The sequence below is a fragment of the Symphalangus syndactylus genome, chromosome 12, assembly GCF_028878055.3.
Source record: "Symphalangus syndactylus isolate Jambi chromosome 12, NHGRI_mSymSyn1-v2.1_pri, whole genome shotgun sequence".
Taxonomy (NCBI): Eukaryota; Metazoa; Chordata; class Mammalia; order Primates; family Hylobatidae; genus Symphalangus; species Symphalangus syndactylus.
This window is the reverse complement of record NC_072441.2, coordinates 106427941-106572119: the sequence shown is the minus strand read 5'-3', so window position 1 is coordinate 106572119 and position 144179 is coordinate 106427941.

The following is a 144179-nucleotide window of genomic DNA, read 5'->3' as shown; positions in this document are numbered from 1 at the left end:
AGAATATGTTCAAATATAAACTACACAGAAGCATTGTATGAAACTTCTTTCTGTTCTGTGCATTCAACTAACAGAGTTGAACCTTACTTTTGATTGAGCCGTTCTGAAACACTCTTTCTGTAGAAACTGCAGTTGGACATTCTGAGCGCTAAGAGGCCTCTATTGGGAAAAATAAAATCTTCAAATAAAAACTACACAGAAGCATTGTGTGAAACTTATTTCTGATATGTTCATTAAGCTAACAGAGTTAAACCATACTTTTGATTGCGCAGTTCTGAACACTCTTTCTGTAGAAAATGCAAGTGGACATTCGGAGCGCTAAGAGGGTAATAGTGGAAAAAGGAATATATTCAAATATAAACTACACAGTAGCATTCTGTGAAAATCCTTTCTGTTCTGTGCACTCAACTAACAGAGTTGAACCTTACTTTTGATTGAGCCGTTCTGAAACACTCTTTCTGTAGAAACTGCAATTGGACATGCTAAGCGCTAAGAGGCCTATATTGGGAAAAAGAATATCTTCAAATAAAAACTACACAGATGCATTCTGTGAAACTTATTTCTGATCTGTAAATTCAGTTAACAGAGATAAAACATATTTTTGATTGAGCAGTTATGAAAAACTCTTTTTGTAGAAAATGCAAGTGGAGATTCGGAGCGCTAAGAGGGTAATAGTGGAAAAAGGAATGTCTTCAAATATAAACTACACAGAATCATTCGGTGAAACTTCTTTCTGATCTGTGCATTCAGCTAACAGAGTTAAACCATACTTCTGATTGAGCAGATCTGAACACTCTTTCTGTAGAAAATGCAACTGGACATTTGGAGCGCTAAGAGCGTAGTAGTGGAAAAAGGAATATATTCAAATATAAACTACACAGAAGCATTCTGTGAAACTTCTTTCTGATCTGAGCATTCAGCTAACAGAGTTAAACCATACTTTTGATTGAGCAGTTTTGAAACACTTTGTCTGTAGAAAATGCAACTGGACATTCGTAGCGCTAAGTGGGTAATAGTGGAAAAAAGAATATGTTCAAATATAAACTACACAGAAGCATTGTATGAAACTTCTTTCTGTTCTGTGCATTCAACTAACAGAGTTGAACCTTACTTTTGATTGAGCCGTTCTGAAACACTCTTTCTGTAGAAACTGCAATTGGACATTCTGAGCGCTAAGAGGCCTATATTGGGAAAAAGAATGTCTACAAATAAAAACTACACAGAAGAATTGTGTGAAAATTCTTTCTGTTCTGTTTGTTCAACTAAAAGAGTTGAACCTTAGATTTGATTGAGCCGTTCTGAAACACTCTTTCTGTAGAAAATGCAAGTGGAGATTCGGAGCGCTAAGAGGCCTATATTGGGAAAAATAATATCTTCAAATAAAAACTACACAGAAGCATTGTGTGAAACATATTTCTGATATGTTCATTAAGCTAACAGAGTTAAACCATACTTTTGATTGCGCAGTTCTGAACACTCTTTCTGTAGAAAATGCAAGTGGACATTCGGAGCGCTAAGAGGGTAATAGTGGAAAAAGGAATATATTCAAACATAAACTACACAGTAGCATTCTGTGAAAATTCTTTCTGTTCTGTGCATTCAACTAACAGAGTTGAACCTTACTTTTGATTGAGCCGTTCTGAAACACTCTTTCTCTAGAAACTGCAATTGGACATGCTAAGCGCTAAGAGGCCTACATTGGGAAAAAGAATATCTTCAAAGAAAAACTACACAGATGCATTCTGTGAAACTTATTTCTGATCTGTAAATTCAGTTAACAGAGATAAAACATATTTTTTATTGAGCAGTTATGAAACACTCTTTTTGTAGAAAATGCAAGTGGAGATTCGGAGCGCTAAGAGGGTAATAGTGGAAAAAGGAATGTCTCCAAATATAAACTACACAGAATCATTCTGTGAAACTTCTTTCTGATCTGTGCATTCAGCTAACAGAATTAAACCATACTTTTGATTGAGCAGATCTGAACACTCTTTCTGTAGAAAATGCAACTGGACATTTGGAGCGCTAAGAGCGTAGTAGTGGAAAAAGGAATATATTCAAATATAAACTACACAGAAGCATTCTGTGAAACTTCTTTCTGATCTGAGCATTCAGCTAACAGAGTTAAACCATACTTTTGATTGAGCAGTTTTGAAACACTCCATCTGTAGAATATGCAACTGGACATTCGTAGCGCTAAGTGGCTAATAGTGGAAAAAAGAATATGTTCAAATATAAACTACACAGAAGCATTGTATGAAACTTCTTTCTGTTCTGTGCATTCAACTAACAGAGTTGAACCTTACTTTTGATTGAGCCGTTCTGAAACACTCTTTCTGTAGAAACTGCCATTGGACATTCTGAGCGCTAAGAGGCCTATATTGGGAAAAAGAATGTCTACAAATAAAAACTACACAGAAGAATTGTGTGAAACTTCTTTCTCTTCTGTTTGTTCAACTAAAAGAGTTGAACCTTAGTTTTGATTGAGCCGTTCTGAAACATTCTTTCTGTAGAAAATGCAAGTGGAGATTCGGAGCGCTAAGAGGGTAATAGTGGAAAAAGGAATGTCTCCAAATATAAACTACACAGAATCATTCTGTGAAACTTCTTTCTGATCTGTGCATTCAGCTAACAGAGTTAAACCATACTTCTGATTGAGCAGATCTGAACACTCTTTCTGTAGAAAATGCAACTGGACATTTGGAGCGCTAAGTGAGTAGTAGTGGAAAAACGAATATATTCAAATATAAACTACACAGAAGCATTCTGTGAAACTTCTTTCTGATCTGAGCATTCAGCTAACAGAGTTAAACCATACTTTTGATTGAGCAGTTTTGAAACACTCTGTCTGTAGAAAATGCAACTGGACATTCGTAGCGCTAAGTGGCTAATAGTGGAAAAAAGAATATGTTCAAATATAAACTACACAGAAGCATTGTATGAAACTTCTTTCTGTTCTGTGCATTCAAATAACAGAGTTGAACCTGACTTTTTATTGAGCCTTTCTGAAACACTCTTTCTGTAGAAACTGCAATTGGACATTCTGAGCACTAAGAGGACTCTATTGGGAAAAATAATATCTTCAAATAAAAACTACACAGAAGCATTGTGTGAAACTTATTTCTGATATGTTCATTAAGCTAACAGAGTTAAACCATACTTTTGATTGCGCAGTTCTGAACACTCTTTCTGTAGAAAATGCAAGTGGACATTCGGAGCGCTAAGAGGGTAATAGTGGAAAAAGGAATATATTCAAATATGAACTACACAGTAGCATTCTGTGAAAATTCTTTCTGTTCTGTGCATTCAACTAACAGAGTTGAACCTTACTTTTGATTGAGCCGTTCTGAAACACTCTTTCTGTAGAAACTGCTATTGGACATGCTAAGCGCTAAGAGGCCTACATTGGGAAAAAGAATATCTTCAAATAAAAACTACACAGATGCATTCTGTGAAACTTATTTCTGATCTGTAAATTCAGTTAACAGAGATAAAACATATTTTTGATTGAGCAGTTATGAAACACTCTTTTTGTAGAAAATGCAAGTGGAGATTCGGAGCGCTAAGAGGGTAATAGTGGAAAAAGAATGTCTTCAAATATAAACTACACAGAATCATTCGGTGAAACTTCTTTCTGATCTGTGCATTCAGCTAACAGAGTTAAACCATACTTTTGATTGAGCAGATCTGAACACTCTTTCTGTAGAAAATGCAACTGGACATTTGGAGCGCTAAGAGCGTAGTAGTGGAAAAAGGAATATATTCAAATATAAACTACACAGAAGCATTCTGTGAAACTTCTTTCTGATCTGAGCATTCAGCTAACAGAGTTAAACCATACTTTTGATTGAGCAGTTTTGAAACACTCTGTCTGTAGAAAATGCAACTGGACATTCGTAGCGCTAAGTGGGTAATAGTGGAAAAAAGAATATGTTCAAATATAAACTACACAGAAGCATTGTATGAAACTTCTTTCTGTTCTGTGCATTCAACTAACAGAGTTGAACCTTACTTTTGATTGAGCCGTTCTGAAACACTCTTTCTCTAGAAACTGCAATTGGACATTCTGAGCGCTAGGAGGCCTATATTGGGAAAAAGAATGTCTACTAATAAAAACTACACAGAAGAATTGTGTGAAACTTCTTTCTGTTCTGTTTGTTCAACTAAAAGAGTTGAACCTTAGTTTTGATTGAGCCGTTCTGAATCACTCTTTCTGTAGAAAATGTAAGTGGAGATTCGGAGCGCTAAGAGGGAAATAGTGGAAAAAGGAATGTCTCCAAATATAAACTACACAGAATCATTCTGTGAAACTTCTTTCTGATCTGTGCATTCAGCTAACAGAGTTAAACCATACTTTTGATTGAGCAGATCTGAACACTCTTTCTGTAGAAAATGCAACTGGACATTTGGAGCGCTAAGAGAGTTGTAGTGGAAAAAGGAATATATTCAAATATAAACTACACAGAAGCATTCTGTGAAACTTCTTTCTGATCTGAGCATTCAGCTAACAGAGTTAAACCATACTTTTGATTGAGCAGTTTTGAAACACTCTGTCTGTAGAAAATGCAACTGGACATTCGTAGCGCTAAGTGGGTAATAGTGGAAAAAAGAATATGTTCAAATATAAACTACACAGAAGCATTGTATGAAACTTCTTTCTGTTCTGTGCATTCAACTAACAGAGTTGAACCTGACTTTTGATTGAGCCTTTCTGAAACACTCTTTCTGTAGAAACTGCAATTGGACATTCTGAGCGCTAAGAGGACTCTATTGGGAAAAATAATATCTTCAAATAAAACTACACAGAAGCATTGTGTGAAACTTATTTCTGATTTGTTCATTAAGCTAACAGAGTTAAACCATACTTTTGATTGCGCAGTTCTGAACACTCTTTCTGTAGAAAATGCAAGTGGACATTCGGAGCGCTAAGAGGGTAATAGTGGAAAAAGGAATATATTCAAATATAAACTACACAGTAGCATTCTGTGAAAATTCTTTCTGTTCTGTGCATTCAACTAACAGAGTTGAACCTTAATTTTGATTGAGCCGTTCTGAAACACTCTTTCTGTAGAAACTGCAATTGGACATGCTAAGCGCTAAGAGGCCTACATTGGGAAAAAGAATATCTTCAAATAAAAACTACACAGATGCATTCTCTGAAACTTATTTCTGATCTGTAAATTCAGTTAACAGAGATAAAACATATTTTTGATTGAGCAGTTATGAAACACTCTTTTTGTAGAAAATGCAAGTGGACATTCGGAGCGCTAAGAGGTTAATAGTGGAAAAAGGAATATATTCAAATATAAACTACACAGTAGCATTGTGTGAAAATTCTTTCTGTTCTGTGCATTCAACTAACAGAGTTGAACCTTACTTTTGATTGAGCCGTTCTGAAACACTCTTTCTGTAGAAACTGCAATTGGACATGCTAAGCGCTAAGAGGCCTACATTGGGAAAAAGAATATCTTCAAATAAAAACTACACAGATGCATTCTGTGAAACTCATTTCTGATCTGTAAATTCAGTTAACAGAGATAAAACATATTTTTGATTGAGCAGTTATGAAACACACTTTTTGTAGAAAATGCAAGTGGAGATTCGGAGCGCTAAGAGGGTAATAGTGGAAAAAGAATGTCTTCAAATATAAACTACACAGAATCATTCGGTGAAACTTCTTTCTGATCTGTGCATTCAGCTAACAGAGTTAAACCATACTTTTGATTGAGCAGATCTGAACACTCTTTCTGTAGAAAATGCAGCTGGACAGTTGGAGCGCTAAGAGCGTAGTAGTGGAAAAAGGAATATATTCAAATATAAACTACACAGAAGCATTCTGTGAAACTTCTTTCTGATCTGAGCATTCAGCTAACAGAGTTAAACCATACTTTTGATTGAGCAGTTTTGAAACACTCTGTCTGTAGAAAATGCAACTGGACATTCGTAGCGCTAAGTGGGTAATGGTGGAAAAAAGAATATGTTCAAATAGAAACTACACAGAAGCATTGTATGAAACTTCTTTCTGTTCTGTGCATTCAACTAACAGAGTTGAACCTTACTTTTGATTGAGCCTTTCTGAAACACTCTTTCTGTAGAAACTGCAATTGGACATTCTGAGCGCTAAGAGGCCTATATTGGGAAAAATAATATCTTCAAATAAAATCTACACAGAAGCATTGTGTGAAACTTATTTCTGATATGTTCATTAAGCTAACAGAGTTAAACCATACTTTTGATTGCGCAGTTCTGAACACTCTTTATGTAGAAAATTCAAGTGGACATTCGGAGCGCTAAGAGGGTAATAGTGGAAAAAGGAATATATTCAAATATAAACTACACAGTAGCATTCTGTGAAAATTCTTTCTGTTCTGTGCATTCAACTAACAGAGTTGAAACTTACTTTTGATTGAGCCGTTCTGAACCTCTCTTTCTGTAGAAACTGCAATTGGACATGCTAAGCACTAAGAAGCCTACATTGGGAAAAAGAATATCTTCAAATAAAAACTACACAGATGCATTCTGTGAAACTTATTTCTGATCTGTAAATTCAGTTAACAGAGATAAAACATATTTTTGATTGAGCAGTTATGAAACACTCTTTTTGTAGAAAATGCAAGTGGAGATTCGGAGCGCTAAGAGGGTAAAAGTGGAAAAAGGAATGTCTTCAAATATAAACTACACAGAATCATTCGGTGAAACTTCTTTCTGATCTGTGCATTCAGCTAACAGAATTAAACCATACTTTTGATTGAGCAGATCTGAACACTCTTTCTGTAGAAAATGCAACTGGACATTTGGAGCGCTAAGAGCGTAGTAGTAAAAAAAGGAATATATTCAAATATAAACTACACAGAATCATTCTGTGAAACTTCTTTCTGATCTGAGCATTCAGCTAACAGAGTTAAACCATACTTTTGATTGAGCTGTTTTGAAACACTCTGTCTGTAGAAAATGCAACTGGACATTCGTAGCGCTAAGTGGGTAATAGTGGAAAAAAGAATATGTTCAAATATAAACTACACAGAAGCATTGTATGAAACTTCTTTCTGTTCTGTGCATTCAACTAACAGAGTTGAACCTTACTTTTGATTGAGCCATTCTGAAACACTCTTTCTCTAGAAACTGCAATTGGACATTCTGAGCGCTAGGAGGCCTATATTGGGAAAAAGAATGTCTACAAATAAAAACTACACAGAAGAATTGTGTGAAACTTCTTTCTGTTCTGTTTCAACTAAAAGAGTTTAACCTTAGTTTTGATTGAGCCGTTCTGAAACACTCTTTCTGTAGAAAATGCAAGTGGAGATTCCGAGCGCTAAGAGGGTAATAGTGGAAAAAGGAATGTCTCCAAATATAAACTACACAGAATCATTCTGTGAAACTTGTTTCTGATCTGTGCATTCAGCTAACAGAGTTAAACCATACTTTTGATTGAGCAGATCTGAACACTCTTTCTGTAGAAAATGCAACTGGACATTTGGAGCGCTAAGAGCGTAGTAGTGGAAAGAGGAATATATTCAAATATAAACTACACAGAAGCATTCTGTGAAACTTCTTTCTGTTCTGAGAATTCAGCTAACAGAGTTAAACCATACTTTTGATTGAGCAGTTTTGAAACACTCTGTCTGTAGAAAATGAAACGGGACATTCATAGCGCTAAGTGGGTAATAGTGGAAAAAAGAATATGTTCAAATATAAACTACACAGAAGCATTGTATGAAACTTCTTTCTGTTCTGTGCATTCAACTAACAGAGTTGAACCTTACTTTTGATTGAGCCGTTGTGAAACACTCTTTCTGTAGAAACTGCAATTGGACATTCTGAGCGCTAGGAAGCCTATATTGGGAAAAAGAATGTCTACAAATAAAAACTACACAGAAGAATTGTGTGAAACTTCTTTCTGTTCTGTTTGTTCAACTAAAAGAGTTGAACCTTAGTTTTGATTGAGCCGTTCTGAAACACTCTTTCTGTAGAAAATGCAAGTGGAGATTCGGAGCGCTAAGAGGGTAATAGTGGAAAAAGGAATGTCTCCAAATATAAACTACACAGAATCATTCTGTGAAACTTCTTTCTGATCTGTGCATTCAGCTAACAGAATTAAACCATACTTTTGATTGAGCAGATCTGAACACTCTTTCTGTAGAAAATGCAACTGGACATTTGGAGCGCTAAGAGAGTAGTAGTGGAAAAAGGAATATATTCAAATATAAACTACACAGAAGCATTCTGTGAAACTTCTTTCTGATCTGAGCATTCAGCTAACAGAGTTAAACCATACTTTTGATTGAGCAGTTTTGAAACACTCTGTCTGTAGAAAATGCAACTGGACATTCGTAGCGCTAAGTGGGTAATAGTGGAAAAAAGAATATGTTCAAATATAAACTACACAGAAGCATTCTATGAAACTTCTTTCTGTTCTGTGCATTCAACTAACAGAGTTGAACCTTACTTTTGATTGAGCCTTTCTGAAACACTGTTTCTGTAGAAACTGCAATTGGACATTCTGAGCGCTAAGAGGCCTATATTGGGAAAAAGAATGTCTACAAATAAAAACTACACAGAAGAATTGTGTGAAACTTCTTTCTGTTCTGTTTGTTCAACTAAAAGAGTTGAACCTTAGTTTTGATTGAGCAGTTCTGAAACACTTTTTCTTTAGAAAATGCAAGTGGAGATTCGGAGCGCTAAGAGGGTAATAGTGGAAAAAGGAATGTCTCCAAATATAAACTACACAGAATCATTCTGTGAAACTTCTTTCTGATCTGTGCATTCAGCTAACAGAGTTAAGACATACTTTGGATTGAGCAGATCTGAACACACTTTCTGTAGAAAATGCAACTGGACATTTGGAGCGCTAAGAGAGTAGTAGTGGAAAAAGGAATATATTCAAATATAAACTACACAGAAGCATTCTGTGAAACTTCTTTCTGATCTGAGCATTCAGCTAACAGAGTTAAACCATACTTTTGATTGAGCAGTTTTGAAACACTCTGTCTGTAGAAAATGAAACTGGACATACGTAGCGCTACGTGGTTAACAGTGGGAAAAAGAATATGTTCAAATATAAACTACACAGAAGCATTGTATGAAATTTCTTTCTGTTCTGTGCATTCAACTAACAGAGTTGAACCTTACTTTTGATTGAGCCGTTCTGAAACACTCTTTCTGTAGAAACTGCAATTGGACATTCTGAGCGATAAGAGGCCTCTATTGGGAAAAAAAATATCTTCAAATAAAAACTACACAGAAGCATTGTGTGAAACTTATTTCTGATATGTTCATTAAGCTAACAGAGTTAAACCATACTTTTGATTGCGCAGTTCTGAACACTCTTTCTGTAGAAAATGCAAGTGCACATTCGGAGCGCTAAGAGGGTAATAGTGGAAAAAGTATTATATTCAAATATAAACTACACAGTAGCATTCTGTGAAAATTCTTTCTCTTCTGTGCATTCAACTAACAGAGTTGAACCTTACTTTTGATTGAGCCGTTCTGAAACACTCTTTCTGTAGAAACTGCAATTGGACATGCTAAGCGCTAAGAGGCCTACATTGGGAAAAATAATATCTTCAAATAAAAACTACACAGATGCATTCTGTGAAACTTATTTCTGATATGTAAATTCAGTTAACAGAGATAAAACATATTTTTGATTGAGCAGTTATGAAACACTCTTTTTGTAGAAAATGCAAGTGGAGATTCGGAGCACTAAGAGGGTGATAGTGGAAAAAGGAATGTCTTCAAATAAACTACACAGAATCATTCGGTGAAACTTCTTTCTGATCTGTGCATTCAGCTAACAGAGTTAAACCATACTTTTGATTGAGCAGATCTGAACACTCTTTCTGTAGAAAATGCAACTGGACATTTGGAGCGCTAAGAGCGTAGTAGTGGAAAAAGGAATATATTCAAATATAAACTACACAGAAGCATTCTGTGAAACTTCTTTCTGATCTGAGCATTCAGCTAACAGAGTTAAACCATGCTTTTGATTGAGCAGTTTTGAAACACTCTGTCTCTAGAAAATGCAACTGGACATTCGTAGCGCTAAGTGGGTAATAGTGGAAAAAAGAATATGTTCAAATATAAACTACACAGAAGCATTGTATGAAACTTCTTTCTGTTCTGTGCATTCAACTAACAGAGTTGAACCTTACTTTTGATTGAGCCTTTCTGAAACACTCTTTCTGTAGAAACTGCAATTGGACATTCTGAGCGCTAAGAGGCCTCTATTGGGAAAAAAAATATCTTCAAATAAAAACTACACAGAAGCATTGTGTGAAACTTCTTTCTGATATGTTCATTAAGCTAACAGAGTTAAACCATACTTTGGATTGCGCAGTTCTGAACACTCTTTCTGTAGAAAATGGAAGTGCACATTCGGAGCGCTAAGAGGGTAATAGTGGAAAAAGGATTATATTCAAATATAAACTACACAGTAGCATTCTGTGAAAATTCTTTCTGTTCTGTACATTCAACTAACAGAGTTGAACCTTACTTTTGATTGAGCCGTTCTGAAACACTCTTTCTGTAGAAACTGCAATTGGACATGCTAAGAGCTAAGAGGCCTACATTGGGAAAAAGAATATCTTCAAATAAAAACTACACAGATGCATTCTTTGAAACTTATTTCTGATCTGTAAATTCAGTTAACAGAGATAAAACATATTTTTGATTGAGCAGTTATGAAACACTCTTTTTGTAGAAAATGCAAGTGGAGATTCGGAGCGCTAAGAGGGTAATAGTGGAAAAAGGAATGTCTTCAAATATAAACTACACAGAATATTCGGTGAAACTTCTTTCTGATCTGTGCATTCAGCTAACAGAGTTAAACCATACTTTTGATTGAGCAGATCTGAACACTCTTTCTGTAGAAAATGCAACTGGACATTTGGAGCGCTAAGAGCGTAGTAGTGGAAAAAGGAATATATTCAAATATAAACTACACAGAACCATTCTGTGAAACTTCTTTCTGATCTGAGCATTCAGCTAACAGAGTTAAACCATGCTTTTGATTGAGCAGTTTTGAAACACTCTGTCTGTAGAAAATGCAACTGGACATTCGTAGCGCTAAGTGGGTAATAGTGGAAAAAAGAATATGTTCAAATATAAACTACACAGAAGCATTGTATGAAACTTCTTTCTCTTCTGTGCATTCAACTAACAGAGTTGAACCTTACTTTTGATTGAGCCGTTCTGAAACACTCTTTCTGTAGAAACTGCAATTGGACATTCTGAGCGCTAGGAAGCCTATATTGGGAAAAAGAATGTCTACAAATAAAAACTACACAGAAGAATTGTGTGAAACTTCTTTCTGTTCTGTTTGTTCAACTAAAATAGTTGAACCTTAGTTTTGATTGAGCCGTTCTGAAACACTCTTTCTGTAGAAAATGCAAGTGGAGATTCGGAGCGCTAAGAGGGTAATAGTGGAAAAAGGAATGTCTCCATATATAAACTACACAGAATCATTCGGTGAAACTTCTTTCTGATCTGTGCATTCAGCTAACAGAGTTAAACCATACTTTTGATTGAGCAGATCTGAACACTCTTTCTGTAGAAAATGCAACTGGACATTTGGAGCGCTAAGAGAGTAGTAGTGGAAAAAGTAATATATTCAAATATAAACTACACAGAAGCATTCTGTGAAACTTCTTTCTGATCTGAGAATTCAGCTAACAGAGTTAAACCATACTTTTGATTGTGCAGTTTTGAAACACTCTGTCTGTAGAAAATGCAACTGGACATTCGTAGCGCTATGTGGGTAATAGTGGAAAAAAGAATATGTTCAAATATAAACTACACAGAAGCATTGTATGAAACTTCTTTCTGTTCTGTGCATTCAACTAACAGAGTTGAACCTTACTTTTGATTGTGCCTTTCTGAAACTCTCTTTCTGTAGAAACTGCAATTGGACATTCTGAGCGCTAAGAGGCCTCTATTGGGAAAAATAAAATCTTCAAATAAAAACTACACAGAAGCATTGTGTGAAACTTATTTCTGATATGTTCATTAAGCTAACAGAGTTAAACCATACTTTTGATTGCGCAGTTCTGAAAACACTTTCTGTAGAAAATGCAAGTGGACATTCGGAGCGCTAAGAGGGTAATAGTGGAAAAAGGAATATATTCAAATATAAACTACACAGTAGCATTCTGTGAAAATTCTTTCTGTTCTGTGCATTCAACTAACAGAGTTGAACCTTACTTTTGATTGAGCCGTTCTGAAACACTCTTTCTTTAGAAACTGCAATTGTACATGCTAAGCGCTAAGAGGCCTACATTGGGAAAAAGAATATCTTCAAATAAAAACTACACAGATGCATTCTGTGAAAATTATTTCTGATCTGAAAATTCAGTTAACAGAGATAAAACATATTTTTGATTGAGCAGTTATGAAACACACTTTTTGTAGAAAATGCAAGTGGAGATTCGGAGCACTAAGTGGGTAATAGTGGAAAAAGGAATGTCTTCAAATATAAACTACACAGAATCATTCGGTGAAACTTCTTTCTGATCTGTGCATTCAGCTAACAGAGTTGAACCTTACTTTTGATTGAGCCGTTCTGAAACACTCTTTCTGTAGAAAATGCAAGTAGAGATTAGGAGCGCTAAGATGGTAATAGTGGAAAAAGGAATGTCTCCAAATATAAACTACACAGAATCATTCTGTGAAATTTCTTTCTGATCTGTGCTTTCAGCTAACAGAGTTAAACCATACTTTTGATTGAGCAGATCTGAACACTCTTTCTGTAGAAAATGCAACTGGACATTTGGAGCGCTAAGAGAGTAGTAGTGGAAAAAGGAATATATTCAAATATAAACTACACCGAAGCATTCTGTGAAACTTCTTTCTGATCTGAGCATTCAGCTAACAGAGTTAAACCATACTTTTGATTGAGCAGTTTTGAAACACTCTGTCTGTAGAAAATGCAACTGGACATTCGTAGCGCTAAGTGGGTAATAGTGGAAAAAAGAATATGTTCAAATATAAACTACACAGAAGCATTGTATGTAACTTCTTTCTGTTCTGTGCATTCAACTAACAGAGTTGAACCTTACATTTGATTGAGCCTTTCTGAAACACTCTTTCTGTAGTAACTGCAATTGGACATTCTGAGCGCTAAGAGGCCTCTATTGGGAAAAATAATATCTTCAAATAAAAACTACACAGAAGCATTGTGTGAAACTTATTTCTGATATGTTCATTAAGCTAACAGAGTTAAACCATACTTTGGATTGCGCAGTTCTGAACACTCTTTCTGTAGAAAATGCAAGTGGACATTCGGAGCGCTAAGAGGGTAATAGTGGAAAAAGGATTATATTCAAATATAAACTACACAGTAGCATTCTGTGAAAATTCTTTCTGTTCTGTGCATTCAACTAACAGAGTTGAACCTTACTTTTGATTGAGCCGTTCTGTAACACTCTTTCTGTAGAAACTGCAATTGGACATGCTAAGCGCTAAGAGGCCTACATTGGGAAAAAGAATATCTTCAAATAAAAACTACACAGATGCATTCTGTGAAACTTATTTCTGATCTGTAAATTCCGTTAGCAGAGATAAAACATATTTTTGATTGAGCAGTTATGAAACACTCTTTTTGTAGAAAATGCAAGTGGAGATTCGGAGCGCTAAGAGGGTAATAGTGGAAAAACTAATGTCTTCAAATATAAACTACACAGAATCATTCGGTGAAACTTCTTTCTGATCTGTGCATTCAGCTAACAGAGTTAAACCATACTTTTGATTGAGCAGATCTGAACACTCTTTCTGTAGAAAATGCAACTGGACATTTGGAGCGCTAAGAGCGTAGTAGTGGAAAAAGGAATATATTCAAATATAAACTACACAGAAGCATTCTGTGAAACTTATTTCTGATCTGAGCATTCAGCTAACAGAGTTAAACCATACTTTTGATTGAGCAGTTTTGAAACACTCTGTCTGTAGATAATGCAACTGGACATTCGTAGCGCTAAGTGGGTAATAGTGGAAAAAAGAATATGTTCAAATATAAACTACACAGAAACATTGTATGAAACTTCTTTCTGTTCTGTGCATTCAACTAACAGAGTTGAACCTTACTTTTGATTGAGCCGTTCTGAAACACTCTTTCTGTAGAAACTGCAATTGGACATTCTGAGCGCTAGGAGGCCTATATTGGGAAAAAGAATTTCTACAAATAAAAACTACACAGAAGAATTGTGTGAAACTCCTTTCTGTTCTGTTTGTTCAACTAAAAGAGTTGAACCTTAGTTTTGATTGAGCCGTTATGAAACACTCTTTCTGTAGAAAATGCAAGTGGAGATTAGGAGCGCTAAGATGGTAATAGTGGAAAAAGGAATGTCTCCAAATATAAACTACACAGAATCATTCTGTGAAACTTCTTTCTGATCTGTGCTTTCAGCTAACAGAGTTAAACCATACTTTTGATTGAGCAGATCTGAACACTCTTTCTGTAGAAAATGCAACTGGACATTTGGAGCGCTAAGAGAGTAGTAGTGGAAAAAGGAATATATTCAAATATAAACTACACCGAAGCATTCTGTGAAACTTCTTTCTGATCTGAGCATTCAGCTAACAGAGTTAAACCATACTTTTGATTGAGCAGTTTTGAAACACTCTGTCTGTAGAAAATGCAACTGGACATTCGTAGCGCTAAGTGGGTAATAGTGGAAAAAAGAATATGTTCAAATATAAACTACACAGAAGCATTGTATGTAACTTCTTTCTGTTCTGTGCATTCAACTAACAGAGTTGAACCTTACTTTTGATTGAGCCTTTCTGAAACACTCTTTCTGTAGAAACTGCAATTGGACATTCTGAGCGCTAAGAGGCCTCTATTGGGAAAAATAATACCTTCAAATAAAAACTACACAGAAGCATTGTGTGAAACTTATTTCTGATATGTTCATTAAGCTAACAGAGTTAAACCATACTTTGGATTGCGCAGTTCTGAACACTCTTTCTGTAGAAAATGCAAGTGGACATTCGGAGCGCTAAGAGGGTAATAGTGGAAAAAGGAATATATTCAAATATAAACTACACAGTAGCATTCTGTGAAAATTCTTTCTGTTCTGTGCATTCAACTAACAGAGTTGAACCTTACTTTTGATTGAGCCGTCCTGAAACACTCTTTCTGTAGAAACTGCAATTGGACATGCTAAGCGCTAACAGGCCTACATTGGGAAAAAGAATATCTTCAAATAAAAACTACACAGATGCATTCTGTGAAACTTATTACTGATCTGTAAATTCAGTTAGCAGAGATAAAACATATTTTTGATTGAGCAGTTATGAAACACTCTTTTTGTAGAAAATGCAAGTGGAGATTCGGAGCGCTAAGAGGGTAATAGTGGAAAAACGAATGTCTTCAAATATAAACTACACAGAATCATTCGGTGAAACTTCTTTCTGATCTGTGCATTCAGCTAACAGAGTTAAACCATACTTTTGATTGAGCAGATCTGAACACTCTTTCTGTAGAAAATGAAACTGGACATTTGGAGCGCTAAGAGAGTAGTAGTGGAAAAAGGAATATATTCAAATATAAACTACACAGAAGCATTCTGTGAAACTTCTTTCTGATCTGAGCATTCAGCTAACAGAGTTAAACCATACTTTTGATTGAGCAGTTTTGAAACACTCTGTCTGTAGAAAATGCAACTGGACATTCGTAGCGCTAAGTGGGTAACAGTGGAAAACAGAATATGTTCAAATATAAACTACACAGAAGCATTGTATGTAACTTCTTTCTGTTCTGTGCATTCAACTAACAGAGTTGAACCTTACTTTTGATTGAGCCTTTCTGAAACACTCTTTCTGTAGAAACTGCAATTGGACATTCTGAGCGCTAAGAGGCCTCTATTGGGAAAAATAATATCTTCAAATAAAAACTACACAGAAGAATTGTGTGAAACTCCTTTCTGTTCTGTTTGTTCAACTAAAAGAGTTGAACCTTAGTTTTGATTGAGCCGTTCTGAAACACTCTTTCTGTAGAAAATGCAAGTGGAGATTAGGAGCGCTAAGATGGTAATAGTGGAAAAAGGAATGTCTCCAAATATAAACTACACAGAATCATTCTGTGAAACTTCTTTCTGATCTGTGCTTTCAGCTAACAGAGTTAAACCATACTTTTGATTGAGCAGATCTGAACACTCTTTCTGTAGAAAATGCAACTGGACATTTGGAGCGCTAAGAGAGTAGTAGTGGAAAAAGGAATATATTCAAATATAAACTACACCGAAGCATTCTGTGAAACTTCTTTCTGATCTGAGCATTCAGCTAACAGAGTTAAACCATACTTTTGATTGAGCAGTTTTGAAACACTCTGTCTGTAGAAAATGCAACTGGACATTCGTAGCGCTAAGTGGGTAATAGTGGAAAAAAGAATATGTTCAAATATAAACTACACAGAAGCATTGTATGTAACTACTTTCTGTTCTGTGCATTCAACTAACAGAGTTGAACCTTACTTTTGATTGAGCCTTTCTGAAACACTCTTTCTGTAGAAACTGCAATTGGACATTCTGAGCGCTAAGAGGCCTCTATTGGGAAAAATAATATCTTCAAATAAAAACTACACAGAAGCATTGTGTGAAACTTATTTCTGATATGTTCATTAAGCTAACAGAGTTAAACCATACTTTGGATTGCGCAGTTCTGAACACTCTTTCTGTAGAAAATGCAAGTGGACATTCGGAGCGCTAAGAGGGTAATAGTGGAAAAAGGAATATATTCAAATATAAACTACACAGTAGCATTCTGTGAAAATTCTTTCTGTTCTGTGCATTCAACTAACAGAGTTGAACCTTACTTTTGATTGAGCCGTTCTGAAACACTCTTTCTGTAGAAACTGCAATTGGACATGCTAAGCGCTAAGAGGCCTACATTGGGAAAAAGAATATCTTCAAATAAAAACTACACAGATGCATTCTGTGAAACTTATTTCTGATCTGTAAATTCAGTTAGCAGAGATAAAACATATTTTTGATTGAGCAGTTATGAAACACTCTTTTTGTAGAAAATGCAAGTGGAGATTCGGAGCGCTAAGAGGGTAATAGTGGAAAAACGAATGTCTTCAAATATAAACTACACAGAATCATTCGGTGAAACTTCTTTCTGATCTGTGCATTCAGCTAACAGAGTTAAACCATACTTTTGATTGAGCAGATCTGAACACTCTTTCTGTAGAAAATGCAACTGGACATTTGGAGCGCTAAGAGAGTAGTAGTGGAAAAAGGAATATATTCAAATATAAACTACACAGAAGCATTCTGTGAAACTTCTTTCTGATCTGAGCATTCAGCTAACAGAGTTAAACCATACTTTTGATTGAGCAGTTTTGAAACACTCTGTCTGTAGAAAATGCAACAGGACATTCGTAGCGCTAAGTGGGTAACAGTGGAAAACAGAATATGTTCAAATAGAAACTACACAGAAGCATTGTATGTAACTTCTTTCTGTTCTGTGCATTCAACTAACAGAGTTGAACCTTACTTTTGATTGAGCCTTTCTGAAACACTCTTTCTGTAGAAACTGCAATTGGACATTCTGAGCGCTAAGAGGCCTCTATTGGGAAAAATAATATCTTCAAATAAAAACTACACAGAAGCATTGTGTGAAACTTATTTCTGATATGTTCATTAAGCTAACAGAGTTAAACCATACTTTTGATTGCGCAGTTCTGAACACTCTTTCTGTAGAAAATGCAAGTGGACATTCGGAGCTCTAAGAGGGTAATAGTGGAAAAAGGAATATATTCAAATATAAACTACACAGTAGCATTCTGTGAAAATTCTTTCTGTTCTGTGCATTCAACTAACAGAGTTGAACCTTACTTTTGATTGAGCCGTTCTGAAACACTCTTTCTGTAGAAACTGCAATTGGACATGCTAAGCGCTAAGAGGCCTACATTGGGAAAAAGAATATCTTCAAATAAAAACTACACAGATGCATTCTGTGAAACTTATTTCTGATCTGTAAATTCAGTTAGCAGAGATAAAACATATTTTTGATTGAGCACTTATGAAACACTCTTTTTGTAGAAAATGCAAGTGGAGATTCGGAGCGCTAAGAGGGTAATAGTGGAAAAGGAATGTCTTCAAATATAAACTACACAGAATCATTCGGTGAAACTTCTTTCTGATCTGTGCATTCAGCTAACAGTGTTAAACCATACTTTTGATTGAGCAGATCTGAACACTCTTTCTGTAGAAAATGCAACTGGACATTTGGAGTGCTAAGAGCGTAGTAGTCGAAAAAGTAATATATTCAAATATAAACTACACAGAAGCATTCTGTGAAACTTCTTTCTGATCTGAGCATTCAGCTAACAGAGTTAAACCATACTTTTGATTGAGCAGTTTTGAAACACTCTGTCTGTAGAAAATGCAACTGGACATTCGTAGCGCTAAGTGGGAAATAGTGGAAAAAAGAATATGTTCAAATATAAACTACACAGAAACATTGTATGAAACTTCTTTCTGTTCTGTGCATTCAACTAACAGAGTTGAACCTTACTTTTGATTGAGCCGTTCTGAAACACTCTTTCTGTAGAAACTGCAATTGGACATTCTGAGGGCAAGGAGGCCTATATTGGGAAAAAGAATTTCTACAAATAAAAACTACACAGAAGAATTGTGTGAAACTTCTTTCTGTTCTGTTTGTTCAACTAAAAGAGTTGAACCTTAGTTTTGATTGAGCCGTTCTGAAACACTCTTTCTGTAGAAAATGCAAGTGGAGATTCGGAGCGCTAAGAGGGTAATAGTGGAAAAAGGAATGTCTCCAAATATAAACTACACAGAATCATTCTGTGAAACTTCTTTCTGATCTGTGCATTCAGTTAACAGAGTTAAACCATACTTTTGATTGAGCAGATCTGAACACTCTTTCTGTAGAAAATGCAACTGGACATTTGGAGCGCTAAGAGAGTAGTAGTGGAAAAAGGAATATATTCAAATATAAACTACACAGAAGCATTCTGTGAAACTTCTTTCTGATCTGAGCATTCAGCTAACAGAGTTAAACCATACTTTTGATTGAGCAGTTTTGAAACACTCTGTCTGTAGAAAATGCAACTGGACATTCGTAGCGCTAAGTGGGTAATAGTGGAAAAAAGAATATGTTCAAATATAAACTACACAGAAGCATTGTATGTAACTTCTTTCTGTTCTGTGCGTTCAACTAACAGAGTTGAACCTTACTTTTGATTGAGCCGTTCTGAAACACTCTTTCTGTAGAAACTGCAATTGGACATGCTAAGCGCTAAGAGGCCTACATTGGGAAAAAGAATATCTTCAAATAAAAACTACACAGATGCATTCTGTGAAACGTATTTCTGATCTGTAAATTCAGTTAGCAGAGATAAAACATATTTTTGATTGAGCAGTTATGAAACACTCTTTTTGTAGAAAATGCAAGTGGAGATTCGGAGCGCTAAGAGGGTAATAGTGGAAAAAGGAATGTCTTCAAATATAAACTACACAGAATCATTCGGTGAAACTTCTTTCTGATCTGTGCATTCAGCTAACAGAGTTAAACCATACTTTTGATTGAGCAGATCTGAACACTCTTTCTGTAGAAAATGCAACTGGACATTTGGAGTGCTAAGAGCGTAGTAGTGGAAAAAGTTATATATTCAAATATAAACTACACAGAAGCATTCTGTGAAACTTCTTTCTGATCTGAGCATTCAGCTAACAGAGTTAAACCATACTTTTGATTGAGCAGTTTTGAAACACTCTGTCTGTAGAAAATGCAACTGGACATTCGTAGCGCTAAGTGGGAAATAGTGGAAAAAAGAATATGTTCAAATATAAACTACACAGAAACATTGTATGAAACTTCTTTCTGTTCTGTGCATTCAACTAACAGAGTTGAACCTTACTTTTGATTGAGCCGTTCTGAAACACTCTTTCTGTAGAAACTGCAATTGGACATTCTGAGGGCAAGGAGGCCTATATTGGGAAAAAGAATTTCTACAAATAAAAACTACACAGAAGAATTGTGTGAAACTTCTTTCTGTTCTGTTTGTTCAACTAAAAGAGTTGAACCTTAGTTTTGATTGAGCCGTTCTGAAACACTCTTTCTGTAGAAAATGCAAGTGGAGATTCGGAGCGCTAAGAGGGTAATAGTGGAAACAGGAATGTCTCCAAATATAAACTACACAGAATCATTCTGTGAAACTTCTTTCTGATCTGTGCATTCAGCTAACAGAGTTAAACCATACTTTTGATTGAGCAGATCTGAACACTCTTTCTGTAGAAAATGCAACTGGACATTTGGAGCGCTAAGAGAGTAGTAGTGGAAAAAGGAATATATTCAAATATAAACTACACAGAAGCATTCTGTGAAACTTCCTTCTGATCTGAGCATTCAGCTAACAGAGTTAAACCATACTTTTGATTGAGCAGTTTTGAAACACTCTGTCTGTAGAAAATGCAACTGGACATTCGTAGCGCTAAGTGGGTAATAGTGGAAAAAAGAATATGTTCAAATATAAACTACACAGAAGCATTGTATGTAACTTCTTTCTGTTCTGTGCATTCAACTAACAGAGTTGAACCTTACTTTTGATTGAGCCTTTCTGAAACACTCTTTCTGTAGAAACTGCAATTGGACATTCTGAGCGCTAAGAGGCCTCTATTGGGAAAAATAATACCTTCAAATAAAAACTACACAGAAGCATTGTGTGAAACTTATTTCTGATATGTTCATTAAGCTAACAGAGTTAAACCATACTTTGGATTGCGCAGTTCTGAACACTCTTTCTGTAGAAAATGCAAGTGGACATTCGGAGCGCTAAGAGGGTAATAGTGGAAAAAGGAATATATTCAAATATAAACTACACAGTAGCATTCTGTGAAAATTCTTTCTGTTCTGTGCATTCAACTAACAGAGTTGAACCTTACTTTTGATTGAGCCGTCCTGAAACACTCTTTCTGTAGAAACTGCAATTGGACATGCTAAGCGCTAACAGGCCTACATTGGGAAAAAGAATATCTTCAAATAAAAACTACACAGATGCATTCTGTGAAACTTATTACTGATCTGTAAATTCAGTTAGCAGAGATAAAACATATTTTTGATTGAGCAGTTATGAAACACTCTTTTTGTAGAAAATGCAAGTGGAGATTCGGAGCGCTAAGAGGGTAATAGTGGAAAAACGAATGTCTTCAAATATAAACTACACAGAATCATTCGGTGAAACTTCTTTCTGATCTGTGCATTCAGCTAACAGAGTTAAACCATACTTTTGATTGAGCAGATCTGAACACTCTTTCTGTAGAAAATGAAACTGGACATTTGGAGCGCTAAGAGAGTAGTAGTGGAAAAAGGAATATATTCAAATATAAACTACACAGAAGCATTCTGTGAAACTTCTTTCTGATCTGAGCATTCAGCTAACAGAGTTAAACCATACTTTTGATTGAGCAGTTTTGAAACACTCTGTCTGTAGAAAATGCAACTGGACATTCGTAGCGCTAAGTGGGTAACAGTGGAAAACAGAATATGTTCAAATATAAACTACACAGAAGCATTGTATGTAACTTCTTTCTGTTCTGTGCATTCAACTAACAGAGTTGAACCTTACTTTTGATTGAGCCTTTCTGAAACACTCTTTCTGTAGAAACTGCAATTGGACATTCTGAGCGCTAAGAGGCCTCTATTGGGAAAAATAATATCTTCAAATAAAAACTACACAGAAGAATTGTGTGAAACTCCTTTCTGTTCTGTTTGTTCAACTAAAAGAGTTGAACCTTAGTTTTGATTGAGCCGTTCTGAAACACTCTTTCTGTAGAAAATGCAAGTGGAGATTAGGAGCGCTAAGATGGTAATAGTGGAAAAAGGAATGTCTCCAAATATAAACTACACAGAATCATTCTGTGAAACTTCTTTCTGATCTGTGCTTTCAGCTAACAGAGTTAAACCATACTTTTGATTGAGCAGATCTGAACACTCTTTCTGTAGAAAATGCAACTGGACATTTGGAGCGCTAAGAGAGTAGTAGTGGAAAAAGGAATATATTCAAATATAAACTACACCGAAGCATTCTGTGAAACTTCTTTCTGATCTGAGCATTCAGCTAACAGAGTTAAACCATACTTTTGATTGAGCAGTTTTGAAACACTCTGTCTGTAGAAAATGCAACTGGACATTCGTAGCGCTAAGTGGGTAATAGTGGAAAAAAGAATATGTTCAAATATAAACTACACAGAAGCATTGTATGTAACTACTTTCTGTTCTGTGCATTCAACTAACAGAGTTGAACCTTACTTTTGATTGAGCCTTTCTGAAACACTCTTTCTGTAGAAACTGCAATTGGACATTCTGAGCGCTAAGAGGCCTCTATTGGGAAAAATAATATCTTCAAATAAAAACTACACAGAAGCATTGTGTGAAACTTATTTCTGATATGTTCATTAAGCTAACAGAGTTAAACCATACTTTGGATTGCGCAGTTCTGAACACTCTTTCTGTAGAAAATGCAAGTGGACATTCGGAGCGCTAAGAGGGTAATAGTGGAAAAAGGAATATATTCAAATATAAACTACACAGTAGCATTCTGTGAAAATTCTTTCTGTTCTGTGCATTCAACTAACAGAGTTGAACCTTACTTTTGATTGAGCCGTTCTGAAACACTCTTTCTGTAGAAACTGCAATTGGACATGCTAAGCGCTAAGAGGCCTACATTGGGAAAAAGAATATCTTCAAATAAAAACTACACAGATGCATTCTGTGAAACTTATTTCTGATCTGTAAATTCAGTTAGCAGAGATAAAACATATTTTTGATTGAGCAGTTATGAAACACTCTTTTTGTAGAAAATGCAAGTGGAGATTCGGAGCGCTAAGAGGGTAATAGTGGAAAAACGAATGTCTTCAAATATAAACTACACAGAATCATTCGGTGAAACTTCTTTCTGATCTGTGCATTCAGCTAACAGAGTTAAACCATACTTTTGATTGAGCAGATCTGAACACTCTTTCTGTAGAAAATGCAACTGGACATTTGGAGCGCTAAGAGAGTAGTAGTGGAAAAAGGAATATATTCAAATATAAACTACACAGAAGCATTCTGTGAAACTTCTTTCTGATCTGAGCATTCAGCTAACAGAGTTAAACCATACTTTTGATTGAGCAGTTTTGAAACACTCTGTCTGTAGAAAATGCAACAGGACATTCGTAGCGCTAAGTGGGTAACAGTGGAAAACAGAATATGTTCAAATAGAAACTACACAGAAGCATTGTATGTAACTTCTTTCTGTTCTGTGCATTCAACTAACAGAGTTGAACCTTACTTTTGATTGAGCCTTTCTGAAACACTCTTTCTGTAGAAACTGCAATTGGACATTCTGAGCGCTAAGAGGCCTCTATTGGGAAAAATAATATCTTCAAATAAAAACTACACAGAAGCATTGTGTGAAACTTATTTCTGATATGTTCATTAAGCTAACAGAGTTAAACCATACTTTTGATTGCGCAGTTCTGAACACTCTTTCTGTAGAAAATGCAAGTGGACATTCGGAGCTCTAAGAGGGTAATAGTGGAAAAAGGAATATATTCAAATATAAACTACACAGTAGCATTCTGTGAAAATTCTTTCTGTTCTGTGCATTCAACTAACAGAGTTGAACCTTACTTTTGATTGAGCCGTTCTGAAACACTCTTTCTGTAGAAACTGCAATTGGACATGCTAAGCGCTAAGAGGCCTACATTGGGAAAAAGAATATCTTCAAATAAAAACTACACAGATGCATTCTGTGAAACTTATTTCTGATCTGTAAATTCAGTTAGCAGAGATAAAACATATTTTTGATTGAGCACTTATGAAACACTCTTTTTGTAGAAAATGCAAGTGGAGATTCGGAGCGCTAAGAGGGTAATAGTGGAAAAGGAATGTCTTCAAATATAAACTACACAGAATCATTCGGTGAAACTTCTTTCTGATCTGTGCATTCAGCTAACAGTGTTAAACCATACTTTTGATTGAGCAGATCTGAACACTCTTTCTGTAGAAAATGCAACTGGACATTTGGAGTGCTAAGAGCGTAGTAGTCGAAAAAGTAATATATTCAAATATAAACTACACAGAAGCATTCTGTGAAACTTCTTTCTGATCTGAGCATTCAGCTAACAGAGTTAAACCATACTTTTGATTGAGCAGTTTTGAAACACTCTGTCTGTAGAAAATGCAACTGGACATTCGTAGCGCTAAGTGGGAAATAGTGGAAAAAAGAATATGTTCAAATATAAACTACACAGAAACATTGTATGAAACTTCTTTCTGTTCTGTGCATTCAACTAACAGAGTTGAACCTTACTTTTGATTGAGCCGTTCTGAAACACTCTTTCTGTAGAAACTGCAATTGGACATTCTGAGGGCAAGGAGGCCTATATTGGGAAAAAGAATTTCTACAAATAAAAACTACACAGAAGAATTGTGTGAAACTTCTTTCTGTTCTGTTTGTTCAACTAAAAGAGTTGAACCTTAGTTTTGATTGAGCCGTTCTGAAACACTCTTTCTGTAGAAAATGCAAGTGGAGATTCGGAGCGCTAAGAGGGTAATAGTGGAAAAAGGAATGTCTCCAAATATAAACTACACAGAATCATTCTGTGAAACTTCTTTCTGATCTGTGCATTCAGTTAACAGAGTTAAACCATACTTTTGATTGAGCAGATCTGAACACTCTTTCTGTAGAAAATGCAACTGGACATTTGGAGCGCTAAGAGAGTAGTAGTGGAAAAAGGAATATATTCAAATATAAACTACACAGAAGCATTCTGTGAAACTTCTTTCTGATCTGAGCATTCAGCTAACAGAGTTAAACCATACTTTTGATTGAGCAGTTTTGAAACACTCTGTCTGTAGAAAATGCAACTGGACATTCGTAGCGCTAAGTGGGTAATAGTGGAAAAAAGAATATGTTCAAATATAAACTACACAGAAGCATTGTATGTAACTTCTTTCTGTTCTGTGCGTTCAACTAACAGAGTTGAACCTTACTTTTGATTGAGCCGTTCTGAAACACTCTTTCTGTAGAAACTGCAATTGGACATGCTAAGCGCTAAGAGGCCTACATTGGGAAAAAGAATATCTTCAAATAAAAACTACACAGATGCATTCTGTGAAACGTATTTCTGATCTGTAAATTCAGTTAGCAGAGATAAAACATATTTTTGATTGAGCAGTTATGAAACACTCTTTTTGTAGAAAATGCAAGTGGAGATTCGGAGCGCTAAGAGGGTAATAGTGGAAAAAGGAATGTCTTCAAATATAAACTACACAGAATCATTCGGTGAAACTTCTTTCTGATCTGTGCATTCAGCTAACAGAGTTAAACCATACTTTTGATTGAGCAGATCTGAACACTCTTTCTGTAGAAAATGCAACTGGACATTTGGAGTGCTAAGAGCGTAGTAGTGGAAAAAGTTATATATTCAAATATAAACTACACAGAAGCATTCTGTGAAACTTCTTTCTGATCTGAGCATTCAGCTAACAGAGTTAAACCATACTTTTGATTGAGCAGTTTTGAAACACTCTGTCTGTAGAAAATGCAACTGGACATTCGTAGCGCTAAGTGGGAAATAGTGGAAAAAAGAATATGTTCAAATATAAACTACACAGAAACATTGTATGAAACTTCTTTCTGTTCTGTGCATTCAACTAACAGAGTTGAACCTTACTTTTGATTGAGCCGTTCTGAAACACTCTTTCTGTAGAAACTGCAATTGGACATTCTGAGGGCAAGGAGGCCTATATTGGGAAAAAGAATTTCTACAAATAAAAACTACACAGAAGAATTGTGTGAAACTTCTTTCTGTTCTGTTTGTTCAACTAAAAGAGTTGAACCTTAGTTTTGATTGAGCCGTTCTGAAACACTCTTTCTGTAGAAAATGCAAGTGGAGATTCGGAGCGCTAAGAGGGTAATAGTGGAAACAGGAATGTCTCCAAATATAAACTACACAGAATCATTCTGTGAAACTTCTTTCTGATCTGTGCATTCAGCTAACAGAGTTAAACCATACTTTTGATTGAGCAGATCTGAACACTCTTTCTGTAGAAAATGCAACTGGACATTTGGAGCGCTAAGAGAGTAGTAGTGGAAAAAGGAATATATTCAAATATAAACTACACAGAAGCATTCTGTGAAACTTCCTTCTGATCTGAGCATTCAGCTAACAGAGTTAAACCATACTTTTGATTGAGCAGTTTTGAAACACTCTGTCTGTAGAAAATGCAACTGGACATTCGTAGCGCTAAGTGGGTAATAGTGGAAAAAAGAATATGTTCAAATATAAACTACACAGAAGCATTGTATGTAACTTCTTTCTGTTCTGTGCATTCAACTAACAGAGTTGAACCTTACTTTTGATTGAGCCTTTCTGAAACACTCTTTCTGTAGAAACTGCAATTGGACATTCTGAGCGCTAAGAGGCCTCTATTGGGAAAAATAATACCTTCAAATAAAAACTACACAGAAGCATTGTGTGAAACTTATTTCTGATATGTTCATTAAGCTAACAGAGTTAAACCATACTTTGGATTGCGCAGTTCTGAACACTCTTTCTGTAGAAAATGCAAGTGGACATTCGGAGCGCTAAGAGGGTAATAGTGGAAAAAGGAATATATTCAAATATAAACTACACAGTAGCATTCTGTGAAAATTCTTTCTGTTCTGTGCATTCAACTAACAGAGTTGAACCTTACTTTTGATTGAGCCGTCCTGAAACACTCTTTCTGTAGAAACTGCAATTGGACATGCTAAGCGCTAACAGGCCTACATTGGGAAAAAGAATATCTTCAAATAAAAACTACACAGATGCATTCTGTGAAACTTATTACTGATCTGTAAATTCAGTTAGCAGAGATAAAACATATTTTTGATTGAGCAGTTATGAAACACTCTTTTTGTAGAAAATGCAAGTGGAGATTCGGAGCGCTAAGAGGGTAATAGTGGAAAAACGAATGTCTTCAAATATAAACTACACAGAATCATTCGGTGAAACTTCTTTCTGATCTGTGCATTCAGCTAACAGAGTTAAACCATACTTTTGATTGAGCAGATCTGAACACTCTTTCTGTAGAAAATGAAACTGGACATTTGGAGCGCTAAGAGAGTAGTAGTGGAAAAAGGAATATATTCAAATATAAACTACACAGAAGCATTCTGTGAAACTTCTTTCTGATCTGAGCATTCAGCTAACAGAGTTAAACCATACTTTTGATTGAGCAGTTTTGAAACACTCTGTCTGTAGAAAATGCAACTGGACATTCGTAGCGCTAAGTGGGTAACAGTGGAAAACAGAATATGTTCAAATATAAACTACACAGAAGCATTGTATGTAACTTCTTTCTGTTCTGTGCATTCAACTAACAGAGTTGAACCTTACTTTTGATTGAGCCTTTCTGAAACACTCTTTCTGTAGAAACTGCAATTGGACATTCTGAGCGCTAAGAGGCCTCTATTGGGAAAAATAATATCTTCAAATAAAAACTACACAGAAGAATTGTGTGAAACTCCTTTCTGTTCTGTTTGTTCAACTAAAAGAGTTGAACCTTAGTTTTGATTGAGCCGTTCTGAAACACTCTTTCTGTAGAAAATGCAAGTGGAGATTAGGAGCGCTAAGATGGTAATAGTGGAAAAAGGAATGTCTCCAAATATAAACTACACAGAATCATTCTGTGAAACTTCTTTCTGATCTGTGCTTTCAGCTAACAGAGTTAAACCATACTTTTGATTGAGCAGATCTGAACACTCTTTCTGTAGAAAATGCAACTGGACATTTGGAGCGCTAAGAGAGTAGTAGTGGAAAAAGGAATATATTCAAATATAAACTACACCGAAGCATTCTGTGAAAATTCTTTCTGATCTGAGCATTCAGCTAACAGAGTTAAACCATACTTTTGATTGAGCAGTTTTGAAACACTCTGTCTGTAGAAAATGCAACTGGACATTCGTAGCGCTAAGTGGGTAATAGTGGAAAAAAGAATATGTTCAAATATAAACTACACAGAAGCATTGTATGTAACTACTTTCTGTTCTGTGCATTCAACTAACAGAGTTGAACCTTACTTTTGATTGAGCCTTTCTGAAACACTCTTTCTGTAGAAACTGCAATTGGACATTCTGAGCGCTAAGAGGCCTCTATTGGGAAAAATAATATCTTCAAATAAAAACTACACAGAAGCATTGTGTGAAACTTATTTCTGATATGTTCATTAAGCTAACAGAGTTAAACCATACTTTGGATTGCGCAGTTCTGAACACTCTTTCTGTAGAAAATGCAAGTGGACATTCGGAGCGCTAAGAGGGTAATAGTGGAAAAAGGAATATATTCAAATATAAACTACACAGTAGCATTCTGTGAAAATTCTTTCTGTTCTGTGCATTCAACTAACAGAGTTGAACCTTACTTTTGATTGAGCCGTTCTGAAACACTCTTTCTGTAGAAACTGCAATTGGACATGCTAAGCGCTAAGAGGCCTACATTGGGAAAAAGAATATCTTCAAATAAAAACTACACAGATGCATTCTGTGAAACTTATTTCTGATCTGTAAATTCAGTTAGCAGAGATAAAACATATTTTTGATTGAGCAGTTATGAAACACTCTTTTTGTAGAAAATGCAAGTGGAGATTCGGAGCGCTAAGAGGGTAATAGTGGAAAAACGAATGTCTTCAAATATAAACTACACAGAATCATTCGGTGAAACTTCTTTCTGATCTGTGCATTCAGCTAACAGAGTTAAACCATACTTTTGATTGAGCAGATCTGAACACTCTTTCTGTAGAAAATGCAACTGGACATTTGGAGCGCTAAGAGAGTAGTAGTGGAAAAAGGAATATATTCAAATATAAACTACACAGAAGCATTCTGTGAAACTTCTTTCTGATCTGAGCATTCAGCTAACAGAGTTAAACCATACTTTTGATTGAGCAGTTTTGAAACACTCTGTCTGTAGAAAATGCAACAGGACATTCGTAGCGCTAAGTGGGTAACAGTGGAAAACAGAATATGTTCAAATAGAAACTACACAGAAGCATTGTATGTAACTTCTTTCTGTTCTGTGCATTCAACTAACAGAGTTGAACCTTACTTTTGATTGAGCCTTTCTGAAACACTCTTTCTGTAGAAACTGCAATTGGACATTCTGAGCGCTAAGAGGCCTCTATTGGGAAAAATAATATCTTCAAATAAAAACTACACAGAAGCATTGTGTGAAACTTATTTCTGATATGTTCATTAAGCTAACAGAGTTAAACCATACTTTTGATTGCGCAGTTCTGAACACTCTTTCTGTAGAAAATGCAAGTGGACATTCGGAGCTCTAAGAGGGTAATAGTGGAAAAAGGAATATATTCAAATATAAACTACACAGTAGCATTCTGTGAAAATTCTTTCTGTTCTGTGCATTCAACTAACAGAGTTGAACCTTACTTTTGATTGAGCCGTTCTGAAACACTCTTTCTGTAGAAACTGCAATTGGACATGCTAAGCGCTAAGAGGCCTACATTGGGAAAAAGAATATCTTCAAATAAAAACTACACAGATGCATTCTGTGAAACTTATTTCTGATCTGTAAATTCAGTTAGCAGAGATAAAACATATTTTTGATTGAGCACTTATGAAACACTCTTTTTGTAGAAAATGCAAGTGGAGATTCGGAGCGCTAAGAGGGTAATAGTGGAAAAGGAATGTCTTCAAATATAAACTACACAGAATCATTCGGTGAAACTTCTTTCTGATCTGTGCATTCAGCTAACAGTGTTAAACCATACTTTTGATTGAGCAGATCTGAACACTCTTTCTGTAGAAAATGCAACTGGACATTTGGAGTGCTAAGAGCGTAGTAGTCGAAAAAGTAATATATTCAAATATAAACTACACAGAAGCATTCTGTGAAACTTCTTTCTGATCTGAGCATTCAGCTAACAGAGTTAAACCATACTTTTGATTGAGCAGTTTTGAAACACTCTGTCTGTAGAAAATGCAACTGGACATTCGTAGCGCTAAGTGGGAAATAGTGGAAAAAAGAATATGTTCAAATATAAACTACACAGAAACATTGTATGAAACTTCTTTCTGTTCTGTGCATTCAACTAACAGAGTTGAACCTTACTTTTGATTGAGCCGTTCTGAAACACTCTTTCTGTAGAAACTGCAATTGGACATTCTGAGGGCAAGGAGGCCTATATTGGGAAAAAGAATTTCTACAAATAAAAACTACACAGAAGAATTGTGTGAAACTTCTTTCTGTTCTGTTTGTTCAACTAAAAGAGTTGAACCTTAGTTTTGATTGAGCCGTTCTGAAACACTCTTTCTGTAGAAAATGCAAGTGGAGATTCGGAGCGCTAAGAGGGTAATAGTGGAAACAGGAATGTCTCCAAATATAAACTACACAGAATCATTCTGTGAAACTTCTTTCTGATCTGTGCATTCAGCTAACAGAGTTAAACCATACTTTTGATTGAGCAGATCTGAACACTCTTTCTGTAGAAAATGCAACTGGACATTTGGAGCGCTAAGAGAGTAGTAGTGGAAAAAGGAATATATTCAAATATAAACTACACAGAAGCATTCTGTGAAACTTCTTTCTGATCTGAGCATTCAGCTAACAGAGTTAAACCATACTTTTGATTGAGCAGTTTTGAAACACTCTGTCTGTAGAAAATGCAACTGGACATTCGTAGCGCTAAGTGGGTAATAGTGGAAAAAAGAATATGTTCAAATATAAACTACACAGAAGCATTGTATGTAACTTCTTTCTGTTCTGTGCATTCAACTAACAGAGTTGAACCTTACTTTTGATTGAGCCTTTCTGAAACACCCTTTCTGTAGAAACTGCAATTGGACATTCTGAGCGCTAAGAGGCCTCTATTGGGAAAAATAATATCTTCAAATAAAAACTACACAGAAGCATTGTGTGAAACTTATTTCTGATATGTTCATTAAGCTAACAGAGTTAAACCATACTTTTGATTGCGCAGTTCTGAACACTCTTTCTGTAGAAAATGCAAGTGGACATTCGGAGCGCTAAGAGGGTAATAGTGGAAAAAGGAATATATTCAAATATAAACTACACAGTAGCATTCTGTGAAAATTCTTTCTGTTCTGTGCATTCAACTAACAGAGTTGAACCTTACTTTTGATTGAGCCGTTCTGAAACACTCTTTCTCTAGAAACTGCAATTGGACATGCTAAGCGCTAAGAGGCCTACATTGGGAAAAAGAATATCTTCAAATAAAAACTACACAGATGCATTCTGTGAAACTTATTTCTGATCTGTAAATTCAGTTAACACAGATAAAACGTATTTTTGATTGAGCAGTTATGAAACACTCTTTTTGTAGAAATGGCAAGTGGAGATTCGGAGCGCTAAGAGGGTAATAGTGGAAAAAGGAATGTCTCCAAATATAAACTACACAGAATCATTCTGTGAAACTTCTTTCTGATCTGTGCATTCAGCTAACAGAGTTAAACCATACTTTTGATTGAGCAGATCTGAACACTCTTTCTGTAGAAAATGCAACTGGACATTTGGAGCGCTAAGAGAGCAGTAGTGGAAAAAGGAATATATTCAAATATAAACTACACAGAAGCATTCTGTGAAACTTCTTTCTGATCTGAGCATTCAGCTAACAGAGTTAAACCATACTTTTGATTGAGCAGTTTTGAAACACTCTGTCTGTAGAAAATGCAACTGGACATTCGTAGCGCTAAGTGGGTAACAGTGGAAAACAGAATATGTTCAAATATAAACTACACAGAAGCATTGTATGTAACTTCTTTCTGTTCTGTGTATTCAAATAACAGAGTTGAACCTTACTTTTGATTGAGCCTTTCTGAAACACTCTTTCTGTAGAAACTGCAATTGGACATTCTGAGCGCTAAGACGCCTCTATTGGGAAAAATAATATCTTCAAATAAAAACTACACAGAAGCATTGTGTGAAACTTATTTCTGATATGTTCATTAAGCTAACAGAGTTAAACCATACTTTTGATTGCGCAGTTCTGAACACTCTTTCTGTAGAAAATGCAAGTGGACATTCGGAGCGCTAAGAGGGTAATAGTGGAAAAAGGAATATATTCAAATATAAACTACACAGTAGCATTCTGTGAAAATTCTTTCTGTTCTGTGCATTCAACTAACAGAGTTGAACCTTACTTTTGATTGAGCCGTTCTGAAACACTCTTTCTGTAGAAACTGCAATTGGACATGCTAAGCGCTAAGAGGCCTACATTGGGAAAAAGAATATCTTCAAATAAAAACTACACAGATGCATTCTGTGAAACTTATTTCTGATCTGTAAATTCAGTTAGCAGAGATAAAACATATTTTTGATTGAGCAGTTATGAAACACTCTTTTTGTAGAAAATGCAAGTGGAGATTCGGAGCGCTAAGAGGGTAATAGTGGAAAAAGGAATGTCTTCAAATATAAACTACACAGAATCATTCGGTGAAACTTCTTTCTGATCTGTGCATTCAGCTAACAGAGTTAAACCATACTTTTGATTGAGCAGATCTGAACACTCTTTCTGTAGAAAATGCAACTGGACATTTGGAGTGCTAAGAGCGTAGTAGTGGAAAAAGGAATATATTCAAATATAAACTACACAGAAGCATTCTGTGAAACTTCTTTCTGATCTGAGCATTCAGCTAACAGAGTTAAACCATACTTTTGATTGAGCAGTTTTGAAACACTCTGTCTGTAGAAAATGCAACTGGACATTCGTAGCGCTAAGTGGGTAATAGTGGAAAAAGGATATGTTCAAATATAAACTACACAGAAACATTGTATGAAAGTTCTTTCTGTTCTGTGCATTCAACTAACAGAGTTGAACCTTACTTTTGATTGAGCCGTTCTGAAACACTCTTTCTGTAGAAACTGCAATTGGACATTCTGAGGGCAAGGAGGCCTATATTGGGAAAAAGAATTTCTACAAATAAAAACTACACAGAAGAATTGTGTGAAACTTCTTTCTGTTCTGTTTGTTCAACTAAAAGAGTTGAAACTTAGTTTTGATTGAGCCGTTCTGAAACACTCTTTCTGTAGAAAATGCAAGTGGAGATTCGGAGCGCTAAGAGGGTAATAGTGGAAAAAGGAATGTCTTCAAATATAAACTACACAGAATCATTCGGTGAAACTTCTTTCTGGTCTGTGCATTCAGCTAACAGAGTTAAACCATACTTTTGATTGAGCAGATCTGAACACTCTTTCTGTAGAAAATGCAACTGGACATTTGGAGCGCTAAGAGAGTAGTAGTGTTTCTACATATGGCTAGCCAGTTTTCCCAGCACCATTTATTGAATAGGGAATCCTTTCCCCATTTCTTGTTTTTGTCAGGTTTGTCAAAGATCAGATAGTTGTAGCTATGCGGCATCATTTCTGAGGGCTCTGTTCTGTTCCATTGATCTATGTCTCTGTTGTGGTACCATTACCATGCTGTTTTCGTTACTGTAGCCTTGTAGTATAGTTTAAAGTCAGGTAGCGTGATGCCTCCAGCTTTGTTCTTTTGGCTTAGGATTGACTTGGAGATGCGGGCTCTTTTTTGGTTCCATATGAACTTTAAAGTAGTTTTTTCCAATTCTGTGAAGAACGTCATTGGTAGCTTGATGGGGATGGCATTGAATCTATAAATTACCTTGGGCAGTATGGCCATTTTCACGATATTGATTCTTCCACTCCATGAGCATGGAATGTTCTTCCATTTGTTTGTATCCTCTTTTATTTCATTGAGCAGTGGTTTGTAGTTCTCCTTGAAGAGGTCCTTCACATCCCTTGTAAGTTGGATTCCTAGGTATTTTATTCTCTTTGAAGCAATTGTGAATGGGAGTTCACTCATGATTTGGCTCTCTGTTTGTCTGTTATTGGTGTACAAGAATGCTTGTGATTTTTGTACATTAATTTTGTATCCTGAGACTTTGCTGAAGTTGCTAATCAGCTTAAGGAGATTTTGGGCTGACACAATGGGGTTTTCTAGATATACAATCATGTCATCTGCAAACAGGGACAATTTGACTTCCTCTTTTCCTAATTGAATACCCTTTATTTCCTTCTCCTGCCTGATTGCTCTGGCCAGAACTTCCAGCACTATGTTGAATAGTAGCGGTGAGAGAGGGCATCCCTGTCTTGTGCCAGTTTTCAGAGGGAATGCTTCCAGTTTTTGCCCATTCAGTATGATATTGGCTGTGGGTTTGTCATAGATAGCTCTTATCGTTGAAAGCTGCAACTGGATCCCTTCCTTACACCTTATACAAAAATTAATTCAAGATGGATTAAAGACTTATATGTTAGACCTAAAACCATTAAAATCCTACAAGAAAACCTAGGCAATACCATTCAGGACATAGGCGTGGGCAAGGACTTCATGTCTAAAACACCAAAAGCAATGGCAACAAAAGCCAAAATCGACAAATGGGATCTCATTAAACTAAAGAGCTTCTGCACAGCAAAAGAAACTATCATCAGAGTGAACAGGCAACCTACACAATGGGAGAACATTTTTGCAACCTACTCATCTGACAAAGGGCTAATATCCAGAATCTACAATGAACTCAAACAAATTTACAAGAAAAAAACAAACAACCCCATCAAAAAGTGGGCAGAGGACATGAACAGACACTTCTCAAAAGAAGACATTTATGCAGCCAAAAAACACATGAAGAAATGCTCCTCATCACTGGCCATCAGAGAAATGCAAATCAAAACCACAGTGAGATACCATCTCACACCAGTTAGAATGGCCATCATTAAAAAATCAGGAAACAACAGGTGCTGGAGAGGATGTGGAGAAATAGGAACACTTTTACACTGTTGGTGGGACTGTAAACTAGTTCAACCATTGTGGAAGTCAGTGTGGCGATTCCTCAGGGATCTAGAACTAGAAATACCATTTGACCCAGCCATCCCACTACTGGGTATATACCCAAAGGACTATAAATCATGCTGCTATAAAGACACATGCACACGTATGTTTATTGCGGCACTATTCACAATAGCAAAGAGTTGGAACCAACCCAAATGTCCAACAACGATAGACTGGATTAAGAAAATGTGGCACATATACACCATGGAATACTATGCAGCCATAAAAAAGGATGAGTTCGTGTCCTTTGTAGGGACATGGATGAAACTGGAAAACATCATTCTCAGTAAACTATCGCAAGGACAAAAAACCAAACACCGCATGTTCTCACTCATAGGTGGGAATTGAACAATGAGAACTCATGGACACAGGAAGGGGAACATCACGCTCCGGGGACTGTTGTGGGGTGGGGGGAGGGGGGAGGGACAGCATTAGGAGATACACCTAATGCTAAATGACGAATTAATGGGTGCAGGAAATCAACATGGCACATGGATACATATGTAACAAACCTGCACATTGTGCACATGTACCCTAAAACCCTAAAGTATAATAATAAAAATAAAAAAAAAAATAAAAAAAAAATAAAAAAAAAAAAAAAAAGAAGTGACTATCCAAATTGGATCTCTTTTGTTATTTTTAGAACAAGTGTTAACCAAGTATTTCTTTTGAAATGTGTAAGCATTTCCTTAGTTTAATTTTTACACATTAAATTTCTGATTGGCTTTGAAAGAAGTCTATATAATGAGGAAAGGCAATTCTCAGAATAGTCAGAAGCTATCTTGAGGAGACTTGATGGAAAGAAGTTATGAAGTTTGACCTAAAACTGGAGCGTAAGTGTTAAACTGCCCCCCAAATATACTGGAGGACAGAATGCTCAGGGAGATGCTAGAAAGATAAATAAAGAAAACAGAAAAAAAAAAAAAAAAAAAAAAAAAAAAAAAGAGAGTAGTAGTGGAAAAAGGAATATATTCAAATATAAACTACACAGAAGCATTCTGTGAAACTTCTTTCTAATCTGAGCATTCAGCTAACAGAGTTAAACCATACTTTTGATTGAGCAGTTTTGAAACACTCTGTCTGTAGAAAATGCAACTGGACATTCGTAGCGCTAAGTGGGTAATAGTGGAAAAAAGAATATGTTCAAATATAAACTACACAGAAGCATTGTATGTAACTTCTTTCTGTTCTGTGCATTCAACTAACAGAGTTGAACCTTACTTTTGATTGAGCCTTTCTGAAACACTCTTTCTGTAGAAACTGCAATTGGACATTCTGAGCGCTAAGAGGCCTCTATTGGGAAAAATAATATCTTCAAATAAAAACTACACAGAAGCATTGTGTGAAACTTATTTCTGATATGTTCATTAAGCTAACAGAGTTAAACCATACTTTTGATTGCGCAGTTCTGAACACTCTTTCTGTAGAAAATGCAAGTGGACATTCGGAGCGCTAAGAGGGTAATAGTGGAAAAAGGAATATATTCAAATATAAACTACACAGTAGCATTCTGTGAAAATTCTTTCTGTTCTGTGCATTCAACTAACAGAGTTGAACCTTACTTTTGATTGAGCCGTTCTGAAACACTCTTTCTGTAGAAACTGCAATTGGACATGCTAAACTCTAAGAGGCCTACATTGGGAAAAAGAATATCTTCAAATAAAAACTACACAGATGCATTCTGTGAAACTTATTTCTGATCTGTAAATTCAGTTAACAGAGATAAAACATATTTTTGACTGAGCAGTTATGAAACACTCTTTTTGTAGAAAATGCAAGTGGAGATTCGGAGCGCTAAGAGGGTAATAGTGGAAAAAGTAATGTCTTCAAATATGAACTACACAGAATCATTCGGTGAAACTTCTTTCTGATCTGTGCATTCAGCTAACAGAGTTAAACCATACTTTTGATTGAGCAGATCTGAACACTCTTTCTGTAGAAAATGCAACTGGACATTTGGAGTGCTAAGAGCGTAGTAGTGGAAAAAGGAATACATTCAAATATAAACTACACAGAAGCATTCTGTGAAACTTCTTTCTGATCTGAGCATTCAGCTAACAGAGTTAAACCATACTTTTGATTGAGCAGTTTTGAAACACTCTGTCTCTAGAAAATGCAACTGGACATTCGTAGCGCTAAGTGGGTAATAGTGGAAAAAAGAATATGTTCAAATATAAACTACACAGAAGCATTGTATGAAACTTCTTTCTGTTCTGTGCATTCAACTAACAGAGTTGAACCTTACTTTTGATTGAGCCGTTCAGAAACACTCTTTCTGTAGAAACTGCAATTGGACATTCTGAGCGCTAAGAGGCCTATATTGGGAAAAATAATATCTTCAAATAAAAACTACACAGAAGCATTGTGTGAAACTTATTTCTGATATATTCATTAAGCTAACAGAGTTAAACCATACTTTTGATTGCGCAGTTCTGAACACTCTTTCTGTAGAAAATGCACGTGGACATTCGGAGCGCTAAGAGGGTAATAGTGGAAAAAGGAATGTCTCCAAATATAAACTACACAGAATCATTCTGTGAAACTTCTTTCTGATCTGTGCATTCAGCTAACAGAGTTAAACCATACTTTTGATTGAGCAGATCTGAACACTCTTTCTGTAGAAAATGCAACTGGACATTTGGAGCGCTAAGAGAGTAGTAGTGGAAAAAGGAATATATTCAAATATAAACTACACAGAAGCATTCTGTGAAACTTCTTTCTGATCTGAGCATTCAGCTAACAGAGTTAAACAATACTTTTGATTGAGCAGTTTTGAAACACTCTGTCTGTAGAAAATGCAACTGGACATTCGTAGCACTAAGTGGGTAATAGTGGAAAAAAGAATATGTTCAAATATAAACTACACAGAAGCATTCTATGAAACTTCTTTCTGTTCTGTGCATTCAACTAACAGAGTTGAACCTTTCTTTTGATTGAGCCGTTCTGAAACACTCTTTCTGTAGAAACTGCAATTGGACATTCTGAGCGCTAGGAGGCCTATATTGGGAAAAAGAATGTCTACAAATAAAAACTACACAGAAGAATTGTGTGAAACTTCTTTCTGTTCTGTTTGTTCAACTAAACTAGTTGAACCTTAGTTTTGATTGAGCCGTTCTGAAACACTCTTTCTGTAGAAAATGCAAGTGGAGATTTGGAGCGCTAAGAGGCTAATAGTGGAAAAAGGAATGTCTCCAAATATAAACTACACAGAATCATTCTGTGAAACTTCTTTCTGATCTGTGCATTCAGCTAACAGAGTTAAACCATACTTTTGATTGAGCAGATCTGAAAACTCTTTCTGTAGAAAATGCAACTGGACATTTGGAGTGCTAAGAGAGTAGTAGTGGAAAAAGGAATATATTCAAATATAAACTACACAGAAGCATTCTGTGAAACTTCTTTCTGATCTGAGCATTCAGCTAACAGAGTTAAACCATACTTTTGATTGAGCAGTTTTGAAACACTCTGTCTGTAGAAAATGCAACTGGACATTCGTAGCGCTAAGTGGGTAATAGTGGAAAAAAGAATATGTTCAAATATAAACTACACAGAAGCATTGTATGAAACTTCTTTCTGTTCTGTGCATTCAACTAACAGAGTTGAACCTTACTTTTGATTGAGCCTTTCTGAAACACTCTTTCTGTAGAAACTGCAATTGGACATTCTGAGCGCTAAGAGGCCTATATTGGGAAAAATAATATCTTCAAATATAAACTACACAGAAGCATTGTGTGAATCTTATTTCTGATATGTTCATTAAGCTAACAGAGTTAAGCCATACTTTTGATTGCGCAGTTCTGAACACTCTTTCTGTAGAAAATGCAAGTGGACATTCGGAGTGCTAAGAGGGTAATAGTGGAAAAAGGAATATATTCAAATATAAACTACACAGTAGCATTCTGTGAAAATTCTTTCTGTTCTGTGCATTCAACTAACAGAGTTGAACCTTACTTTTGATTGAGCCGTTCGGAAACACTCTTTCTGTAGAAACTGCAATTGGACATGCTAAGCGCTAAGAGGCCTACATTGGGAAAAAGAATATCTTCAAATAAAAACTACACAGATGCATTCTGTGAAACTTATTTCTGATCTGTAAATTCAGTTAAAAGAGATAAAACATATTTTTGATTGAGCAGTTATGAAACACTCTTTTTGTAGAAAATGCAAGTGGAGATTCAGAGCGCTAAGATGGTAATAGTGGAAAAAGGAATGTCTTCAAATATAAACTACACAGAATCATTCGGTGAAACTTCTTTCTGATCTGTGCATTCAGCTAACAGAGTTAAACCATACTTTTGATTGAGCAGATCTGAACACTCTTTCTGTAGAAAATGCAACTGGACATTTGGAGCGCTAAGAGCGTAGTAGTCGAAAAAGGAATATATTCAAATATAAACTACACAGAAGCATTCTGTGAAACTTCTTTCTGATCTGAGCATTCAGCTAACAGAGTTAAACCATACTTTTGATTGAGCAGTTTTGAAACACTCTGTCTGTAGAAAATGCAACTGGACATTCGTAGCGCTAAGAGGGTAATAGTGGAAAAAAGAATATGTTCAAATATAAACTACACAGAAGCATTGTATGAAACTTCTTTCTGTTCTGTGCATTCAACTAACAGAGTTGAACCTTACTTTTGATTGAGCCGTTCTGAAACACTCTTTCTGTAGAAACTGCAATTGGACATTCTGAGCGCTAGGAGGCCTATATTGGGAAAAAGAATGTCTACAAATAAAAACTACACAGAAGAATTGTGTGAAACTTCTTTCTGTTCTGTTTGTTCAACTAAAAGAGTTGAACCTTAGTTTTGATTGAGCCGTTCTGAAACACTCTTTCTGTAGAAAATGCAAGTGGAGATTCGGAGCGCTAAGAGAGTAATAGTGGAAAAAGGAATGTCTCCAAATATAAACTACACAGAGTCATTCTGTGAAACTTCTTTCTGATCTGTGCATTCAGCTAACAGAGTTAAACCATACTTTTGATTGAGCAGATCTGAACACTCTTTCTGTAGAAAATGCAACTGGACATTTGGAGCGCTAAGAGCGTAGTAGTGGAAAAAGGAATATATTCAAATATAAACTACACAGAAGCACTCTGTGAAACTTCTTTCTGATCTGAGCATTCAGCTAACAGAGTTAAACCATACTTTTGATTGAGCAGTTTTGAAACACTCTGTCTGTAGAAAATGCAACTGGACAATCGTAGCGCTAAGTGGGTAATAGTGGAAAAAAGATATGTTCAAATATAAACTACACAGAAGCATTGTATGAAACTTCTTTCTGTTCTGTGCATTCAACTAACAGAGTTGAACCTTACTTTTGATTGAGCCGTTCTGAAACACTCTTTCTGTAGAAACTGCAATTGGACATTCTGAGCGCTAGGAGGCCTATATTGGGAAAAAGAATGTCTACAAATAAAAACTACACAGAAGAATTGTGTGAAACTTCTTTCTGTTCTGTTTTTTCAACTAAAAGAGTTGAACCTTAGTTTTGATTGAGCCGTTCTGAAACACTCTTTCTGTAGAAAATGCAAATGAGGATTCGGAGCGCTAAGAGGGTAATAGTGGAAAAAGGAATGTCTCCAAATATAAACTACACAGAGTCATTCTGTGAAACTTCTTTCTGATCTGTGCATTCAGCTAACAGTGTTAAAACATACTTTTGATTGAGCAGATCTGAACACTCTTTCTGTAGAAAATGCAACTGGACATTTGGAGCGCTAAGAGAGTAGTAGTGGAAAAAGGAATATATTCAAATATAAACTACACAGAAGCATTCTCTGAAACTTCTTTCTGATCTGAGCATTCAGCTAACAGAGTTAAAGCATACTTTTGATTGAGCAGTTTTGAAACACTCTGTCTGTAGAAAATGCAACTGGACATTCGTAGCGCTAAGAGGGTAATAGTGGAAAAATGAATATGTTCAAATATAAACTACACAGAAGCATTGTATGAAACTTCTTTCTGTTCTGTGCATTCAACTAACAGAGTTGAACCTTACTTATGATTGAGCCTTTCTGAAACACTCTTTCTGTAGAAACTGCAATTGGACATTCTGAGCGCTAAGAGGCCTCTATTGGGAAAAATAATATCTTCAAATAAAAACTACACAGAAGCATTGTGTGAAACTTATTTCTGATATGTGCATTAAGCTAACAGAGTTAAACCATACTTTTGATTGCGCAGTTCTGAACACTCTTTCTGTAGAAAATGCAACTGGACATTCGGAGCGCTAAGAGGGTAATAGTGGAAAAAGGAATATGTTCAAATATAAACTACACAGTAGCTTTCTGTGAAAATTCTTTCTGTTCTGTGCATTCAACTAACAGAGTTGAACCGTACTTTTGATTGAGCCGTTCTGAAACACTCTTTCTGTAGAAACTGCAATTGGACATGCTAAGCGCTAAGAGGCCTACATTGGGAAAAATAATATCTTCAAATAAAAACTACACAGATGCATTCTGTGAAACTTATTTCTGATCTGTAAATTCAGTTAACAGAGATAAAACATATTTTTGATTGAGCAGTTATGAAACACTCTTTTTGTAGAAAATGCAAGTGGAGATTCGGAGCGCTAAGATGGTACTAGTGGAAAAAGGAATGTCTTCAAATATAAACTACACAGAATAATTCGGTGAAACTTCTTTCTGATCTGTGCATTCAGCTAACAGAGTTAAACCACATTTTTGATTGAGCAGATCTGAACACTCTTTCTGTAGAAAATGCAACTGGACATTTGGAGCGCTAAGAGCGTAGTAGTGGAAAAAGGAATATATTCAAATATAAACTACACAGAAGCATTCTGTGAAACTTCTTTCTGATCTGAGCATTCAGCTAACAGAGTTAAACCATACTTTTGATTGAGCAGTTTTGAAACACTCTGTCTGTGGAAAATGCAACTGGACATTCGTAGCGCTAAGTGGGTAATAGTGGAAAAAAGCATATGTTCAAATATAAACTACACAGAAGCATTGTATGAAACTTCTTTCTGTTCTGTGCATTCAACTAACAGAGTTGAACCTTACTTTTGATTGAGCCGTTCTGAAACACTCTTTCTGTAGAAACTGCAATTGGACATGCTAAACTCTAAGAGGCCTACATTGGGAAAAAGAATATCTTCAAATAAAAACTACACAGATGCATTCTGTGAAACTTATTTCTGATCTGTAAATTCAGTTAACAGAGATAAAACATATTTTTGACTGAGCAGTTATGAAACACTCTTTTTGTAGAAAATGCAAGTGGAGATTCGGAGCGCTAAGAGGGTAATAGTGGAAAAAGTAATGTCTTCAAATATGAACTACACAGAATCATTCGGTGAAACTTCTTTCTGATCTGTGCATTCAGCTAACAGAGTTAAACCATACTTTTGATTGAGCAGATCTGAACACTCTTTCTGTAGAAAATGCAACTGGACATTTGGAGTGCTAAGAGCGTAGTAGTGGAAAAAGGAATACATTCAAATATAAACTACACAGAAGCATTCTGTGAAACTTCTTTCTGATCTGAGCATTCAGCTAACAGAGTTAAACCATACTTTTGATTGAGCAGTTTTGAAACACTCTGTCTCTAGAAAATGCAACTGGACATTCGTAGCGCTAAGTGGTTAATAGTGGAAAAAAGAATATGTTCAAATATAAACTACACAGAAGCATTGTATGAAACTTCTTTCTGTTCTGTGCATTCAACTAACAGAGTTGAACCTTACTTTTGATTGAGCCGTTCAGAAACACTCTTTCTGTAGAAACTGCAATTGGACATTCTGAGCGCTAAGAGGCCTATATTGGGAAAAATAATATCTTCAAATAAAAACTACACAGAAGCATTGTGTGAAACTTATTTCTGATATATTCATTAAGCTAACAGAGTTAAACCATACTTTTGATTGCGCAGTTCTGAACACTCTTTCTGTAGAAAATGCACGTGGACATTCGGAGCGCTAAGAGGGTAATAGTGGAAAAAGGAATGTCTCCAAATATAAACTACACAGAATCATTCTGTGAAACTTCTTTCTGATCTGTGCATTCAGCTAACAGAGTTAAACCATACTTTTGATTGAGCAGATCTGAACACTCTTTCTGTAGAAAATGCAACTGGACATTTGGAGCGCTAAGAGAGTAGTAGTGGAAAAAGGAATATATTCAAATATAAACTACACAGAAGCATTCTGTGAAACTTCTTTCTGATCTGAGCATTCAGCTAACAGAGTTAAACAATACTTTTGATTGAGCAGTTTTGAAACACTCTGTCTGTAGAAAATGCAACTGGACATTCGTAGCACTAAGTGGGTAATAGTGGAAAAAAGAATATGTTCAAATATAAACTACACAGAAGCATTCTATGAAACTTCTTTCTGTTCTGTGCATTCAACTAACAGAGTTGAACCTTTCTTTTGATTGAGCCGTTCTGAAACACTCTTTCTGTAGAAACTGCAATTGGACATTCTGAGCGCTAGGAGGCCTATATTGGGAAAAAGAATGTCTACAAATAAAAACTACACAGAAGAATTGTGTGAAACTTCTTTCTGTTCTGTTTGTTCAACTAAACTAGTTGAACCTTAGTTTTGATTGAGCCGTTCTGAAACACTCTTTCTGTAGAAAATGCAAGTGGAGATTTGGAGCGCTAAGAGGCTAATAGTGGAAAAAGGAATGTCTCCAAATATAAACTACACAGAATCATTCTGTGAAACTTCTTTCTGATCTGTGCATTCAGCTAACAGAGTTAAACCATACTTTTGATTTAGCAGATCTGAAAACTCTTTCTGTAGAAAATGCAACTGGACATTTGGAGTGCTAAGAGAGTAGTAGTGGAAAAAGGAATATATTCAAATATAAACTACACAGAAGCATTCTGTGAAACTTCTTTCTGATCTGAGCATTCAGCTAACAGAGTTAAACCATACTTTTGATTGAGCAGTTTTGAAACACTCTGTCTGTAGAAAATGCAACTGGACATTCGTAGCGCTAAGTGGGTAATAGTGGAAAAAAGAATATGTTCAAATATAAACTACACAGAAGCATTGTATGAAACTTCTTTCTGTTCTGTGCATTCAACTAACAGAGTTGAACCTTACTTTTGATTGAGCCTTTCTGAAACACTCTTTCTGTAGAAACTGCAATTGGACATTCTGAGCGCTAAGAGGCCTATATTGGGAAAAATAATATCTTCAAATATAAACTACACAGAAGCATTGTGTGAATCTTATTTCTGATATGTTCATTAAGCTAACAGAGTTAAGCCATACTTTTGATTGCGCAGTTCTGAACACTCTTTCTGTAGAAAATGCAAGTGGACATTCAGAGTGCTAAGAGGGTAATAGTGGAAAAAGTAATATATTCAAATATAAACTACACAGTAGCATTCTGTGAAAATTCTTTCTGTTCTGTGCATTCAACTAACAGAGTTGAACCTTACTTTTGATTGAGCCGTTCGGAAACACTCTTTCTGTAGAAACTGCAATTGGACATGCTAAGCGCTAAGAGGCCTACATTGGGAAAAAGAATATCTTCAAATAAAAACTACACAGATGCATTCTGTGAAACTTATTTCTGATCTGTAAATTCAGTTAAAAGAGATAAAACATATTTTTGATTGAGCAGTTATGAAACACTCTTTTTGTAGAAAATGCAAGTGGAGATTCAGAGCGCTAAGATGGTAATAGTGGAAAAAGGAATGTCTTCAAATATAAACTACACAGAATCATTCGGTGAAACTTCTTTCTGATCTGTGCATTCAGCTAACAGAGTTAAACCATACTTTTGATTGAGCAGATCTGAACACGCTTTCTGTAGAAAATGCAACTGGACATTTGGAGCGCTAAGAGCGTAGTAGTGGAAAAAGGAATATATTCAAATATAAACTACACAGAAGCACTCTGTGAAACTTCTTTCTGATCTGAGCATTCAGCTAACAGAGTTAAACCATACTTTTGATTGAGCAGTTTTGAAACACTCTGTCTGTAGAAAATGCAACTGGACAATCGTAGCGCTAAGTGGGTAATAGTGGAAAAAAGATATGTTCAAATATAAACTACACAGAAGCATTGTATGAAACTTCTTTCTGTTCTGTGCATTCAACTAACAGAGTTGAACCTTACTTTTGATTGAGCCGTTCTGAAACACTCTTTCTGTAGAAACTGCAATTGGACATTCTGAGCGCTAGGAGGCCTATATTGGGAAAAAGAATGTCTACAAATAAAAACTACACAGAAGAATTGTGTGAAACTTCTTTCTGTTCTGTTTTTTCAACTAAAAGAGTTGAACCTTAGTTTTGATTGAGCCGTTCTGAAACACTCTTTCTGTAGAAAATGCAAATGAGGATTCGGAGCGCTAAGAGGGTAATAGTGGAAAAAGGAATGTCTCCAAATATAAACTACACAGAGTCATTCTGTGAAACTTCTTTCTGATCTGTGCATTCAGCTAACAGTGTTAAAACATACTTTTGATTGAGCAGATCTGAACACTCTTTCTGTAGAAAATGCAACTGGACATTTGGAGCGCTAAGAGAGTAGTAGTGGAAAAAGGAATATATTCAAATATAAACTACACAGAAGCATTCTCTGAAACTTCTTTCTGATCTGAGCATTCAGCTAACAGAGTTAAAGCATACTTTTGATTGAGCAGTTTTGAAACACTCTGTCTGTAGAAAATGCAACTGGACATTCGTAGCGCTAAGAGGGTAATAGTGGAAAAATGAATATGTTCAAATATAAACTACACAGAAGCATTGTATGAAACTTCTTTCTGTTCTGTGCATTCAACTAACAGAGTTGAACCTTACTTATGATTGAGCCTTTCTGAAACACTCTTTCTGTAGAAACTGCAATTGGACATTCTGAGCGCTAAGAGGCCTCTATTGGGAAAAATAATATCTTCAAATAAAAACTACACAGAAGCATTGTGTGAAACTTATTTCTGATATGTGCATTAAGCTAACAGAGTTAAACCATACTTTTGATTGCGCAGTTCTGAACACTCTTTCTGTAGAAAATGCAACTGGACATTCGGAGCGCTAAGAGGGTAATAGTGGAAAAAGGAATATGTTCAAATATAAACTACACAGTAGCTTTCTGTGAAAATTCTTTCTGTTCTGTGCATTCAACTAACAGAGTTGAACCTTACTTTTGATTGAGCCGTTCTGAAACACTCTTTCTGTAGAAACTGCAATTGGACATGCTAAGCGCTAAGAGGCCTACATTGGGAAAAATAATATCTTCAAATAAAAACTACACAGATGCATTCTGTGAAACTTATTTCTGATCTGTAAATTCAGTTAACAGAGATAAAACATATTTTTGATTGAGCAGTTATGAAACACTCTTTTTGTAGAAAATGCAAGTGGAGATTCGGAGCGCTAAGAGGGTACTAGTGGAAAAAGGAATGTCTTCAAATATAAACTACACAGAATCATTCGGTGAAACTTCTTTCTGATCTGTGCATTCAGCTAACAGAGTTAAACCACATTTTTGATTGAGCAGATCTGAACACTCTTTCTGTAGAAAATGCAACTGGACATTTGGAGCGCTAAGAGCGTAGTAGTGGAAAAAGGAATATATTCAAATATAAACTACACAGAAGCATTCTGTGAAACTTCTTTCTGATCTGAGCATTCAGCTAACAGAGTTAAACCATACTTTTGATTGAGCAGTTTTGAAACACTCTGTCTGTGGAAAATGCAACTGGACATTCGTAGCGCTAAGTGGGTAATAGTGGAAAAAAGCATATGTTCAAATATAAACTACACAGAAGCATTGTATGAAACTTCTTTCTGTTCTGTGCATTCAACTAACAGAGTTGAACCTTACTTTTGATTGAGCCGTTCTGAAACACTCTTTCTGTAGAAACTGCAATTGGACATTCTGAGCGCTAGGAGGCCTATATTGGGAAAAAGAATGTCTACAAATAAAAACTACACAGAAGAATTGTGTGAAACTTCTTTCTGTTCTGTTTGTTCAACTAAAAGAGTTGAACCTTAGTTTTGATTGAGCCGTTCTGAAACACTCTTTCTGTAGAAAATGCAAGTGGAGATTCGGAGCGCTAAGAGAGTAATAGTGGAAAAAGGAATGTCTCCAAATATAAACTACACAGAGTCATTCTGTGAAACTTCTTTCTGATCTGTGCATTCAGCTAACAGAGTTAAACCATACTTTTGATTGAGCAGATCTGAACACTCTTTCTGTAGAAAATGCAACTGGACATTTGGAGCGCTAAGAGCGTAGTAGTGGAAAAAGGAATATATTCAAATATAAACTACACAGAAGCACTCTGTGAAACTTCTTTCTGATCTGAGCATTCAGCTAACAGAGTTAAACCATACTTTTGATTGAGCAGTTTTGAAACACTCTGTCTGTAGAAAATGCAACTGGACAATCGTAGCGCTAAGTGGGTAATAGTGGAAAAAAGATATGTTCAAATATAAACTACACAGAAGCATTGTATGAAACTTCTTTCTGTTCTGTGCATTCAACTAACAGAGTTGAACCTTACTTTTGATTGAGCCGTTCTGAAACACTCTTTCTGTAGAAACTGCAATTGGACATTCTGAGCGCTAGGAGGCCTATATTGGGAAAAAGAATGTCTACAAATAAAAACTACACAGAATAATTGTGTGAAACTTCTTTCTGTTCTGTTTTTTCAACTAAAAGAGTTGAACCTTAGTTTTGATTGAGCCGTTCTGAAACACTCTTTCTGTAGAAAATGCAAATGAGGATTCGGAGCGCTAAGAGGGTAATAGTGGAAAAAGGAATGTCTCCAAATATAAACTACACAGAGTCATTCTGTGAAACTTCTTTCTGATCTGTGCATTCAGCTAACAGTGTTAAAACATACTTTTGATTGAGCAGATCTGAACACTCTTTCTGTAGAAAATGCAACTGGACATTTGGAGCGCTAAGAGAGTAGTAGTGGAAAAAGGAATATATTCAAATATAAACTACACAGAAGCATTCTCTGAAACTTCTTTCTGATCTGAGCATTCAGCTAACAGAGTTAAAGCATACTTTTGATTGAGCAGTTTTGAAACACTCTGTCTGTAGAAAATGCAACTGGACATTCGTAGCGCTAAGAGGGTAATAGTGGAAAAATGAATATGTTCAAATATAAACTACACAGAAGCATTGTATGAAACTTCTTTCTGTTCTGTGCATTCAACTAACAGAGTTGAACCTTACTTATGATTGAGCCTTTCTGAAACTCTCTTTCTGTAGAAACTGCAATTGGACATTCTGAGCGCTAAGAGGCCTCTATTGGGAAAAATAATATCTTCAAATAAAAACTACACAGAAGCATTGTGTGAAACTTATTTCTGATATGTGCATTAAGCTAACAGAGTTAAACCATACTTTTGATTGCGCAGTTCTGAACACTCTTTCTGTAGAAAATGCAAGTGGACATTCGGAGCGCTAAGAGGGTAATAGTGGAAAAAGGAATATGTTCAAATATAAACTACACAGTAGCTTTCTGTGAAAATTCTTTCTGTTCTGTGCATTCAACTAACAGAGTTGAACCTTACTTTTGATTGAGCCGTACTGAAACACTCTTTCTGTAGAAACTGCAATTGGACATGCTAAGCGCTAAGAGGCCTACATTGGGAAAAAGAATATCTTCAAATAAAAACTACACAGATGCATTCTGTGAAACTTATTTCTGATCTGTAAATTCAGTTAACAGAGATAAAACATATTTTTGATTGAGCAGTTATGAAACACTCTTTTTGTAGAAAATGCAAGTGGAGATTCGGAGCGCTAAGAGGGTACTAGTGGAAAAAGGAATGTCTTCAAATATAAACTACACAGAATCATTCGGTGAAACTTCTTTCTGATCTGTGCATTCACCTAACAGAGTTAAACCACATTTTTGATTGAGCAGATCTGAACACTCTTTCTGTAGAAAATGCAACTGGACATTTGGAGCGCTAAGAGCGTAGTAGTCGAAAAAGGAATATATTCAAATATAAACTACACAGAAGCATTCTGTGAAACTTCTTTCTGATCTGAGCATTCAGCTAACAGAGTTAAACCATACTTTTGATTGAGCAGTTTTGAAACACTCTGTCTGTGGAAAATGCAACTGGACATTCGTAGCGCTAAGTGGGTAATAGTGGAAAAAAGCATATGTTCAAATATAAACTACACAGAAGCATTGTATGAAACTTCTTTCTGTTCTGTGCATTCAACTAACAGAGTTGAACCTTACTTTTGATTGAGCCGTTCTGAAACACTCTTTCTGTAGAAACTGCAATTGGACATTCTGAGCGCTAGGAGGCCTATATTGGGAAAAAGAATGTCTACAAATAAAAACTACACAGAAGAATTGTGTGAAACTTCTTTCTGTTCTGTTTGTTCAACTAAAAGAGTTGAACCTTAGTTTTGATTGAGCCGTTCTGAAACACTCTTTCTGTAGAAAATGCAAGTGGAGATTCGGAGCGCTAAGAGGGTAATAGTGGAAAAAGGAATGTCTCCTAATATAAACTACACAGAATCATTCTGTGAAACTTCTTTCTGATCTGTGCATTCAGCTAACAGAGTTAAACCATACTTTTGATTGAGCAGATCTGGACACTCTTTCTGTAGAAAATGCAACTGGACATTTGGAGCGCTAAGAGCGTAGTAGTGGAAAAAGGAATATATACCAATATAAACTACACAGAAGCATTCTGTGAAAATTCTTTCTGATCTGAGCATTCAGCTAACAGAGTTAAACCATACTTTTGATTGAGCAGTTTTGAAACTCTCTGTCTGTAGAAAATGCAACTGGACATTCGTAGCGCTAAGTGGGTAATAGTGGAAAAAAGAATATGTTCAAATATAAACTACACAGAAGCATTGTATGAAACTTCTTTCTGTTCTGTGCATTCAACTAACAGAGTTGAACCTTACTTTTGATTGAGCCGTTCTGAAACACTCTTTCTGTAGAAACTGCAATTGGACATTCTGAGCGCTAAGAGGCCTATATTGGGAAAAAGAATGTCTACAAATAAAAACTACACAGAAGAATTGTGTGAAACTTCTTTCTGTTCTGTTTGTTCAACTAAAAGAGTTGAACCTTAGTTTTGATTGAGCCGTTCTGAAACACTCTTTCTGTAGAAAATGCAAGTGGAGATTCGGAGCGCAAAGAGGGTAATAGTGGAAAAAGGAATGTCTCCAAATATAAACTACACAGAATCATTCTGTGAAACTTCTTTCTGATCTGTGCATTCAGCTAACAGAGTTAAACCATACTTTTGATTGAGCAGATCTGAACACTCTTTCTGTAGAAAATGCAACTGGACATTTGGAGCGCTAAGAGAGTAGTAGTGGAAAAAGGAATATATTCAAATATAAACTACACAGAAGCATTCTGTGAAACTTCTTTCTGATCTGAGCATTCAGCTAACAGAATTAAACCATACTTTTGATTGAGCAGTTTTGAAACACTCTGTCTGTAGAAAATGCAACTGGACATTCGTAGCGCTAAGTCGGTAATAGTGGAAAAAAGAATATGTTCAAATATAAACTACACAGAAGCATTGTATGAAACTTCTTTCTGTTCTGTGCATTCAACTAACAGAGTTGAACCTTACTATTGATTGAGCCTTTCTGAAACACTCTTTCTGTAGAAACTGCAATTGGACATTCTGAGCGCTAAGAGGCCTCTATTGGGAAAAATAATATCTTCAAATAAAAACTACACAGAAGCATTGTGTGAAACTTATTTCTGATATGTTCATTAAGCTAACAGAGTTAAACCATACTTTTGATTGCGCAGTTCTGAACACTCTTTCTGTAGAAAATGCAAGTGGACATTCTGAGCGCTAAGAGGGTAATAATGGAAAAAGGAATATATTCAAATATAAACTACACAGTAGCATTCTGTGAAAATTCTTTCTGTTCTGTGCATTCAACTAACAGAGTTGAACCTTACTTTTGATTGAGCCGTTCTGAAACACTCTTTCTGTAGAAACTGCAATTGGACATGCTAAGCGCTAAGAGGCCTACATTGGGAAAAAGAATATCTTCAAATAAAAACTACACAGATGCATTCTGTGAAACTTATTTCTGATCTGTAAATTCAGTTAACAGAGATAAAACATATTTTTGATTGAGCAGTTATGAAACACTCTTTTTGTAGAAAATGCAAGTGGAGATTCAGAGCGCTAAGAGGGTAATAGTGGAAAAAGGAATGTCTTCAAATATAAACTACACAGAATCATTCGGTGAAACTTCTTTCTGATCTGTGCATTCAGCTAACAGAGTTAAACCATACTTTTGATTGAGCAGATCTGAACACTCTTTCTGTAGAAAATGCAACTGGACATTTGGAGCGCTAAGAGCGTAGTAGTGGAAAAAGGAATATATTCAAATATAAACTACACAGAAGCATTCTGTGAAACTTCTTTCTGATCTGAGCATTCAGCTAACAGAGTTAAACCATACTTTTGATTGAGCAGTTTTGAAACACTCTGTCTGTAGAAAATGCAACTGGACATTCGTAGCGCTAAGTGGGTAATAGTGGAAAAAAGAATATGTTCAAATAGAAACTACACAGAAGCATTGTATGAAACTTCTTTCTGTTCTGTGCATTCAACTAACACAGTTGAACCTTACTTTTGATTGAGCCGTTCTGAAACACTCTTTCTGTAGAAACTGCAATTGGACATTCTGAGCGCTAGGAGGCCTATATTGGGAAAAAGAATGTCTACAAATAAAAACTACACAGAAGAATTGTGTGAAACTTCTTTCTGTTCTGTTTGTTCAACTAAAAGAGTTGAACCTTAGTTTTGATTGAGCCGTTCTGAAACACTCTTTCTGTAGAAAATGCAAGTGGAGATTCGGAGCGCAAAGAGGGTAATAGTGGAAAAAGCAATGTCTCCAAATATAAACTACACAGAATCATTCTGTGAAACTTCTTTCTGATCTGTGCATTCAGCTAACAGAGTTAAACCATACTTTTGATTGAGCAGATCTGAACAATCTTTCTGTAGAAAATGCAACTGGACATTTGGAGCGCTAAGAGAGTAGTAGTGGAAAAAGGAATATATTCAAATATAAACTACACAGAAGCATTCTGTGAAACTTCTTTCTGATCTGAGCATTCAGCTAACAGAATTAAACCATACTTTTGATTGAGCAGTTTTGAAACACTCTGTCTGTAGAAAATGCAACTGGACATTCGTAGCGCTAAGTCGGTAATAGTGGAAAAAAGAATATGTTCAAATATAAACTACACAGAAGCATTGTATGAAACTTCTTTCTGTTCTGTGCATTCAACTAACAGAGTTGAACCTTACTATTGATTGAGCCTTTCTGAAACACTCTTTCTGTAGAAACTGCAATTGGACATTCTGAGCGCTAAGAGGCCTCTATTGGGAAAAATAATATCTTCAAATAAAAACTACACAGAAGCATTGTGTGAAACTTATTTCTGATATGTTCATTAAGCTAACAGAGTTAAACCATACTTTTGATTGCGCAGTTCTGAACACTCTTTCTGTAGAAAATGCAAGTGGACATTCTGAGCGCTAAGAGGGTAATAATGGAAAAAGGAATATATTCAAATATAAACTACACAGTAGCATTCTGTGAAAATTCTTTCTGTTCTGTGCATTCAACTAACAGAGTTGAACCTTACTTTTGATTGAGCCGTTCTGAAACACTCTTTCTGTAGAAACTGCAATTGGACATGCTAAGCGCTAAGAGGCCTACATTGGGAAAAAGAATATCTTCAAATAAAAACTACACAGATGCATTCTGTGAAACTTATTTCTGATCTGTAAATTCAGTTAACAGAGATAAAACATATTTTTGATTGAGCAGTTATGAAACACTCTTTTTGTAGAAAATGCAAGTGGAGATTCAGAGCGCTAAGAGGGTAATAGTGGAAAAAGGAATGTCTTCAAATATAAACTACACAGAATCATTCGGTGAAACTTCTTTCTGATCTGTGCATTCAGCTAACAGAGTTAAACCATACTTTTGATTGAGCAGATCTGAACACTCTTTCTGTAGAAAATGCAACTGGACATTTGGAGCGCTAAGAGCGTAGTAGTGGAAAAAGGAATATATTCAAATATAAACTACACAGAAGCATTCTGTGAAACTTCTTTCTGATCTGAGCATTCAGCTAACAGAGTTAAACCATACTTTTGATTGAGCAGTTTTGAAACACTCTGTCTGTAGAAAATGCAACTGGACATTCGTAGTGCTAAGTCGGTAATAGTGGAAAAAAGAATATGTTCAAATATAAACTACACAGAAGCATTGTATGAAACTTCTTTCTGTTCTGTGCATTCAACTAACAGAGTTGAACCTTACTTTTGATTGAGCCTTTCTGAAACAATCTTTCTGTAGAAACTGCAATTGGACATTCTGAGCGCTAAGAGGCCTCTATTGGGAAAAATAATATCTTCAAATAAAAACTACACAGAAGCATTGTGTGAAACTTATTTCTGATATGTTCATTAAGCTAACAGAGTTAAACCATACTTTTGATTGCGCAGTTCTGAACACTCTTTCTGTAGAAAATGCAAGTGGACATTCGGAGTGCTAAGAGGGTAATAGTGGAAAAAGGAATATATTCAAATATAAACTACACAGTAGCATTCTGTGAAAATACTTTCTGTTCTGTGCATTCAACTAACAGAGTTGAACCTTACTTTTGATTGAGCCGTTCTGAAACACTCTTTCTGTAGAAACTGCAATTGGACATGCTAATCGCTAAGAGGCCTACATTGGGAAAAAGAATATCTTCAAATAAAAACTACACAGATGCATTCTGTGAAACTTATTTCTGATCTGTAAATTCAGTTAACAGAGATAAAACATATTTTTGATTGAGCAGTTATGAAACACTCTTTTTGTAGAAAATGCAAGTGGAGATTCAGAGCGCTAAGAGGGTAATAGTGGAAAAAGGAATGTCTTCAAATATAAACTACACAGAATCATTCGGTGAAACTTCTTTCTGATCTGTGCATTCAGCTAACAGAGTTAAACCATACTTTTGATTGAGCAGATCTGAACACTCTTTCTGTAGAAAATGCAACTGGACATTTGGAGCGCTAAGAGCGTAGTAGTGGAAAAAGGAATATATTCAAATATAAACTACACAGAAGCATTCTGTGAAACTTCTTTCTGATCTGAGCATTCAGCTAACAGAGTTAAACCATACTTTTGATTGAGCAGTTTTGAAACACTCTGTCTGTAGAAAATGCAACTGGACATTCGTAGCGCTAAGTGGATAATAGTGGAAAAAGAATATGTTCAAATATAAACTACACAGAAGCATTGTATGAAACTTCTTTCTGTTCTGTGCATTCAACTAACAGAGTTGAACCTTACTTTTGATTGAGCCGTTCTGAAACACTCTTTCTGTAGAAACTGCAATTGGACATTCTGAGCGCTAGGAGGCCTATATTGGGAAAAAGAATGTCTACAAATAAAAACTACACAGAAGAATTGTGTGAAACTTCTTTCTGTTCTGTTTGTTCAACTAAAAGAGTTGAACCTTAGTTTTGATTGAGCCGTTCTGAAACACTCTTTCTGTAGAAAATGCAAGTGGAGATTCGGAGCGCTAAGAGGGTAATAGTGGAAAAAGGAATGTCTCCAAATATAAGCTACACAGAGTCATTCTGTGAAACTTCTTTCTGATCTGTGCATTCAGCTAACAGAGTTAAACCATACTTTTGATTGAGCAGATCTGAACACTCTTTCTGTAGAAAATGCAACTGGACATTTGGAGCGCTAAGAGAGTAGTAGTGGAAAAAGGAATATATTCAAATATAAACTACACAGAAGCATTCTCTGAAACTTCTTTCTGATCTGAGCATTCAGCTAACAGAGTTAAAGCATACTTTTGATTGAGCAGTTTTGAAACACTCTGTCTGTAGAAAATGCAACTGGACATTCGTAGCGCTAAGTGAGTAATAGTGGAAAAAAGAATATGTTCAAATATAAACTACACAGAAGCATTGTATGAAACTTCTTTCTGTTCTGTGCATTCAACTAACAGAGTTGAACCTTACTTTTGATTGAGCCTTTCTGAAACACTCTTTCTGTAGAAACTGCAATTGGACATTCTGAGCGCTAAGAGGCCTCTATTGGGAAAAATAATATCTTCAAATAAAAACTACACAGAAGCATTGTGTGAAACTTATTTCTGATATGTTCATTAAGCTAACAGAGTTAAACCATACTTTTGATTGCGCAGTTCTGAACACTCTTTCTGTAGAAAATGCAAGTGGACATTCGAAGCGCTAAGAGGGTAATAGTGGAAAAAGGAATATATTCAAATATAAACTACACAGTAGCATTCTGTGAAAATACTTTCTGTTCTGTGCATTCAACTAACAGAGTTGAACCTTACTTTTGATTGAGCCGTTCTGAAACACTCTTTCTGTAGAAACTGCAATTGGACATGCTAAGCGCTAAGAGGCCTACATTGGGAAAAAGAATATCTTCAAATAAAAACTACACAGATGCATTCTGTGAAACTTATTTCTGATCTCTAAATTCAGTTAACAGAGATAAAACATATTTTTGATTGAGCAGTTATGAAACACTCTTTTTGTAGAAAATGCAAGTGGAGATTCGGAGCGCTAAGAGGGTACTAGTGGAAAAAGGAATGTCTTCAAATATAAACTACACAGAATCATTCGGTGAAACTTCTTTCTGATCTGTGCATTCAGCTAACAGAGTTAAACCATACTTTTGATTGAGCAGATCTGAACACTCTTTCTGTAGAAAATGCAACTGGACATTTGGAGCGCTAAGAGCGTAGTAGTGGAAAAAGGAATATATTCAAATATAAACTACACAGAAGCATTCTGTGAAACTTCTTTCTGATCTGAGCATTCAGCTAACAGAGTTAAACCATACTTTTGATTGAGCAGTTTTGAAACACTCTGTCTGTAGAAAATGCAACTGGACATTCGTAGCGCTAAGTGGGTAATAGTGGAAAAAGAATATGTTCAAATATAAACTACACAGAAGCATTGTATGAAACTTCTTTCTGTTCTGTGCATTCAACTAACAGAGTTGAACCTTACTTTTGATTGAGCCGTTCTGAAACACTCTTTCTGTAGAAACTGCAATTGGACATTCTGAGCGCTAGGAGGCCTATATTGGGAAAAGGAATGTCTACAAATAAAAACTACACAGAAGAATTGTGTGAAACTTCTTTCTGTTCTGTTTGTTCAACTAAAAGAGTTGAACCTTAGTTTTGATTGAGCCGTTCTGAAACACTCTTTCTGTAGAAAATGCAAGTGGAGATTCGGAGCGCTAAGAGGGTAATAGTGGAAAAAGGAATGTCTCCAAATATAAACTACACAGAATCTTTCTGTGAAACTTCTTTCTGATCTGTGCATTCAGCTAACAGAGTTAAACCATACTTTTGATTGAGCAGATCGGAACACTCTTTCTGTAGAAAATGCAACTGGACATTTGGAGCGCTAAGAGCGTAGTAGTGGAAAAAGGAATATATACAAATATAAACTACACAGAAGCATTCTGTGAAAATTCTTTCTGATCTGAGCATTCAGCTAACAGAGTTAAACCATACTTTTGATTGAGCAGTTTTGAAACACTCTGTCTGTAGGAAATGCAACTGGACATTCGTAAGGCTAAGTGGGTAATAGTGGAAAAAATAATATGTTCAAATATAAACTACACAGAAGCATTGTATGAAACTTCTTTCTGTTCTGTGCATTCAACTAACAGAGTTGAACCTTACTTTTGATTGAGCCGTTCTGAAACACTCTTTCTGTAGAAACTGCAATTGGACATTCTGAGCGCTAAGAGGCCTATATTGGGAAAAACAATGTCTACAAATAAAAACTACACAGAAGAATTGTGTGAAACTTCTTTCTGTTCTGTTTGTTCAACTAAAAGAGTTGAACCTTAGTTTTGATTGAGCCGTTCTGAAACACTCTTTCTGTAGAAAATGCAAGTGGAGATTCGGAGCGCAAAGAGGGTAATAGTGGAAAAAGTAATGTCTCCAAATATAAACTACACAGAATCATTCTGTGAAACTTCTTTCTGATCTGTGCATTCAGCTAACAGAGTTAAACCATAGATTTGATTGAGCAGATCTGAACACTCTTTCTGTAGAAAATGCAACTGGACATTTGGAGCGCTAAGAGAGTAGTAGTGGAAAAAGGAATATATTCAAATATAAACTACACAGAAGCATTCTGTGAAACTTCTTTCTGATCTGAACATTCAGCTAACAGAGTTAATCCATACTTTTGATTGAGCAGCTTTGAAACACTCTGTCTGTAGAAAATGCAACTGGACATTCGTAGCGCTAAGTGGGTAATAGTGGAAAAAAGAATATGTTCAAATATAAACTACACAGAAGCATTGTATGAAACTTCTTTCTGTTCTGTGCATTCAACTAACAGAGTTGAACCTTACTTTTGATTGAGCCGTTCTGAAACACTCTTTCTGTAGAAACTGCAATTGGACATTCTGAGCGCTAAGAGGCCTATATTGGGAAAAAGAATGTCTACAAATAAAAACTACACAGAAGAATTGTGTGAAACTTCTTTCTGTTCTGTTTGTTCAACTAAAAGAGTTGAACCTTAGTTTTGATTGAGCCTTTCTGAAACACTCTTTCTGTAGAAACTGCAATTGGACATTCTGAGCGCTAAGAGTCCTCTATTGGTAAAAATAATATCTTCAAATAAAAACTACAGAGAAGCATTGTGTGAAACTTATTTCTGATATGTTCATTAAGCTAACAGAGTTAAACCATGCTTTTGATTGCGCAGTTCTGAACACTCTTTCTGTAGACAATGCAAGTGGACATTCGGAGCGCTAAGAGGGTAATAGTGGAAAAAGGAATATATTCAAATATAAACTACACAGTAGCATTCTGTGAAAATTCTTTCTGTTCTGTGCATTCAACTAACAGAGTTGAACCTTACTTTTGATTGAGCCGTTCTGAAACACTCTTTCTGTAGAAACTGCAATTGGACATGCTAAGCGCTAAGAGGCCTACATTGGGAAAAAGAATATCTTCAAATGAAAACTACACAGATGCATTCTGTGAAACTTATTTCTGATCTGTAAATTCAGTTAACAGAGATAAAACATATTTTTGATTGAGCAGTTATGAAACACTCTTTTTGTAGAAAATGCAAGTGGAGATTCGGAGCGCTAAGAGGGTAATAGTGGAAAAAGGAATGTCTTCAAATATAAACTACACAGAATCATTCGGTGAAACTTCTTTCTGATCTGTGCATTCAGCTAACAGAGTTAAACCATACTTTTGATTGAGCAGATCTGAACACTCTTTCTGTAGAAAATGCAACTGGACATTTGGAGCGCTAAGAGCGTAGTAGTGGAAAAAGGAATATATTCAAATATAAACTACACAGAAGCATTCTGTGAAACTTCTTTCTGATCTGAGGATTCAGCTAACAGAGTTAAACCATACTTTTGATTGAGCAGTTTTGAAACACTCTGTCTGTAGAAAATGCAACTGCACATTCGTAGCGCTAAGTGGGTAATAGTGGACAAAAGAATATGTTCAAATATAAACTACACAGAAGCATTGTATGAAACTTCTTTCTGTTCTGTGCACTCAACTAACAGAGTTGAACCTTACTTTTGATTGAGCCGTTCTGAAACACTCTTTCTGTAGAAACTGCAATTGGACATTCTGAGCGCTAAGAGGCCTATATTGGGAAAAAGAATGTCTACAAATAAAAACTACACAGAAGAATTGTTTGAAACATCTTTCTGTTCTGTTTGTTCAACTAAAAGGGTTGAACCTTAGTTTTGATTGAGCCGTTCTGAAACACTCTTTCTGTAGAAAATGCAAGTGGAGATTCGGAGCGCTAAGAGGCTAATAGTGGAAAAAGGAATGTCTCCAAATATAAACTACACAGAATCATTCTGTGAAACTTCTTTCTGATCTGTGCATTCAGCAAACAGAGTTAAACCATACTTTTGATTGAGCAGATCTGAACACTCTTTCTGTAGAAAATGCAACTGGACATTTGGAGCGCTAAGAGAGTAGTAGTGGAAAAAGGAATATATTCAAATATAAACTACACAGAAGCATTCTGTGAAACTTCTTTCTGATCTGAGCATTCAGCTAACAGAGTTAAACCATACTTTTGATTGGGAAGTTTTGAAACACTCTGTCTGTAGAAAATGCAACTGGACATTCGTAGCGCTAAGTGGGTAATAGTGGAAAAAAAATATGTTCAAATATAAACTACACAGAAGCATTGTATGAAACTTCTTTCTGTTCTGTGCATTCAACTAACAGAGTTGAACCTTACTTTTGATTGAGCCTTTCTGAAACACTCTTTCTGTAGAAACTGCAATTGGACATTCTGAGCGCTAAGAGGCCTCTATTGGGAAAAATAATATCTTCAAGTAAAAACTACACAGAAGCATTGTGTGAAACTTATTTCTGATATGTTCATTAAGCTAACAGAGTTAAACCATACTTTTGATTGTGCAGTTCTGAACACTCTTTCTGTAGAAAATGCAAGTGGACATTCGGAGCGCTAAGAGGGTAATAGTGGAAAAAGGAATATATTCAAATATAAACTACACAGTAGCATTCTGTGAAAATTCTTTCTGTTCTGTGCATTCAACTAACAGAGTTGAACCTTACTTTTGATTGAGCCGTTCTGAAACACTCTTTCTGTAGAAACTGCAATTGGACATTCTGAGCGCTAAGAGGCCTATATTGGGAAAAAGAATGTCTACAAATAAAAACTACACCGAAGAATTGTGTGAAACTTCTTTCTGTTCTGTTTGTTCAACTAAAAGAGTTGAAACTTAGTTTTGATTGAGCCGTTCTGAAACACTCTTTCTGTAGAAAATGCAAGTGGAGATTCGGAGCGCTAAGAGGGTAATAGTGGAAAAAGGAATGTCTCCAAATATAAACTACACAGAATCATTCTGTGAAACTTCTTTCTGATCTGTGCATTCAGCTAACAGAATTAAACCATACTTTTGATTGAGCAGATCTGAACACTCTTTCTGTAGAAAATGCAACTGGACATTTGGAGCGCTAAGAGAGTAGTAGTGGAAAAAGGAATATATTCAAATATAAACTACACAGAAGCATTCTGTGAAACTTCTTTCTGATCTGAGCATTCAGCTAGCAGAGTTAAACCATACTTTTGATTGAGCAGTTTTGAAACACTCGGTCTGTAGAAAATGCAACTGGACATTCGTAGCGCTAAGTGGGTAATAGTGGAAAAAAGAATATGTTCAAATATAAACTACACAGAAGCATTGTATGAAACTTCTTTCTGTTCTGTGCATTCAACTAACAGAGTTGAACCTTACATTTGATTGAGCCTTTCTGAAACACTCTTTCTGTAGAAACTACAATTGGACATTCTGAGCGCTAAGAGGCCTCTATTGGGAAAAATAATATCTTCAAATAAAAACTACACAGAAGCATTGTGTGAAACTTATTTCTGATATGTTCATTAAGCTAACAGAGTTAAACCATACTTTTGATTGCGCAGTTCTGAACACTCTTTCTGTAGAAAATGCAAGTGGACATTCGGAGCGCTAAGAGGGTAATAGTGGAAAAAGGAATATATTCAAATATAAACTACACAGTAGCATTCTGTGAAAATTCTTTCTGTTCTGTGCATTCAACTAACAGAGTTGAACCTTACATTTGATTGATCCGTTCTGAAACACTCTTTCTGTAGAAACTGCAATTGGACATGCTAAGCGCTAAGAGGCCTACATTGGGAAAAAGAATATCTTCAAATGAAAACTACACAGATGCATTCTGTGAAACTTATTTCTGATCTGTAAATTCAGTTAACAGAGATAAAACATATTTTTGATTGAGCAGTTATGAAACACTCTTTTCGTAGAAAATGCAAGTGGAGATTCGGAGCGCTAAGAGGGTAATAGTGGAAAAAGAAATGTCTTCAAATATAAACTACACAGAATCATTCGGTGAAACTTCTTTCTGATCTGTGCATTCAGCTAACAGAGTTAAACCATACTTTTGATTGAGCAGATCTGAACACTCTTTCTGTAGAAAATGCAACTGGACATTTGGAGCGCTAAGAGCGTAGTAGTGGAAAAAGGAATATATTCAAATATAAACTACACAGAAGCATTGTATGAAACTTCTTTCTGTTCTGTGCACTCAACTAACAGAGTTGAACCTTACTTTTGATTGAGCCGTTCTGAAACACTCTTTCTGTAGAAACTGCAATTGGACATGCTAAGCGCTAAGAGGCCTACATTGGGAAAAAGAATATCTTCAAATGAAAACTACACAGATGCATTCTGTGAAACTTATTTCTGATCTGTAAATTCAGTTAACAGAGATAAAACATATTTTTGATTGAGCAGTTATGAAACACTCTTTTTGTAGAAAATGCAAGTGGAGATTCGGAGCGCTAAGAGGGTAATAGTGGAAAAAGGAATGTCTTCAAATATAAACTACACAGAATCATTCGGTGAAACTTCTTTCTGATCTGTGCATTCAGCTAACAGAGTTAAACCATACTTTTGATTGAGCAGATCTGAACACTCTTTCTGTAGAAAATGCAACTGGACATTTGGAGCGCTAAGAGCGTAGTAGTGGAAAAAGGAATATATTCAAATATAAACTACACAGAAGCATTCTGTGAAACTTCTTTCTGATCTGAGGATTCAGCTAACAGAGTTAAACCATACTTTTGATTGAGCAGTTTTGAAACACTCTGTCTGTAGAAAATGCAACTGCACATTCGTAGCGCTAAGTGGGTAATAGTGGACAAAAGAATATGTTCAAATATAAACTACACAGAAGCATTGTATGAAACTTCTTTCTGTTCTGTGCACTCAACTAACAGAGTTGAACCTTACTTTTGATTGAGCCGTTCTGAAACACTCTTTCTGTAGAAACTGCAATTGGACATTCTGAGCGCTAAGAGGCCTATATTGGGAAAAAGAATGTCTACAAATAAAAACTACACAGAAGAATTGTGTGAAACATCTTTCTGTTCTGTTTGTTCAACTAAAAGGGTTGAACCTTAGTTTTGATTGAGCCGTTCTGAAACACTCTTTCTGTAGAAAATGCAAGTGGAGATTCGGAGCGCTAAGAGGCTAATAGTGGAAAAAGGAATGTCTCCAAATATAAACTACACAGAATCATTCTGTGAAACTTCTTTCTGATCTGTGCATTCAGCAAACAGAGTTAAACCATACTTTTGATTGAGCAGATCTGAACACTCTTTCTGTAGAAAATGCAACTGGACATTTGGAGCGCTAAGAGAGTAGTAGTGGAAAAAGGAATATATTCAAATATAAACTACACAGAAGCATTCTGTGAAACTTCTTTCTGATCTGAGCATTCAGCTAACAGAGTTAAACCATACTTTTGATTGAGCAGTTTTGAAACACTCTGTCTGTAGAAAATGCAACTGGACATTTGTAGCGCTAAGTGGGTAATAGTGGAAAAAAGAATATGTTCAAATATAAACTACACAGAAGCATTGTATGAAACTTCTTTCTGTTCTGTGCATTCAACTAACAGAGTTGAACCTTACTTTTGATTGAGCCTTTCTGAAACACTCTTTCTGTAGAAACTGCAATTGGACATTCTGAGCGCTAAGAGGCCTCTATTGGGAAAAATAATATCTTCAAGTAAAAACTACACAGAAGCATTGTGTGAAACTTATTTCTGATATGTTCATTAAGCTAACAGAGTTAAACCATACTTTTGATTGTGCAGTTCTGAACACTCTTTCTGTAGAAAATGCAAGTGGACATTCGGAGCGCTAAGAGGGTAATAGTGGAAGAAGGAATATATTCAAATATAAACTACACAGTAGCATTCTGTGAAAATTCTTTCTGTTCTGTGCATTCAACTAACAGAGTTGAAACTTACATTTGATTGAGCCTTTCTGAAACACTCTTTCTGTAGAAACTACAATTGGACATTGTGAGCGCTAAGAGGCCTCTATTGGGAAAAATAATATCTTCAAATAAAAACTACACAGAAGCATTGTGTGAAACTTATTTCTGATATGTTCATTAAGCTAACAGAGTTAAACCATACTTTTGATTGCGCAGTTCTGAACACTCTTTCTGTAGAAAATGCAAGTGGACATTCGGAGCGCTAAGAGGGTAATAGTGGAAAAAGGAATATATTCAAATATAAACTACACAGTAGCATTCTGTGAAAATTCTTTCTGTTCTGTGCATTCAACTAACAGAGTTGAACCTTACATTTGATTGAGCCGTTCTGAAACACTCTTTCTGTAGAAACTGCAATTGGACATGCTAAGCGCTAAGAGGCCTACATTGGGAAAAAGAATATCTTCAAATGAAAACTACACAGATGCATTCTGTGAAACTTATTTCTGATTTGTAAATTCAGTTAACAGAGATAAAACATATTTTTGATTGAGCAGTTATGAAACACTCTTTTTGTAGAAAATGCAAGTGGAGATTCGGAGCGCTAAGAGGGTAATAGTGGAAAAAGTAATGTCTTCAAATATAAACTACACAGAATCATTCGGTGAAACTTCTTTCTGATCTGTGCATTCAGCTAACAGAGTTAAACCATACTTTTGATTGAGCAGATCTGAACACTCTTTCTGTAGAAAATGCAACTGGACATTTGGAGCGCTAAGAGCGTAGTAGTGGAAAAAGGAATATATTCAATTATAAACTACACAGAAGCATTCTGTGAAACTTCTTTCTGATCTGAGCATTCAGCTAACAGAGTTAAACCATACTTTTGATTGAGCAGTTTTGAAACACTCTGTCTGTAGAAAATGCAACTGCACATTCGTAGCGCTAAGTGGGTAATAGTGGACAAAAGAATATGTTCAAATATAAACTACACAGAAGCATTGTATGAAACTTCTTTCTGTTCTGTGCACTCAACTAACAGAGTTGAACCTTACTTTTGATTGAGCCGTTCTGAAACACTCTTTCTGTAGAAACTGCAATTGGACATTCTGAGCGCTAAGAGGCCTATATTGGGAAAAAGAATGTCTACAAATAAAAACTACACCGAAGAATTGTGTGAAACTTCTTTCTGTTCTGTTTGTTCAACTAAAGAGTTGAAACTTAGTTTTGATTGAGCCGTTCTGAAACACTCTTTCTGTAGAAAATGCAAGTGGAGATTCGGAGCGCTAAGAGGGTAATAGTGGAAAAAGGAATGTCTCCAAATATAAACTACACAGAATCATTCTGTGAAACTTCTTTCTGATCTGTGCATTCAGCTAACAGAATTAAACCATACTTTTGATTGAGCAGATCTGAACACTCTTTCTGTAGAAAATGCAACTGGACATTTGGAGCGCTAAGAGAGTAGTAGTGGAAAAAGGAATATATTCAAATATAAACTACACAGAAGCATTCTGTGAAACTTCTTTCTGATCTGAGCATTCAGCTAGCAGAGTTAAACCATACTTTTGATTGAGCAGTTTTGAAACACTCGGTCTGTAGAAAATGCAACTGGACATTCGTAGCGCTAAGTGGGTAATAGTGGAAAAAAGAATATGTTCAAATATAAACTACACAGAATCATTGTATGAAACTTCTTTCTGTTCTGTGCATTCAACTAACAGAGTTGAAACTTACATTTGATTGAGCCTTTCTGAAACACTCTTTCTGTAGAAACTACAATTGGACATTGTGAGCGCTAAGAGGCCTCTATTGGGAAAAATAATATCTTCAAATAAAAACTACACAGAAGCATTGTGTGAAACTTATTTCTGATATGTTCATTAAGCTAACAGAGTTAAACCATACTTTTGATTGCGCAGTTCTGAACACTCTTTCTGTAGAAAATGCAAGTGGACATTCGGAGCGCTAAGAGGGTAATAGTGGAAAAAGGAATATATTCAAATATAAACTACACAGTAGCATTCTGTGAAAATTCTTTCTGTTCTGTGCATTCAACTAACAGAGTTGAACCTTACATTTGATTGAGCCGTTCTGAAACACTCTTTCTGTAGAAACTGCAATTGGACATGCTAAGCGCTAAGAGGCCTACATTGGGAAAAAGAATATCTTCAAATGAAAACTACACAGATGCATTCTGTGAAACTTATTTCTGATTTGTAAATTCAGTTAACAGAGATAAAACATATTTTTGATTGAGCAGTTATGAAACACTCTTTTTGTAGAAAATGCAAGTGGAGATTCGGAGCGCTAAGAGGGTAATAGTGGAAAAAGTAATGTCTTCAAATATAAACTACACAGAATCATTCGGTGAAACTTCTTTCTGATCTGTGCATTCAGCTAACAGAGTTAAACCATACTTTTGATTGAGCAGATCTGAACACTCTTTCTGTAGAAAATGCAACTGGACATTTGGAGCGCTAAGAGCGTAGTAGTGGAAAAAGGAATATATTCAATTATAAACTACACAGAAGCATTCTGTGAAACTTCTTTCTGATCTGAGCATTCAGCTAACAGAGTTAAACCATACTTTTGATTGAGCAGTTTTGAAACACTCTGTCTGTAGAAAATGCAACTGCACATTCGTAGCGCTAAGTGGGTAATAGTGGACAAAAGAATATGTTCAAATATAAACTACACAGAAGCATTGTATGAAACTTCTTTCTGTTCTGTGCACTCAACTAACAGAGTTGAACCTTACTTTTGATTGAGCCGTTCTGAAACACTCTTTCTGTAGAAACTGCAATTGGACATTCTGAGCGCTAAGAGGCCTATATTGGGAAAAAGAATGTCTACAAATAAAAACTACACAGAAGAATTGTGTGAAACATCTTTCTGTTCTGTTTGTTCAACTAAAAGGGTTGAACCTTAGTTTTGATTGAGCCGTCCTGAAACACTCTTTCTGTAGAAAATGCAAGTGGAGATTCGGAGCGCTAAGAGGCTAATAGTGGAAAAAGGAATGTCTCCAAATATAAACTACACAGAATCATTCTGTGAAACTTCTTTCTGATCTGTGCATTCAGCAAACAGAGTTAAACCATACTTTTGATTGAGCAGATCTGAACACTCTTTCTGTAGAAAATGCAACTGGACATTTGGAGCGCTAAGAGAGTAGTAGTGGAAAAAGGAATATATTCAAATATAAACTACACAGAAGCATTCTGTGAAACTTCTTTCTGATCTGAGCATTCAGCTAACAGAGTTAAACCATACTTTTGATTGAGCAGTTTTGAAACACTCTGTCTGTAGAAAATGCAACTGGACATTCGTAGCGCTAAGTGGGTAATAGTGGAAAAAAGAATATGTTCAAATATAAACTACACAGAAGCATTGTATGAAACTTCTTTCTGTTCTGTGCATTCAACTAACAGAGTTGAACCTTACTTTTGATTGAGCCGTTCTGAAACACTCTTTCTGTAGAAACTGCAATTGGACATTCTGAGCGCTAAGAGGCCTCTATTGGGAAAAATAATATCTTCAAGTAAAAACTACATAGAAGCATTGTGTGAAACTTATTTCTGATATGTTCATTAAGCTAACAGAGTTAAACCATACTTTTGATTGCGCAGTTCTGAACACTCTTTCTGTAGAAAATGCAAGTGGACATTCGGAGCGCTAAGAGGGTAATAGTGGAAAAAGGAATATATTCAAATATAAACTACACAGTAGCATTCTGTGAAAATTCTTTCTGTTCTGTGCATTCAACTAACAGAGTTGAACCTTACTTTTGATTGAGCCGTTCTGAAACACTCTTTCTGTAGAAACTGCAATTGGACATTCTGAGCGCTAAGAGGCCTATATTGGGAAAAAGAATGTCTACAAATAAAAACTACACAGAAGAATTGTGTGAAACTTCTTTCTGTTCTGTTTGTTCAACTAAAAGAGTTGAAACTTAGTTTTGATTGAGCCGTTCTGAAACACTCTTTCTGTAGAAAATGCAAGTGGAGATTCGGAGCTCTAAGAGGGTAATAGTGGAAAAAGGAATGTCTCCAAATATAAACTACACAGAATCATTCTGTGAAACTTCTTTCTGATCTGTGCATTCAGCTAACAGAGTTAAACCATACTTTTGATTGAGCAGATCTGAACACTCTTTCTGTAGAAAATGCAACTGGACATTTGGAGCGCTAAGAGAGTAGTAGTGGAAAAAGGAATATATTCAAATATAAACTACACAGAAGCATTCTGTGAAACTTCTTTCTGATCTGAGCATTCAGCTAACAGAGTTAAACCATACTTTTGATTGAGCAGTTTTGAAACACTCTGTCTGTAGAAAATGCAACTGGACATTCGTAGCGCTAAGTGGGTAAAAGTGGAAAAAAGAATATGTTCAAATATAACTACACAGAACCATTGTATGAAACTACTTTCTGTTCTGTGCATTCAACTAACAGAGTTGAACCTTACTTTTGATTGAGCCTTTCTGAAACACTCTTTCTGAAGAAACTGCAATTGGACATTCTGAGCGCTAAGAGGCCTCTATTGGGAAAAATAATATCTTCAAATAAAAACTACACAGAAGCATTGTGTGAAACTTATTTCTGATATGTTCATTAAGCTAACAGAGTTAAACCATACTTTTGATTGCGCAGTTCTGAACACTCTTTCTGTAGAAAATGCAAGTGGACATTCGGAGCGCTAAGAGGGTAATAGTGGAAAAAGGAATATATTCAAATATAAACTACACAGTAGCATTCTGTGAAAATTCTTTCTGTTCTGTGCATTCAACTAACAGAGTTGAACCTTACTTTTGATTGAGCCGTTCTGAAACACTCTTTCTCTAGAAACTGCAATTGGACATGCTAAGCGCTAAGAGGCCTACATTGGGAAAAAGAATATCTTCAAATAAAAACTACACAGATGCATTCTGTGAAACTTATTTCTGATCTGTAAATTCAGTTAACAGAGATAAAACATATTTTTGATTGAGCAGTTATGAAACACTCTTTTTGTAGAAAATGCAAGTGGAGATTCGGAGCGCTAAGAGGGTAATAGTGGAAAAAGGAATGTCTTCAAATATAAACTACACAGAATCATTCTGTGAAACTTCTTTCTGATCTGTGCATTCAGCTAACAGAGTTAAACCATACTTTTGATTGAGCAGATCTGAACACTCTTTCTGTAGAAAATGCAACTGGACATTTGGAGTGCTAAGAGCGTAGTAGTGGAAAAAGGAATATATTCAAATATAAACTACACAGAAGCATTCTGTGAAACTTCTTTCTGATCTGAGCATTCAGCTAACAGAGTTAAACCATACTTTTGATTGAGCAGTTTTGAAACACTCTGTCTGTAGAAAATGCAACTGGACATTCGTAGCGCTAAGTGGGTAATAGTGGAAAAAAAATATGTTCAAATATAAACTACACAGAAGCATTGTATGAAACTTCTTTCTGTTCTGTGCATTCAACTAACAGAGTTGAACCTTACTTTTGATTGAGCCGTTCTGAAACACTCTTTCTGTAGAAACGGCAATTGGACATTCTGAGCGCTAAGAGGCCTATATTGGGAAAAAGAATGTCTACAAATAAAAACTACACAGAAGAATTGTGTGAAACAACTTTCTGTTCTGTTTGTTCAACTAAAAGAGTTGAACCTTAGTTTTGATTGAGCCGTTCTGAAACACTCTTTCTGTAGAAAATGCAAGTGGAGATTCGGAGCGCTAAGAGGGTAATAGTGGAAAAAGGAATTTCTCCAAATATAAACTACACAGAATCATTCTGTGAAACTTCTTTCTGATCTGTGCATTCAGCTAACAGAATTAAACCTTACTTTTGATTGAGCAGATCTGAACACTCTTTCTGTAGAAAATGCAACTGGACATTTGGAGCGCTAAGAGAGTAGTAGTGGAAAAAGGAATATATTCAAATATAAACTACACAGAAGCATTCTGTGAAACTTCTTTCTGATCTGAGCATTCAGCCAACACAGTTAAACCATACATTTGATTGAGCAGTTTTGAAACACTCTGTCTGTAGAAAATGCAACTGGACATTCGTAGCGCTAAGTGGGTAATAGTGGAAAAAAGAATATGTTCAAATATAAACTACACAGAACCATTGTATGAAACTTCTTTCTGTTCTGTGCATTCAACTAACAGAGTTGAACCTTACATTTGATTGAGAATTCTGAAACACTCTTTCTGTAGAAACTGCAATTGGACATTCTGAGCGCTAAGAGGCCTATATTGGGAAAAATATCTTCACATAAAAACTACACAGAAGCATTGTGTGAAACTTATTTCTGATATGTTCATTAAGCTAACAGAGTTAATCCATACTTTTGATTGCGCAGTTCTGAACACTCTTTCTATAGAAAATGCAAGTGTTCATTCGGAGAGCTAAGAGGGTAATAGTGGAAAAAGGAATATATTCAAATATAAACTACACAGTAGCATTCTGTGAAAATTCTTTCTGTTCTGTGCATTCAACTAACAGAGTTGAACCTTACCTTTGATTGAGCCGTTCTGAAACACTCTTTCTGTAGAAACTGCAATTGGACATTCTGAGCGCTAAGAGGCCTATATTGGGAAAAAGAATGTCTACAAATAAAAACTACACAGAAGAATTGTGTGAAACATCTTTCTGTTCTGTTTGTTCAACTAAAAGAGTTGAACCTTAGTTTTGATTGAGTCGTTCTGAAACACTCTTTCTGTAGAAAATGCAAGTGGAGATTCGGAGCGCTAAGAGGGTAATAGTGGAAAAAGGAATGTCTCCAAATATAAACTACACAGAATCATTCTGTGAAACTTCTTTCTGATCTGTGCATTCAGCTAACAGAGTTAAACCATACTTTTGATTGAGCAGATCTGAACACTCTTTCTGTAGAAAATGCAACTGGACATTTGGAGCGCTAAGAGAGTAGTAGTGGAAAAAGGAATATATTCAAATATAAACTACACAGAAGCATTCTGTGAAACTTCTTTCTGATCTGAGCATTCAGCTAACAGAGTTAAACCATACTTTTGATTGAGCAGTTTTGAAACACTCGGTCTGTAGAAAATGCAACTGGACATTCGTAGCGCTAAGTGGGTAATAGTGGAAAAAAGAATATGTTCAAATATAAACTACACAGAAGCATTGTATGAAACTTCTTTCTGTTTTGTGCATTCAACTAACAGAGTTGAACCTTACTTTTGATTGAGCTTTTCTGAAACACTCTTTCTGTAGAAACTGCAATTGGACATTCTGAGCGCTAAGAGGCCTCTATTGGGAAAAATAATATCTTCAAATAAAAACTACACAGAAGCATTGTGTGAAACTTATTTCTGATATGTTCATTAATCTAACAGAGTTAAACCATACTTTTGATTGCGCAGTTCTGAACACTCTTTCTGTAGAAAATGCAAGTGGACATTCGGAGCGCTAAGAGGGTAATAGTGGAAAAAGGAATATATTCAAATATAAACTACACAGTAGCATTCTGTGAAAATACTTTCTGTTCTGTGCATTCAACTAACAGAGTTGAACCTTACATTTGATTGAGCCGATCTGAAACACTCTTTCTGTCGAAACTGCAATTGGACATGCTAAGCGCTAAGAGGCCTACATTGGGAAAAGGAATATCTTCAAATGAAAACTACACAGATGCATTCTGTGAAACTTATTTCTGATCTGTAAATTCAGTTAACAGAGATAAAACATATTTTTGATTGAGCAGTTATGAAACACTCTTTTTGTAGAAAATGCAAGTGGAGATTCGGAGCGCTAAGAGGGTAATAGTGGAAAAAGGAATGTCTTCAAATATAAACTACACAGAATCATTCGGTGAAACTTCTTTCTGATCTGTGCATTCAGCTAACAGAGTTAAACCATACTTTTGATTGAGCAGATCTGAACACTCTTTCTGTAGAAAATGCAACTGGACATTTGGAGCGCTAAGAGCGTAGTAGTGGAAAAAGGAATATATTCAAATATAAACTACACAGAAGCATTCTGTGAAACTTCTTTCTGATCTGAGGATTCAGCTAACAGAGTTAAACCATACTTTTGATTGAGCCGTTTTGAAACACTCTGTCTGTAGAAAATGCAACTGCACATTCGTAGCGCTAAGTGGGTAATAGTGGACAAAAGAATATGTTCAAATATAAACTACACAGAAGCATTGTATGAAACTTCTTTCTGTTCTGTGCACTCAACTAACAGAGTTGAACCTTACTTTTGATTGAGCCGTTCTGAAACCCTCTTTCTGTAGAAACTGCAATTGGACATTCTGAGCGCTAAGAGGCCTATATTGGGAAAAAGAATGTCTACAAATAAAAACTACACAGAAGAATTGTGTGAAACATCTTTCTGTTCTGTTTGTTCAACTAAAAGGGTTGAACCTTAGTTTTGATTGAGCCGTTCTGAAACACTCTTTCTGTAGAAAATGCAAGTGGAGATTCGGAGCGCTAAGAGGGTAATAGTGGAAAAAGGAATGTCTCCAAATATAAACTACACAGAATCATTCTGTGAAACTTCTTTCTGATCTGTGCATTCAGCTAACAGAGTTAAACCATACTTTTGATTGAGCAGATCTGAACACTCTTTCTGTAGAAAATGCAACTGGACATTTGGAGCGCTAAGAGAGTAGTAGTGGAAAAAGGAATATATTCAAATATAAACTACACAGAAGCATTCTGTGAAACTTCTTTCTGATCTGAGCATTCAGCTAACAGAGTTAAACCATACTTTTGATTGAGCAGTTTTGAAACACTCGGTCTGTAGAAAATGCAACTGGACATTCGTAGCGCTAAGTGGGTAATAGTGGAAAAAAGAATATGTTCAAATATAAACTACACAGAAGCATTGTATGAAACTTCTTTCTGTTTTGTGCATTCAACTAACAGAGTTGAACCTTACTTTTGATTGAGCCTTTCTGAAACACTCTTTCTGTAGAAACTGCAATTGGACATTCTGAGCGCTAAGAGGCCTCTATTGGGAAAAATAATATCTTCAAATAAAAACTACACAGAAGCATTGTGTGAAACTTATTTCTGATATGTTCATTAATCTAACAGAGTTAAACCATACTTTTGATTGCGCAGTTCTGAACACTCTTTCTGTAGAAAATGCAAGTGGACATTCGGAGCGCTAAGAGGGTAATAGTGGAAAAAGGAATATATTCAAATATAAACTACACAGTAGCATTCTGTGAAAATACTTTCTGTTCTGTGCATTCAACTAACAGAGTTGAACCTTACTTTTGATTGAGCCGATCTGAAACACTCTTTCTGTCGAAACTGCAATTGGACATGCTAAGCGCTAAGAGGCCTACATTGGGAAAAGGAATATCTTCAAATGAAAACTACACAGATGCATTCTGTGAAACTTATTTCTGATCTGTAAATTCAGTTAACAGAGATAAAACATATTTTTGATTGAGCAGTTATGAAACACTCTTTTTGTAGAAAATGCAAGTGGAGATTCGGAGCGCTAAGAGGGTAATAGTGGAAAAAGGAATGTCTTCAAATATAAACTACACAGAATCATTCGGTGAAACTTCTTTCTGATCTGTGCATTCAGCTAACAGAGTTAAACCATAATTTTGATTGAGCAGATCTGAACACTCTTTCTGTAGAAAATGCAACTGGACATTTGGAGCGCTAAGAGCGTAGTAGTGGAAAAAGGAATATATTCAAATATAAACTACACAGAAGCATTCTGTGAAACTTCTTTCTGATCTGAGGATTCAGCTAACAGAGTTAAACCATACTTTTGATTGAGCCGTTTTGAAACACTCTGTCTGTAGAAAATGCAACTGCACATTCGTAGCGCTAAGTGGGTAATAGTGGACAAAAGAATATGTTCAAATATAAACTACACAGAAGCATTGTATGAAACTTCTTTCTGTTCTGTGCACTCAACTAACAGAGTTGAACCTTACTTTTGATTGAGCCGTTCTGAAACCCGCTTTCTGTAGAAACTGCAATTGGACATTCTGAGCGCTAAGAGGCCTATATTGGGAAAAAGAATGTCTACAAATAAAAACTACACAGAAGAATTGTGTGAAACATCTTTCTGTTCTGTTTGTTCAACTAAAAGGGTTGAACCTTAGTTTTGATTGAGCCGTTCTGAAACACTCTTTCTGTAGAAAATGCAAGTGGAGATTCGGAGCGCTAAGAGGGTAATAGTGGAAAAAGGAATGTCTCCAAATATAAACTACACAGAATCATTCTGTGAAACTTCTTTCTGATCTGTGCATTCAGCTAACAGAATTAAACCATACTTTTGATTGAGCAGATCTGAACACTCTTTCTGTAGAAAATGCAACTGGACATTTGGAGCGCTAAGAGAGTAGTAGTGGAAAAAGGAATATATTCAAATATAAACTACACAGAAGCATTCTGTGAAACTTCTTTCTGATCTGAGCATTCAGCTAACAGAGTTAAATCATACTTTTGATTGAGCAGTTTTGAAACACTCTGTCTGTAGAAAATGCAACTGGACATTCGTAGTGCTAAGTGGGTAAAAGTGGAAAAAAGAATATGTTCAAATATAAACTACACAGAACCATTGTATGAAACTACTTTCTGTTCTGTGCATTCAACTAACAGAGTTGAACCTTACTTTTGATTGAGCCTTTCTGAAACACTCTTTCTGTAGAAACTGCAATTGGACATTCTGAGCGCTAAGAGGTCTCTATTGGGAAAAATAATATCTTCAAATAAAAACTACACAGAAGCATTGTGTGAAACTTATTTCTGATATGTTCATTAAGCTAACAGAGTTAAACCATACTTTTGATTGCGCAGTTCTGAACACTCTTTCTGTAGAAAATGCAAGTGGACATTCGGAGCGCTAAGAGGGTAATAGTGGAAAAAGGAATATATTCAAATATAAACTACACAGTAGCATTCTGTGAAAATTCTTTCTGTTCTGTGCATTCAACTAACAGAGTTGAACCTTACTTTTGATTGAGCCGTTCTGAAAAACTCTTTCTGTAGAAACTGCAATTGGACATGCTAAGCGCTAAGAGGCCTACATTGGGAAAAAGAATATCTTCAAATTAAAACTACACAGATGCATTCTGTGAAACTTATTTCTGATCTGTAAATTCAGTTAACAGAGATAAAACATATTTTTGATTGAGCAGTTAGGAAACACTCTTTTGGAGAAAATGCAAGTGTAGATTCGGAGCGCTAAGAGGGTAATAGTGGAAAAAGGAATGTCTTCAAATATAAACTACACAGAATCATTCGGTGAAACTTCTTTCTGATCTGTGCATTCAGCTAACAGAGTTAAACCATATTTTTGATTGAGCAGATCTGAACACTCTTTCTGTAGAAAATGCAACTGGACATTTGGAGCGCTAAGAGCGTAGTAGTGGAAAAAGGAATATATTCAAATATAAACTACACAGAAGCATTCTGTGAAACTTCTTTCTGATCTGAGCATTCAGCTAACAGAGTTAAACCATACTTTTGATTGAGCAGTTTTGAAACACTCTGTCTGTAGAAAATGCAACTGGACATTCGTAGCGCTAAGTGGGTAATAGTGGAAAAAAGAATATGTTCAAATATAAACTACACAGAAGCATTGTATGAAACTTCTTTCTGTTCTGTGCATTCAACTAACAAAGTTGAACCTTACTTTTGATTGAGCCGTTCTGAAACACTCTTTCTGTAGAAACTGCAATTGGACATTCTGAGCGCTAAGAGGCCTATATTGGGAAAAAGAATGTCTACAAATAAAAACTACACAGAAGAATTGTGTGAAACTTCTTTCTGTTCTGTTTGTTCAACTAAAAGAGTTGAACCTTAGTTTTGATTGAGCCGTTCTGAAACACTCTTTCTGTAGAAAATGCAAGTGGAGATTCAGAGCGCTAAGAGGGTAATAGTGGAAAAAGGAATGTCTCCAAATATAAACTACACAGAATCATTCTGTGAAACTTCTTTCCGATCTGTGCATTTAGCTAACAGAGTTAAACCATACTTTTGATTGAGCAGATCTGAACACTCTTTCTGTAGAAAATGCAACTGGACATTTGGAGCGCTAAGAGAGTAGTAGTGGAAAAAGGAATATATTCAAATATAAACTACACAGAAGCATTCTATGAAACTTCTTTCTGATCTGAGCATTCAGCTAACAGAGTTAAACCATACTTTTGATAGAGCAGTTTTGAAACACTCTGTCTGTAGAAAATGCAACTGGACATTCGTAGCGCTAAGTGGGTAATAGTGGAAAAAAGAATATGTTCAAATATAAACTACACAGAAACATTGTATGAAACTTCTTTCTGTTCTGTGCATTCAACTAACAGAGTTGAACTTTACTTATGATTGAGCGTTTCTGAAACACTCTTTCTGTAGAAACTGCAATTGGACATTCTGAGCGCTAAGAGGCCTCTATTGGGAAAAATAATATCTTCAAATAAAAACTACACAGAAGCATTGTGTGAAACTTATTTCTGATATGTTCATTAAACAAACAGATTTAAATCATACTTTTGATTGCGCAGTTCTGAACACTCTTTCTGTAGAAAATGCAAGTGGACATTCGGAGCCCTAAGAGGGTAATAGTGGAAAAAGGAATATATTCAAATATAAACTACACAGTAGCATTCTGTGAAAATTCTTTCTGTTCTGTGCATTCAACTAACAGAGTTGAACCTTACTTTTGATTGAGCCGTTCTGAAACACTCTTTCTGTAGAAACTGCAATTGGACATGCTAAGCGCTAAGAGGCCTACATTGGGAAAAAGAATATCTTCAAATGAAAACTACACAGATGCATTCTGTGAAACTTATTTCTGATCTGTAAATTCAGTTAACAGAGATAAACCATATTTTTGATTGAGCAGTTAGGAAACACTCTTTTTGTAGAAAATGCAAGTGGAGATTCGGAGCGCTAAGAGGGTAATAGTGGAAAAAGGAATGTCTTCAAATATAAACTACACAGAATCATTCGGTGAAACTTCTTTCTGATCTGTGCATTCAGCTAACAGAGTTAAACCATACTTTTGATTGAGCAGATCTGAACACTCTTTCTGTAGAAAATGCAACTGGACATTTGGAGCGCTAATAGCGTTGTAGTGGAAAAAGGAATATATTCAAATATAAACTACACAGAAGCATTCTGTGAAACTTCTTTCTGATCTGAGCATTCAGCTAACAGAGTTAAACCATACTTTTGATTGAGCAGTTTTGAAACACTCTGTCTGTAGAAAATGCAACTGGACATTCCTAGCGCTAAGTGGGTAATAGTGGAAAAAAAAATATGTTCAAATATAAACTACACAGAAGCATTGTATGAAACTTCTTTCTGTTCTGTGCATTCAACTAACAGAGTTGAACCTTACTTTTGATTGAGCCTTTCTGAAACACTCTTTCTGTAGAAACTGCAATTGGACATTCTGAGCGCTAAGAGGCCTCTATTGGGAAAAATAATATCTTCAAATAAAAACTACACAGAAGCACTGTGTGAAACTTATTTCTGATATGTTCATTAAGCTAACAGAGTTAAACCATACTTTTGATTGCGCAGTTCTGAACACTCTTTCTGTAGAAAATGCAAGTGGACATTCGGAGCGCTAAGAGGGTAATAGTGGAAAAAGGAATATATTCAAATATAAACTACACAGTAGCATTCTGTGAAAATTCTTTCTGTTCTGTGCATTCAACTAACAGAGTTGAACCTTACTTTTGATTGAGCCGTTCTGAAACACTCTTTCTGTAGAAACTGCAATTGGACATGCTAAGCGCTAAGAGGCCTACATTGGGAAAAAGAATATCTTCAAATAAAAACTACACAGATGCATTCTGTGAAACTTATTTCTGATCTGTAAATTCAGTTAACAGAGATAAAACATATTTTTGATTGAGCAGTTATGAAACACTCTTTTTGTAGAAAATGCAAGTGGAGATTCGGAGCGCTAAGAGGGTAATAGTGGAAAAAGGAATTTCTCCAAATATAAACTACACAGAATCATTCTGTGAAACTTCTTTCTGATCTGTGCATTCAGCTAACAGAGTTAAACCATACTTTTGATTGAGCAGATCTGAACACTCTTTCTGTAGAAAATGCAACTGTACATTTGGAGCGCTAAGAGAGTAGTAGTGGAAAAAGGAATATATTCAAATATAAACTACACAGAAGCATTCTGTGAAACTTATTTCTGATCTGAGCATTCAGCTAACAGAGTTAAACCATACTTTTGATTGAGCAGTTTTGAAACACTCTGTCTGTAGAGAATGCAACTGGACATTCGTAGCGCTAAGTGGGTAATAGTGGAAAAAAGAATATGTTCAATTATAAACTACACAGAAGCATTGTATGAAACTTCTTTCTGTTCTGTGCATTCAACTAACAAAGTTGAACCTTACTTTTGATTGAGCCGTTCTGAAACACTCTTTCTGTAGAAACTGCAATTGGACATTCTGAGCGCTAAGAGGCCTATATTGGGAAAAAGAATGTCTACAAATAAAAACTACACAGAAGAATTGTGTGAAACTTCTTTCTGTTCTGTTTGTTCAACTAAAAGAGTTGAACCTTAGTTTTGATTGAGCCGTTCTGAAACACTCTTTCTGTAGAAAATGCAAGTGGAGATTCAGAGCGCTAAGAGGGTAATAGTGGAAAAAGGAATGTCTCCAAATATAAACTACACAGAATCATTCTGTGAAACTTCTTTCCGATCTGTGCATTTAGCTAACAGAGTTAAACCATACTTTTGATTGAGCAGATCTGAACACTCTTTCTGTAGAAAATGCAACTGGACATTTGGAGCGCTAAGAGAGTAGTAGTGGAAAAAGGAATATATTCAAATATAAACTACACAGAAGCATTCTATGAAACTTCTTTCTGATCTGAGCATTCAGCTAACAGAGTTAAACCATACTTTTGATAGAGCAGTTTTGAAACACTCTGTCTGTAGAAAATGCAACTGGACATTCGTAGCGCTAAGTGGGTAATAGTGGAAAAAAGAATATGTTCAAATATAAACTACACAGAAACATTGTATGAAACTTCTTTCTGTTCTGTGCATTCAACTAACAGAGTTGAACTTTACTTATGATTGAGCGTTTCTGAAACACTCTTTCTGTAGAAACTGCAATTGGACATTCTGAGCGCTAAGAGGCCTCTATTGGGAAAAATAATATCTTCAAATAAAAACTACACAGAAGCATTGTGTGAAACTTATTTCTGATATGTTCATTAAACAAACAGATTTAAATCATACTTTTGATTGCGCAGTTCTGAACACTCTTTCTGTAGAAAATGCAAGTGGACATTCGGAGCCCTAAGAGGGTAATAGTGGAAAAAGGAATATATTCAAATATAAACTACACAGTAGCATTCTGTGAAAATTCTTTCTGTTCTGTGCATTCAACTAACAGAGTTGAACCTTACTTTTGATTGAGCCGTTCTGAAACACTCTTTCTGTAGAAACTGCAATTGGACATGCTAAGCGCTAAGAGGCCTACATTGGGAAAAAGAATATCTTCAAATGAAAACTACACAGATGCATTCTGTGAAACTTATTTCTGATCTGTAAATTCAGTTAACAGAGATAAACCATATTTTTGATTGAGCAGTTAGGAAACACTCTTTTTGTAGAAAATGCAAGTGGAGATTCGGAGCGCTAAGAGGGTAATAGTGGAAAAAGGAATGTCTTCAAATATAAACTACACAGAATCATTCGGTGAAACTTCTTTCTGATCTGTGCATTCAGCTAACAGAGTTAAACCATACTTTTGATTGAGCAGATCTGAACACTCTTTCTGTAGAAAATGCAACTGGACATTTGGAGCGCTAATAGCGTTGTAGTGGAAAAAGGAATATATTCAAATATAAACTACACAGAAGCATTCTGTGAAACTTCTTTCTGATCTGAGCATTCAGCTAACAGAGTTAAACCATACTTTTGATTGAGCAGTTTTGAAACACTCTGTCTGTAGAAAATGCAACTGGACATTCCTAGCGCTAAGTGGGTAATAGTGGAAAAAACAATATGTTCAAATATAAACTACACAGAAGCATTGTATGAAACTTCTTTCTGTTCTGTGCATTCAACTAACAGAGTTGAACCTTACTTTTGATTGAGCCTTTCTGAAACACTCTTTCTGTAGAAACTGCAATTGGACATTCTGAGCGCTAAGAGGCCTCTATTGGGAAAAATAATATCTTCAAATAAAAACTACACAGAAGCACTGTGTGAAACTTATTTCTGATATGTTCATTAAGCTAACAGAGTTAAACCATACTTTTGATTGCGCAGTTCTGAACACTCTTTCTGTAGAAAATGCAAGTGGACATTCGGAGCGCTAAGAGGGTAATAGTGGAAAAAGGAATATATTCAAATATAAACTACACAGTAGCATTCTGTGAAAATTCTTTCTGTTCTGTGCATTCAACTAACAGAGTTGAACCTTACTTTTGATTGAGCCGTTCTGAAACACTCTTTCTGTAGAAACTGCAATTGGACATGCTAAGCGCTAAGAGGCCTACATTGGGAAAAAGAATATCTTCAAATAAAAACTACACAGATGCATTCTGTGAAACTTATTTCTGATCTGTAAATTCAGTTAACAGAGATAAAACATATTTTTGATTGAGCAGTTATGAAACACTCTTTTTGTAGAAAATGCAAGTGGAGATTCGGAGCGCTAAGAGGGTAATAGTGGAAAAAGGAATTTCTCCAAATATAAACTACACAGAATCATTCTGTGAAACTTCTTTCTGATCTGTGCATTCAGCTAACAGAGTTAAACCATACTTTTGATTGAGCAGATCTGAACACTCTTTCTGTAGAAAATGCAACTGTACATTTGGAGCGCTAAGAGAGTAGTAGTGGAAAAAGGAATATATTCAAATATAAACTACACAGAAGCATTCTGTGAAACTTATTTCTGATCTGAGCATTCAGCTAACAGAGTTAAACCATACTTTTGATTGAGCAGTTTTGAAACACTCTGTCTGTAGAGAATGCAACTGGACATTCGTAGCGCTAAGTGGGTAATAGTGGAAAAAAGAATATGTTCAATTATAAACTACACAGAAGCATTGTATGAAACTTCTTTCTGTTCTGTGCATTCAACTAACAGAGTTGAACCTGACTTTTGATTGAGCCTTTCTGAAACACTCTGTAGAAACTGCAATTGGACATTCTGAGCGCTAAGAGGACTATATTGGGAAAAATAATATCTTCAAATAAAAACTACACAGAAGCATTGTGTTAAACTTATTTCTGATATGTTCATTAAGCTAACAGAGTTAAACCATACTTTTGATTGCGCAGTTCTGAACACTCTTTCTGTAGAAAATGCAAGTGGACATTCGGAGCGCTAAGAGGGTAATAGTGGAAAAAGGAATATATTCAAATATAAACTACACAGTAGCATTCTGTGAAAATTCATTCTGTTCTGTGCATTCAACTAACAGAGTTGAACCTTACTTTTGATTGAGCCGTTCTGAAACACTCTTTCTGTAGAAACTGCAATTGGACATGCTAAGCGCTAAGAGGCCTACATTGGGAAAAAGAATATCTTCAAATAAAAACTACACAGATGCATTCTGTGAAACTTATTTCAGATCTGTAAATTCAGTTAACAGAGATAAACCATATTTTTGATTGAGCAGTTATGAAACACTCTTTTTGTAGAAAATGCAAGTGGAGATTCGGAGCGCTAAGAGGGTAATAGTGGAAAAAGGAATGTCTTCAAATATAAACTACACAGAATCATTCGGTGAAACTTCTTTCTGATCTGTGCATTCAGCTAACAGAGTTAAACCATACTTTTGATTGAGCAGATCTGAACACTCTTTCTGTAGAAAATGCAACTGGACATTTGGAGCGCTAAGAGCGTAGTAGTGGAAAAAGGAATATATTCAAATATAAACTACACAGAAGCATTCTGTGAAATTTCTTTCTGATCTGAGCATTCAGCTAACAGAGTTAAACCATACTTTTGATTGAGCAGTTTTGAAACACTCTGTCTGTAGAAAATGCAACTGGACATTCGTAGCGCTAAGTGGGTAATAGTGGAAAAAAGAATATGTTCAAATATAAACTACACAGAAGCATTGTATGAAACTACTTTCTGTTCTGTGCATTCAACTAACAGAGTTGAACCTTACTTTTGATTGAGCCTTTCTGAAACACTCTTTCTGTAGAAACTGCAATTGGACATTCTGAGCGCTAAGAGGCCTCTATTGGGAAAAATAATATCTTCAAATAAAAACTACACAGAAGCATTGTGTGAAACTTATTTCTGATATGTTCATTAAGCTAACAGAGTTAAACCATACTTTTGATTGCGCAGTTCTGAACACTCTTTCTGTAGAAAATGCAAGTGGACATTCGGAGCGCTAAGAGGGTAATAGTGGAAAAAGGAATATATTCAAATATAAACTACACAGTAGCATTCTGTGAAAATTCTTTCTGTTCTGTGCATTCAACTAACAGAGTTGAACCTTACTTTTGATTGAGCCGTTCTGAAACACTCTTTCTGTAGAAACTGCAATTGGACATGCTAAGCGCTAAGAGGCCTACATTGGGAAAAAGAATATCTTCAAATAAAAACTACACAGATGCATTCTGTGAAACTTATTTCTGATCTGTAAATTCAGTTAACAGAGATAAAACATATTTTTGATTGAGCAGTTATGAAACACTCTTTTTGTAGAAAATGCAAGTGGAGATTCGTAGCGCTAAGAGGGTAATAGTGGAAAAAGGAATGTCTTCAAATATAAACTACACAGAATCATTCGGTGAAACTTCTTTCTGATCTGTGCATTCAGCTAACAGAGTTAAACCATACTTTTGATTGAGCAGATCTGAACACTCTTTCTGTAGAAAATGCAACTGGACATTTGGAGCGCTAAGAGCGTAGTAGTGGAAAAAGCAATATATTCAAATATAAACTACACAGAAGCATTCTGTGAAACTTCTTTCTGATCTGAGCATTCAGCTAACAGAGTTAAACCATACTTTTGATTGAGCAGTTTTGAAACACTCTGTCTGTAGAAAATGCAACTGGACATTCGTAGCGCTAAGTTGGTAATAGTGGAAAAAAGAATATGTTCAAATATAAACTACACAGAAGCATTGTATGAAACTTCTTTGTGTTCTGTGCATTCAACTAACAGAGTTGAACCTTACTTTTGATTGAGCCGTTCTGAAACACTCTTTCTGTAGAAACTGCAATTGGACATTCTGAGCGCTAAGAGGCCTATATTGGGAAAAAGAATGTCTACAAATAAAAACTACACAGAAGAATTGTGTGAAACTTCTTTCTGTTCTGTTTGTTCAACTAAAAGAGTTGAACCTTAGTTATGATTGAGCCGTTCTGAAACACTCTTTCTGTAGAAAATGCAAGTGGAAATTCGGAGCGCTAAGAGGGTAATAGTGGAAAAAGGAATGTCTCCAAATATAAACTACACAGAATCATTCTGTGAAACTTATTTCTGATCTGTGCATTCAGCTAACAGAGTTAAACCATACTTTTGATTGAGCAGATCTGAACACTCTTTCTGTAGAAAATGCAACTGGACATTTGGAGCGCTAAGAGAGTAGTAGTGGAAAAAGGAATATATTCAAATATAAACTACACAGAAGCATTCTGTGAAACTACTTTCTGATCTGAACATTCAGCTAACAGAGTTAAACCATACTTTTGATTGAGCAGTTTTGAAACACTCTGTCTGTAGAAAATGCAACTGGACATTCGTAGCGCTAAGTGGGTAATAGTGGAAATAAGAATATGTTCAAATATAAACTACACAGAAGCATTGTATGAAACTTTTTCTGTTCTGTGCATTCAACTAACAGAGTTGAACCTTACTTTTGATTGAGCCGTTCTGAAACACTCTTTCTGTAGAAACTGCAATTGGACATTCTGAGCGCTAAGAGGCCTATATTGGCAAAAATAATATCTTCAAATAAAAACTACACAGAAGCATTGTGTGAAACTTATTACTGATAAGTTCATTAAGCTAACAGAGTTAAACCATACTTTTGATTGCGCAGTTCTGAACACTCTTTCTGTAGAAAATGCAAGTGGACATTCGGAGCGCTAAGAGGGTAATAGTGGAAAAAGGAATATATTCAAATATAAACTACACAGTAGCATTCTGTGAAAATTCTTTCTGTTCTGTGCATTCAACTAACAGAGTTGAACCTTACTTTTGATTGAGCCGTTCTGAAACACTCTTTCTGTAGAAACAGCAATTGGACATGTTAAGCGCTAAGAGGCATATATTGGGAAAAAGAATATCTTCAAATAAAAAATACACAGATGCATTCTGTGAAACTTATTTCTGATCTGTAAATTCAGTTAACAGAGATAAAACATATTTTTGATTGAGCAGTTATGAAACACTCTTTTTGTAGAAAATGCAAGTGGAGATTCGGAGCGCTAAGAGGGTAATAGTGGAAAAAGGAATGTCTTCAAATATAAACTACACAGAATCATTCGGTGAAACTTCTTTCTGATCTGTGCATTCAGCTAACAGAGTTAAACCATACTTTTGATTGAGCAGATCTGAACACTCTTTCTGTAGAAAATGCAACTGGACATTTGGAGCGCTAAGAGCGTAGTAGTGGAAAAAGGAATATATTCAAATATAAACTACACAGAAGCATTCTGTGAAACTTCTTTCTGATCTGAGCATTCAGCTAACAGAGTTAAACCATACTTTTGATTGAGCAGTTTTGAAACACTCTGTCTGTAGAAAATGCAACTGGACATTCGTAGTGCTAAGTGGGTAATAGTGGACAAAAGAATATGTTCAAATATAAACTACACAGAAGCATTGTATGAAACTTCTTTCTGTTCTGTGCATTCAACTAACAGAGTTGAACCTTACTTTTGATTGAGCCTTTCTGAAACACTCTTTCTGTAGAAACTGCAATTGGACATTCTGAGCACTAAGAGGCCTCTATTGGGAAAAATAATATCTTCAAATAAAAACTACACAGAAGCATTGTGTGAAACTTATTTCTGATATGTTCATTAAGCTAACAGAGTTAAACCATACTTTTGATTGCGCACTTCTGAACACTCTTTCTGTAGAAAATGCAAGTGGACATTCGGAGCGCTAAGAGGGTAATAGTGGAAAAAGGAATATATTCAAATATAAACTACACAGTAGCATTCTGTGAAAATTCTTTCTGTTCTGTGCATTCAACTAACAGAGTTGAACCTTACTTTTGATTGAGCCGTTCTGAAACACTCTTTCTGTAGAAACTGCAATTGGACATTCTGAGCGCTAAGAGGCCTATATTGGGAAAAAGAATGTCTACAAATAAAAACTACACAGAAGAATTGTGTGAAACTTCTTTCTGTTCTGTTTGTTCAACTAAAAGAGTTGAACCTTAGTTTTGATTGAGCCGTTCTGAAACACTCTTTCTGTAGAAAATGCAAGTGGAGATTCGGAGCGCTAAGAGGGTAATAGTGGAAAAAGGAATTTCTCCAAATATAAACTACACAGAATCATTCTGTGAAACTTCTTACTGATCTGTGCATTCAGCTAACAGAGTTAAACCATACTTTTGATTGAGCAGATCTGAACACTCTTTCTGTAGAAAATGCAACTGTACATTTGGAGCGCTAAGAGAGTAGTAGTGGAAAAAGGAATATATTCAAATATAAACTACACAGAAGCATTCTGTGAAACTTCTTTCTGATCTGAGCATTCAGCTAACAGAGTTAAACCATACTTTTGATTGAGCAGTTTTGAAACACTCTGTCTGTAGAAAATGCAACTGGACATTCGTAGCGCTAAGTGGGTAATAGTGGAAAAAAGAATATGTTCAAATATAATCTACACAGAAGCATTGTATGAAACTTCTTTCTGTTCTGTGCATTCAACTAACAGAGTTGAACCTGAATTTTGATTGAGCCTTTCTGAAACACTCTTTCTGTAGAAACTGCAATTGGACATTCTGAGCGCTAAGAGGACTATATTGGGAAAAATAGTATCTTCAAATAAAAACTACACAGAAGCATTGTGTGAAACTTAATTCTGATATGTTCATTAAGCTAACAGAGTTAAACCATACTTTTGATTGCGCAGTTCTGAACACTCTTTCTGTAGAAAATGCAAGTGGACATTCGGAGCGCTAAGAGGGTAATAGTGGAAAAAGGAATATATTCAAATATAAACTACACAGTAGCATTCTGTGAAAATTCTTTCTGTTCTGTGCATTCAACTAACAGAGTTGAACCTTACTTTTGATTGAGCCGTTCTGAAACACTCTTTCTGTAGAAACTGCAATTGGACATGCTAAGCGCTAAGAGGCCTACATTGGGAAAAAGAATATCTTCAAATAAAAACTACACAGATGCATTCTGTGAAACTTATTTCTGATCTGTAAATTCAGTTAACAGAGATAAAACATATTTTTGATTGAGCAGTTATGAAACACTCTTTTTGTAGAAAATGCAAGTGGAGATTCGGAGCGCTAAGAGGGTAATAGTGGAAAAAGGAATTTCTCCAAATATAAACTACACAGAATCATTCTGTGAAACTTCTTTCTGATCTGTGCATTCAGCTAACAGAGTTAAACCATACTTTTGATTGAGCAGATCTGAACACTCTTTCTGTAGAAAATGCAACTGTACATTTGGAGCGCTAAGAGAGTAGTAGTGGAAAAAGAAATATATTCAAATATAAACTACACAGAAGCATTCTGTGAAACTTATTTCTGATCTGAGCATTCAGCTAACAGAGTTAAACCATACTTTTGATTGAGCAGTTTTGAAACACTCTGTCTGTAGAGAATGCAACTGGACATTCGTAGCGCTAAGTGGGTAATAGTGGAAAAAAGAATATGTTCAATTATAAACTACACAGAAGCATTGTATGAAACTTCTTTCTGTTCTGTGCATTCAACTAACAGAGTTGAACCTGACTTTTGATTGAGCCTTTCTGAAACACTCTGTAGAAACTGCAATTGGACATTCTGAGCGCTAAGAGGACTATATTGGGAAAAATAATATCTTCAAATAAAAACTACACAGAAGCATTGTGTGAAACTTATTTCTGATATGTTCATTAAGCTAACAGAGTTAAACCATACTTTTGATTGCGCAGTTCTGAACACTCTTTCTGTAGAAAATGCAAGTGGACATTCGGAGCGCTAAGAGGGTAATAGTGGAAAAAGGAATATATTCAAATATAAACTACACAGTAGCATTCTGTGAAAATTCATTCTGTTCTGTGCATTCAACTAACAGAGTTGAACCTTACTTTTGATTGAGCCGTTCTGAAACACTCTTTCTGTAGAAACTGCAATTGGACATGCTAAGCGCTAAGAGGCCTACATTGGGAAAAAGAATATCTTCAAATAAAAACTACACAGATGCATTCTGTGAAACTTATTTCAGATCTGTAAATTCAGTTAACAGAGATAAACCATATTTTTGATTGAGCAGTTATGAAACACTCTTTTTGTAGAAAATGCAAGTGGAGATTCGGAGCGCTAAGAGGGTAATAGTGGAAAAAGGAATGTCTTCAAATATAAACTACACAGAATCATTCGGTGAAACTTCTTTCTGATCTGTGCATTCAGCTAACAGAGTTAAACCATACTTTTGATTGAGCAGATCTGAACACTCTTTCTGTAGAAAATGCAACTGGACATTTGGAGCGCTAATAGCGTTGTAGTGGAAAAAGGAATATATTCAAATATAAACTACACAGAAGCATTCTGTGAAACTTCTTTCTGATCTGAGCATTCAGCTAACAGAGTTAAACCATACTTTTGATTGAGCAGTTTTGAAACACTCTGTCTGTAGAAAATGCAACTGGACATTCGTAGCGCTAAGTGGGTAAAAGTGGAAAAAACAATATGTTCAAATATAAACTACACAGAAGCATTGTATGAAACTTCTTTCTGTTCTGTGCATTCAACTAACAGAGTTGAACCTGACTTTTGATTGAGCCTTTCTGAAACACTCTTTCTGTAGAAACTGCAATTGGACATTCTGAGCGCTAAGAGGCCTCTATTGGGAAAAATAATATCTTCAAATAAAAACTACACAGAAGCATTGTGTGAAACTTATTTCTGATATGTTCATTAAGCTAACAGAGTTAAACCATACTTTTGATTGCGCAGTTCTGAACACTCTTTCTGTAGAAAATGCAAGTGGACATTCGGAGCGCTAAGAGGGTAATAGTGGAAAAAGGAATATATTCAAATATAAACTACACAGTAGCATTCTGTGAAAATTCTTTCTGTTCTGTGCATTCAACTAACAGAGTTGAACCTTACTTTTGATTGAGCCGTTCTGAAACACTCTTTCTGTAGAAACTGCAATTGGACATGCTAAGCGCTAAGAGGCCTACATTGGGAAAAAGAATATCTTCAAATAAAAACTACACAGATGCATTCTGTGAAACTTATTTCTGATCTGTAAATTCAGTTAACAGAGATAAAACATATTTTTGATTGAGCAGTTATGAAACACTCTTTTTGTAGAAAATGCAAGTGGAGATTCGGAGCGCTAAGAGGGTAATAGTGGAAAAAGGAATGTCTTCAAATATAAACTACACAGAATCATTCGGTGAAACTTCTTTCTGATCTGTGCATTCAGCTAACAGAGTTAAACCATACTTTTGATTGAGCAGATCTGAACAGTCTTTCTGTAGAAAATGCAACTGGACATTTGGAGCGCTAAGAGAGTAGTAGTGGAAAAAGGAATATATTCAAATATAAACTACACAGAAGCATTCTGTGAAACTTATTTCTGATCTGAGCATTCAGCTAACAGAGTTAAACCATACTTTTGATTGAGCAGTTTTGAAACACTCTGTCTGTAGAAAATGCAACTGGACATTCGTAGCGCTAAGTGGGTAATAGTGGAAAAAAGACAATGTTCAAATATAAACTACACAGAAGCATTGTATGAAACTTCTTTCTGTTCTGTGCATTCAACTAACAGAGTTGAACCTTACTTTTGATTGAGCCGTTCTGAAACACTCTTTCTGTAGAAACTGCAATTGGACATTCTGAGCGCTAAGAGGCCTATATTGGGAAAAAGAATGTCTACAAATAAAATCTACAAAGAAGAATTGTGTGAAACTTCTTTCTGTTCTGTTTGTTCAACTAAAAGAGTTGAACCTTAAATTTGATTGAGCCGTTCTGAAACACACTTTCTGTAGAAAATGCAAGTGGAGTTTCGGAGCGCTAAGAGGGTAATAGTGGAAAATGGAATGTCTACAAATATAAACTACACAGAATCATTCTGTGAAACTTCTTTCTGATCTGTGCATTCAGCTAACAGAGTTAAACCATACTTTTGATTGAACAGATCTGAACACTCTTTCTGTAGAAAATGCAACTGGACATTTGGAGCGCTAAGAGAGTAGTAGTGGAAAAAGGAATATATTCAAATATAAACTACACAGAAGCATTCTGTTAAACTTCTTTCTGATCTGAGCATTCAGCTAACAGAGTTAAACCATACTTTTGATTGAGCAGTTTGAAACACTCTGTCTGTAGAAAATGCAACTGGACATTCGTAGCGCTGAGTGGGTAATAGTGGAAATAAGAATATATTCAAATATAAACTACACAGAAGCATTGTATGAAACTTCTTTCTGTTCTGTGCATTCAACTAACAGAGTTGAACCTTACTTTTGATTGAGCCTTTCTGAAACACTCTTTCTGTAGAAACTGCAATTGGACATTCTGAGCGCTAAGAGGCCTATATTGGGAAAAAAAATATCTTCAAATAAAAACTACACAGAAGCATTGTGTGAAACTTATTACTGATATGTTCATTAAGCAAACATAGTTAAACCATACTTTTGATTGCGCAGTTCTGAACACTCTTTCTGTAGAAAATGCAAGTGGACATTCGGAGCGCTAAGAGGGTAATAGTGGAAAAAGGAATATATTCAAATATAAACTACACAGTAGCATTCTGTGAAAATTCTTTCTGTTCTGTGCATTCAACTAACAGAGTTGAACCTTACTTTTGATTGAGCCATTCTGAAACACTCTTTCTGTAGAAACTGCAATTGGACATGCTAAGCGCTAAGAGGCCTATATTGGGAAAAAGAATATCTTCAAATAAAAACTACACAGATGCATTCTGTGAAACTTATTTCTGATCTGTAAATTCAGTTAACAGAGATAAAACATATTTTTGATTGAGCAGTTATGAAACACTCTTTTTGTAGAAAATGCAAGTGAAGATTCGGAGCGCTAAGTGGGTAATAGTGGAAAAAGGAATGTCTTCAAATATATACTACACAGAATCATTCGGTGAAACTTCTTTCTGATCTGTGCATTCAGCTAACAGAGTTAAACCATACTTTTGATTGAGCAGATCTGAATACTCTTTCTGTAGAAAATGCAACTGGACATTTGGAGCGCTAAGAGCGTAGTAGTGGAAAAAGGAATATATTCAAATATAAACTACACAGAAGCATTCTGTGAAACTTCTTTCTGATCTGAGCATTCAGCTAACAGAGTTAAACCATACTTTTGATTGAGCAGTTTTGAAACACTCTGTCTGTAGAAAATGCAACTGGACATTCGTAGCACTAAGTGGGTAATAGTGGAAAAAAGAATATGTTCAAATATAAACTACACAGAAGCATTGTATGAAACTTCTTTCTGTTCTGTGCATTCAACTAACAGAGTTGAACCTTACTTTTGATTGAGCCGTTCTGAAACACTCTTTCTGTAGAAACTGCAATTGGACATTCTGAGCGCTAAGAGGCCTATATTGGGAAAAAGAATGTCTACAAATAAAAACTACACAGAAGAATTGTGTGAAACTTCTTTCTGTTCTGTTTGTTCAACTAAAAGAGTTGAACCTTAGTTTTGATTGAGCCGTTCTGAAACACTCTTTCTGTAGAAAATGCAAGTGGAGATTCGGAGCGCTAAGAGGGTAATAGTGGAAAAAGGAATTTCTCCAAATATAAACTACACAGAATCATTCTGTGAAACTTCTTTCTGATCTGTGCATTCAGCTAACAGAGTTAAACCATACTTTTGATTGAGCAGATCTGAACACTCTTTCTGTAGAAAATGCAACTGGACATTTGGAGCGCTAAGAGAGTAGTTGTGGAAAAAGGAATATATTCAAATATAAACTACACAGAAGCATTCTGTGAAACTTCTTTCTGATCTGAGCATTCAGCTAACAGAGTTAAACCATACTTTTCATTGAGCAGTTTTGAAACACTCTGTCTGTAGAAAATGCAACTGGACATTCGTAGCGCTAAGTGGGTAATAGTGGAAAAAAGAATATGTTCAAATATAAACTACACAGAAGCATTGTATGAAACTTCTTTCTGTTCTGTGCATTCAAATAACAGAGTTGAACCTGACTTTTGATTGAGCCTTTCTGAAACACTCTTTCTGTAGAAACTGCAATTGGACATTCTGAGCGCTAAGAGGCCTATATTGGGAAAAATAATATCTTCAAATAAAAACTACACAGAATCATTGTGTGAAACTTATTACTGATATGTTCATTAAGCTAACAGAGTTAAACCATACTTTTGATTGCGCAGTTCTGAACACTCTTTCTGTAGAAAATGCAAGTGGACATTCGGAGCGCTAAGAGGGTAATAGTGGAAAAAGGAATATATTCAAATATAAACTACACAGTAGCATTCTCTGAAAATTCTTTCTGTTCTGTGCATTCAACTAACAGATTTGAACCTTACTTTTGATTGAGCCGTTCTGAAACACTCTTTCTGTAGAAACTGCAATTGGACATGCTAAGCGCTAAGAGGCCTACATTGGGAAAAAGAATATCTTCAAATAAAAACTACACAGATGTATTCTGTGAAACTTATTTCTGATCTGTAAATTCAGTTAACAGAGATAAACCATATTTTTGATTGAGCAGTTATGAAACACTCTTTTTGTAGAAAATGCAAGTGGAGATTCGGAGCGCTAAGAGGGTAATAGTGGAAAAAGGAATGTCTTCAAATATAAACTACACAGAATCATTCGGTGAAACTTCTTTCTGATCTGTGCATTCAGCTAACAGAGTTAAACCATACTTTTGATTGAGCAGATCTGAACACTCTTTCTGTAGAAAATGCAACTGGACATTTGGAGCGCTAAGAGCGTAGTAGTGGAAAAAGGAATATATTCAAATATAAACTACACAGAAGCATTCTGTGAAATTTCTTTCTGATCTGAGCATTCAGCTAACAGAGTTAAACCATACTTTTGATTGAGCAGTTTTGAAACACTCTGTCTGTAGAAAATGCAACTGGACATTCGTAGCGCTAAGTGGGTAATAGTGGAAAAAAGAGTATGTTCAAATATAAACTACACAGAAGCATTGTATGAAACTACTTTCTGTTCTGTGCATTCAACTAACAGAGTTGAACCTTACTTTTGATTGAGCCTTTCTGAAACACTCTTTCTGTAGAAACTGCAATTGGACATTCTGAGCGCTAAGAGGCCTCTATTGGGAAAAATAATATCTTCATATAAAAACTACACAGAAGCATTGTGTGAAACTTATTTCTGATATGTTCATTAAGCTAACAGAGTTAAACCATACTTTTGATTGCGCAGTTCTGAACACTCTTTCTGTAGAAAATGCAAGTGGACATTCGGAGCGCTAAGAGGGTAATAGTGGAAAAAGGAATATATTCAAATATAAACTACACAGTAGCATTCTGTGAAAATTCTTTCTGTTCTGTGCATTCAACTAACAGAGTTGAACCTTACTTTTGATTGAGCCGTTCTGAAACACTCTTTCTGTAGAAACTGCAATTGGACATGCTAAGCGCTAAGAGGCCTACATTGGGAAAAAGAATATCTTCAAATAAAAACTACACAGATGCATTCTGTGAAACTTATTTCTGATCTGTAAATTCAGTTAACAGAGATAAAACATATTTTTGATTGAGCGGTTATGAAACACTCTTTTTGTAGAAAATGCAAGTGGAGATTCGTAGCGCTAAGAGGGTAATAGTGGAAAAAGGAATGTCTTCAAATATAAACTACACAGAATCATTCGGTGAAACTTCTTTCTGATCTGTGCATTCAGCTAACAGAGTTAAACCATACTTTTGATTGAGCAGATCTGAACACTCTTTCTGTAGAAAATGCAACTGGACATTTGGAGCGCTAAGAGCGTAGTAGTGGAAAAAGCAATATATTCAAATATAAACTACACAGAAGCATTCTGTGAAACTTCTTTCTGATCTGAGCATTCAGCTAACAGAGTTAAACCATACTTTTGATTGAGCAGTTTTGAAACACTCTGTCTGTAGAAAATGCAACTGGTCATTCGTAGCGCTAAGTTGGTAATAGTGGAAAAAAGAATATGTTCAAATATAAACTACACAGAAGCATTGTATGAAACTTCTTTGTGTTCTGTGCATTCAACTAACAGAGTTGAACCTTACTTTTGATTGAGCCGTTCTGAAACACTCTTTCTGTAGAAACTGCAATTGGACATTCTGAGCGCTAAGAGGCCTATATTGGGAAAAAGAATGTCTACAAATAAAAACTACACAGAAGAATTGTGTGAAACATCTTTCTGTTCTGTTTGTTCAACTAAAAGAGTTGAACCTTAGTTATGATTGAGCCGTTCTGAAACACTCTTTCTGTAGAAAATGCAAGTGGAGTTTCGGAGCGCTAAGAGGGTAATAGTGGAAAAAGGAATGTCTCCAAATATAAACTACACAGAATCATTCTGTGAAACTTATTTCTGATCTGTGCATTCAGCTAACAGAGTTAAACCATACTTTTGATTGAGCAGATCTGAACACTCTTTCTGTAGAAAATGCAACTGGACATTTGGAGCGCTAAGAGAGTAGTAGTGGAAAAAGGAATATATTCAAATATAAACTACACAGAAGCATTCTGTGAAACTACTTTCTGATCTGAACATTCAGCTAACAGAGTTAAACCATACTTTTGATTGAGCAGTTTTGAAACACTCTGTCTGTAGAAAATGCAACTGGACATTCGTAGCGCTAAGTGGGTAATAGTGGAAATAAGAATATGTTCAAATATAAACTACACAGAAGCATTGTATGAAACTTCTTTCTGTTCTGTGCATTCAACTAACAGAGTTGAACCTTACTTTTGATTGAGCCTTTCTGAAACACTCTTTCTGTAGAAACTGCAATTGGACATTCTGAGCGCTAAGAGGCCTATATTGGGAAAAATAATATCTTCAAATAAAAACTACATAGAAGCATTGTGTGAAACTTATTACTGATAAGTTCATTAAGCTAACAGAGTTAAACCATACTTTTGATTGCGCAGTTCTGAACACTCTTTCTGTAGAAAATGCAAGTGGACATTCGGAGCGCTAAGAGGGTAATAGTGGAAAAAGGAATATATTCAAATATAAACTACACAGTAGCATTCTGTGAAAATTCTTTCTGTTCTGTGCATTCAACTAACAGAGTTGAACCTTACTTTTGATTGAGCCGTTCTGAAACACTCTTTCTGTAGAAACTGCAATTGGACATGCTAAGCGCTAAGAGGCCAACATTGGGAAAAAGAATATCTTCAAATAAAAACTACACAGATGCATTCTGTGAAACTTATTTCTGATCTGTAAATTCAGTTAACAGAGATAAAACATATTTTTGATTGAGCAGTTATGAAACACTCTTTTTGTAGAAAATGCAAGTGGAGATTTGGAGCGATAAGAGGGTAATAGTGGAAAAAGGAATGTCTTCAAATATAAACTACACAGAATCATTCGGTGAAACTTCTTTCTGATCTGTGCATTCAGCTAACAGAGTTAAACCATACTTTTGATTGATCAGATCTGAACACTCTTTCTGTAGAAAATGCAACTGGAGATTTGGAGCGCTAAGAGCGTAGTAGTGGAAAAAGGAATATATTCAAATATAAACTACACAGAAGCATTCTGTGAAACTTCTTTCTGATCTGAGCATTCAGCTAACAGAGTTAAACCATACTTTTGATTGAGCAGTTTTGAAACACTCTGTCTGTAGAAAATGCAACTGGACATTCGTAGCGCTAAGTGGGTAATAGTGGAAAAAAGAATATGTTCAAATATAAACTACACAGAAGCATTGTATGAAACTTCTTTCTGTTCTGTGCATTCAACTAACAGAGTTGAACCTTACTTTTGATTGAGCCGTTCTGAAACAATCTTTCTGTAGAAACTGCAATTGGACATTCTGAGCGCTAAGAGGCCTATATTGGGAAAAGGAATGTCTACAAATAAAAACTACACAGAAGAATTGTGTGAAACTTCTTTCTGTTCTGTTTGTTCAACTAAAAGAGTTGAACCTTAGTTTTGATTGAGCCGTTCTGAAACACTCTTTCTGTAGTAAATGCAAGTGGAGATTCGGAGCGCTAACAGGGTAATAGTGGAAAAAGGAATGTCTCCAAATATAAACTACACAGAATCATTCTGTGAAACTTGTTTCTGATCTGTGCATTCAGCTAACAGAGTTAAACCATACTTTTGATTGAGCAGATCTGAACACTCTTTCTGTAGAAAATGCAACTGGACATTTGGAGCGCTAAGAGAGTAGTAGTGGAAAAAGGAATATATTCAAATATAAACTACACAGAAGCATTCTGTGAAACTTCTTTCTGATCTGAGCATTCAGCTAACAGAGTTAAACCATACTTTTGAATGAGCAGTTTTGAAACACTCTGTCTCTAGAAAATGCAACTGGACATTCGTAGCGCTAAGTGGGTAATAGTGGAAAAAAGAATATGTTCAAATATAAACTACACAGAAGCATTGTATGAAACTTCTTTCTGTTCTGTGCATTCAACTAACAGAGTTGAACCTTACTTTTGATTGAGCCTTTCTGAAACACTCTTTCTGTAGAAACTGCAATTGGACATTCTGAGCGCTAAGAGGCCTATAATGGGAAAAATAATATCTTCATATAAAAACTACACAGAAGCATTGTGTGAAACTTATTTCTGATATGTTCATTAAGCTAACAGAGTTAAACCATACTTTTGATTGCGCAGTTCTGAACACTCTTTCTGTAGAAAATGCAAGTGGACATTCGGAGCGCTAAGAGGGTAATAGTGGAAAAAGGAATATATGCAATTATAAACTACACAGTAGCATTCTGTGAAAATTCTTTCTGTTCTGTGCATTCAACTAACAGAGTTGAACCTTACTTTTGATTGAGCCGTTCTGAAACACTCTTTCTGTAGAAAATGCAATTGGACATGCTAAGCGCTAAGAGGCCTACATTGGGAAAAAGAATATCTTCAAATAAAAACTACACAGATGCATTCTGTGAAACTTATTTCTGATCTGTAAATTCAGTTAACAGAGATAAAACATATTTTTGATTGAGCAGTTATGAAACACTCTTTTTGTAGAAAATGCAAGTGGAGATTCGGAGCGCTAAGAGGGTAATAGTGGAAAAAGGAATGTCTTCAAATATAAACTACACAGAATCATTCGGTGAAACTTCTTTCTGATCTGTGCATTCAGCTAACAGAATTAAACCATAGTTTTGATTGAGCAGATCTGAACACTCTTTCTGTAGAAAATGCAACTGGACATTTGGAGCGCTAAGAGCGTAGTAGTGGAAAAAGCAATATATTCAAATATAAACTACACAGAAGCATTCTGTGAAACTTCTTTCTGATCTGAGCATTCAGCTAACAGAGTTAAACCATACTTTTGATTGAGCAGTTTTGAAACACTCTGTCTGTAGAAAATGCAACTGGACATTCGTAGCGCTAAGTGGGTAATAGTTGAAAAAAGAATATGTTCAAATATAAACTACACAGAAGCATTGTATGAAACTTCTTTCTGTTCTGTGCATTCAACTAACAGAGTTGAACCTTACTTTTGATTGAGCCGTTCTGAAACACTCTTTCTGTAGAAACTGCAATTGGACATTCTGAGCGCTAAGAGGCCTACATTGGGAAAAGGAATGTCTACAAATAAAAACTACACAGAAGAATTGTGTGAAACTTCTTTCTGTTCTGTTTGTTCAACTAAAAGAGTTGAACCTTAGTTTTGATTGAGCCGTTCTGAAACACTCTTTCTGTAGAAAATGCAAGTGGAGATTCGGAGCGCTAAGAGGGTAATAGTGGAAAAAGGAATATATTCAAATATAAACTACACAGTAGCATTCTGTGAAAATTCTTTCTGTTCTGTGCATTCAACTAACAGAGTTGAACCTTACTTTTGATTGAGCCGTTCTGAAACACTCTTTCTGTAGAAACTGCAATTGGACATGCTAAGCGCTAAGAGGCCTACATTGGGAAAAGGAATATCTTCAAATAAATACTACACAGATGCATTCTGTGAAACTTATTTCTGATCTGTAAATTCAGTTAACAGAGATAAACCATATTTTTGATTGAGCAGTTATGAAACACTCTTTTTGTAGAAAATGCAAGTGGAGATTCGGAGCACTAAGAGGGTATTAGTGGAAAAAGGAATGTCTTCAAATATAAACTACACAGAATCATTCGGTGAAATTTCTTTCTGATCTGTGCATTCAGCTAACAGAGTTAAACCATATTTTGATTGAGTAGATCTGAACACTCTTTCTGTAGAAAATGCAACTGGACATTTGGAGCGCTAATTGCGTAGTAGTGGAAAAAGTAATATATTCAAATATAAACTACACAGAAGCATTCTGTGAAACTTCTTTCTGATCTGAGCATTCAGCTAACAGAGTTAAACCATACTTTTGATTGAGCAGTTTTGAAACACTCTGTCTGTAGAAAATGCAACTGGACATTCGTAGCGCTAAGTGGGTAATAGTGGAAAAAAGAATATGTTCAAATATAAACTACACAGAAGCATTGTATGAAACTACTTTCTCTTCTGTGCATTCAACTAACAGAGTTGAACCTTACTTTTGATTGAGCCGTTATGAAACACTCTTTCTGTAGAAACTGCAATTGGACATTCTGAGCGCTAAGAGGCCTCTGTTGAGAAAAATAATATCTTCAAATAAAAACTACACAGAAGCATTGTGTGAAACTTATTTCTGATATGTTCATTAAGATAACAGAGTTAAACCATACTTTTGATTGCGCAGTTCTGAACACTCTTTCTGTAGAAAATGCAAGTGTACATTCGGAGCGCTAAGAGGGTAATAGTGGAAAAAGGAATATATGCAATTATAAACTACACAGTAGCATTCTGTGAAAATTCTTTCTGTTCTGTGCATTCAACTAACAGAGTTGAACCTTACTTTTGATTGATCCATTCTGAAACACTCTTTCTGTAGAAACTGCAATTGGACATGCTAAGCGCTAAGAGGCCTACATTGGGAAAAAGAATATCTTCAAATAAAAACTACACAGATGCATTCTGTGAAACTTATTTCTGATCTGTAAATTCAGTTAACAGAGATAAAACATATTTTTGATTGAGCAGTTATGAAACACTCTTTTTGTAGAAAATGCAAGTGGAGATTCGGAGCGCTAAGAGGGTAATAGTGGAAAAAGGAATATCTTCAAATATAAACTACACAGAATCATTCGGTGAAACTTCTTTCTGATCTGTGCATTCAGCTAACAGAGTTAAACCATACTTTTGATTGATCAGATCTGAACACTCTTTCTGTAGAAAATGCAACTGGACACTTGGAGCGCTAAGAGCGTAGTAGTGGAAAAAGGAATATATTCAAATGTAAACTACACAGAAGCATTCTGTGAAACTTCTTTCTGATCTGAGCATTCAGCTAACAGAGTTAAACCATACTTTTGATTGAGCAGTTTTGAAACACTCTGTCTGTAGAAAATGCAACTGGACATTCGTAGCGCTAAGTGGGTAATAGTGGAAAAAAGAATATGTTCAAATATAAACTACACAGAAGCATTGTATGAAACTTCTTTCTGTTCTGTGCATTCAACTAACAGAGTTGAACCTTACTTTTGATTGAGCCGTTGTGAAACACTCTTTCTGTAGAAACTGCAATTGGAAATTCTGAGCGCTAAGAGGCCTATATTGGGAAAAGGAATGTCTACAAATAAAAACTACACAGAAGAATTGTGTGAAACTTCTTTCTGTTCTGTTTGTTCAACTAAAAGAGTTGAACCTTAGTTTTGATTGAGCCGTTCTGAAACACTCTTTCTGTAGTAAATGCAAGTGGAGATTCGGAGCGCTAAGAGGGTACTAGTGGAAAAAGGAATGTCTCCAAATATAAACTACACAGAATCATTCTGTGAAACTTCTTTCTGATCTGTGCATTCAGCTAACAGAGTTAAACCATACTTTTGATTGAGCAGATCTGAACACTCATTCTGTAGAAAATGCAACTGGACATTTGGAGCGCTAAGAGAGTAGTAGTGGAAAAAGGAATATATTCAAATATAAACTACACAGAAGCATTCTGTGAAACTTCTTTCTGATCTGAGCATTCAGCTAACAGAGTTAAACCATACTTTTGATTGAGCAGTTTTGAAACACTCTGTCTGTAGAAAATGCAACTGGACATTCGTAGCGCTAAGTGGGTAATAGAGGAAAAAAGAATATGTTCAAATATAAACTACACAGAAGCATTGTATGAAACATCTTTCTGTTCTGTGCATTCAATTAACAGAGTTGAACCTTACTTTTGATTGAGCCTTTCTGAAACACTCTTTCTGTAGAAACTGTAATTGGACATTGTGAGCGCTAAGAGGCCTATATTGGGAAAAATAATATCTTCAAATAAAAACTACACAGAAGCATTGTGTGAAACTTATTTCTGATATGTTCATTAAGCTAACAGAGTTAAACCATACTTTTGATTGCGCAGTTCTGAACACTCTTTCTGTAGAAAATGCAAGTGGACATTCGGAGCGCTAAGAGGGTAATAGTGGAAAAAGGAATATATGCAAATATAAACTACACAGTAGCATTCTGTGAAAATTCTTTCTGTTCTGTGCATTCAACTAACAGAGTTGAACCTTACTTTTGATTGAGCCGTTCTGAAACACTCTTTCTGTAGAAACTGCAATTGGACATGCTAAGGGCTAAGAGGCCTACATTGGGAAAAAGAATATCTTCAAATAAAAACTACACAGATGCATTCTGTGAAACTTATTTCTGATCTGTAAATTCAGTTAACAGAGATAAAACATATTTTTGATTGAGCAGTTATGAAACACTCTTTTTGTAGAAAATGCAAGTGGAGATTCGGAGCGCTAAGAGGATAATAGTGGAAAAAGTAATGTCTTCAAATATAAACTACACAGAATCATTCGGTGAAACTTCTTTCTGATCTGTGCATTCAGCTAATAGAATTAAACCATAGTTTTGATTGAGCAGATCTGAACACTCTTTCTGTAGAAAATGCAACTGGACATTTGGAGCGCTAAGAGCGTAGTAGTGGAAAAAGGAATATATTCAAATATAAACTACACAGAAGCATTCTGTGAAACTTCTTTCTGATCTGAGCATTCAGCTAACAGAGTTAAACCATACTTTTGATTGAGCAGTTTTGAAACACTCTGTCTGTAGAAAATGCAACTGGACATTCGTAGCGCTAAGTGGGTAATAGTGGAAAAAAGAATATGTTCAAATATAAACTACACAGAAGCATTGTATGAAACTTCTTTCTGTTCTGTGCATTCAACTAACAGAGTTGAACCTTACTTTTGATTGAGCCGTTCTGAAACACTCTTTCTGTAGAAACTGCAATTGGACATTCTGAGCGCTAAGAGGCCTACATTGGGAAAAGGAATGTCTACAAATAAAAACTACACAGAAGAATTGTGTGAAACTTCTTTCTGTTCTGTTTGTTCAACTAAAAGAGTTGAACCTTAGTTTTGATTGAGCCGTTCTGAAACACTCTTTCTGTAGAAAATGCAAGTGGAGATTCGGAGCGCTAAGAGGGTAATAGTGGAAAAAGGAATATATTCAAATATAAACTACACAGTAGCATTCTGTGAAAATTCTTTCTGTTCTGTGCATTCAACTAACAGAGTTGAACCTTACTTTTGATTGAGCCGTTCTGAAACACTCTTTCTGTAGAAACTGCAATTGGACATGCTAAGCGCTAAGAGGCCTACATTGGGAAAAGGAATATCTTCAAATAAATACTACACAGATGCATTTTGTGAAACTTATTTCTGATCTGTAAATTCAGTTAACAGAGATAAACCATATTTTTGATTGAGCAGTTATGAAACACTCTTTTTGTAGAAAATGCAAGTGGAGATTCGGAGCACTAAGATGGTATTAGTGGAAAAAGGAATGTCTTCAAATATAAACTACACAGAATCATTCGGTGAAACTTCTTTCTGATCTGTGCATTCAGCTAACAGAGTTAAACCATATTTTGATTGAGTAGATCTGAACACTCTTTCTGTAGAAAATGCAACTGGACATTTGGAGCGCTAATAGCGTAGTAGTGGAAAAAGTAATATATTCAAATATAAACTACACAGAAGCATTCTGTGAAACTTCTTTCTGATCTGAGCATTCAGCTAACAGAGTTAAACCATACTTTTGATTGAGCAGTTTTGAAACACTCTGTCTGTAGAAAATGCAACTGGACATTCGTAGCGCTAAGTGGGTAATAGTGGAAAAAAGAATATGTTCAAATATAAACTACACAGAAGCATTGTATGAAACTACTTTCTGTTCTGTGCATTCAACTAACAGAGTTGAACCTTACTTTTGATTGAGCCGTTCTGAAACACTCTTTCTGTAGAAACTGCAATTGGACATTCTGAGCGCTAAGAGGCCTCTATTGAGAAAAATAATATCTTCAAATAAAAACTACACAGAAGCATTGTGTGAAACTTATTTCTGATATGTTCATTAAGCTAACAGAGTTAAACCATACTTTTGATTGCGCAGTTCTGAACACTCTTTCTGTAGAAAATGCAAGTGTACATTCGGAGCGCTAAGAGGGTAATAGTGGAAAAAGGAATATATGCAATTATAAACTACACAGTAGCATTCTGTGAAAATTCTTTCTGTTCTGTGCATTCAACTAACAGAGTTGAACCTTACTTTTGATTGATCCATTCTGAAACACTCTTTCTGTAGAAACTGCAATTGGACATGCTAAGCGCTAAGAGGCCTACATTGGGAAAAAGAATATCTTCAAATAAAAACTACACAGATGCATTCTGTGAAACTTATTTCTGATCTGTAAATTCAGTTAACAGAGATAAAACATATTTTTGATTGAGCAGTTATGAAACACTCTTTTTGTAGAAAATGCAAGTGGAGATTCGGAGCGCTAAGAGGGTAATAGTGGAAAAAGGAATATCTTCAAATATAAACTACACAGAATCATTCGGTGAAACTTCTTTCTGATCTGTGCATTCAGCTAACAGAGTTAAACCATACTTTTGATTGATCAGATCTGAACACTCTTTCTGTAGAAAATGCAACTGGACATTTCGAGCGCTTAGAGCGTAGTAGTGGAAAAAGGAATATATTCAAATATAAACTACACAGAAGCATTCTGTGAAACTTCTTTCTGATCTGAGCATTCAGCTAACAGAGTTAAACCATACTTTTGATTGAGCAGTTTTGAAACACTCTGTCTGTAGAAAATGCAACTGGACATTCGTAGCGCTAAGTGGGTAATAGTGGAAAAAAGAATATGTTCAAATATAAACTACACAGAAGCATTGTATGAAACTTCTTTCTGTTCTGTGCATTCAACTAACAGAGTTGAACCTTACTTTTGATTGAGCCGTTCTGAAACACTCTTTCTGTAGAAACTGCAATTGGACATTCTGAGCGCTAAGAGGCCTATATTGGGAAAAGTAATGTCTACAAATAAAAACTACACAGAAGAATTGTGTGAAACTTTTTTCTGTTCTGTTTGTTCAACTAAAAGAGTTGAACCTTAGTTTTGATTGAGCCGTTCTGAAACACTCTTTCTGTAGTAAATGCAAGTGGAGATTCGGAGCGCTAAGAGGGTAATAGTGGAAAAAGGAATGTCTCCAAATATAAACTACACAGAATCATTCTGTGAAACTTCTTTCTGATCTGTGCATTCAGCTAACAGAGTTAAACCATACTTTTGATTGAGCAGATCTGAACACTCTTTCTGTAGAAAATGCAACTGGACATTTGGAGCGCTAAGAGAGTAGTAGTGGAAAAAGGAATATATTCAAATATAAACTACACAGAAGCATTCTGTGAAACTTCTTTCTGATCTGAGCATTCAGCTAACAGAGTTAAACCATACTTTTGATTGAGCAGTTTTGAAACACTCTGTCTGTAGAAAATGCAACTGGACATTCGTAGCGCTAAGTGGGTAATAGTGGAAAAAAGAATATGTTCAAATATAAACTACACAGAAGCATTGTATGAAACTTCTTTCTGTTCTGTGCATTCAACTAACAGAGTTGAACCTTACTTTTGATTGAGCCTTTCTGAAACACTCTTTCTGTAGAAACTGCAATTGGACATTCTGAGCGCTAAGAGGCCTCTATTGGGAAAAATACTATCTTCAAATAAAAACTACACAGAAGCATTGTGTGAAACTTATTTCTGATATGTTCATTAAGCTAACAGAGTTAAACCATACTTTTGATTGCGCAGTTCTGAACACTCTTTCTGTAGAAAATGCAAGTGGACATTCGGAGCGCTAAGAGGGTAATAGTGGAAAAAGGATTATATGCAAATATAAACTACACAGTAGCATTCTGTGAAAATTCTTTCTGTTCTGTGCATTCAACTAACAGAGTTGAACCTTACTTTTGATTGAGCCGTTCTGAAACACTCTTTCTGTAGAAACTGCAATTGGACATGCTAAGCGCTAAGAGGCCTACATTGGGAAAAAGAATATCTTCAAATAAAAACTACACAGATGCATTCTGTGAAACTTATTTCTGATCTGTAAATTCAGTTAACAGAGATAAAACATATTTTTGATTGAGCAGTTATGAAACACTCTTTTTGTAGAAAATGCAAGTGGAGATTCGGAGCGCTAAGAGGGTAATAGTGGAAAAAGGAATGTCTTCAAATATAAACTACACAGAATCATTCGGTGAAACTTCTTTCTGATCTGTGCATTCAGCTAACAGAGTTAAAACATACTTTTGATTGAGCAGATCTGAACACTCTTTCTGTAGAAAATGCAACTGGACATTTGGAGCGCTAAGAGCGTAGTAGTGGAAAAAGGAATATATTCAAATATAAACTACACAGAAGCATTCTGTGAAACATCTTTCTGATCTGAGCATTCAGATAACAGAGTTAAACCATACTTTTGATTGAGCAGTTTTGAAACACTCTGTCTGTAGAAAATGCAACTGGACATTCGTAGCGCTAAGTGGGTAATAGTGGAAAAAAGAATATGTTCAAATATAAACTACACAGAAGCATTGTATGAAACTTCTTTCTGTTCTGTGCATTCAACTAACAGAGTTGAACCTTACTTTTGATTGAGCCGTTCTGAAACACTCTTTCTGTAGAAGCTGCAATTGGACATTCTGAGCGCTAAGAGGCCTATATTGGGAAAAGGAATGTCTACATATAAAAACTACACAGAAGAATTGTGTGAAACTTCTTTCTGTTCTGTTTGTTCAACTAAAAGAGTTGAACCTTAGTTTTGATTGAGCCGTTCTGAAACACTCTTTCTGTAGAAAATGCAAGTGGAGATTCGGAGCCCTAAGAGGGTAATAGTGGAAAAAGGAATGTCTCCAAATATAAACTACACAGAATCATACTGTGAAACTTCTTTCTGATCTGTGCATTCAGCTAACAGAGTTAAACCATACTTTTGATTGAGCAGATCTGAACACTCTTTCTGTAGAAAATGCAACTGGACATTTGGAGCGCTAAGAGAGTAGTAGTGGAAAAAGGAATATATTCAAATATAAACTACACAGAAGCATTCTGTGAAACTTCTTTCTGATCTGAGCATTCAGCTAACAGAGTTAAACCATACTTTTGATTGAGCAGTTTTGAAACACTCTGTCTGTAGAAAATGCAACTGGACATTCGTAGCGCTAAGTGGGTAATAGTGGAAAAAAGAATAGGTTCAAATATAAACTACACAGAAGCATTGTATGAAACTTCTTTCTGTTCTGTGCATTCAACTAACAGAGTTGAACCTTACTTTTGATTGAGCCTTTCTGAAACACTCTTTCTGTAGAAACTGCAATTGGACATTCTGAGTACTAAGAGGCCTCTATTGGGAAAAATAATATCTTCAAATAAAAACTACACAGAAGCATTGTGTGAAACTTATTTCTGATATGTTCATTAAGCTAACAGAGTTAAACCATACTTTTGATTGCGCAGTTCTGAACACTCTTTCTGTAGAAAATGCAAGTGGACATTCGGAGCGCTAAGAGGGTAATAGTGGAAAAAGGAATATATGCAAATATAAACTACACAGTAGCATTCTGTGAAAATTCTTTCTGTTCTGTGCATTCAACTAACAGAGTTGAACCTTACTTTTGATTGAGCCGTTCTGAAACACTCTTTCTGTAGAAACTGCAATTGGACATGCTAAGCGCTAAGAGGCCTACATTGGGAAAAAGAATATCTTCAAATAAAAACTACACAGATGCATTCTGTGAAACTTATTTCTGATCTGTAAATTCAGTTAACAGAGATAAAACATATTTTTGATTGAGCAGTTATGAAACACTCTTTTTGTAGAAATTGCAAGGGCTGTTTCGGAGCGCTAAGAGGGTAATAGTGGAAAAAGGAATGTCTTCATATATAAACTACACAGAATCATTCGGTGAAACTTCGTTCTGATCTGTGCATTCAGCTAACAGAGTTAAACCATACTTTTGATTGAGCAGATCTGAACACTCTTTCTGTAGAAAATGCAACTGGACATTTGGAGCGCTAAGAGCGTAGTAGTGGAAAAAGGAATATATTCAAATATAAACTACACAGAAGCATTCTGTGAAACTTCTTTCTGATCTGAGCATTCAGCTAACAGAGTTAAACCATACTTTTGATTGAGCAGTTTTGAAACACTCTGTCTGTAGATAATGCAACTGGACATTCGTAGCGCTAAGTGGGTAATAGTGGAAAAAATAATATGTTCAAATATAAACTACACAGAAGCATTGTATGAAACTACTTTCTGTTCTGTGCATTCAACTAACGGAGTTGAACCTTACTTTTGATTGAGCCGTTCTGAAACACTCTTTCTGTAGAAACTGCAATTGGACATTCTGAGCGCTAAGAGGCCTATATTGGGAAAAGGAATGTCTACAAATAAAAACTACACAGAAGAATTGTGTGAAACTTCTTTCTGTTCTGTTTGTTCAACTAAAAGAGTTGAACCTTAGTTTTGATTGAGCCGTTCTGAAACACTCTTTCTGTAGAAAATGCAAGTGGAGATTCGGAGCGCTAAGAGGGTAATAGTGGAAAAACGAATGTCTCCAAATATAAACTACACAGAATCATTCTGTGAAACTTCTTTCTGATCTGAGCATTCAGCTAACAGAGTTAAACCATACTTTTGATTGAGCAGTTTTGAAACACTCTGTCTGTAGAAAATGCAACTGGACATTCGTAGCGCTAAGTGGGTAATAGTGGAAAAAAGAATATGTTCAAATATAAACTACACAGAAGCATTGTATGAAACTTCTTTCTGTTCTGTGCATTCAACTAACAGAGTTGAACCTTACTTTTGATTGAGCCTTTCTGAAACACTCTTTCTGTAGAAACTGCAATTGGACATTCTGAGCGCTAAGAGGCCTCTATTGGGAAAAATACTATCTTCAAATAAAAACTACACAGAAGCATTGTGTGAAACTTATTTCTGATATGTTCATTAAGCTAACAGAGTTAAACCATACTTTTGATTGCGCAGTTCTGAACACTCTTTCTGTAGAAAATGCAAGTGGACATTCGGAGCGCTAAGAGGGTAATAGTGGAAAAAGGAATATATGCAAATATAAACTACACAGTAGCATTCTGTGAAAATTCTTTCTGTTCTGTGCATTCAACTAACAGAGTTGAACCTTACTTTTGATTGAGCCGTTCTGAAACACTCTTTCTGTAGAAACTGCAATTGGACATGCTAAGCGCTAAGAGGCCTACATTGAGAAAAAGAATATCTTCAAACAAAAACTACACAGATGCATTCTGTGAAACTTATTTCTGATCTGTAAATTCAGTTAACAGAGATAAAACATATTTTTGATTGAGCAGTTATGAAACACTCTTTTTGTAGAAATTGCAAGTGGAGATTCGGAGCGCTAAGAGGGTAATAGTGGAAAAAGTAATGTCTTCAAATATAAACTACACAGAATCATTCGGTGAAACTTCGTTCTGATCTGTGCATTCAGCTAACAGAGTTAAACCATACTTTTGATTGAGCAGATCTGAACACTCTTTCTGTAGAAATGCATCTGGACATTTGGAGCGCTAAGAGCGTAGTAGTGGAAAAAGAAATATATTCAAATATAAACTACACAGAAGCATTCTGTGAAACTTCTTTCTGATCTGAGCATTCAGCTAACAGAGTTAAACCATACTTTTGATTGAGCAGTTTTGAAACACTCTGTCTGTAGAAAATGCAACTGGACATTCGTAGCGCTAAGTGGGTAATAGTGGAAAAAAGAATATGTTCAAATATAAACTACACAGAAGCATTGTGTGAAACTACTTTCTGTTCTGTGCATTCAACTAACGGAGTTGAACCTTACTTTTGATTGAGCCGTTCTGAAACACTCTTTCTGTAGAAACTGCAATTGGACATTCTGAGCGCTAAGAGGCCTATATTGCGAAAAGGAATGTCTACATATAAAAACTACACAGAAGAATTGTGTGAAACTTCTTTCTGTTCTGTTTGTTCAACTAAAAGAGTTGAACCGTAGTTTTGATTGAGCCGTTCTGAAACACTCTTTCTGTAGAAAATGCAAGTGGAGATTCGGAGCCCTAAGAGGGTAATAGTGGAAAAAGGAATGTCTCCAAATATAAACTACACAGAATCATTCTGTGAAACTTCTTTCTGATCTGTGCATTCAGCTAACAGAGTTAAACCATACTTTTGATTGAGCAGATCTGAACACTCTTTCTGTAGAAAATGCAACTGGACATTTGGAGCGCTAAGAGAGTAGTAGTGGAAAAAGGAATATATTCAAATATAAACTACACAGAAGCATTCTGTGAAACTTCTTTCTGATCTGAGCATTCAGCTAACAGAGTTAAACCATACTTTTGATTGAGCAGTTTTGAAACACTCTGTCTGTAGAAAATGCAACTGGACATTCGTAGCGCTAAGTGGGTAATAGTGGAAAAAAGAATAGGTTCAAATATAAACTACACAGAAGCATTGTATGAAACTTCTTTCTGTTCTGTGCATTCAACTAACAGAGTTGAACCTTACTTTTGATTGAGCCTTTCTGAAACACTCTTTCTGTAGAAACTGCAATTGGACATTCTGAGTACTAAGAGGCCTCTATTGGGAAAAATAATATCTTCAAATAAAAACTACACAGAAGCATTGTGTGAAACTTATTTCTGATATGTTCATTAAGCTAACAGAGTTAAACCATACTTTTGATTGCGCAGTTCTGAACACTCTTTCTGTAGAAAATGCAAGTGGACATTCGGAGCGCTAAGAGGGTAATAGTGGAAAAAGGAATATATGCAAATATAAACTACACAGTAGCATTCTGTGAAAATTCTTTCTGTTCTGTGCATTCAACTAACAGAGTTGAACCTTACTTTTGATTGAGCCGTTCTGAAACACTCTTTCTGTAGAAACTGCAATTGGACATGCTAAGCGCTAAGAGGCCTACATTGGGAAAAAGAATATCTTCAAATAAAAACTACACAGATGCATTCTGTGAAACTTATTTCTGATCTGTAAATTCAGTTAACAGAGATAAAACATATTTTTGATTGAGCAGTTATGAAACACTCTTTTTGTAGAAATTGCAAGGGGTGTTTCGGAGCGCTAAGTGGGTAATAGTGGAAAAAGGAATGTCTTCATATATAAACTACACAGAATCATTCGGTGAAACTTCGTTCTGATCTGTGCATTCAGCTAACAGAGTTAAACCATACTTTTGATTGAGCAGATCTGAACACTCTTTCTGTAGAAAATGCAACTGGACATTTGGAGCGCTAAGAGCGTAGTAGTGGAAAAAGGAATATATTCAAATATAAACTACACAGAAGCATTCTGTGAAACTTCTTTCTGATCTGAGCATTCAGCTAACAGAGTTAAACCATACTTTTGATTGAGCAGTTTTGAAACACTCTGTCTGTAGATAATGCAACTGGACATTCGTAGCGCTAAGTGGGTAATAGTGGAAAAAATAATATGTTCAAATATAAACTACACAGAAGCATTGTATGAAACTACTTTCTGTTCTGTGCATTCAACTAACGGAGTTGAACCTTACTTTTGATTGAGCCGTTCTGAAACACTCTTTCTGTAGAAACTGCAATTGGACATTCTGAGCGCTAAGAGGCCTATATTGGGAAAAGGAATGTCTACAAATAAAAACTACACAGAAGAATTGTGTGAAACTTCTTTCTGTTCTGTTTGTTCAACTAAAAGAGTTGAACCTTAGTTTTGATTGAGCCGTTCTGAAACACTCTTTCTGTAGAAAATGCAAGTGGAGATTCGGAGCGCTAAGAGGGTAATAGTGGAAAAACGAATGTCTCCAAATATAAACTACACAGAATCATTCTGTGAAACTTCTTTCTGATCTGAGCATTCAGCTAACAGAGTTAAACCATACTTTTGATTGAGCAGTTTTGAAACACTCTGTCTGTAGAAAATGCAACTGGACATTCGTAGCGCTAAGTGGGTAATAGTGGAAAAAAGAATATGTTCAAATATAAACTACACAGAAGCATTGTATGAAACTTCTTTCTGTTCTGTGCATTCAACTAACAGAGTTGAACCTTACTTTTGATTGAGCCTTTCTGAAACACTCTTTCTGTAGAAACTGCAATTGGACATTCTGAGCGCTAAGAGGCCTCTATTGGGAAAAATACTATCTTCAAATAAAAACTACACAGAAGCATTGTGTGAAACTTATTTCTGATATGTTCATTAAGCTAACAGAGTTAAACCATACTTTTGATTGCGCAGTTCTGAACACTATTTCTGTAGAAAATGCAAGTGGACATTCGGAGCGCTAAGAGGGTAATAGTGGAAAAAGGAATATATGCAAATATAAACTACACAGTAGCATTCTGTGAAAATTCTTTCTGTTCTGTGCATTCAACTAACAGAGTTGAACCTTACTTTTGATTGAGCCGTTCTGAAACACTCTTTCTGTAGAAACTGCAATTGGACATGCTAAGCGCTAAGAGGCCTACATTGAGAAAAAGAATATCTTCAAACAAAAACTACACAGATGCATTCTGTGAAACTTATTTCTGATCTGTAAATTCAGTTAACAGAGATAAAACATATTTTTGATTGAGCAGTTATGAAACACTCTTTTTGTAGAAATTGCAAGTGGAGATTCGGAGCGCTAAGAGGGTAATAGTGGAAAAAGTAATGTCTTCAAATATAAACTACACAGAATCATTCGGTGAAACTTCGTTCTGATCTGTGCATTCAGCTAACAGAGTTAAACCATACTTTTGATTGAGCAGATCTGAACACTCTTTCTGTAGAAATGCATCTGGACATTTGGAGCGCTAAGAGCGTAGTAGTGGAAAAAGAAATATATTCAAATATAAACTACACAGAAGCATTCTGTGAAACTTCTTTCTGATCTGAGCATTCAGCTAACAGAGTTAAACCATACTTTTGATTGAGCAGTTTTGAAACACTCTGTCTGTAGAAAATGCAACTGGACATTCGTAGCGCTAAGTGGGTAATAGTGGAAAAAAGAATATGTTCAAATATAAACTACACAGAAGCATTGTGTGAAACTACTTTCTGTTCTGTGCATTCAACTAACGGAGTTGAACCTTACTTTTGATTGAGCCGTTCTGAAACACTCTTTCTGTAGAAACTGCAATTGGACATTCTGAGCGCTAAGAGGCCTATATTGCGAAAAGGAATGTCTACATATAAAAACTACACAGAAGAATTGTGTGAAACTTCTTTCTGTTCTGTTTGTTCAACTAAAAGAGTTGAACCGTAGTTTTGATTGAGCCGTTCTGAAACACTCTTTCTGTAGAAAATGCAAGTGGAGATTCGGAGCCCTAAGAGGGTAATAGTGGAAAAAGGAATGTCTCCAAATATAAACTACACAGAATCATTCTGTGAAACTTCTTTCTGATCTGTGCATTCAGCTAACAGAGTTAAACCATACTTTTGATTGAGCAGATCTGAACACTCTTTCTGTAGAAAATGCAACTGGACATTTGGAGCGCTAAGAGAGTAGTAGTGGAAAAAGGAATATATTCAAATATAAACTACACAGAAGCATTCTGTGAAACTTCTTTCTGATCTGAGCATTCAGCTAACAGAGTTAAACCATACTTTTGATTGAGCAGTTTTGAAACACTCTGTCTGTAGAAAATGCAACTGGACATTCGTAGCGCTAAGTGGGTAATAGTGGAAAAAAGAATAGGTTCAAATATAAACTACACAGAAGCATTGTATGAAACTTCTTTCTGTTCTGTGCATTCAACTAACAGAGTTGAACCTTACTTTTGATTGAGCCTTTCTGAAACACTCTTTCTGTAGAAACTGCAATTGGACATTCTGAGTACTAAGAGGCCTCTATTGGGAAAAATAATATCTTCAAATAAAAACTACACAGAAGCATTGTGTGAAACTTATTTCTGATATGTTCATTAAGCTAACAGAGTTAAACCATACTTTTGATTGCGCAGTTCTGAACACTCTTTCTGTAGAAAATGCAAGTGGACATTCGGAGCGCTAAGAGGGTAATAGTGGAAAAAGGAATATATGCAAATATAAACTACACAGTAGCATTCTGTGAAAATTCTTTCTGTTCTGTGCATTCAACTAACAGAGTTGAACCTTACTTTTGATTGAGCCGTTCTGAAACACTCTTTCTGTAGAAACTGCAATTGGACATGCTAAGCGCTAAGAGGCCTACATTGGGAAAAAGAATATCTTCAAATAAAAACTACACAGATGCATTCTGTGAAACTTATTTCTGATCTGTAAATTCAGTTAACAGAGATAAAACATATTTTTGATTGAGCAGTTATGAAACACTCTTTTTGTAGAAATTGCAAGGGGTGTTTCGGAGCGCTAAGTGGGTAATAGTGGAAAAAGGAATGTCTTCATATATAAACTACACAGAATCATTCGGTGAAACTTCGTTCTGATCTGTGCATTCAGCTAACAGAGTTAAACCATACTTTTGATTGAGCAGATCTGAACACTCTTTCTGTAGAAAATGCAACTGGACATTTGGAGCGCTAAGAGCGTAGTAGTGGAAAAAGGAATATATTCAAATATAAACTACACAGAAGCATTCTGTGAAACTTCTTTCTGATCTGAGCATTCAGCTAACAGAGTTAAACCATACTTTTGATTGAGCAGTTTTGAAACACTCTGTCTGTAGATAATGCAACTGGACATTCGTAGCGCTAAGTGGGTAATAGTGGAAAAAATAATATGTTCAAATATAAACTACACAGAAGCATTGTATGAAACTACTTTCTGTTCTGTGCATTCAACTAACGGAGTTGAACCTTACTTTTGATTGAGCCGTTCTGAAACACTCTTTCTGTAGAAACTGCAATTGGACATTCTGAGCGCTAAGAGGCCTATATTGGGAAAAGGAATGTCTACAAATAAAAACTACACAGAAGAATTGTGTGAAACTTCTTTCTGTTCTGTTTGTTCAACTAAAAGAGTTGAACCTTAGTTTTGATTGAGCCGTTCTGAAACACTCTTTCTGTAGAAAATGCAAGTGGAGATTCGGAGCGCTAAGAGGGTAATAGTGGAAAAACGAATGTCTCCAAATATAAACTACACAGAATCATTCTGTGAAACTTCTTTCTGATCTGAGCATTCAGCTAACAGAGTTAAACCATACTTTTGATTGAGCAGTTTTGAAACACTCTGTCTGTAGAAAATGCAACTGGACATTCGTAGCGCTAAGTGGGTAATAGTGGAAAAAAGAATATGTTCAAATATAAACTACACAGAAGCATTGTATGAAACTTCTTTCTGTTCTGTGCATTCAACTAACAGAGTTGAACCTTACTTTTGATTGAGCCTTTCTGAAACACTCTTTCTGTAGAAACTGCAATTGGACATTCTGAGCGCTAAGAGGCCTCTATTGGGAAAAATACTATCTTCAAATAAAAACTACACAGAAGCATTGTGTGAAACTTATTTCTGATATGTTCATTAAGCTAACAGAGTTAAACCATACTTTTGATTGCGCAGTTCTGAACACTCTTTCTGTAGAAAATGCAAGTGGACATTCGGAGCGCTAAGAGGGTAATAGTGGAAAAAGGAATATATGCAAATATAAACTACACAGTAGCATTCTGTGAAAATTCTTTCTGTTCTGTGCATTCAACTAACAGAGTTGAACCTTACTTTTGATTGAGCCGTTCTGAAACACTCTTTCTGTAGAAACTGCAATTGGACATGCTAAGCGCTAAGAGGCCTACATTGAGAAAAAGAATATCTTCAAACAAAAACTACACAGATGCATTCTGTGAAACTTATTTCTGATCTGTAAATTCAGTTAACAGAGATAAAACATATTTTTGATTGAGCAGTTATGAAACACTCTTTTTGTAGAAATTGCAAGTGGAGATTCGGAGCGCTAAGAGGGTAATAGTGGAAAAAGTAATGTCTTCAAATATAAACTACACAGAATCATTCGGTGAAACTTCGTTCTGATCTGTGCATTCAGCTAACAGAGTTAAACCATACTTTTGATTGAGCAGATCTGAACACTCTTTCTGTAGAAATGCATCTGGACATTTGGAGCGCTAAGAGCGTAGTAGTGGAAAAAGAAATATATTCAAATATAAACTACACAGAAGCATTCTGTGAAACTTCTTTCTGATCTGAGCATTCAGCTAACAGAGTTAAACCATACTTTTGATTGAGCAGTTTTGAAACACTCTGTCTGTAGAAAATGCAACTGGACATTCGTAGCGCTAAGTGGGTAATAGTGGAAAAAAGAATATGTTCAAATATAAACTACACAGAAGCATTGTGTGAAACTACTTTCTGTTCTGTGCATTCAACTAACGGAGTTGAACCTTACTTTTGATTGAGCCGTTCTGAAACACTCTTTCTGTAGAAACTGCAATTGGACATTCTGAGCGCTAAGAGGCCTATATTGCGAAAAGGAATGTCTACATATAAAAACTACACAGAAGAATTGTGTGAAACTTCTTTCTGTTCTGTTTGTTCAACTAAAAGAGTTGAACCGTAGTTTTGATTGAGCCGTTCTGAAACACTCTTTCTGTAGAAAATGCAAGTGGAGATTCGGAGCCCTAAGAGGGTAATAGTGGAAAAAGGAATGTCTCCAAATATAAACTACACAGAATCATTCTGTGAAACTTCTTTCTGATCTGTGCATTCAGCTAACAGAGTTAAACCATACTTTTGATTGAGCAGATCTGAACACTCTTTCTGTAGAAAATGCAACTGGACATTTGGAGCGCTAAGAGAGTAGTAGTGGAAAAAGGAATATATTCAAATATAAACTACACAGAAGCATTCTGTGAAACTTCTTTCTGATCTGAGCATTCAGCTAACAGAGTTAAACCATACTTTTGATTGAGCAGTTTTGAAACACTCTGTCTGTAGAAAATGCAACTGGACATTCGTAGCGCTAAGTGGGTAATAGTGGAAAAAAGAATAGGTTCAAATATAAACTACACAGAAGCATTGTATGAAACTTCTTTCTGTTCTGTGCATTCAACTAACAGAGTTGAACCTTACTTTTGATTGAGCCTTTCTGAAACACTCTTTCTGTAGAAACTGCAATTGGACATTCTGAGTACTAAGAGGCCTCTATTGGGAAAAATAATATCTTCAAATAAAAACTACACAGAAGCATTGTGTGAAACTTATTTCTGATATGTTCATTAAGCTAACAGAGTTAAACCATACTTTTGATTGCGCAGTTCTGAACACTCTTTCTGTAGAAAATGCAAGTGGACATTCGGAGCGCTAAGAGGGTAATAGTGGAAAAAGGAATATATGCAAATATAAACTACACAGTAGCATTCTGTGAAAATTCTTTCTGTTCTGTGCATTCAACTAACAGAGTTGAACCTTACTTTTGATTGAGCCGTTCTGAAACACTCTTTCTGTAGAAACTGCAATTGGACATGCTAAGCGCTAAGAGGCCTACATTGGGAAAAAGAATATCTTCAAATAAAAACTACACAGATGCATTCTGTGAAACTTATTTCTGATCTGTAAATTCAGTTAACAGAGATAAAACATATTTTTGATTGAGCAGTTATGAAACACTCTTTTTGTAGAAATTGCAAGGGGTGTTTCGGAGCGCTAAGTGGGTAATAGTGGAAAAAGGAATGTCTTCATATATAAACTACACAGAATCATTCGGTGAAACTTCGTTCTGATCTGTGCATTCAGCTAACAGAGTTAAAACATACTTTTGATTGAGCAGATCTGAACACTCTTTCTGTAGAAAATGCAACTGGACATTTGGAGCGCTAAGAGCGTAGTAGTGGAAAAAGGAATATATTCAAATATAAACTACACAGAAGCATTCTGTGAAACTTCTTTCTGATCTGAGCATTCAGCTAACAGAGTTAAACCATACTTTTGATTGAGCAGTTTTGAAACACTCTGTCTGTAGATAATGCAACTGGACATTCGTAGCGCTAAGTGGGTAATAGTGGAAAAAATAATATGTTCAAATATAAACTACACAGAAGCATTGTATGAAACTACTTTCTGTTCTGTGCATTCAACTAACGGAGTTGAACCTTACTTTTGATTGAGCCGTTCTGAAACACTCTTTCTGTAGAAACTGCAATTGGACATTCTGAGCGCTAAGAGGCCTATATTGGGAAAAGGAATGTCTACAAATAAAAACTACACAGAAGAATTGTGTGAAACTTCTTTCTGTTCTGTTTGTTCAACTAAAAGAGTTGAACCTTAGTTTTGATTGAGCCGTTCTGAAACACTCTTTCTGTAGAAAATGCAAGTGGAGATTCGGAGCGCTAAGAGGGTAATAGTGGAAAAACGAATGTCTCCAAATATAAACTACACAGAATCATTCTGTGAAACTTCTTTCTGATCTGAGCATTCAGCTAACAGAGTTAAACCATACTTTTGATTGAGCAGTTTTGAAACACTCTGTCTGTAGAAAATGCAACTGGACATTCGTAGCGCTAAGTGGGTAATAGTGGAAAAAAGAATATGTTCAAATATAAACTACACAGAAGCATTGTATGAAACTTCTTTCTGTTCTGTGCATTCAACTAACAGAGTTGAACCTTACTTTTGATTGAGCCTTTCTGAAACACTCTTTCTGTAGAAACTGCAATTGGACATTCTGAGCGCTAAGAGGCCTCTATTGGGAAAAATACTATCTTCAAATAAAAACTACACAGAAGCATTGTGTGAAACTTATTTCTGATATGTTCATTAAGCTAACAGAGTTAAACCATACTTTTGATTGCGCAGTTCTGAACACTCTTTCTGTAGAAAATGCAAGTGGACATTCGGAGCGCTAAGAGGGTAATAGTGGAAAAAGGAATATATGCAAATATAAACTACACAGTAGCATTCTGTGAAAATTCTTTCTGTTCTGTGCATTCAACTAACAGAGTTGAACCTTACTTTTGATTGAGCCGTTCTGAAACACTCTTTCTGTAGAAACTGCAATTGGACATGCTAAGCGCTAAGAGGCCTACATTGAGAAAAAGAATATCTTCAAACAAAAACTACACAGATGCATTCTGTGAAACTTATTTCTGATCTGTAAATTCAGTTAACAGAGATAAAACATATTTTTGATTGAGCAGTTATGAAACACTCTTTTTGTAGAAATTGCAAGTGGAGATTCGGAGCGCTAAGAGGGTAATAGTGGAAAAAGTAATGTCTTCAAATATAAACTACACAGAATCATTCGGTGAAACTTCGTTCTGATCTGTGCATTCAGCTAACAGAGTTAAACCATACTTTTGATTGAGCAGATCTGAACACTCTTTCTGTAGAAATGCATCTGGACATTTGGAGCGCTAAGAGCGTAGTAGTGGAAAAAGAAATATATTCAAATATAAACTACACAGAAGCATTCTGTGAAACTTCTTTCTGATCTGAGCATTCAGCTAACAGAGTTAAACCATACTTTTGATTGAGCAGTTTTGAAACACTCTGTCTGTAGAAAATGCAACTGGACATTCGTAGCGCTAAGTGGGTAATAGTGGAAAAAAGAATATGTTCAAATATAAACTACACAGAAGCATTGTGTGAAACTACTTTCTGTTCTGTGCATTCAACTAACGGAGTTGAACCTTACTTTTGATTGAGCCGTTCTGAAACACTCTTTCTGTAGAAACTGCAATTGGACATTCTGAGCGCTAAGAGGCCTATATTGCGAAAAGGAATGTCTACATATAAAAACTACACAGAAGAATTGTGTGAAACTTCTTTCTGTTCTGTTTGTTCAACTAAAAGAGTTGAACCGTAGTTTTGATTGAGCCGTTCTGAAACACTCTTTCTGTAGAAAATGCAAGTGGAGATTCGGAGCCCTAAGAGGGTAATAGTGGAAAAAGGAATGTCTCCAAATATAAACTACACAGAATCATTCTGTGAAACTTCTTTCTGATCTGTGCATTCAGCTAACAGAGTTAAACCATACTTTTGATTGAGCAGATCTGAACACTCTTTCTGTAGAAAATGCAACTGGACATTTGGAGCGCTAAGAGAGTAGTAGTGGAAAAAGGAATATATTCAAATATAAACTACACAGAAGCATTCTGTGAAACTTCTTTCTGATCTGAGCATTCAGCTAACAGAGTTAAACCATACTTTTGATTGAGCAGTTTTGAAACACTCTGTCTGTAGAAAATGCAACTGGACATTCGTAGCGCTAAGTGGGTAATAGTGGAAAAAAGAATAGGTTCAAATATAAACTACACAGAAGCATTGTATGAAACTTCTTTCTGTTCTGTGCATTCAACTAACAGAGTTGAACCTTACTTTTGATTGAGCCTTTCTGAAACACTCTTTCTGTAGAAACTGCAATTGGACATTCTGAGTACTAAGAGGCCTCTATTGGGAAAAATAATATCTTCAAATAAAAACTACACAGAAGCATTGTGTGAAACTTATTTCTGATATGTTCATTAAGCTAACAGAGTTAAACCATACTTTTGATTGCGCAGTTCTGAACACTCTTTCTGTAGAAAATGCAAGTGGACATTCGGAGCGCTAAGAGGGTAATAGTGGAAAAAGGAATATATGCAAATATAAACTACACAGTAGCATTCTGTGAAAATTCTTTCTGTTCTGTGCATTCAACTAACAGAGTTGAACCTTACTTTTGATTGAGCCGTTCTGAAACACTCTTTCTGTAGAAACTGCAATTGGACATGCTAAGCGCTAAGAGGCCTACATTGGGAAAAAGAATATCTTCAAATAAAAACTACACAGATGCATTCTGTGAAACTTATTTCTGATCTGTAAATTCAGTTAACAGAGATAAAACATATTTTTGATTGAGCAGTTATGAAACACTCTTTTTGTAGAAATTGCAAGGGGTGTTTCGGAGCGCTAAGTGGGTAATAGTGGAAAAAGGAATGTCTTCATATATAAACTACACAGAATCATTCGGTGAAACTTCGTTCTGATCTGTGCATTCAGCTAACAGAGTTAAACCATACTTTTGATTGAGCAGATCTGAACACTCTTTCTGTAGAAAATGCAACTGGACATTTGGAGCGCTAAGAGCGTAGTAGTGGAAAAAGGAATATATTCAAATATAAACTACACAGAAGCATTCTGTGAAACTTCTTTCTGATCTGAGCATTCAGCTAACAGAGTTAAACCATACTTTTGATTGAGCAGTTTTGAAACACTCTGTCTGTAGATAATGCAACTGGACATTCGTAGCGCTAAGTGGGTAATAGTGGAAAAAATAATATGTTCAAATATAAACTACACAGAAGCATTGTATGAAACTACTTTCTGTTCTGTGCATTCAACTAACGGAGTTGAACCTTACTTTTGATTGAGCCGTTCTGAAACACTCTTTCTGTAGAAACTGCAATTGGACATTCTGAGTGCTAAGAGGCCTATATTGGGAAAAGGAATGTCTACAAATAAAAACTACACAGAAGAATTGTGTGAAACTTCTTTCTGTTCTGTTTGTTCAACTAAAAGAGTTGAACCTTAGTTTTGATTGAGCCGTTCTGAAACACTCTTTCTGTAGAAAATGCAAGTGGAGATTCGGAGCGCTAAGAGGGTAATAGTGGAAAAACGAATGTCTCCAAATATAAACTACACAGAATCATTCTGTGAAACTTCTTTCTGATCTGAGCATTCAGCTAACAGAGTTAAACCATACTTTTGATTGAGCAGTTTTGAAACACTCTGTCTGTAGAAAATGCAACTGGACATTCGTAGCGCTAAGTGGGTAATAGTGGAAAAAAGAATATGTTCAAATATAAACTACACAGAAGCATTGTATGAAACTTCTTTCTGTTCTGTGCATTCAACTAACAGAGTTGAACCTTACTTTTGATTGAGCCTTTCTGAAACACTCTTTCTGTAGAAACTGCAATTGGACATTCTGAGCGCTAAGAGGCCTCTATTGGGAAAAATACTATCTTCAAATAAAAACTACACAGAAGCATTGTGTGAAACTTATTTCTGATATGTTCATTAAGCTAACAGAGTTAAACCATACTTTTGATTGCGCAGTTCTGAACACTCTTTCTGTAGAAAATGCAAGTGGACATTCGGAGCGCTAAGAGGGTAATAGTGGAAAAAGGAATATATGCAAATATAAACTACACAGTAGCATTCTGTGAAAATTCTTTCTGTTCTGTGCATTCAACTAACAGAGTTGAACCTTACTTTTGATTGAGCCGTTCTGAAACACTCTTTCTGTAGAAACTGCAATTGGACATGCTAAGCGCTAAGAGGCCTACATTGAGAAAAAGAATATCTTCAAACAAAAACTACACAGATGCATTCTGTGAAACTTATTTCTGATCTGTAAATTCAGTTAACAGAGATAAAACATATTTTTGATTGAGCAGTTATGAAACACTCTTTTTGTAGAAATTGCAAGTGGAGATTCGGAGCGCTAAGAGGGTAATAGTGGAAAAAGTAATGTCTTCAAATATAAACTACACAGAATCATTCGGTGAAACTTCGTTCTGATCTGTGCATTCAGCTAACAGAGTTAAACCATACTTTTGATTGAGCAGATCTGAACACTCTTTCTGTAGAAATGCATCTGGACATTTGGAGCGCTAAGAGCGTAGTAGTGGAAAAAGAAATATATTCAAATATAAACTACACAGAAGCATTCTGTGAAACTTCTTTCTGATCTGAGCATTCAGCTAACAGAGTTAAACCATACTTTTGATTGAGCAGTTTTGAAACACTCTGTCTGTAGAAAATGCAACTGGACATTCGTAGCGCTAAGTGGGTAATAGTGGAAAAAAGAATATGTTCAAATATAAACTACACAGAAGCATTGTGTGAAACTACTTTCTGTTCTGTGCATTCAACTAACGGAGTTGAACCTTACTTTTGATTGAGCCGTTCTGAAACACTCTTTCTGTAGAAACTGCAATTGGACATTCTGAGCGCTAAGAGGCCTATATTGCGAAAAGGAATGTCTACATATAAAAACTACACAGAAGAATTGTGTGAAACTTCTTTCTGTTCTGTTTGTTCAACTAAAAGAGTTGAACCGTAGTTTTGATTGAGCCGTTCTGAAACACTCTTTCTGTAGAAAATGCAAGTGGAGATTCGGAGCCCTAAGAGGGTAATAGTGGAAAAAGGAATGTCTCCAAATATAAACTACACAGAATCATTCTGTGAAACTTCTTTCTGATCTGTGCATTCAGCTAACAGAGTTAAACCATACTTTTGATTGAGCAGATCTGAACACTCTTTCTGTAGAAAATGCAACTGGACATTTGGAGCGCTAAGAGAGTAGTAGTGGAAAAAGGAATATATTCAAATATAAACTACACAGAAGCATTCTGTGAAACTTCTTTCTGATCTGAGCATTCAGCTAACAGAGTTAAACCATACTTTTGATTGAGCAGTTTTGAAACACTCTGTCTGTAGGAAATGCAACTGGACATTCGTAGCGCTAAGTGGGTAATAGTGGAAAAAAGAATAGGTTCAAATATAAACTACACAGAAGCATTGTATGAAACTTCTTTCTGTTCTGTGCATTCAACTAACAGAGTTGAACCTTACTTTTGATTGAGCCTTTCTGAAACACTCTTTCTGTAGAAACTGCAATTGGACATTCTGAGTACTAAGAGGCCTCTATTGGGAAAAATAATATCTTCAAATAAAAACTACACAGAAGCATTGTGTGAAACTTATTTCTGATATGTTCATTAAGCTAACAGAGTTAAACCATACTTTTGATTGCGCAGTTCTGAACACTCTTTCTGTAGAAAATGCAAGTGGACATTCGGAGCGCTAAGAGGGTAATAGTGGAAAAAGGAATATATGCAAATATAAACTACACAGTAGCATTCTGTGAAAATTCTTTCTGTTCTGTGCATTCAACTAACAGAGTTGAACCTTACTTTTGATTGAGCCGTTCTGAAACACTCTTTCTGTAGAAACTGCAATTGGACATGCTAAGCGCTAAGAGGCCTACATTGGGAAAAAGAATATCTTCAAATAAAAACTACACAGATGCATTCTGTGAAACTTATTTCTGATCTGTAAATTCAGTTAACAGAGATAAAACATATTTTTGATTGAGCAGTTATGAAACACTCTTTTTGTAGAAATTGCAAGGGGTGTTTCGGAGCGCTAAGTGGGTAATAGTGGAAAAAGGAATGTCTTCATATATAAACTACACAGAATCATTCGGTGAAACTTCGTTCTGATCTGTGCATTCAGCTAACAGAGTTAAACCATACTTTTGATTGAGCAGATCTGAACACTCTTTCTGTAGAAATGCATCTGGACATTTGGAGCGCTAAGAGCGTAGTAGTGGAAAAAGAAATATATTCAAATATAAACTACACAGAAGCATTCTGTGAAACTTCTTTCTGATCTGAGCATTCAGCTAACAGAGTTAAACCATACTTTTGATTGAGCAGTTTTGAAACACTCTGTCTGTAGAAAATGCAACTGGACATTCGTAGCGCTAAGTGGGTAATAGTGGAAAAAAGAATATGTTCAAATATAAACTACACAGAAGCATTGTGTGAAACTACTTTCTGTTCTGTGCATTCAACTAACGGAGTTGAACCTTACTTTTGATTGAGCCGTTCTGAAACACTCTTTCTGTAGAAACTGCAATTGGACATTCTGAGCGCTAAGAGGCCTATATTGCGAAAAGGAATGTCTACATATAAAAACTACACAGAAGAATTGTGTGAAACTTCTTTCTGTTCTGTTTGTTCAACTAAAAGAGTTGAACCGTAGTTTTGATTGAGCCGTTCTGAAACACTCTTTCTGTAGAAAATGCAAGTGGAGATTCGGAGCCCTAAGAGGGTAATAGTGGAAAAAGGAATGTCTCCAAATATAAACTACACAGAATCATTCTGTGAAACTTCTTTCTGATCTGTGCATTCAGCTAACAGAGTTAAACCATACTTTTGATTGAGCAGATCTGAACACTCTTTCTGTAGAAAATGCAACTGGACATTTGGAGCGCTAAGAGAGTAGTAGTGGAAAAAGGAATATATTCAAATATAAACTACACAGAAGCATTCTGTGAAACTTCTTTCTGATCTGAGCATTCAGCTAACAGAGTTAAACCATACTTTTGATTGAGCAGTTTTGAAACACTCTGTCTGTAGAAAATGCAACTGGACATTCGTAGCGCTAAGTGGGTAATAGTGGAAAAAAGAATAGGTTCAAATATAAACTACACAGAAGCATTGTATGAAACTTCTTTCTGTTCTGTGCATTCAACTAACAGAGTTGAACCTTACTTTTGATTGAGCCTTTCTGAAACACTCTTTCTGTAGAAACTGCAATTGGACATTCTGAGTACTAAGAGGCCTCTATTGGGAAAAATAATATCTTCAAATAAAAACTACACAGAAGCATTGTGTGAAACTTATTTCTGATATGTTCATTAAGCTAACAGAGTTAAACCATACTTTTGATTGCGCAGTTCTGAACACTCTTTCTGTAGAAAATGCAAGTGGACATTCGGAGCGCTAAGAGGGTAATAGTGGAAAAAGGAATATATGCAAATATAAACTACACAGTAGCATTCTGTGAAAATTCTTTCTGTTCTGTGCATTCAACTAACAGAGTTGAACCTTACTTTTGATTGAGCCGTTCTGAAACACTCTTTCTGTAGAAACTGCAATTGGACATGCTAAGCGCTAAGAGGCCTACATTGGGAAAAAGAATATCTTCAAATAAAAACTACACAGATGCATTCTGTGAAACTTATTTCTGATCTGTAAATTCAGTTAACAGAGATAAAACATATTTTTGATTGAGCAGTTATGAAACACTCTTTTTGTAGAAATTGCAAGGGGTGTTTCGGAGCGCTAAGTGGGTAATAGTGGAAAAAGGAATGTCTTCATATATAAACTACACAGAATCATTCGGTGAAACTTCGTTCTGATCTGTGCATTCAGCTAACAGAGTTAAACCATACTTTTGATTGAGCAGATCTGAACACTCTTTCTGTAGAAAATGCAACTGGACATTTGGAGCGCTAAGAGCGTAGTAGTGGAAAAAGGAATATATTCAAATATAAACTACACAGAAGCATTCTGTGAAACTTCTTTCTGATCTGAGCATTCAGCTAACAGAGTTAAACCATACTTTTGATTGAGCAGTTTTGAAACACTCTGTCTGTAGATAATGCAACTGGACATTCGTAGCGCTAAGTGGGTAATAGTGGAAAAAATAATATGTTCAAATATAAACTACACAGAAGCATTGTATGAAACTACTTTCTGTTCTGTGCATTCAACTAACGGAGTTGAACCTTACTTTTGATTGAGCCGTTCTGAAACACTCTTTCTGTAGAAACTGCAATTGGACATTCTGAGCGCTAAGAGGCCTATATTGGGAAAAGGAATGTCTACAAATAAAAACTACACAGAAGAATTGTGTGAAACTTCTTTCTGTTCTGTTTGTTCAACTAAAAGAGTTGAACCTTAGTTTTGATTGAGCCGTTCTGAAACACTCTTTCTGTAGAAAATGCAAGTGGAGATTCGGAGCGCTAAGAGGGTAATAGTGGAAAAACGAATGTCTCCAAATATAAACTACACAGAATCATTCTGTGAAACTTCTTTCTGATCTGAGCATTCAGCTAACAGAGTTAAACCATACTTTTGATTGAGCAGTTTTGAAACACTCTGTCTGTAGAAAATGCAACTGGACATTCGTAGCGCTAAGTGGGTAATAGTGGAAAAAAGAATATGTTCAAATATAAACTACACAGAAGCATTGTATGAAACTTCTTTCTGTTCTGTGCATTCAACTAACAGAGTTGAACCTTACTTTTGATTGAGCCTTTCTGAAACACTCTTTCTGTAGAAACTGCAATTGGACATTCTGAGCGCTAAGAGGCCTCTATTGGGAAAAATACTATCTTCAAATAAAAACTACACAGAAGCATTGTGTGAAACTTATTTCTGATATGTTCATTAAGCTAACAGAGTTAAACCATACTTTTGATTGCGCAGTTCTGAACACTCTTTCTGTAGAAAATGCAAGTGGACATTCGGAGCGCTAAGAGGGTAATAGTGGAAAAAGGAATATATGCAAATATAAACTACACAGTAGCATTCTGTGAAAATTCTTTCTGTTCTGTGCATTCAACTAACAGAGTTGAACCTTACTTTTGATTGAGCCGTTCTGAAACACTCTTTCTGTAGAAACTGCAATTGGACATGCTAAGCGCTAAGAGGCCTACATTGAGAAAAAGAATATCTTCAAACAAAAACTACACAGATGCATTCTGTGAAACTTATTTCTGATCTGTAAATTCAGTTAACAGAGATAAAACATATTTTTGATTGAGCAGTTATGAAACACTCTTTTTGTAGAAATTGCAAGTGGAGATTCGGAGCGCTAAGAGGGTAATAGTGGAAAAAGTAATGTCTTCAAATATAAACTACACAGAATCATTCGGTGAAACTTCGTTCTGATCTGTGCATTCAGCTAACAGAGTTAAACCATACTTTTGATTGAGCAGATCTGAACACTCTTTCTGTAGAAATGCATCTGGACATTTGGAGCGCTAAGAGCGTAGTAGTGGAAAAAGAAATATATTCAAATATAAACTACACAGAAGCATTCTGTGAAACTTCTTTCTGATCTGAGCATTCAGCTAACAGAGTTAAACCATACTTTTGATTGAGCAGTTTTGAAACACTCTGTCTGTAGAAAATGCAACTGGACATTCGTAGCGCTAAGTGGGTAATAGTGGAAAAAAGAATATGTTCAAATATAAACTACACAGAAGCATTGTGTGAAACTACTTTCTGTTCTGTGCATTCAACTAACGGAGTTGAACCTTACTTTTGATTGAGCCGTTCTGAAACACTCTTTCTGTAGAAACTGCAATTGGACATTCTGAGCGCTAAGAGGCCTATATTGCGAAAAGGAATGTCTACATATAAAAACTACACAGAAGAATTGTGTGAAACTTCTTTCTGTTCTGTTTGTTCAACTAAAAGAGTTGAACCGTAGTTTTGATTGAGCCGTTCTGAAACACTCTTTCTGTAGAAAATGCAAGTGGAGATTCGGAGCCCTAAGAGGGTAATAGTGGAAAAAGGAATGTCTCCAAATATAAACTACACAGAATCATTCTGTGAAACTTCTTTCTGATCTGTGCATTCAGCTAACAGAGTTAAACCATACTTTTGATTGAGCAGATCTGAACACTCTTTCTGTAGAAAATGCAACTGGACATTTGGAGCGCTAAGAGAGTAGTAGTGGAAAAAGGAATATATTCAAATATAAACTACACAGAAGCATTCTGTGAAACTTCTTTCTGATCTGAGCATTCAGCTAACAGAGTTAAACCATACTTTTGATTGAGCAGTTTTGAAACACTCTGTCTGTAGAAAATGCAACTGGACATTCGTAGCGCTAAGTGGGTAATAGTGGAAAAAAGAATAGGTTCAAATATAAACTACACAGAAGCATTGTATGAAACTTCTTTCTGTTCTGTGCATTCAACTAACAGAGTTGAACCTTACTTTTGATTGAGCCTTTCTGAAACACTCTTTCTGTAGAAACTGCAATTGGACATTCTGAGTACTAAGAGGCCTCTATTGGGAAAAATAATATCTTCAAATAAAAACTACACAGAAGCATTGTGTGAAACTTATTTCTGATATGTTCATTAAGCTAACAGAGTTAAACCATACTTTTGATTGCGCAGTTCTGAACACTCTTTCTGTAGAAAATGCAAGTGGACATTCGGAGCGCTAAGAGGGTAATAGTGGAAAAAGGAATATATGCAAATATAAACTACACAGTAGCATTCTGTGAAAATTCTTTCTGTTCTGTGCATTCAACTAACAGAGTTGAACCTTACTTTTGATTGAGCCGTTCTGAAACACTCTTTCTGTAGAAACTGCAATTGGACATGCTAAGCGCTAAGAGGCCTACATTGGGAAAAAGAATATCTTCAAATAAAAACTACACAGATGCATTCTGTGAAACTTATTTCTGATCTGTAAATTCAGTTAACAGAGATAAAACATATTTTTGATTGAGCAGTTATGAAACACTCTTTTTGTAGAAATTGCAAGGGGTGTTTCGGAGCGCTAAGTGGGTAATAGTGGAAAAAGGAATGTCTTCATATATAAACTACACAGAATCATTCGGTGAAACTTCGTTCTGATCTGTGCATTCAGCTAACAGAGTTAAACCATACTTTTGATTGAGCAGATCTGAACACTCTTTCTGTAGAAAATGCAACTGGACATTTGGAGCGCTAAGAGCGTAGTAGTGGAAAAAGGAATATATTCAAATATAAACTACACAGAAGCATTCTGTGAAACTTCTTTCTGATCTGAGCATTCAGCTAACAGAGTTAAACCATACTTTTGATTGAGCAGTTTTGAAACACTCTGTCTGTAGATAATGCAACTGGACATTCGTAGCGCTAAGTGGGTAATAGTGGAAAAAATAATATGTTCAAATATAAACTACACAGAAGCATTGTATGAAACTACTTTCTGTTCTGTGCATTCAACTAACGGAGTTGAACCTTACTTTTGATTGAGCCGTTCTGAAACACTCTTTCTGTAGAAACTGCAATTGGACATTCTGAGCGCTAAGAGGCCTATATTGGGAAAAGGAATGTCTACAAATAAAAACTACACAGAAGAATTGTGTGAAACTTCTTTCTGTTCTGTTTGTTCAACTAAAAGAGTTGAACCTTAGTTTTGATTGAGCCGTTCTGAAACACTCTTTCTGTAGAAAATGCAAGTGGAGATTCGGAGCGCTAAGAGGGTAATAGTGGAAAAACGAATGTCTCCAAATATAAACTACACAGAATCATTCTGTGAAACTTCTTTCTGATCTGAGCATTCAGCTAACAGAGTTAAACCATACTTTTGATTGAGCAGTTTTGAAACACTCTGTCTGTAGAAAATGCAACTGGACATTCGTAGCGCTAAGTGGGTAATAGTGGAAAAAAGAATATGTTCAAATATAAACTACACAGAAGCATTGTATGAAACTTCTTTCTGTTCTGTGCATTCAACTAACAGAGTTGAACCTTACTTTTGATTGAGCCTTTCTGAAACACTCTTTCTGTAGAAACTGCAATTGGACATTCTGAGCGCTAAGAGGCCTCTATTGGGAAAAATACTATCTTCAAATAAAAACTACACAGAAGCATTGTGTGAAACTTATTTCTGATATGTTCATTAAGCTAACAGAGTTAAACCATACTTTTGATTGCGCAGTTCTGAACACTCTTTCTGTAGAAAATGCAAGTGGACATTCGGAGCGCTAAGAGGGTAATAGTGGAAAAAGGAATATATGCAAATATAAACTACACAGTAGCATTCTGTGAAAATTCTTTCTGTTCTGTGCATTCAACTAACAGAGTTGAACCTTACTTTTGATTGAGCCGTTCTGAAACACTCTTTCTGTAGAAACTGCAATTGGACATGCTAAGCGCTAAGAGGCCTACATTGAGAAAAAGAATATCTTCAAACAAAAACTACACAGATGCATTCTGTGAAACTTATTTCTGATCTGTAAATTCAGTTAACAGAGATAAAACATATTTTTGATTGAGCAGTTATGAAACACTCTTTTTGTAGAAATTGCAAGTGGAGATTCGGAGCGCTAAGAGGGTAATAGTGGAAAAAGTAATGTCTTCAAATATAAACTACACAGAATCATTCGGTGAAACTTCGTTCTGATCTGTGCATTCAGCTAACAGAGTTAAACCATACTTTTGATTGAGCAGATCTGAACACTCTTTCTGTAGAAATGCATCTGGACATTTGGAGCGCTAAGAGCGTAGTAGTGGAAAAAGAAATATATTCAAATATAAACTACACAGAAGCATTCTGTGAAACTTCTTTCTGATCTGAGCATTCAGCTAACAGAGTTAAACCATACTTTTGATTGAGCAGTTTTGAAACACTCTGTCTGTAGAAAATGCAACTGGACATTCGTAGCGCTAAGTGGGTAATAGTGGAAAAAAGAATATGTTCAAATATAAACTACACAGAAGCATTGTGTGAAACTACTTTCTGTTCTGTGCATTCAACTAACGGAGTTGAACCTTACTTTTGATTGAGCCGTTCTGAAACACTCTTTCTGTAGAAACTGCAATTGGACATTCTGAGCGCTAAGAGGCCTATATTGCGAAAAGGAATGTCTACATATAAAAACTACACAGAAGAATTGTGTGAAACTTCTTTCTGTTCTGTTTGTTCAACTAAAAGAGTTGAACCGTAGTTTTGATTGAGCCGTTCTGAAACACTCTTTCTGTAGAAAATGCAAGTGGAGATTCGGAGCCCTAAGAGGGTAATAGTGGAAAAAGGAATGTCTCCAAATATAAACTACACAGAATCATTCTGTGAAACTTCTTTCTGATCTGTGCATTCAGCTAACAGAGTTAAACCATACTTTTGATTGAGCAGATCTGAACACTCTTTCTGTAGAAAATGCAACTGGACATTTGGAGCGCTAAGAGAGTAGTAGTGGAAAAAGGAATATATTCAAATATAAACTACACAGAAGCATTCTGTGAAACTTCTTTCTGATCTGAGCATTCAGCTAACAGAGTTAAACCATACTTTTGATTGAGCAGTTTTGAAACACTCTGTCTGTAGAAAATGCAACTGGACATTCGTAGCGCTAAGTGGGTAATAGTGGAAAAAAGAATAGGTTCAAATATAAACTACACAGAAGCATTGTATGAAACTTCTTTCTGTTCTGTGCATTCAACTAACAGAGTTGAACCTTACTTTTGATTGAGCCTTTCTGAAACACTCTTTCTGTAGAAACTGCAATTGGACATTCTGAGTACTAAGAGGCCTCTATTGGGAAAAATAATATCTTCAAATAAAAACTACACAGAAGCATTGTGTGAAACTTATTTCTGATATGTTCATTAAGCTAACAGAGTTAAACCATACTTTTGATTGCGCAGTTCTGAACACTCTTTCTGTAGAAAATGCAAGTGGACATTCGGAGCGCTAAGAGGGTAATAGTGGAAAAAGGAATATATGCAAATATAAACTACACAGTAGCATTCTGTGAAAATTCTTTCTGTTCTGTGCATTCAACTAACAGAGTTGAACCTTACTTTTGATTGAGCCGTTCTGAAACACTCTTTCTGTAGAAACTGCAATTGGACATGCTAAGCGCTAAGAGGCCTACATTGGGAAAAAGAATATCTTCAAATAAAAACTACACAGATGCATTCTGTGAAACTTATTTCTGATCTGTAAATTCAGTTAACAGAGATAAAACATATTTTTGATTGAGCAGTTATGAAACACTCTTTTTGTAGAAATTGCAAGGGGTGTTTCGGAGCGCTAAGTGGGTAATAGTGGAAAAAGGAATGTCTTCATATATAAACTACACAGAATCATTCGGTGAAACTTCGTTCTGATCTGTGCATTCAGCTAACAGAGTTAAACCATACTTTTGATTGAGCAGATCTGAACACTCTTTCTGTAGAAAATGCAACTGGACATTTGGAGCGCTAAGAGCGTAGTAGTGGAAAAAGGAATATATTCAAATATAAACTACACAGAAGCATTCTGTGAAACTTCTTTCTGATCTGAGCATTCAGCTAACAGAGTTAAACCATACTTTTGATTGAGCAGTTTTGAAACACTCTGTCTGTAGATAATGCAACTGGACATTCGTAGCGCTAAGTGGGTAATAGTGGAAAAAATAATATGTTCAAATATAAACTACACAGAAGCATTGTATGAAACTACTTTCTGTTCTGTGCATTCAACTAACGGAGTTGAACCTTACTTTTGATTGAGCCGTTCTGAAACACTCTTTCTGTAGAAACTGCAATTGGACATTCTGAGCGCTAAGAGGCCTATATTGGGAAAAGGAATGTCTACAAATAAAAACTACACAGAAGAATTGTGTGAAACTTCTTTCTGTTCTGTTTGTTCAACTAAAAGAGTTGAACCTTAGTTTTGATTGAGCCGTTCTGAAACACTCTTTCTGTAGAAAATGCAAGTGGAGATTCGGAGCGCTAAGAGGGTAATAGTGGAAAAACGAATGTCTCCAAATATAAACTACACAGAATCATTCTGTGAAACTTCTTTCTGATCTGAGCATTCAGCTAACAGAGTTAAACCATACTTTTGATTGAGCAGTTTTGAAACACTCTGTCTGTAGAAAATGCAACTGGACATTCGTAGCGCTAAGTGGGTAATAGTGGAAAAAAGAATATGTTCAAATATAAACTACACAGAAGCATTGTATGAAACTTCTTTCTGTTCTGTGCATTCAACTAACAGAGTTGAACCTTACTTTTGATTGAGCCTTTCTGAAACACTCTTTCTGTAGAAACTGCAATTGGACATTCTGAGCGCTAAGAGGCCTCTATTGGGAAAAATACTATCTTCAAATAAAAACTACACAGAAGCATTGTGTGAAACTTATTTCTGATATGTTCATTAAGCTAACAGAGTTAAACCATACTTTTGATTGCGCAGTTCTGAACACTCTTTCTGTAGAAAATGCAAGTGGACATTCGGAGCGCTAAGAGGGTAATAGTGGAAAAAGGAATATATGCAAATATAAACTACACAGTAGCATTCTGTGAAAATTCTTTCTGTTCTGTGCATTCAACTAACAGAGTTGAACCTTACTTTTGATTGAGCCGTTCTGAAACACTCTTTCTGTAGAAACTGCAATTGGACATGCTAAGCGCTAAGAGGCCTACATTGAGAAAAAGAATATCTTCAAACAAAAACTACACAGATGCATTCTGTGAAACTTATTTCTGATCTGTAAATTCAGTTAACAGAGATAAAACATATTTTTGATTGAGCAGTTATGAAACACTCTTTTTGTAGAAATTGCAAGTGGAGATTCGGAGCGCTAAGAGGGTAATAGTGGAAAAAGTAATGTCTTCAAATATAAACTACACAGAATCATTCGGTGAAACTTCGTTCTGATCTGTGCATTCAGCTAACAGAGTTAAACCATACTTTTGATTGAGCAGATCTGAACACTCTTTCTGTAGAAATGCATCTGGACATTTGGAGCGCTAAGAGCGTAGTAGTGGAAAAAGAAATATATTCAAATATAAACTACACAGAAGCATTCTGTGAAACTTCTTTCTGATCTGAGCATTCAGCTAACAGAGTTAAACCATACTTTTGATTGAGCAGTTTTGAAACACTCTGTCTGTAGAAAATGCAACTGGACATTCGTAGCGCTAAGTGGGTAATAGTGGAAAAAAGAATATGTTCAAATATAAACTACACAGAAGCATTGTGTGAAACTACTTTCTGTTCTGTGCATTCAACTAACGGAGTTGAACCTTACTTTTGATTGAGCCGTTCTGAAACACTCTTTCTGTAGAAACTGCAATTGGACATTCTGAGCGCTAAGAGGCCTATATTGCGAAAAGGAATGTCTACATATAAAAACTACACAGAAGAATTGTGTGAAACTTCTTTCTGTTCTGTTTGTTCAACTAAAAGAGTTGAACCGTAGTTTTGATTGAGCCGTTCTGAAACACTCTTTCTGTAGAAAATGCAAGTGGAGATTCGGAGCCCTAAGAGGGTAATAGTGGAAAAAGGAATGTCTCCAAATATAAACTACACAGAATCATTCTGTGAAACTTCTTTCTGATCTGTGCATTCAGCTAACAGAGTTAAACCATACTTTTGATTGAGCAGATCTGAACACTCTTTCTGTAGAAAATGCAACTGGACATTTGGAGCGCTAAGAGAGTAGTAGTGGAAAAAGGAATATATTCAAATATAAACTACACAGAAGCATTCTGTGAAACTTCTTTCTGATCTGAGCATTCAGCTAACAGAGTTAAACCATACTTTTGATTGAGCAGTTTTGAAACACTCTGTCTGTAGAAAATGCAACTGGACATTCGTAGCGCTAAGTGGGTAATAGTGGAAAAAAGAATAGGTTCAAATATAAACTACACAGAAGCATTGTATGAAACTTCTTTCTGTTCTGTGCATTCAACTAACAGAGTTGAACCTTACTTTTGATTGAGCCTTTCTGAAACACTCTTTCTGTAGAAACTGCAATTGGACATTCTGAGCGCTAAGAGGCCTCTATTGGGAAAAATAATATCTTCAAATAAAAACTACACAGAAGCATTGTGTGAAACTTATTTCTGATATGTTCATTAAGCTAACAGAGTTAAACCATACTTTTGATTGCGCAGTTCTGAACACTCTTTCTGTAGAAAATGCAAGTGGACATTCGGAGCGCTAAGAGGGTAATAGTGGAAAAAGGAATATATGCAAATATAAACTACACCGTAGCATTCTGTGAAAATTCTTTCTGTTCTGTGCATTCAACTAACAGAGTTGAACCTTACTTTTGATTGAGCCGTTCTGAAACACTCTTTCTGTAGAAACTGCAATTGGACATGCTAAGCGCTAAGAGGCCTACATTGGGAAAAAGAATATCTTCAAATAAAAACTACACAGATGCATTCTGTGAAACTTATTTCTGATCTGTAAATTCAGTTAACAGAGATAAAACATATTTTTGATTGAGCAGTTATGAAACACTCTTTTTGTAGAAATTGCAAGGGGTGTTTCGGAGCGCTAAGAGGGTAATAGTGGAAAAAGGAATGTCTTCATATATAAACTACACAGAATCATTCGGTGAAACTTCGTTCTGATCTGTGCATTCAGCTAACAGAGTTAAACCATACTTTTGATTGAGCAGATCTGAACACTCTTTCTGTAGAAAATGCAACTGGACATTTGGAGCGCTAAGAGCGTAGTAGTGGAAAAAGTAATATATTCAAATATAAACTACACAGAAGCATTCTGTGAAACTTCTTTCTGATCTGAGCATTCAGCTAACAGATTTAAACCATACTTTTGATTGAGCAGTTTTGAAACACTCTGTCTGTAGATAATGCAACTGGACATTCGTAGCGCTAAGTGGGTAATAGTGGAAAAAATAATATGTTCAAATATAAACTACACAGAAGCATTGTATGAAACTACTTTCTGTTCTGTGCATTCAACTAACGGAGTTGAACCTTACTTTTGATTGAGCCGTTCTGAAACACTCTTTCTGTAGAAACTGCAATTGGACATTCTGAGCGCTAAGAGGCCTATATTGGGAAAAGGAATGTCTACAAATAAAAACTACACAGAAGAATTGTGTGAAACTTCTTTCTGTTCTGTTTGTTCAACTAAAAGAGTTGAACCTTAGTTTTGATTGAGCCGTTCTGAAACACTCTTTCTGTAGAAAATGCAAGTGGAGATTCGGAGCGCTAAGAGGGTAATAGTGGAAAAACGAATGTCTCCAAATATAAACTACACAGAATCATTCTGTGAAACTTCTTTCTGATCTGAGCATTCAGCTAACAGAGTTAAACCATACTTTTGATTGAGCAGTTTTGAAACACTCTGTCTGTAGAAAATGCAACTGGACATTCGTAGCGCTAAGTGGGTAATAGTGGAAAAAAGAATATGTTCAAATATAAACTACACAGAAGCATTGTATGAAACTTCTTTCTGTTCTGTGCATTCAACTAACAGAGTTGAACCTTACTTTTGATTGAGCCTTTCTGAAACACTCTTTCTGTAGAAACTGCAATTGGACATTCTGAGCGCTAAGAGGCCTCTATTGGGAAAAATACTATCTTCAAATAAAAACTACACAGAAGCATTGTGTGAAACTTATTTCTGATATGTTCATTAAGCTAACAGAGTTAAACCATACTTTTGATTGCGCAGTTCTGAACACTCTTTCTGTAGAAAATGCAAGTGGACATTCGGAGCGCTAAGAGGGTAATAGTGGAAAAAGGAATATATGCAAATATAAACTACACAGTAGCATTCTGTGAAAATTCTTTCTGTTCTGTGCATTCAACTAACAGAGTTGAACCTTACTTTTGATTGAGCCGTTCTGAAACACTCTTTCTGTAGAAACTGCAATTGGACATGCTAAGCGCTAAGAGGCCTACATTGAGAAAAAGAATATCTTCAAACAAAAACTACACAGATGCATTCTGTGAAACTTATTTCTGATCTGTAAATTCAGTTAACAGAGATAAAACATATTTTTGATTGAGCAGTTATGAAACACTCTTTTTGTAGAAATTGCAAGTGGAGATTCGGAGCGCTAAGAGGGTAATAGTGGAAAAAGTAATGTCTTCAAATATAAACTACACAGAATCATTCGGTGAAACTTCGTTCTGATCTGTGCATTCAGCTAACAGAGTTAAACCATACTTTTGATTGAGCAGATCTGAACACTCTTTCTGTAGAAATGCATCTGGACATTTGGAGCGCTAAGAGCGTAGTAGTGGAAAAAGAAATATATTCAAATATAAACTACACAGAAGCATTCTGTGAAACTTCTTTCTGATCTGAGCATTCAGCTAACAGAGTTAAACCATACTTTTGATTGAGCAGTTTTGAAACACTCTGTCTGTAGAAAATGCAACTGGACATTCGTAGCGCTAAGTGGGTAATAGTGGAAAAAAGAATATGTTCAAATATAAACTACACAGAAGCATTGTGTGAAACTACTTTCTGTTCTGTGCATTCAACTAACGGAGTTGAACCTTACTTTTGATTGAGCCGTTCTGAAACACTCTTTCTGTAGAAACTGCAATTGGACATTCTGAGCGCTAAGAGGCCTATATTGCGAAAAGGAATGTCTACATATAAAAACTACACAGAAGAATTGTGTGAAACTTCTTTCTGTTCTGTTTGTTCAACTAAAAGAGTTGAACCGTAGTTTTGATTGAGCCGTTCTGAAACACTCTTTCTGTAGAAAATGCAAGTGGAGATTCGGAGCCCTAAGAGGGTAATAGTGGAAAAAGGAATGTCTCCAAATATAAACTACACAGAATCATTCTGTGAAACTTCTTTCTGATCTGTGCATTCAGCTAACAGAGTTAAACCATACTTTTGATTGAGCAGATCTGAACACTCTTTCTGTAGAAAATGCAACTGGACATTTGGAGCGCTAAGAGAGTAGTAGTGGAAAAAGGAATATATTCAAATATAAACTACACAGAAGCATTCTGTGAAACTTCTTTCTGATCTGAGCATTCAGCTAACAGAGTTAAACCATACTTTTGATTGAGCAGTTTTGAAACACTCTGTCTGTAGAAAATGCAACTGGACATTCGTAGCGCTAAGTGGGTAATAGTGGAAAAAAGAATAGGTTCAAATATAAACTACACAGAAGCATTGTATGAAACTTCTTTCTGTTCTGTGCATTCAACTAACAGAGTTGAACCTTACTTTTGATTGAGCCTTTCTGAAACACTCTTTCTGTAGAAACTGCAATTGGACATTCTGAGCACTAAGAGGCCTCTATTGGGAAAAATAATATCTTCAAATAAAAACTACACAGAAGCATTGTGTGAAACTTATTTCTGATATGTTCATTAAGCTAACAGAGTTAAACCATACTTTTGATTGCGCAGTTCTGAACACTCTTTCTGTAGAAAATGCAAGTGGACATTCGGAGCGCTAAGAGGGTAATAGTGGAAAAAGGAATATATGCAAATATAAACTACACAGTAGCATTCTGTGAAAATTCTTTCTGTTCTGTGCATTCAACTAACAGAGTTGAACCTTACTTTTGATTGAGCCGTTCTGAAACACTCTTTCTGTAGAAACTGCAATTGGACATGCTAAGCGCTAAGAGGCCTACATTGGGAAAAAGAATATCTTCAAATAAAAACTACACAGATGCATTCTGTGAAACTTATTTCTGATCTGTAAATTCAGTTAACAGAGATAAAACATATTTTTGATTGAGCAGTTATGAAACACTCTTTTTGTAGAAATTGCAAGGGGTGTTTCGGAGCGCTAAGTGGGTAATAGTGGAAAAAGGAATGTCTTCATATATAAACTACACAGAATCATTCGGTGAAACTTCGTTCTGATCTGTGCATTCAGCTAACAGAGTTAAACCATACTTTTGATTGAGCAGATCTGAACACTCTTTCTGTAGAAAATGCAACTGGACATTTGGAGCGCTAAGAGCGTAGTAGTGGAAAAAGGAATATATTCAAATATAAACTACACAGAAGCATTCTGTGAAACTCCTTTCTGATCTGAGCATTCAGCTAACAGAGTTAAACCATACTTTTGATTGAGCAGTTTTGAAACACTCTGTCTGTAGATAATGCAACTGGACATTCGTAGCGCTAAGTGGGTAATAGTGGAAAAAATAATATGTTCAAATATAAACTACACAGAAGCATTGTATGAAACTACTTTCTGTTCTGTGCATTCAACTAACGGAGTTGAACCTTACTTTTGATTGAGCCGTTCTGAAACACTCTTTCTGTAGAAACTGCAATTGGACATTCTGAGCGCTAAGAGGCCTATATTGGGAAAAGGAATGTCTACAAATAAAAACTACACAGAAGAATTGTGTGAAACTTCTTTCTGTTCTGTTTGTTCAACTAAAAGAGTTGAACCTTAGTTTTGATTGAGCCGTTCTGAAACACTCTTTCTGTAGAAAATGCAAGTGGAGATTCGGAGCGCTAAGAGGGTAATAGTGGAAAAACGAATGTCTCCAAATATAAACTACACAGAATCATTCTGTGAAACTTCTTTCTGATCTGAGCATTCAGCTAACAGAGTTAAACCATACTTTTGATTGAGCAGTTTTGAAACACTCTGTCTGTAGAAAATGCAACTGGACATTCGTAGCGCTAAGTGGGTAATAGTGGAAAAAAGAATATGTTCAAATATAAACTACACAGAAGCATTGTATGAAACTTCTTTCTGTTCTGTGCATTCAACTAACAGAGTTGAACCTTACTTTTGATTGAGCCTTTCTGAAACACTCTTTCTGTAGAAACTGCAATTGGACATTCTGAGCGCTAAGAGGCCTCTATTGGGAAAAATACTATCTTCAAATAAAAACTACACAGAAGCATTGTGTGAAACTTATTTCTGATATGTTCATTAAGCTAACAGAGTTAAACCATACTTTTGATTGCGCAGTTCTGAACACTCTTTCTGTAGAAAATGCAAGTGGACATTCGGAGCGCTAAGAGGGTAATAGTGGAAAAAGGAATATATGCAAATATAAACTACACAGTAGCATTCTGTGAAAATTCTTTCTGTTCTGTGCATTCAACTAACAGAGTTGAACCTTACTTTTGATTGAGCCGTTCTGAAACACTCTTTCTGTAGAAACTGCAATTGGACATGCTAAGCGCTAAGAGGCCTACATTGAGAAAAAGAATATCTTCAAACAAAAACTACACAGATGCATTCTGTGAAACTTATTTCTGATCTGTAAATTCAGTTAACAGAGATAAAACATATTTTTGATTGAGCAGTTATGAAACACTCTTTTTGTAGAAATTGCAAGTGGAGATTCGGAGCGCTAAGAGGGTAATAGTGGAAAAAGTAATGTCTTCAAATATAAACTACACAGAATCATTCGGTGAAACTTCGTTCTGATCTGTGCATTCAGCTAACAGAGTTAAACCATATTTTGATTGAGTAGATCTGAACACTCTTTCTGTAGAAAATGCAACTGGACATTTGGAGCGCTAATAGCGTAGTAGTGGAAAAAGTAATATATTCAAATATAAACTACACAGAAGCATTCTGTGAAACTTCTTTCTGATCTGAGCATTCAGCTAACAGAGTTAAACCATACTTTTGATTGAGCAGTTTTGAAACACTCTGTCTGTAGAAAATGCAACTGGACATTCGTAGCGCTAAGTGGGTAATAGTGGAAAAAAGAATATGTTCAAATATAAACTACACAGAAGCATTGTATGAAACTACTTTCTGTTCTGTGCATTCAACTAACAGAGTTGAACCTTACTTTTGATTGAGCCGTTCTGAAACACTCTTTCTGTAGAAACTGCAATTGGACATTCTGAGCGCTAAGAGGCCTCTATTGAGAAAAATAATATCTTCAAATAAAAACTACACAGAAGCATTGTGTGAAACTTATTTCTGATATGTTCATTAAGCTAACAGAGTTAAACCATACTTTTGATTGCGCAGTTCTGAACACTCTTTCTGTAGAAAATGCAAGTGTACATTCGGAGCGCTAAGAGGGTAATAGTGGAAAAAGGAATATATGCAATTATAAACTACACAGTAGCATTCTGTGAAAATTCTTTCTGTTCTGTGCATTCAACTAACAGAGTTGAACCTTACTTTTGATTGATCCATTCTGAAACACTCTTTCTGTAGAAAATGCAATTGGACATGCTAAGCGCTAAGAGGCCTACATTGGGAAAAAGAATATCTTCAAATAAAAACTACACAGATGCATTCTGTGAAACTTATTTCTGATCTGTAAATTCAGTTAACAGAGATAAAACATATTTTTGATTGAGCAGTTATGAAACACTCTTTTTGTAGAAAATGCAAGTGGAGATTCGGAGCGCTAAGAGGGTAATAGTGGAAAAAGGAATATCTTCAAATATAAACTACACAGAATCATTCGGTGAAACTTCTTTCTGATCTGTGCATTCAGCTAACAGAGTTAAACCATACTTTTGATTGATCAGATCTGAACACTCTTTCTGTAGAAAATGCAACTGGACATTTCGAGCGCTAAGAGCGTAGTAGTGGAAAAAGGAATATATTCAAATATAAACTACACAGAAGCATTCTGTGAAACTTCTTTCTGATCTGAGCATTCAGCTAACAGAGTTAAACCATACTTTTGATTGAGCAGTTTTGAAACACTCTGTCTGTAGAAAATGCAACTGGACATTCGTAGCGCTAAGTGGGTAATAGTGGAAAAAAGAATATGTTCAAATATAAACTACACAGAAGCATTGTATGAAACTTCTTTCTGTTCTGTGCATTCAACTAACAGAGTTGAACCTTACTTTTGATTGAGCCGTTCTGAAACACTCTTTCTGTAGAAACTGCAATTGGACATTCTGAGCGCTAAGAGGCCTATATTGGGAAAAGGAATGTCTACAAATAAAAACTACACAGAAGAATTGTGTGAAACTTTTTTCTGTTCTGTTTGTTCAACTAAAAGAGTTGAACCTTAGTTTTGATTGAGCCGTTCTGAAACACTCTTTCTGTAGTAAATGCAAGTGGAGATTCGGAGCGCTAAGAGGGTAATAGTGGAAAAAGGAAAGTCTCCAAATATAAACTACACAGAATCATTCTGTGAAACTTCTTTCTGATCTGTGCATTCAGCTAACAGAGTTAAACCATACTTTTGATTGAGCAGATCTGAACACTCTTTCTGTAGAAAATGCAACTGGACATTTGGAGCGCTAAGAGAGTAGTAGTGGAAAAAGGAATATATTCAAATATAAACTACACAGAAGCATTCTGTGAAACTTCTTTCTGATCTGAGCATTCAGCTAACAGAGTTAAACCATACTTTTGATTGAGCAGTTTTGAAACACTCTGTCTGTAGAAAATGCAACTGGACATTCGTAGCGCTAAGTGGGTAATAGTGGAAAAAAGAATATGTTCAAATATAAACTACACAGAAGCATTGTATGAAACTTCTTTCTGTTCTGTGCATTCAACTAACAGAGTTGAACCTTACTTTTGATTGAGCCTTTCTGAAACACTCTTTCTGTAGAAACTGCAATTGGACATTCTGAGCGCTAAGAGGCCTCTATTGGGAAAAATACTATCTTCAAATAAAAACTACACAGAAGCATTGTGTGAAACTTATTTCTGATATGTTCATTAAGCTAACAGAGTTAAACCATACTTTTGATTGCGCAGTTCTGAACACTCTTTCTGTAGAAAATGCAAGTGGACATTCGGAGCGCTAAGAGGGTAATAGTGGAAAAAGGAATATATGCAAATATAAACTACACAGTAGCATTCTGTGAAAATTCTTTCTGTTCTGTGCATTCAACTAACAGAGTTGAACCTTACTTTTGATTGAGCCGTTCTGAAACACTCTTTCTGTAGAAACTGCAATTGGACATGCTAAGCGCTAAGAGGCCTACATTGGGAAAAAGAATATCTTCAAATAAAAACTACACAGATGCATTCTGTGAAACTTATTTCTGATCTGTAAATTCAGTTAACAGAGATAAAACATATTTTTGATTGAGCAGTTATGAAACACTCTTTTTGTAGAAAATGCAAGTGGAGATTCGGAGCGCTAAGAGGGTAATAGTGGAAAAAGGAATGTCTTCAAATATAAACTACACAGAATCATTCGGTGAAACTTCTTTCTGATCTGTGCATTCAGCTAACAGAGTTAAACCATACTTTTGATTGAGCAGATCTGAACACTCTTTCTGTAGAAAATGCAACTGGACATTTGGAGCGCTAAGAGCGTAGTAGTGGAAAAAGGAATATATTCAAATATAAACTACACAGAAGCATTCTGTGAAACATCTTTCTGATCTGAGCATTCAGATAACAGAGTTAAACCATACTTTTGATTGAGCAGTTTTGAAACACTCTGTCTGTAGAAAATGCAACTGGACATTCGTAGCGCTAAGTGGGTAATAGTGGAAAAAAGAATATGTTCAAATATAAACTACACAGAAGCATTGTATGAAACTTCTTTCTGTTCTGTGCATTCAACTAACAGAGTTGAACCTTACTTTTGATTGAGTCGTTCTGAAACACTCTTTCTGTAGAAACTGCAATTGGACATTCTGAGCGCTAAGAGGCCTATATTGGGAAAAGGAATGTCTACATATAAAAACTACACAGAAGAATTGTGTGAAACTTCTTTCTGTTCTGTTTGTTCAACTAAAAGAGTTGAACCTTAGTTTTGATTGAGCCGTTCTGAAACACTCTTTCTGTAGAAAATGCAAGTGGAGATTCGGAGCCCTAAGAGGGTAATAGTGGAAAAAGGAATGTCTCCAAATATAAACTACACAGAATCATTCTGTGAAACTTCTTTCTGATCTGTGCATTCAGCTAACAGAGTTAAACCATACTTTTGATTGAGCAGATCTGAACACTCTTTCTGTAGAAAATGCAACTGGACATTTGGAGCGCTAAGAGAGTAGTAGTGGAAAAAGGAATATATTCAAATATAAACTACACAGAAGCATTCTGTGAAACTTCTTTCTGATCTGAGCATTCAGCTAACAGAGTTAAACCATACTTTTGATTGAGCAGTTTTGAAACACTCTGTCTGTAGAAAATGCAACTGGACATTCGTAGCGCTAAGTGGGTAATAGTGGAAAAAAGAATAGGTTCAAATATAAACTACACAGAAGCATTGTATGAAACTTCTTTCTGTTCTGTGCATTCAACTAACAGAGTTGAACCTTACTTTTGATTGAGCCTTACTGAAACACTCTTTCTGTAGAAACTGCAATTGGACATTCTGAGCGCTAAGAGGCCTCTATTGGGAAAAATAATATCTTCAAATAAAAACTACACAGAAGCATTGTGTGAAACTTATTTCTGATATGTTCATTAAGCTAACAGAGTTAAACCATACTTTTGATTGCGCAGTTCTGAACACTCTTTCTGTAGAAAATGCAAGTGGACATTCGGAGCGCTAAGAGGGTAATAGTGGAAAAAGGAATATATGCAAATATAAACTACACAGTAGCATTCTGTGAAAATTCTTTCTGTTCTGTGCATTCAACTAACAGAGTTGAACCTTACTTTTGATTGAGCCGTTCTGAAACACTCTTTCTGTAGAAACTGCAATTGGACATGCTAAGCGCTAAGAGGCCTACATTGGGAAAAAGAATATCTTCAAATAAAAACTACACAGATGCATTCTGTGAAACTTATTTCTGATCTGTAAATTCAGTTAACAGAGATAAAACATATTTTTGATTGAGCAGTTATGAAACACTCTTTTTGTAGAAATTGCAAGGGGTGTTTCGGAGCGCTAAGAGGGTAATAGTGGAAAAAGGAATGTCTTCATATATAAACTACACAGAATCATTCGGTGAAACTTCGTTCTGATCTGTGCATTCAGCTAACAGAGTTAAACCATACTTTTGATTGAGCAGATCTGAACACTCTTTCTGTAGAAAATGCAACTGGACATTTGGAGCGCTAAGAGCGTAGTAGTGGAAAAAGGAATATATTCAAATATAAACTACACAGAAGCATTCTGTGAAACTTCTTTCTGATCTGAGCATTCAGCTAACAGAGTTAAACCATACTTTTGATTGAGCAGTTTTGAAACACTCTGTCTGTAGATAATGCAACTGGACATTCGTAGCGCTAAGTGGGTAATAGTGGAAAAAATAATATGTTCAAATATAAACTACACAGAAGCATTGTATGAAACTACTTTCTGTTCTGTGCATTCAACTAACGGAGTTGAACCTTACTTTTGATTGAGCCGTTCTGAAACACTCTTTCTGTAGAAACTGCAATTGGACATTCTGAGCGCTAAGAGGCCTATATTGGGAAAAGGAATGTCTACAAATAAAAACTACACAGAAGAATTGTGTGAAACTTCTTTCTGTTCTGTTTGTTCAACTAAAAGAGTTGAACCTTAGTTTTGATTGAGCCGTTCTGAAACACTCTTTCTGTAGAAAATGCAAGTGGAGATTCGGAGCGCTAAGAGGGTAATAGTGGAAAAACGAATGTCTCCAAATATAAACTACACAGAATCATTCTGTGAAACTTCTTTCTGATCTGAGCATTCAGCTAACAGAGTTAAACCATACTTTTGATTGAGCAGTTTTGAAACACTCTGTCTGTAGAAAATGCAACTGGACATTCGTAGCGCTAAGTGGGTAATAGTGGAAAAAAGAATATGTTCAAATATAAACTACACAGAAGCATTGTATGAAACTTCTTTCTGTTCTGTGCATTCAACTAACAGAGTTGAACCTTACTTTTGATTGAGCCTTTCTGAAACACTCTTTCTGTAGAAACTGCAATTGGACATTCTGAGCGCTAAGAGGCCTCTATTGGGAAAAATACTATCTTCAAATAAAAACTACACAGAAGCATTGTGTGAAACTTATTTCTGATATGTTCATTAAGCTAACAGAGTTAAACCATACTTTTGATTGCGCAGTTCTGAACACTCTTTCTGTAGAAAATGCAAGTGGACATTCGGAGCGCTAAGAGGGTAATAGTGGAAAAAGGAATATATGCAAATATAAACTACACAGTAGCATTCTGTGAAAATTCTTTCTGTTCTGTGCATTCAACTAACAGAGTTGAACCTTACTTTTGATTGAGCCGTTCTGAAACACTCTTTCTGTAGAAACTGCAATTGGACATGCTAAGCGCTAAGAGGCCTACATTGAGAAAAAGAATATCTTCAAACAAAAACTACACAGATGCATTCTGTGAAACTTATTTCTGATCTGTAAATTCAGTTAACAGAGATAAAACATATTTTTGATTGAGCAGTTATGAAACACTCTTTTTGTAGAAATTGCAAGTGGAGATTCGGAGCGCTAAGAGGGTAATAGTGGAAAAAGTAATGTCTTCAAATATAAACTACACAGAATCATTCGGTGAAACTTCGTTCTGATCTGTGCATTCAGCTAACAGAGTTAAACCATACTTTTGATTGAGCAGATCTGAACACTCTTTCTGTAGAAATGCATCTGGACATTTGGAGCGCTAAGAGCGTAGTAGTGGAAAAAGAAATATATTCAAATATAAACTACACAGAAGCATTCTGTGAAACTTCTTTCTGATCTGAGCATTCAGCTAACAGAGTTAAACCATACTTTTGATTGAGCAGTTTTGAAACACTCTGTCTGTAGAAAATGCAACTGGACATTCGTAGCGCTAAGTGGGTAATAGTGGAAAAAAGAATATGTTCAAATATAAACTACACAGAAGCATTGTGTGAAACTACTTTCTGTTCTGTGCATTCAACTAACGGAGTTGAACCTTACTTTTGATTGAGCCGTTCTGAAACACTCTTTCTGTAGAAACTGCAATTGGACATTCTGAGCGCTAAGAGGCCTATATTGCGAAAAGGAATGTCTACATATAAAAACTACACAGAAGAATTGTGTGAAACTTCTTTCTGTTCTGTTTGTTCAACTAAAAGAGTTGAACCTTAGTTTTGATTGAGCCGTTCTGAAACACTCTTTCTGTAGAAAATGCAAGTGGAGATTCGGAGCCCTAAGAGGGTAATAGTGGAAAAAGGAATGTCTCCAAATATAAACTACACAGAATCATTCTGTGAAACTTCTTTCTGATCTGTGCATTCAGCTAACAGAGTTAAACCATACTTTTGATTGAGCAGATCTGAACACTCTTTCTGTAGAAAATGCAACTGGACATTTGGAGCGCTAAGAGAGTAGTAGTGGAAAAAGGAATATATTCAAATATAAACTACACAGAAGCATTCTGTGAAACTTCTTTCTGATCTGAGCATTCAGCTAACAGAGTTAAACCATACTTTTGATTGAGCAGTTTGAAACACTCTGTCTGTAGAAAATGCAACTGGACATTCGTAGCGCTAAGTGGGTAATAGTGGAAAAAAGAATAGGTTCAAATATAAACTACACAGAAGCATTGTATGAAACTTCTTTCTGTTCTGTGCATTCAACTAACAGAGTTGAACCTTACTTTTGATTGAGCCTTTCTGAAACACTCTTTCTGTAGAAACTGCAATTGGACATTCTGAGCACTAAGAGGCCTCTATTGGGAAAAATAATATCTTCAAATAAAATCTACACAGAAGCATTGTGTGAAACTTATTTCTGATATGTTCATTAAGCTAACAGAGTTAAACCATACTTTTGATTGCGCAGTTCTGAACACTCTTTCTGTAGAAAATGCAAGTGGACATTCGGAGCGCTAAGAGGGTAATAGTGGAAAAAGGAATATATGCAAATATAAACTACACAGTAGCATTCTGTGAAAATTCTTTCTGTTCTGTGCATTCAACTAACAGAGTTGAACCTTACTTTTGATTGAGCCGTTCTGAAACACTCTTTCTGTAGAAACTGCAATTGGACATGCTAAGCGCTAAGAGGC